Genomic DNA, 121830 nt, shown 5'->3' with positions numbered 1-121830 from the left:
GACCAGGGAAGGGCTTCCACAGCAGCCTTTTGCTGAAGCACCGAGGCTCTGTCCCCATTCCCCACCCCCAAACCCCAGGAAGTCTGTAAACGTCTTACTAGAAAACAGAACCTTCTTCAAACCTTAAAACCAGCATCTTTAAACCTTGGCTGCTCGCCAGTCTGCAAGGAAACGATGTCCTGAGATGCCCTGGGAGAAACTGGCCCTTGCTCTTTAGCCTAGACAGAGGCCCCAACCACAGCTCCTTGGCGCCAGCCAGACCAGGGTCAGATCATCAGCGACCCAATCCTTCCGACTGGAGAAGGGCTCTGGACCAGCTGGCAGGGCAAGATTGAGACCCTCCTGGCCAAGTTCCAGACAGACGAAATCAAGGGAGCCCCACAAGGAGGGAGGGTCAAAGTTTTCCATCACAGCAGCATCTTCTTCCTTCAGAGAGCTTTGCTAATCCAGGGGTACCTGACTCCTGTCCCCCAACTCAGTCCTAGCCTTCCCTGGCCCATGACCCTGAGGCCTTGCTAAAGAGCCCAGAGGAGACGGTGGGCAGCTGTGGCTGACTCAGCCCCCAGCACACGCAGCCGAGAGAGATGACACCACCCGTGAGCTGATGAGCAAGAGGTTAAACTGGAGGTGGCACCGTCCTTCTCACGGGTCCCTTGACCCCATCGGCCGGTCGCTGATCCAGAGCTGAGCAACCCCTCAGCTCAGAAAGTGGAGAGCGTCCCAGCTGGAGGAGGGAAGTGATCCAATCTGCTCAGACTCTGAAAGGAACAGGTAAACAACATCCCCTTTAGAAGAGGTGGGCGAGTGTAACTGGGATGGAATCAACCACTCCCCAACTACTGATTCAGACCATTGGCCATGAAATGAGAGGTGAAGAGGAGAAACCTGAGGGCCAGGGGGGCAGGCATGTGGGGATGACGTGCCCTAAATCACCCAGCGACTCAGCAGCAGGGCTGGGGCAAGAACCCAGGATATTTCAGTGATGTGGAATGAGAAGCCAGCACGCTCTACCCACAGGTCTTCTGCATCTGTGCAGAAGGGCTTGGCTGTCTGGCTGGGAAGAGAGGGTAGAGTTGAGTGTCCTTTCAGGAAGTGACCTCTGACACCTGCCCAAACTGCCCTTCCCCTGCCTGGAAGGCCTTTTCCTACTGACCTAAATCCTTTTAGTGCTCAGCTTTTGTTCCTTGGTGTGGAATCGCATGTGCATCTGAGCACCTGCCTGAGCTGCAAATGGGTGCGGAGACCTCCAGGGACACTGTCTGCCCCAGCATCTCTGGAATTCAAGACTGAGCCCTCTTGTGTTCTTTTGGCTGAATGACAACCTGACAAGCAGAAGGTTAGACACACAAGAGAAATGAGTCAGATGCTCTACATCACTCAACTAATTGGTCTGGTGATAAAAGAACCCTAACTCCTTATGCAGAAGGAAATCCAGATCTTTGGCAAAGCTCGAAGGTCTTCATCAAGACCCTACAGCCACCTTTTCAGCCTCAGACTGCCCTTAACCAGAGTAGTGGTGTGATAGCAAATAAACATTAAACAACACAAGTTATTTGGTGCTGGTGGGAGGGAACAGCCCTGATTTGTAGTTTGCTGATCACTGTGGTGTGAACATTCCCATCATGACCAATTTCCAGCTACCAATATAATATCACACAGGAGCTGGGGAAGAGACTCACAGTAGCAAAACATACTATTTGCCATTATATTACAGTTAATACCATTATACAGTATTCCCACCCTACATAGACATAAACCTCAAGGGCATCGATAATAGCAATGTAGTAAAATAATTAGAAAATGATCAGTGTTGTGTATTTATTACCTTTGTTTTAAATATAATTTACTCAATTGCAAGCTTATATAAGTTTTCTGATTAAATAGCTCATAAACTCCTGAAAATTTAACGATCAGTTCTTAGGCGTTGTAAAAGCTGGGCTTCGCAGCAGAAACAGGTTGTCCCTGTCCTTCAGAAGAGTGGTTCCCCAAAGTCCCCGTTCTGAGGGGAGGAGAAGAGCCCCTCGCTGGTGACCTAGCTGTGGGGTGTGGGTGGGTGAGTGTGTGAATGTTCTGGTCGGCCTCTGGTGGCCACTAAACCTCAGCATATAAAGAGCCCTCTCTCCAGGGACGCTCATGGGGACAAACACCCATCTCAGGACAGGAATCTAATCACAGAGGCTCTAGAGGGCTGGGGGGAGGCCTGCAGGAGGAGGCCCCAGGTTCTGGTTCCCAGGGGTCTCAGGCTCTGACTCTTAGGCTCACTGTTGGCTTCTCGTTGGGAAAGTGGGGTAACTTAACACCTGGGCTGCCATTATCTGAGGTTCTGGTGAGGAAGAAAAGCAGAAAGGGCTGTGTAAGAAAGGTCCACACTGTTTCAAGTTACAAAAGATAAGAGGTCAGGCTGCAGGAGCAAGTTCTCTCAGAGTAGTCATTTACGGACCAGTGAGCATAGGCCACTGACTAGGCCTTCCTGAACCTCTGTGTTCTCATCTGTAATATGGGTGTGTAGAAATAGCACCACTTACCTCAGAGGGTTGCTAAGGACCAAATATGAATCTGCATTTCCTGTTCAGTGCCTTAATAGATTCTGGGTTTATTATCAGTGCCTATGTCCAGACCCACCAAATCAGACCTTCTCTAAGGGTTTTACACAAACCTCCCAAAGGCTACCAGCTTCGTCAGGGAGGGGAGCAGGTATCCAGATGGGTCTGATGCAGGACAGGACCACAGTATCCAGATGGGTCTGATGCAGGACAGGACCACAGTATCCAGATGGGTCTGATGCAGGACAGGACCACAGGAGGCCCCCCTCTTGCAGCTCCAGATGGCCTTGCCCACTGCCCCCTTTCCTGCTGGAGCCAGGGCAGGCTGGCAGCTGGGAAGTGGGTGGAGACCCCAAAGACAACTTTTCACAGTTCCAAAACAGGGTGTTCTGTAACATTTTCCAGTGGGATTAGGTTTCTTGAGACTCCTTAGTGAGAAGATGCACAACGGAAGGTTAAATTGTGGCGAGGAGCAGCCTGATACAGAAAGAGGAGAAATTTTAGCTCAAACAAAAATCCTCTTCTCAACTGCCACAAAAGCTTTTTTTTTTTAATCTTCGAGGAAGAGCAAAACACTCTTGCAAGGAAGAGATACAAAGAAGGTCCAAATAACTCTTGAATCTTTTACAGTGTTTCCAAGGGGTTACTGAAGCAGATACCACCTGCCATCTCAAAACTGAGGGGCTCTGGTAGGTGAAAGCTGGCTGGGTGTGGAGCCTCTGTGGGGGCTCATAACTAGGCAAGGGGAGAGGAAGAGGGAATAAAGTAGCTCCAGAGGAAGCCGTTTCTGATTCAATTGCTACCACATGGACTCCCCTGCTCAACACATCCTTCTCTGGTTGCCTATCACCTTTGAAAAGAAAAAGTTCTTCACGTGGTTTGTGAGCCCAAAGGATACAACTCTCCACTCTCTGGCCAACTAATTAAGCAGTAGTTTGGCAATCAATAGATGTGAGCTTTAATCCTGGCTCTACCACAACTCCACCAGCTGTGTGATCTTGGACTAGTTAATTAACTCCTCTGAATGCTTCATGCCCATTAATAAAGCAGGAATAATTAACAGTCCATACTTCAGAGGGCTGCTTTGAGGCTAAAATAGAAAATATAGGTAAGATGCTTATACTAAAGACCTGGTGTTAATAAAGTCAATAAATAAGGACACACTAAAATCTTTTTATTACCAGCTTACCTCTCCAGTTTCATCTGCTGTCACTTTCCAGAAGGCAATTACCTAGAGGGATGAAACTGCTCACAGTTTTAGACACGACACTACATTCTCCTGTTTTAGGTTTCCCACACTTTTTTTGGTGCTTTTCAGCACCTGGCATGCAGTAGGCATTCAGTAATATGCAGACTGATTGCCTGGAATTGCCCTTACACCTTTCTTCACCTGGCAAGTCAGTTTAGAGGTCCCGGATCCAGGAAGGCTGCCCTGAACCCTCAGGTGGGCTACATTCTCTACAGCATCCTGTGTACACATGCTTCATGGTACTTACCATGTACTGCTAAAACTGTTCATGTGCTTTCTCCCTTGATAGACTATTATTAGCTCTTCTAAAGAGGGGCCAGGTCTAAGGCATACTTGCATCCCCAATGCCTAGCACATGATAGGTGCTCATAAGTGCTCAGCTCTTAAGGCCAGTCACCTGTCCCAGCTGGGAACTGTATCCCAAACATCTCCCAAGACCCACAGCCCTTTCCAATGAAAACCAGGTTTCCAGCAGGTTTCAACAGTCAGCCAAACCCACTTCCTGCTCCTTCTCCTGAGCTAAACCTTGATTTTTGCCCCCGGCTGAAAATATAGGAAACTGGACAATAGAGGGTGTTTCTTGAAATTCTTGTTCATCAAATCAGTTTTGTGCTTTCAAGGGACTGGTATGGTCTCCACCTGAACTTGGTCACCAGGGGTGGTAAAGACAGCAAATGCTGCACCTCATTTGAGAAATGAGGAACTCAGCGACCCAGGAGCCTGGGGTACTGTGAGGGGGTCGCTAACGACCTGGGCAGTAAGAATACACGAACAGCCTCTGGTATGCAACCTGCAATAGCTGTACCACTTTGTTTTTGTGCCATTCAGACCTTAGCTTAAGCAGCTAAGAATGATGTGCTCCACCAGTTCCTTCCTGTGCCTTCAGAACGTAACTGTCCCCAGATGCTAAATGGCTCCCCTGGGGTTACCTAGAGGAGCCCAGCAGTTTAGAAGGAACTAGGGGCGGCCATCCCACCGGAGTTACTGAAGGGCCAGGGCAGCATCCTCTGGCCCAGGGTCAGATGGGGCCGGGAGCATGCCTGGCTTTACTGGACTCTCAGAAACCACAGGGCTGACTGCTGGGCAAACCCAGGGGCTAAAGAGGACAACACCCTCTGCCAGCATACCCTACTGGCCCATCACTCCACCTGGGGAGGCAAGGCCTCACAGGAGGGTTCTGTGGGTACTCATCATCATGCTTTGCCCACCTGCATGTGGCCCAGAGAAGTCTCGCTGGGTCGGGGTGTTCCACCCATCTGGGTAGAGGCAGAGGTTGTTCCTTCCCAGTCTTGGAGAAGGGACTTTAATACCATTGACTCAAAGTGCTAAGAGAACAGTCTTTAGCAAGGGTAAAGTGACAGTAAGTCTATTGGCCCATGATGGCAGATGTTGGCACACCAGTGGCTCCGAGCTGCCTGAAAATCAGTTCTGTGGTCCCTGCCTGGAATGCAAGCCCTACACTACCCCCACGCTCCTCAAGCTTCTCTGAATCTGTAGTGCCCACTTCCTCTCAACCGCCCTCACATTGCTGGTTAGCTATTTCACATGAGTTTGCTTCGTCCTCTCCACTGTAACTGAACTTCCAGAAGGAGGGGCCTCGTCTTACACATTTCTTTCACATTCTCCTCAGGACCCAGCACAGTGCTGAGCACAAAATAGGGGCTCCATGCTGCATTTTGTGTATTAAATTCCAAGGCCAAATACCCAGCCACAACTCTACCGTACCAATACAAGAGTTCCCCAGAAGGGCTCGCTTCCTTTAAATGTCTTAGCTACGGAGTCTCTAACAAAAGGTGTTTCTGCTTTTGGCGGGGGATGTGCTCTTAACCTGTTTGTGTGAAGAACTCAGAAATATCCCCTTGGCAGAGCAAGGGGTTTGGAGGGAAGTCCTCAGGACAGAAAGTGCCCTCAGCCCAAGTGCCTGTCCTGACGGCTGTGATGTCTCTTGGCCTCTATGTGGAGAAGGTGAGGAATCTCAAGGGGAGGAGGAAAAAGGAACAAGCATTGCAAGGAAAAAGCGTAATCAGGTTTTGGGGATGGATTTTTTATTTGGGCTTCTCACAGTGGTTAGAGCCACTCTGTCCTCAGAACAATCACAGCACAGGAAATGCGTCACCAAGACTGCCCAGAAAAGTCTGACCAGCTGAATCTTATTGCTTAAAATACACATATTCACAATAACTGACAAAGGGTGATGTGCCTCACACAGGAATGTGTTAGCAATTGCAAATCTTCCGACTGTAGCACCAAACCCTTGACCCGTCCCTTTCTTCTCATTTGCCTGGAACACCAGGCTCCCTCAAATCTGCCCGGCCCCTCAAGGGTCCTTCAGCTCCCTACTTCAGTGTCTCCGTGTGCAGGGCAGCCTCATGTAGCAGGGGCCAGGCGGTGACACTGGACTCGAGTCCAGCTCCACCCGCCGCATTTTCGTTTTCTTCTCGTGCCTTTAGGGTCAGACACTGCAGTGAACCCAGCAGTAAACCTGCAGACCAGTTCCCCACTCTGACTGGAGAAGGAATCTTCAGAGGGCCAGAATCCACCCCTTTAACCAGTTAACTCCAACACGGTTCATTTTGGTAAAACTTAATAGCCTTTGAGACACTTCAGTGAGTTGTTTGGGATTAAAAAAAAAAGGCGTCAGGAAAGGCATCTGAGGGGGGCTGCAGGCACACTCCTGCCTGCTCTGGTCACACGTCGGCCACGTGCTGGACCTCAGCAGAGGGAGGTAAGCCCTATGGCACTGTGGTGGCCATCAAAGCCTCCTGGCAATTCTGGGTAGGGCCGATGCCTGGGCCAAAGCCAGTCTGAGCTTGACTTTGAAGATCCAGTCAAGCTTCTGTCTGAGGTTCCACCTTGGCCCTCTGTCCTGAGGGGGTCTGGACCCTCCTGGGGGCTGATGCCGAGGGCTGGGAGCAGCTGGGGAAAGCAGACAGGTTCAGAGCACTTTCCGCTTACAGGGAATAGGACACAGGCCTCCGTGTGTCCATAGAGCAATGTGCAAATTGCAGTGAGGGGTAGAGTAAAACCTCTACTTGGAGCACAGTATCTCTGGCAAACGTGGAGACTGCCGTCAACAGCACTGCTGAGTACACCCAAGTGCACAGTCAGACATTTGCTCAGTAAACAGTAAATGCGTAAAATAAATTACCTTGAGAGGGCTGCGCCTGCTCCGAACGCATGGGTAATGTGAACAGAGTGGCTGCCGTTCAAAGTATATTCACAGGAAAACAGGGCTAGGGGCTCACACACAATGGACAGACACACACAGGTTACTGGAAAAGTCATCGTATACAGACTGCACTTGTTCAACATGGATTTTGGTTTTGTGGACTCCAAATGCAGACACTTGTTCACCTCACAGCCTCAGATTTGTCTATTTTGTGTGTATGTGTTTATATACATATACATATATATATATACACATACACATAGATACGTGTGTATTCATATATATACAGATATATACCTTCCTTTCTTAACCAAAACGTCAACGCCTACTCTGAACATCATCATTCAAGAGTGGGGGAAGAACCAAGCTCTTCATGTGAACAGGGCTGGGCAGGGAATGTTAGTTTCGGCAGTTTGCTTTCTCCATTCAGATTATTCCTATCAAAGCTCACCTGGTTTCTGAAGCAAAACTACAGGAATCAAGGATCCTGTGGTCCTTCAGGAGGGCTGCCTACACCCTCCTATCTGGGCCACTGAGACTCTTTACATAGGCTACAAAAATCAGATACCCCACTCAAGGGGTGGTGCGGAGCAGGCAAAGGGCATGAAAACCACAGATAACCAAGGCATTCTTATTCCAAGTGGTCAGTTTGAAAAAATAAACAAATAAACAAAACAACTTATTCAGAATCAAGAGAAAATACTGTGTGAGAGCCAGACTGTGGGCCTGCCCTTCCTCAGGACCCACAGCCTCATTTGTTCGTAGAGAACAGTGAGACGTGAAGGCTGGCAGACGTGTGTCTGGGATGGGGGGAGGGCACTGGTCACCCATGGGTGCAGATCAAAGGGCAGAGACAACGGGAAGTTGCACCTCCATCCGCTGCCACACTGCAGGGCCTCCTGCTCATCCACAGGAGTTCCAGAGACAGCCCCCACCCAAGCCTGCACATTATGTATCTCCTGGCTCAACTATAGCCAGGCTCTTTGAAGGCCAAGTTGAGAAAAAGACACAAACTTCCCTTTTCCAAAACAGAATTCTTGCCTGCCCACTGGTCAAATTCTTGTTTTCAGCTTGCTTTTGTTGTTTTTTTTTTTCTTAAAAAAACAAAAAACAAAAAACAAAAGGCAGGTATATAATCTTCCAGCCTGGAACCAGCCTGTGGCCAGCCAGATCCTGCTGAGAAGGGAGGGGCCCCTCCAGGACACCCTGGCACCGCGAGCTCGTCAGCTGGAATTTGAGAGCACAAGTCCCTTACCAATCCACCACACAACTGCCAGTCAACTCTCCTCCCCACCACAGCAGAACACAATTCTGGCTCCACAGATGCTGGTAGCAAGGGGAGACAATCCCTGGGCCTCTGTGAGCTTCCTTCTTCATCCAGGGCTGAGACCAGACACCTCCTCTGGACAGAGATGCAGCGAGGTTCTCATAAACTAACACCGGAAAGCACATCCATTCCATCACCAAGAGTCACCTCAGGGCACGGTCTCATTCCCTCCTCGGGGGCTTTTGAACACACATCTCTCTGACCCAAGCAGGCAGTGAGATGTGACTTTAAAAGAGGTAAAGGGGAATGGGGTGGGGTATGAGGAATGAGTCACAGGGTAACTTCTCAGCCCTCCACAGCACTGTGTTTCTGTGGGGGGCAAGCCACCCACACCCCAAACTGTACCTGGAGATGCAGGAAAATGCAGGAGCAGGGGGTGCGGGGGAAGGAACACAGTTATTAATGCTTCTCGCATGGTTTTCCCCTACCCTGGTTGCATCGCCAAGATCTCAGGTATAGCCAGGACCTGCTCTAGCTGGGGGAGCTGCTGCTCTGGGAGTTTGGGGAGTCCTGCTCGTTGATGGTGTTCAGCAGCAGGCAGGCAGGCGGCCTTGGCAGGTGTGGATGCCCGGGTTCCCGGGCCTGCTCCTCGGAGGGCTGGCAGAGACCTTCCTCCTCGTCGCCAGGTGGCCGCACATTGCAGCTGTCGCAGAAGTCCAGGGGCCCGTCCAGAGCATCGTCGATGAGTGCATTGAACTCTTTGAGGTCATCGTCATGGTGGCCCCGGTTGCACACACACACCTCGATGCCTGAGTCACCCGTGAAGCGGCGATGTCTGCCAGGTGTCTTGTCTTTGTTGTCAGGGAGGGCGCTGCCCTGCTCAGAGCTGTACTCTTTCAGAAGCTCCTCCTTACATTCAGAATCCTTGTCCAGGAAGGCCGTGGGGTCCACCTCCCCCAGGCCAGCCACAGAGCCGCCGGGCTCCATGCCAGAGGTTTTGGTGGCTGCTGGGTCTGCTGGCATGTCGGAGGGCTCAGGGTCAGTGACGCTTGGGGGTCGCGTGCTACTTCTGCTGGGCCCGGACAAGGGGCTGCTCTGAGCCCCCTGGGAGCCCCTGGTGGGGTCGGTGCCTGGGGGGCTGCTGCCTGCAGAGCCACACTGTGCAGGTAGCTGCTGCTGCTGCTGCTGCTGCTGGAGCTGGAAGGCACTGTATGGTGGGGGAGGAGTTGGAGGTCGGTTCACCACTTCCTCATAAGGAGGTAGTAAATAGTTTGGCAAAAACCCTAAAACGGGGAGGTAGGGAGGAGAAATTACTGCACTGGCAATTGTTATAGGACAGACTGCAGGCTCACACTAAACAGGTATCTCATCCCACCCCCAGCATACTCATCAAGTGACAACTCTCAGGTGCAGGCAGGACAAAGGGCTGTGAGCGACTTTCCAGATGTATATCGTGAAGACAGCCCTTCTCTGGGAGGCTGGAAAGCTGTGTTGCCTCTCACCCTAGTATGGCTGGAAAGACATACTAAACCTCATCCTGCTTCAGACCAAGAGCAGGTGGCTTCCCAATGCAGGATGAGGGACCTGTCATCAAGGCTTATTAGGAACATGGCAGGTGAGTCATCCTCTGCTTTGAGACACAGATGATCTAATTATAACAGTGATTACAAGCATTTATTGAGCACTTACTGTACACCGGCCACTGTGCAAAGCACTTAACTCTTCTAGATGAGGAATTCCAAATTTACGACTATTTTATTCTGTAGAACACACTGCAGAATGCCTTTGGACAGGCTGCACCACTGGGCCTCCACCAATCCTTTGAGAGATCAGTGGAAGGAACTCCAGGGAAGTCAGGTGAGTGTGCCCTTCAGTGAATCATCGAGTTTCTTGGTTCTCAGGAAATCCCAATATTACCTCCCACTCCTGCCCTTTTTATGGCAGCCTCTGCTTAGGCATATCACATGGCAGGAAGCAAAATGGAGAGATTTCAAGGCCACTGACCTCAAAATCTCCATTCATATCATACACCATTCAACAACACGCCTAACAAAAATCTAAAGGAGCAGAGATGCAGTGAGAACCCAGCCAGTGTGGAATGGAATGGCCCAGGGGCTACATCCACAGCCCTGGCCTCTCTGTGCTCAAGGTGCACACCCTCTTGTTCCCACTTCTGAGACCCTGCTCTAGGCATAAAGAGGCCAAGCCCTGAGGCCCACAGTCTGTGTGTCACACCCGACCCCCCCCCCACTCCCTCGGAGAGCAGGTTTGGTGGCTTCTGGAGTACGTACTGAAATAAAATGGCAGCGCTGAGTAATTGTGGGCTTCCCGGTAGGCGATCAGGTTGATTTCATGCTGCCGCTGCTGGGCCTGAAGGCGATGCTTGGCTCGGCGGTGGTGGCAGACGCAGCAGCAGCTCAGGATGATGATGATGGTCCACACAAGCCAGAACCCTGGGAGGGAAGGAGAGACAGAGAGGGGCAGGCACGCCATGAATGCCAGTGGGACACCAGCTGGAGGGGCCGCTCGCAGCACAGGGAGACCGGGACGGTGTGCACCTAGCCGAAGCTAGCACTGTTGAGCCTTGCCTGGCAGTTACATTCAGAACCGGTATTCAATTTTCATAAATGTTTGTATGAGAGTGAAAGATATGTGGGACGGAAGAGGGCAGGAATGTTAAGAAAAGTGACTCTAAAAGAGGTTACTCACTCCGGGGTGCCTCCAGGCTCTTGGGAGAGGGGTGGAGTGCTGAGCTGCTGGTCTAGCACCCAGGTTCTCCTATGTTTTAGGTCTGGTGGGCATTAAGTATGCTTACCTTTCAGGACAATGTGCCCTTCCTCTCTTAAGAGATCTGAGAAAATGCTTCAGCCCCTCTTGGTGCCCATCTCCCCTCACCAGCCCTGGCCCACAAGGATGGCTCCCAGGCTCCCCACCAAGAATGAAGAGCCCCTCAGAATCCCCACAACTCAGCAGACAAGCAGTTGCAGAGGACCCCGGAGGGACTGCCTGATAAAAGTTTTTTCCTCTACCACTTTGCCTCCATCATACAGGAGTCACGGAAGTTAGAGGTGGAAAAATTCTAATTGCCTCAGCCCATTACTTCCCTGGAGAGTATAAACAACTTCCTCTGCTCTTGATATGAGCTGGTACAATTCCATCTCACATCGTCACAAACAATCAACTCCCCCAGCTCGCTCTGCCTGCAGCTGGCTTAGACTGGGAAGCATCAGTGGTCTCCCTTTCTTCCACCTGGCTCCAGAGAGGGGCAGGGGAGCAGGGGAGAAGCCCACAGCTCTCTTTTCCCCAGGTGGACTGTTTCTTCTCATTTCCCACTGATGTTCTCTTTGATCATATTTAGAGAATACTGGCAAACCCTAATATAAGAACCCCTCTCCAATCTTCACATGTATACAGAAAAGACTTCTAATTTGTTTAATAAATGAGCAATTTTGCTTTAAAAAATAAATAGAGATTAGAGGGGAAAAAAAGATTGCAAAGAAAAACACAAAAATAGTGACATCTTTAAGTTGTGGGATTATGAGAAGAAATTTTAATTTCTTACCCCAATTTTTATTTTCTTCTTTCAAATTATAAAACTAGAAACAAAGTAAGTTAAAACTTAAAAATATCTGTGACTAAATTTTATTTTTTCTGGCTTAAAAAAAAATTAAGCCTATTTCTGAATAGGCTTAAAAATTTCTCTGGGAATGTCTTCATACAATGAAATGATATGAATCATTTAAAAAATTATCCACAGAATACTATTTTTGACATAATAATATGTTTCAAATACTAAATAGAAAAAAAAGCAATTACAAAACAGCATAAAATATGACCCCGACTTTTGCTTTAAAAAAAAGTATAAATATCCAGAGGGATGATCAGGAAGTTAATCATGAGATTATTCCTGGACAACAGGATTTTCTGTTACCAGTTCTTATGTTTTGCTTATCTGCAATTCCTGCATTTTCTAAGATGAACATTTACTTCTTTGGGAAAAAAATACTTTTTCTCAATTAAAATAAATCTGAGGAATAATTTTAAGGTGAGTTTTTATTAAATGAGACTAGATTATATTATTTTTCATTTGCTCCCTATTTCTGAGGAACTTCAATTTTTTCCATTACAAATGTTATATATTATTTTTAATCATCTGCTCTGTAACTATAAGTTTGTGTTTAGAACATGTTAAGTATTTCTATAACTCTTATCAGAATGAATATTAAAAAAAAAAAAAAGCTTCTTCTTCCTGGTAAACAATTACAAATGAATAAATCCCTGATTTTTTCTGTTTGTTCCAGACACAATATTTTGAAAGAGCCCACTGAAATTTAGGGTGTGGCCTCTGGCAACAGCCAGGGTGTTTCTTTCTGTCCCCCAGGGGTGTCCTCTCTGAATCTACCCTATGGGGTAAGACTGGGACAGCAGTACTGCCTTCCAGCCCTGGCAGGCTGGCAACACCACTTGCTGCACCTTGCTGCTTTTAGCACATGTCACAGTTCCACAGAAACTTCTGCTGAGGTCTGGTGACAGAACAGGTGGAGGACAATGAGGAGAGGATCTTTTCCTCTTTTCCCATCAGCAGACAGAAAAACCCCATTCCTAACCAGAGAACACAGACGTAAGTTTAAGTCCGAAGTCTCCCTTGTGGTCCTTCCCAGAGTCACAGCGGACATTTGCTTAATTTAACTTACACTTCTCTCCTTTCAATACTGGCTGACTGGAGACTGGATACTGTTAGTAGAGCCCTCAGGGAGGGGTTTTGAAGCCGGAAAGGAGCTCTGGGAGTGAACTGGCTTCCCACTGCTGCCCTGTAACATCTCCTGCCTCTACGGTCCGGTCAGCTCCCAGCCTTGCAGGGTTAGGTCACACCCAAGGGAGGCGGCATAAGCAAGCAAAATGCACTCTGCTGAAGAGCCTGTCTCTGAGAACATTTTAGAAAAAGAAAGAAAGAAAGTGAAGTTGCTCAGTCGTGCCTGACTCTTGGACTGTAGCTTACCAGGTTCCTCCGTCCATGGGATTCTCCAGGAAAGAATATTAGAGTGAGTTGCCATTTCCTTCTTCAGGGGATCTTCCCAATCCAGGGATTGAACCCAGGTCTCCCACATTGCAGGCAGACGCTTTACCCTCTGGGCCACCAGGGAATATTTTAGAGTCAAGCCTAAAAGATTCTGGGCTAACCACTTTTTTATATTACCTACATTAACTTGCCCAGCATCATATCACAATCCTTTATGCTTCTGTGTTACCTCATAATTTTAAAAGTACATTCTCCCTTGGCATAATCAGCACCTAACTCTACTTTTTGCCTCCTGTCACTTTTCTAATTGTTTCTTACCTAAAGGTAAATTAACTTGAAACCTTCATGCTGCACTATATATGATCTAAGGCAAAACTTCTTAGCTATTACAGCAGAGATTTTTTTCATGGTTTTCATGTTGGCCAAATATTTCTGGTTCTTCCCCTTCCTGGCATGTGGGTAGGCTTGAATTTCCTGGCCCCCTTATGATTAGGTGACATTTTGGGGCTACTTCTAACTTAACAAATTGAGACTGGAAGTGACAGATGTCACTAAGAGGCCAGAACATTTCTTGCTAATGTGAGATCCTCTGTTAGATTCCCTTCTGCTACACCAAGTCATAACATTCTAGACTGACTTCAGGGTCAGTCCGGCCCCAGAGAATAAAGAAGTAGGAACAAAGCTACCACCCAATCTGTGATGGACACAGAGTGTGAGCAATAAACCTGTTGTTTTAGGACCTTCAGGAGTTTGGACTTGTTTATTACTGAGCATAACCTCTAGCCTATCCAGACTAAGCCTTTATAGGCTCTTCTGGAGGAGAAGACTGCAAATGTTCATCAGATTCTTAAGAGAATCCTTGTTCCAGAAAAAGCCTAAGTTCCACTGAACTAGAAGTCTAACAGAAAAAGAGGTCTTTTTTTTTTTTTAAAGGAAAAATGAAGCAGGGTGGAAGGAGACCGGGGGAAGAAATGAGACAAGTAGAAGGCATACCTTTGGCAGGGTTACCACAGTCATATCTAACAGCACCAGAAAACTCATGTCTACTGAAATTCCATTAGTTGCTTCTTTTCATGTGGTAGCATGGGTAGAAAAACTCTCCCTACTATGTACCATTTGCATGATATTACATGAAGTCTCAAACTGAGCTCCAATTTCTGCATTTCTAATACAGTATCACAAAGTGACAGTATGCACCAAAACTAGGGGAAAACTGATGTGGGAGCAGAAGGGGCCAAGTGGAGTAACAGGGCATTAGCACAGGTCCAGAAGAGCCCCTAAGGACTGGTTCCACTTGATGGAGTTAATGTGGGAAGACAGAAGGCCTTCTTGTCTGACCCTCACACAACAGATCCTACTGGATTCTAGGCAAAGCCATGTCCCCACATCTTTAAAAAGGGGACCATCTAGACTAGTCCCTACGGAGTTGTGCAAACTTTTGATCTTTTCACTAGTTTTCACAAACAAGGAGGAAAGTTTTTAAAAGGAAACCCTAAAAGAAAGAGCCACACAGAGAAAGACAGAAGCATGCCCTCCTCCCCAAACATACATCTACCCACAGATTACATTCCCCAATGACCTCTGAAAGCTGTGACCTCATTGTGGGGCACGCTTGTCATGCTAAGCAAAATGGAAAACATGTTTTTAAAAACAATCACAGTCCAATGTAGGAACTGAGTCATGTGCCCCGGAGTTCACTATAAACTTGGGAAAACACCACTCCCCAACTGGCAGGAAATTCCTCATTAGGAAGCCAAAGTATACTGTCCACTAGCTCTCCTCCTACCCCATATGATGGTGGGTATCCTCCTTAGCCCTCGACAGCTCTTAGCAGGAGATCCTTTTCCACTGTGGAAAAGGCCTGAATTTGGGAAATGAAGGCTTCAGAGGACTTGCAACTTCATCAGAAAGACTGGACAAGTTTCATATTCTAGCTTTGTGACCCTGGTCATTTTGCCTTGACTTCCCTCATCTGTAAAATGGGGAGAATAACAGTTTCTACCTACTTGGTCATTGTGAGGATAATTGAGTTAATGTCCACATGCAGAGTTCTCAAACCTGCACATTCGAGACCCTCCACAATCTGGGCCCACCACCCTCTGGCCTGGCACTTAAGAGTTCTGGAAGAGGGTAGCTTTGTGTGAGGCACACTGACCCCAGGACTCAACTACAACTGACTGACTGGTGACTGAACACCCCAGGTCCTGAGAAATGGGCCATGCATATTTGGCAGGGTTGTCCTTAGAGCAGGTTGAGCTGACATGTGTGCAGACTTTACTGGGTGCCCAGCCCACAGCAGAGTTTTATGCACACCAGCACTCTCATCTCCCCTGAGTGAACCCCACGATCCCAGGGAAAAGGTTAATGTGATGCATGCTCTCTTCTTTCCCATGGAGCCTTGACCTATGGTGTTTGGCGTTCCTCTGCCTGAGAAGTCATCCTATCCTTCTCCATGTGTTTAAATCTTATCCACCCTTTCTTTAAGGCCTGCTTCAAATGCCACCACCTCCATGCAGCCTACCTGAATCCTGTCCAGCGAAAGCAAATTCTCCTAGCACATACACAGTGGTCCTGGCACACACACTCCACTTTCTACTTTGCATTACTAGTGAGGCATGTTGTATTATCTTCTCTCTCTGCTTAGAGACTCCCTTCTTGATGGAAAGGATTCTCTCTCCCCACACGCTTTAACACAGAAGAGGCCACCTCATCCAGTAGAAACTTGGTTAGAATTGCAAACTCTCAGGTCCACCTCAGACCTATTGAATCAAAAACTCTAGGACTTGGGCCCAGAAATCCATGCTTTAATAAGCCCTCCAGGAAATGCAGACGCTTGCCAAAGTCTGAAACCACTGGAATAAGAGTTTGCTGAATAAATGATTGAATGATGATTGAAACTACAAGAGCCATAAAAACGCATGGGATGATAAGGCCAGGTCTTAAAGCCTCAACCATGGCGGTGGTAAAACAGGACTTTCATTCCTGAACTGATGCAGACCCACTAATGACAATGGCCTATGTTACAAGAGATTAAAATGACAGTGGAGAAAGGGTGCTGGTTGAAGTTTTAGGTCTCTGTGTGTTTATGATGTGCTTGTGTGTCTGTGCAAAGTGGGCTCTGCATGTGTGTGTGTGCGCCAGTCCTCAGCACACAGGAAAATTTGGCTTAGCAATGGTATGAGGGTTGATGGAAATGGCATTTATTTTTCCCCGAGGCCTTCCCAGTAGGCAACTATGGTTAAAAAGGTACTCTGACAAAAACTCTGCCAAGGGTTTCCTGGCTGAGATCTTTTCCTTCCAAAGGAAAACGAAAAAAGAATAACCCAAAGCCCATTATTTTCAGGCAGAGTTCAGGGGCAATTAGAGAGAACAGGGTTCAGAGTGACCAGAAGCACAGTTCCCATGAGAACCGAAAGGGCTCATTCCTACACTTGACCTCCCTCCTCTCCACATCAGGCCGAGGCCAGGCCCTCAAGAAGGAGAAAAACCAAAGAATTCAGGAGAGAGGCGCAACGCTTACTGGGCACCTTCTGACCAAAAAGCCATTTCTGGGCACAAAGAGGAAGTTGGGCTTTTAGTCTCTGTCTCTTGAGAACTTGGCAGACACGGGCCATCTTGTACAGGGGTGAGTCTTTCCTCCCCAGCCAGACTGATCTCTGTCTGGCCTCCTTCTTTCCCCAGCTAACCACGACTGGAGAAGTGATTAGTCACTGTGCAGCTCTTCCCCTGGCTTTCTTTAGGCCCATGGGATGAAGTGCCTGGTTCCCAGACCACCTGCCTCGCTGACACCTGTGTCTCGCATCTCCCTGTCCCCATCACCCCACCTCTAGCCTTGGCATTCATGACCCAATTCTGGTGGCTACTGAGTCTGTTCCGCCAACACCTCAGGAGGCTCTGTCAATCTGAGATGGGGGCCATCAGCAACTCCATCCTTTCCGCAACTGATGCCGCCTGGGCCGGGCCCCAGAAAAACAAACCGCAGCTCTGTGGCTTTTTGGCAGCCCAACTTTGACTTTTGTTTTAGTTAAGGGGTGAGAGGGAGAATTTGAACCCGTGGCTATCTGCATCTTAAAACATTTAAACAGCCTGTCCACCTGCCTGGCACGTTGTGTTTCTCCAGTGAGTCTCTCAGCCACACCCCTCCTAAAATAGCACCGACAACTCCAGGCCTGCCTGTGCTGCTGCTGCTTATGTACTTGGAGGACTGATGGGGACATTTTGAACCCTGTTCTCTCCTTGGGAAGGAGTCTGCCCTTAATCACCCCTGGAATTCCTCAGAGAGGCAGAAGAGCCAATCATCAAAAGGGAAGTACGAGGGTGAGGAGAGGTCTTTTTTGTAGGAACCACTCCCACTGGCTACAAGATCGTTTGCATTCAGAAGGAGAAACTTCCCAGCCAAGAGTCTAATTTCCTTTCCATTTTAAACAACAGCCTTTCTAGCTGCTTTCTGACATATACCTGATGTGGGGTGAATGGGGAGACCAGAAAGGAGAAGGGGGAAAAGGGCAGAGGTGGAGGTGATGGCAAGGATGTGAAGCAAGCGGCAAAGGTTGTCTCCACATGGAGGGAGTGATGGGGGCTTATAATTCTCTGGGAAAACAATCTACTGCCTCCTCTATCAACGGACAGCTTGAGAACCACTGTAGTGCTGGTCACCTGGCAACGCTCTGCCCTCAGAACTCTCCCATCCTCCCCCTTCTTTGTTCAGTATCCTCAGTGTCTCATCTGAGTTTCAGGAAGATCAGAGTACAAAGTGCTTCAGTGACCTCTCTAAGTGTAGGTCACTCCCTGAAGCCCAGGGCATTGTCCCCATCCTTGTACAACTCAAGAAGGTGCAAGTGGTCGTGGCCTCTACCGAGCCACTGACAAGGTGGTGGAGCTGACAACTCAAAATGGCTTTGGGTTGACAGTAACAGGTTAGGTGGACTGAGAAGCCTCCAGACACTTCAGTTTGCAATCTGGGGAAGGAACAAAGGGGGCTGAACCTCTATTCCTCCTCTCCATGAGGGCTCTGTTGGCCACGACCTAAGGAAAGATCCCACTGAGAGGGACCCTCAGAAACAGAGGCGGCTCCTTGAGGATCTGTGGGGAATTGGGAAGTCCTGGTGTTTTGTTTTTTTTTAACAAGAAAATGTTAGAGCTATCCAGAGAGCAGCCCGGGATCCACGGCAGCTTGGCTGCTGCAAACCTCTCTTTGCAAAGACAGGGAGTCTGGGCAGCTGGGCTGGCCTGTGAGAGGGCATAAGTTGTTGTCACTGCTTGGCACACCCTGGAGAGGGCATCCAAGAGAATCCCACTCAGAAGCTTCTGCAGCTGATCTGCTAACCATGGCCTCTTAGGAGGGCTCAGACCATATTTTCCAGTCTTTAGCTCATGGTGTCCAAAGAGCACGGGAGCGCTCCTCCTCTACAGAGGGATTGCTTCCAGAACCTAGCAGAGTCCGCTCGCCAACACTGCCACCGAGAGAGAGGAACAAGGCTGACCAGCTTTCAGTTTCCCAATGAGCAGAGGTGGTGAACTGAGGCGGCTGGACACCAAGAAGCCCCCAGGCAAGACTTACACCAGAGTTCATAGTAGTAGTTGCAGCACTGAGACTGTCCACAGCAGTGTCCTGTGTCACAGATGTAGCTTTGATTGTTGGTGCCCACGCAGGTTTCCTTGTCCTAAAAGAAATTTAAAATTTTAGCACATTGAATTATAGCTTTTAAATATCACTTTTCTTCTCGCAGGGCTTCCTTGGTGGCTCAGTTGGTAAAGAATCTGCCTACAATGCAGGAGACCCAGGTTCAATCCCTAGGTCAGGAAGATCCCTTGGAGAAGGAAATGGCAACCCACTCCAGTATTTTTGCCTGGAGAATTCCATGCACAGAGGAGCCTGGCGGGCTACAGTCCATGGAGTCACAAAGAGTCGGACACGACTGAGCGACTAACACTTTCTTCTTATCCCCCTCTTTCTGGTCACCTATCCATCCTCCACCAAACAGTCTGTACCAATATTTACTCCATTGAGAAAAAAAAAAAAGAACCACCACCACGCAAAAACAGCAGATTTAAGAAAAATAATATGGTTTATTAAAGAGGGAAGAAGATTCAGTACACGAAGCCAAGTGGTAAAGAGCAGACTTCTCAGAGAGAAAAACAGAGCAGAGTCCTCCTTGCTTTATGTCCAAGCTGAAGCACTCCATGTTGTGATGCTAATTTAGCCCATAAGATTCATAAGAACCATAGTCATGATTCTCCTGTAACTGGCTGTACATTTTAAATAAAACCAGCTTCTCTGTGAAAGTTCCTGGAATAATTAAGGCAGTACATATTCTAGGATTAGCATCTGGTCAGCCAGTCCATCCTCCCTTTAAAACACATGATCTCCAAGGTTAATTACAGCATGATTCAAAAGAAGGCTAAAAAACCTGCTATTTATTAAAATTCTTCAGTCTTAAGAGTGACTTGCTTAGATGACCTAATGCAGTTTCAATTTGCTAGATCTTTTTTTGCTTATCAGATGATCCCTTAATAATCTTGACTGGATCTAGAATTCACACTCTCCCTTGTCAGGGACAGCTATAGAAAGGGCACTGCTGAGTAACCATCTAGCATTTTGCCAAATTCTATTCACAGCACTGGTGGATGGGAATAGAGGTGGAAGGGTTTATTTTATATTTCACAGTTAAGATATGAAACTTAAATAAACTTCAATAAGTTTATATATAAGCTTTATAACTTATTCATAAATAAGTTTACAATAACTTAAATGAACTTCAGCCTCCAATGTCCTCTGGGCCACAGTGCATGAGACCTATTAAGATGTGGCTTTCAACATTTCTTTATCCTAAAGAAGCAACACAGTCATTGACTGGACACTGTCTCTGTGCCGGACACTGGGCTGGGTATGAGAGACATGAAGATGAATAAGACACTCCCTAACCTCAAGGAGCACAGTTAGGAAGGGAAAAAACCCTGCTCAGCAAAGAAACCAAAACCACAGTATTGTATTTGCTGCTACTCAGGCTGACCCTGCCCACAGTGTACATCCGGGCGGACGCCTGCCAGTGGAAATTCAAGCCACATAGTTGGTTCCTGTTCTCTGGGCCCTGCTCTACTACACTGTCTACTTGGCCAAGGGTATAAACAAAGCAATCCAGAGACTGTCTACAGGGCTAGAGGCTGGGGACCTGAAGCCACAGGGCGAAGACAAAAGAAAGGGCATGGCTAAAACTCAGATCCCTGGCTCAGAGCGTGTTTCCACCACATCCTCAGGTGTTTCCTGGTCTCTTTTAAGAGTCTTACACCCTGGTGCAAAAGGGTTTAGGAAGAAGGAAACATGGGCAAGACATCTGTTGATTCTGACGACAGTTTTGTGACAGCGCTGCACACAGAACCCTATTGTTGCCTCCCCACGTTCACCGTAAGGAAAATGGCACACCTAGAAGGTGGCTGTCCACTAGGATGCCTCCTCTGAGGCCTGACACATGTGGAGAAAGCAGATCTGCGCTCGATGCTTTTGCCAGAACACACCTCCTCTGACTTCAGAGCAAAACACTGCTTTCCTAAGGACATGAAAAAATTTCTCCCAAGTTTACCAGTCCCTGAAATGCCATTCTTCTGGCCTGGCTCACAAAAGCACAGTTCAAACTGTCCACATAGTTTCGAAAAGAGGCTGTGTTGCCTACACCTCAACACATGAAATAATCCAGTGACACTTCTGCCTCAAAAAATTTTATCAGATGAGGTCCAGGCTTGGAACACAGGGTGGTCAACTGGTCCTCTGTGAGGCAAGAAATGGAATGTGTTTGAAATCTAAACATGTGGCATCTTAATGACCTACTGGTGTCAGGTTTTTTCTTGGCTTTCCCATTCACCGAGACAGGAAGCCTGGTATAAACAGAACCCTGCTCTTTTCCCTGCTCTCCTTCCACTTTCCCCAGGACAGCAGACTGTGGCAGCATCATTTAACTCAGTTTCCCAAATACTTTTTACCTAGGATATCTCATCCCCTGTTCTCCTCTCCTCAAATAGAGTCCCCAAGTTGTCTAGGATGGTCTTGGTTATGGGAACTGTCATTTTCTGCTACAGGAGGAAGGAAAGTAGGTGGGCAGTTAAAGAAGAAGAGACATGGACTCATGGACCTTTACAAGGAAGAAATGATGGATTAAGAGGGTAGTGAGATGTGAGCATGATGAGCTCCTCCAGAGAAAGACCTACTGCTAGGAGAAGAAAATCCAGAAGCCTTGGGTTTGGTCCTAGCTCTGCCATTACCGAGGAACAGGACTCTGGGCAAGTCACTCACTCAGTGGCCCAAGAGCTAGTTAAGATGCTCACTCATGTCTCCTTCATCCTGAAGTCTACCAGCCTACCCACTTCCCATTCCTTTCGGCAGCTGTTACTGCTGCTGCTAAGTCACTTCAGTCGTGTCCGACTCTGTGCGACCCCAGAGACGGCAGCCACCAGGCTCCCCTGTCCCTGGGATTCTCCAGGCAAGAACACGAGTGGGTTGCCATTTCCTTCTCCAATGCATGAAAGTGAAAAGTGAAAGGGAAGTTGCTCAGTCGTGTCCGACTCTTAGAGACCCCATGGACTGCAGCCCACCAGGCTCCTCTGTCCATGGATGGGATTTTCCAGGCAAGAGTACTGGAGTGGGGTGCCTTTTGGCAGCAGCCAATGCAAAAGTTCCTGTAACCTGTGTCTCCTCTCAGTCAAAGCAAAGAATAGAGGTGTGCAAATGTTGCTTGCTGCTCTTCTACCCTTCCCTATAGGAGGAAGTCACCCAGAGGACTCTCAGGGATCTCCAGGCAGCTCAAGATCCAAATGGTTAAGATTCAGTCAGATCTGGGTTCAAAGTTTGGCTCTCACACTACGCTTATTAACTGTGGTAACTTCAGTAGTAACTGAACTTCTCTGAGCTCTTAATATCAATGTTATTCTCTGAGTCATTATTGCTGGGCATGAAAGCCCATTCAATAAGGAGCACTTTGCATTCAGTGAGAGAGTATTCAATAAAGAGCACTGTGCATTCACTTAGAACTATTTCTCAGAACAGTAAAGCTCACTGGCAATGTGGGCTGCTTCGGACATAACGAATAGAAAAAGGAACTGGAGAGAATGCAATGGAAAGTTCAAATATGAAAAATTCTCAGCACTCTTCATGAGTATCCTTTGCTTTTCTTCCAAGCATCTCCAAGGACTATACACAAATTACATTGTTTAGGCTAAGTCTCAAGTGGGAAGTTAATATCCCACACCTCCCCTTCCCTCCTCAAGAGTGAATGAGAGAAAAACCTGTGCCCTTCCTATGGGCAAGAGCTCTGTCTCCTTAATCCCCATCCCCAACTCCAAGAATGGGCACAGTGCTGGGCTCACAAAGGTTTGGTGAATGAAACAATGGCTATGCAGCCTCCATGAAGGCAGAATGAGGTGGGTGAATAATACTGAGTACCTCCTATGTGCTAGGCACTGTTCTAAATTCCTTACAAGAGGATGAAGTGGGTAGTAAAAGAGAACTGAAGTCAAGAGAGGCTAAGTAACTTGCCTGAGGCCATGCAGCTAGCTAATTCATCTGACTCCAGATCCTGAGCTTTTAACTAATAAACTAGAACATCCTTGGTTTAAGTTATTCTTCTTCACTTGCTTTTAACACTTTAGATGCTTAAATAAATCCACTAAAATCCCCAAACACAATCAACATTTTGTCTTTGATGGAAAAGATAAGGTCCCTGCCCTTAAGGAGCTCTTTGACTTTGGGAAAATTTTCTACTTGGCAGTGAAGAGAGGCAACACGCTTGGGGCTCCACCCTTCTTTGCCTGAAAGGTCATTATTTTCACACATGAATTTTCTGAAAAGTTAAACGGTGTTTCATCCCATTGTGGAACATGGGGCCTTCACCCGTTCCTTCAACATTTATTGAGTACCTACCCCGCACCAGCACTGAAACAGCAGTGGGGAACACAATGGGTAAATAAAAGGTGAAACGTGCGACTTCCCTGGTGGACAAGTGGTTAATAATCCACCTCCCAATGCAGAAGACATGGGTTCAATCCTTGGTCCGAGGATTTCACATGCTGTGGGGCAACTGAGCCCATGCATTACAACTCCTGAGTCTACACTCTAGAGCCTATGAGCCACAACCACTGAGCCTGCCTGCTGCAACTACTTAAATCTGAGCACCCCCGAGCCCGTGCTCTGAAACGAGAAGCCACTGCAATGAGAAGTCCGCGTACCACTAGAGAGTAGCCCCGACTTGCTACAACTAGAGAAAGCCTGCACGCAGCAATGAAGACCCAGCACAGGCAAAAAGAAATAAATAAAATGTTAAAATAAAATAAAACAAGCTTAAAAATAAATAAATAAAGGTCTTTACCCTCATGGAGCTTAAAGTCTAACAAAAGATGATAAAGTAATCATACACATAAAACTGCAAGTAGGAAGGAAAAACACCTCATTTGGTAAGAGTTTACAACAGAAACTAGTTAAGGAGGTCCAGACAGCTGTGAGGAAGGTAAGCCTGAACTGAGACTGCCAGGATGGTTAGAAAGTTAGTAGCCACGGAAGAGGGGTGGGAAGAACAAAGGAAACAGTACAAGGAAAGTCCTTCAGCTGGAGATGCTTGAAAAAGTAGGTAGTGAGTTAGGTGCGTGGGGGTAAGATGAGATTCGCATTTTAAAGATACTTCTCAGCAATGTTCCATTTGCACAAACTCCTGGCCCCAAAATACAAGAAATGTAGACTTGTCAAAAAGGAACTTTGAGTGAATAACACATGCTCATATGCTGAGGCCTTTCACCTCAGAATAACTGTGGTGATGACCCTCAAAATTCTCATTTGTTATAGGTGTGACTTCTGGTAGCACAGTGACCAGCTGCTCTAAGAAACAGGGCATATATGGTCACCAAACAAAAAGCACAGGCAGGAAGAACCAGTGAGCTAGACCAACAATGAACTGGAAAGAACATTTTTTACAATGGAAAAGGATGAATAGTATGTCTTTGCACATATGCAAAAAATTATCTCATCTCTTTGGCGGCAGCATAAACTATGGGACTAACATCATTTTCCTTAAGAGTTTCCATGTCTTTGAGTTGCTATTCTTAGCTGAGCCACTGTAAAGGTCAATTTAATCAGTGTAAGAACTTTCAAAATGCCAGCATAAAAAGAGACACTGGGCAATAATAGTTCCCCAGGGATGGTTTTAATTTGCCGATTTATGGGGCTGGAAAACCCTGCTAGCAACTGGCAACAGCATCTTCATGCCCTTAGGAAAGCATTAACGTTTAATAGTGAAAAATAGGAAAACTGAAATCCTTCACAAGTTGCTAAATCACAAACGCTAAATCTCTTGGCTGTTGGGTACTAGTGAATTTGGAGCACCATCTCTGGCCTTCTCTACTGGGAAGAGGAATGGTTTCCTAATGGAAACACCCATTTCTAAAATTGAATAACAAATATGTATTGATATCACTTTCTTCACAAGCCAGGCATTGTGTTAGATGCTACAGCTACTGCACTGAGCAAGAGACTCTAGGGGGAAAGATCTTGCTTCTGATGATATAGCTGAGTAGGTAACTTAAAAAATATCATAATATTATTTTAATTATATAGCTGAAAGCAAGGAAGAACCCCAGGGCCAAAAATGTTGGGGGTGGGGAACTAGAAACTACAGTGATAAATGAGATCAGGCCTTTCCAGTGGCTGTGGAAAGGAGCTGTTTTATTTTCTTGAGTCCACCTAAAACAGGCACTTGGACCTGAGTTCCAATGTAAGGTGAAGACCCTCAAAGAGAGAAAGCAGACTAGAAAAAAGAGCCCACTGGCACACAGCGAGAATAAGAAAGGTCTGAATTGAGAGGAAAAAAGTATCTCTTCTAGTAATCTGTAACTACAAGCCTTTGCATAGGCTATTGAGATCTGAACTATTGAGAGCTGAGTGCCAAAGAATTGATGCTTTTGAACTGTGGTGTTGGAGAAGACTCTTTTGAGAGTCCCTTGAACTGCAAGGAGATCCAACCATTCAATCCTAAAGGAAATCAGTCCTTAATATTCATTGGAAGGACTGATGCTGAAGCTGAAACTCCAATCCTTTGGCCACCTGATATGAAGAACTGACTCACTGGAAAAGAACCTGAGGCTGGAAGAGATTGAAGGCGGGAGAAGGGGACGACATAAGAGGATGAGATGGTCGGATGGCATCACCGATGCAATGGACATGAGTTTAAGCAAACTCCAGGAGCTGGTGATGGACAGGGAAGCCTGGAGTGCTGCAGTCCATGGGACTGCAAAGAGTCAAGACACGACTGAGGGACTGAACTCAATTGAACTACATAGTCTGAGAATCCCCAGGCCAAAAGTTTAACACAAAAAAGTAGTCCCAGAATGAGACATCTGGCAGAGAAAATGTAAAATTCTAAAGAGACCTACCCTCAATCACAGCACGAAAGATGCCCACGAATAAAGCTCTCTGCTGAAGATGAGCGCAAGCAAAATGTAAAAACTATGTAAAAATACAAACAAGATGTGGGAATTCAATTAATAGCAGGGTAAGACTCTCCAAAGAAACCTTAATAGAATGATCAGATAAACTGTAATACATATTTCAAATGATTAAAGCCAAAAAGAAAAAATGAAAAACATGAGAAAAGAACATACTAAAAAAGAAACAATGACCAAATGGATTTCAGGAAAAAATACAACTTGTAGAAAAATAGTTATTAAAATTAAAAATTCAACAGGTGGTTTACACAGAGATTAGACCATGTTAAAGAAGAGAATCAGTAGACTGGAAAGCAGATCTGAGAAAATTACCAGCAACCAGCTTCTACCAATTAAGAGAAAACACAAAAATGGAAAATAAGAAATAAGACACTAAAGAAGGAAAGAAGAAAATGGAGTCAATATTTAAAGAGACAACTGATTAAAGATGGAATTTTCAGACAATAATAAACTCATATCTGGGCATACTGTTTGAAAGTGGAGAACAACCAAGACAAAAAAGATCTTAAATATATTCCAGTGAGGGAAGACTGAAAATTAACAAGTGAAATTAGAATTTAAAATACTAATAAGCTTCATAAAGATACTAAAACAGGATAATAGGACAAAGGGCTTTAGATGAGGCAGTCAGGAAAGGCCTCCTTAAGAAGGTGATGTCTGAGTTGAGCCCTGAATGATGAGAAGGAGACAGCTTAAGCAGATCTGTGCGAAATGTGTTCTAGGCAGAGAGAATGTAAAGTACATGCCAAGATACCAATGCAAGAATGAAACTGGTGTGCTCTAGGAAAAGACAGAAGGCTAGCATGGCTGAGCACAGTGAATCTAAGGAAGAGTGGTGTGAAAGAAAGTACTGAGAATTCAGAATGAGGCCAGACCTCATATGCCTTGTACAACAGACAAGTACCTTTAACTCAGAATCAGCTATTTTTGTTCTATCCTAGACAGACTCTTGGAGGGCATGGCAACCCACTCCAGTATTCTTGCCCAGAGAATTCCATGGATGGAGACTGACAGGCTACAGTCCATGGGGTCACAAAGAGTTGAAGTGACTGAACACACTTGCACGCCGAGACAGAATCTTTAAATTCTAAAAACGAAACACTTTCACATCCTTTGCAAGTGGTCATAAAATATAAATACACTCTTTATAAAGTTTTGTGAATTTACCTCTATTTTTATAATAAGTTAGTTAAAATCACTTTTCTCCTACTAATAGTTTTAAGGCTGTTTGAAGAGCTGAAGGAAACAGGAACTGCTCAAAGATCCCCCCCCCCCCCACTTTTTTTTCCCAGCTGCTCTGTGCAGCATGCAGGATCTTAGTTCCCCAACCAGGGATGGAACCCATGCCCCCTGCAATGGAAGCAGAGTCTAAATCAGTGGACCACCAGGGAAGTCCCCAAGGGTGGGAGGACATTTCAGAAGAGCTGGGGATGAAGGAAAGTAAAGTGAGGCAGAGGGATGATTCACAGGAGTCCTGGCCCATTGTTTCCCAGGTGTTTCTCTGGTCTCCCTTTGACAGTAGGGACTGTCACATTCTCCTTTTGTACTCTTCCCAAGGTATACTACACATGACAATTCCTCCTTTAAGCTTTGCTAGCTATGGTTTCTTCCTTTCTAATAAGGGGCAAGCCCCTGCTAAGATGTGAACCAAGATTCTGCTTTGTATGCACTAGGGTATTAGGAATGGATATTTATGCTATTTTGTTGAGCTCAGTCATTTTCCGGAAGGACAAACAGCCTGGGCATGCTTCTCTAATCAAGCCAATAAATCTAATCTGGTAAGATTCAGCCTCAGCCCTCAGATTTGATAGTGTGCTTTACCCCTTAAGGGCTCAAAGCTCCAGCTTCCTGGCTTAGGAGCACCCAGTCTCCCATACGCTGGCTGTAAAGTACTTTAAAGGGTAAAGCTAAACCCTGGAGCTAGTGACACACTTGGAAAAAGCCTACAACCAATGTGGGGAGCTGCTTCAAGATTTGGCAGCAGTGTGTGCTGCTGAAGGAGTTTCTGGGACCCCTGTTGCAGTAGGGACTTGGTCCCTGTATGTCAACCTGTGAGGGTCTCCTAAACAATTCTCTCTAGGACTCTCAAGAGACTGACTCTCTCCAAGAATCTAAGGTAGCACAACACAGTGAATGAGAACAAACCAAGGCATCTCACAAATAAGTGAATCTGCCCTCAAGTGGCCATGAACATATTCAGACAACAAAGGCAACAAAATAGAGACGCATTTCCCAAAGTATGGTCCATAGGCCCCAAATCACTCGGGATATTTGTTAAGAATGTAGACTGAGAACCTCTGGGGGTAGAGACTGAAGATTTGCCTTTTAAAATACACTCTCCTGAATGTATACGTGTGTATGTACAGCTTTGCAGTCCACCTGAAACTCACAACATTGTTAATCAGCTACAATATACTACACAATAAAAAGTTTAAAAAAAAGCACACTCCCCTGGTTATGCTCACATATATTTAAATTCAACAACCATTGTCCTAAATTTATAACAAACGTACAGCATATGCATTTCTTTACCTCTAAAAGTGGAAGAGATAGACCTCCACTATATCTCTTTCTATAATCTTAAACACATCCCAACAGTTACCCTCAAGAGTTGTCACTTAGAAACATAGCACATAAAATTACTTATGCTCTCCTGCCTCATTTCATAAAAAAATACAAAAAGATCATAATCATAATTTTTTTAAAAGGTGAAAGGTCAGGTAAGCTGCTATCCATACCAGTCCTGCTGTGACCAAAGCTGCACTACAACTGGAGACTCATTAAACAGCCCCCAAACAGAGCAGCTAGCAAAGAAATTAAAACCCATTTCCTGTGTTGCTGTTAGGAACCTGAATAACAAACTCAGAAAAAGCCACTTGATCCTGGTAGGAAAATCCCAGAGCAAAGATCGGAAGTTGCAACATAGACCATGGTTTTATTAAAGGCTACTTGTTGATGTCCCAGTGCATGCAGGCCTGGGGGGTCTGGCCGGTGGTAGCAGCTCAGGACACTGGGTTAACCTGCCACTCTCTCACCCCTGGACACTTACGAGGAAAAAAGTTCTCCCTTGAGGTATCCTGGCAATCCCTCATCACTGGCTTCTTCTGCCATAGAATAAATGCACCGAGAAGTATGCCTTCTTCAGCAAGCGCTGGTGCAAAGCTGAGGGACAAAATAGCAGGGAGCATGTGACAAAGCAAGCGGGACTCAGAGAGCAGGAAGGCAGTTCTACTATAGTGTCTCCACAGCTGGTCAGGAGGGCAAGTCCCTGCGTTCTGTATTAGCTGTATCTGCCCCTCCTGTTTGAAAGCAGGGATTGCAAACTGCTCACCCATGGGCCACAAAGGGCCCACTACTGAGTTCTACGTCCACGTGGTACCTTTGTTTTACAATAAAAAAAAATGAAATTAACTGTCAACATCTTAAAATGAAAAGGATTCATACAGAAATTCTGATTTCCAGCTTCTGAAAATCCCGGGGCCATATTAGATAGGGTTACAGATGTACATGGCCTTGAGCTCCACCTCGGCCTCCCCAAAACCCCTACTGTCCAAAAATCCCTACTGTCCAAAAACTGCATCTGCTTGACTCAAGCATGTCACTGCCTAGCCCCTGTGGGCATCCGATGAGCTCCTCCTGCTCTCAAGCTCAGTAATACCCCATTCATCCTCTCACTCTGAGGCTAAGGCCTGCTCAGAGGCCCAAATATGAATGGCAGACATCTGAACTCTCTAGACCGAGGCTCCAGCTACATCTTACAAGTGCCACACAAAACAGGTACCTAGACAAAGAGGAGGGTCCCTCTTCTCTGACTGAGGAGAAGATCTCTAGCCAGTCAGGAAAACCTCCAGCCACAACACTCAGGAAATGAGACAAGAGAACCAAGTTCTGCCCAGTGCCTGTGTTTATCAAGCATCTGGCTGGGCGTTTTTATCCAAGTTACATATTCCTCTCTTTTTACAGGAAACCAGGAAACTGAGATTCAGAGTGATCACACAGCTAGAACAAGTTTTCTGGATCTAAAGCCTGAATTTTAGTGGGAAAAAACCTGAATAATTAGCAGTTATCCTAAACTTTCATGCTGGATGCTGACAGGCACAAAAATGACAGATAAGACATGGACTTTGCCTTTGAGGAACGTTGTAATTATTAAACTGTTAGGTTAAAAAAAAAGCTTCTGTTTCAGTTCTTATTGCTGAAAATCTTCCTAAAATATTCAGGTTCATTTTGTGCCTCAAATACAGTCCAATCAACAGAATTCATTCCTTCCCCCCACCCCCCCCCAATAATGTGACAAAGCCTCAGAGTCATAATTTGAAGCAATGATGGTTATATACACAACACACACATACCTAGTCAGTTTATATAATACACATTTTTACAGGACTCAAAAGCTTTTCAAATTTCTTGAACACTCAGCCTCACCTTTGAGCCTGCCAGCCAGCACCCGACAAGGGATGAGAAGTGCTACCACCCTTATCTTACAAAGGAGGAACTGACACCTAGCCTAAGGCTGCAGATGACAGAATTGAGACTGTCAAAACTCGGATCTCCTGACTTTCGGTTCAGTATTCTTTCCATGACTGTGCCCTAGCTCATCAAGTCTTTGCTTTACTTTGAACATGTCTTGATCAAATCAAATAATCACTTTGCCCAAAAAGAGGTGCAGTTTTCAAGGGGATATGAAATATTGAAGGTACATGTTAACTTGTTGCTGATGTTCTTTGAGAAAGATTCACTACGGTTTCACTGGACAGTGAAGGACACGTGGGGTCTCAGAGCCCTTCTTCACTTTAAGCAAAATTCTAAATGTAACCTCGTTTTTTCCTCAGTAGTTCCACCCCACTGCACCAAGCTTTTGTTGGGGGCAAAAGAAATATTAATGGGACTTGTCTTGTGTGCCTGACTGTCTAAAGACCAGTGCTCAGTCACTCAGTCACTTCTGACTCTTTGCCACCTTATGGACTGTAGCCTGCAGCTCTCTGTCCATGGGATTCTCCAGGCAAGAATACTGGAGTAGGTTACCGTGCCCTCCTCCACTAGAGACCAGTACCAGAGATTTATTGCCAGTAGAAAGTTCAAGGAAACCACTGGCTTCTACCTCAACAAAGGGTTACATTAAAAATGTTACCCCTGAGCGAACAGATACAAGACTTCTTAAAATCTTCAGAATCCAGAGGCTTTCTTCAAAAGATTGAATAACCTTAAAGAACTTTCTGAATTTTAAGACCTGACATCTAAAGATTAAAAGAGACACCAGATGATTTAGAAGAAGGGGAATTTAGCATCCCCCTTTTCTGTTATCAAAGATAGATTATGATGCAGTCAAGAAGTAATAATTAGAACTGGACATGGAACAATGGACTGGTTCAAAATTGGGAAAGGAGTACATCAAAGTTGAATATTGTCACCCTGCTCATTTAACTTCTAAGTAGAGTACATCATGCGAAATGCCCTCCCGGATGAAGCACAAGCTGGAACCAAGAGTGCTGGGAGAAATATCAACAACCTCAGATATACAGATGACACCACCCAAATGGCAGAAAAGTGAAGAGGAACTAAAGAGTCTCTTGAAGAAGGTGAAAGAGGAGAGTGAAAAAGCTGGCTTAAAACTCAACATTCAAAAAACCAAGATCATGGCATCTAGTCCCATTCCTTCATGACAAACAGATGGGGAGACAATGGAAACAGTGACAGATTTTATTTTCTTGAGCTCCAAAATCACTGTGGATGGTGCCTGCAGCCATGAAATTAAAAGACGCTTGCTCCTTGGAAGAAAAGCAATGACAAACCTGGACAGCGTATTAAAAAGCAGAGAGATTACTTTGCTTACAAAGGTCAAAGCTATGGTATTACCAGTAGTCATGTATGGATATGAGATCTGGACAATTAAAAAGGCTGAGTGCTGAAGAATTGATGCCTTCGAACTGTGATGCTGGAGGAGACTTGAGAGTCCCCTGGACTGCAAGGATATCCAACCAGTAAATCCTAAGGAAATCAATCCTGAATATTCATTGGAAAGACTGACGCTGAAGCTGAAACTCCAATACTCTGGCCACCTGATGGGAAGAGCGGACTCATTTGAAAAGACCCTGATGCTGGGAAAGATTGAAGGCAGGAGGAGAAGGGGACAACAGAGAATGAGTCGGTTGGATGGCATCACCGACTCAATGGAGAGAGACAGAGGCAATGGACAGAGTTTAAGCAAACTCTGGGAGAGTGTGAAGGACAGGGAAGCCTGCCGAGCTGCAGCTCATGGGTTCACAAAGAGTCGGACACAACTGAGTGACTGAACAACAAAGGGCCACAGCAATAGGCATCCAGCTTGAGATATGGATTGTTATTAAAATAACTGTAGCCTAATGGTTCTTTAGGGCTCCCCAGGAGGCTCAATGGTAAAGAATCTGCCTGTCAAGCAGGAGATGCAGGTTCCATCCCGGGGGTGGGAAGATCTTCTGGAGAAGGAAATGGCAACCCATACCAGTATTCTTGCCTGGAAAATCACATGGACAGAGGAGACTGGTGGGTTATAGTTAGTGGGGTCACAACAGTTGGACATGACTGAGTGGCTAAACAACAATTGTTCTTTAAGCTGTATAAAGTTATTGATATTTGGGCAATTCTGAGATTCTACCCTTCTGGGGGTGGTTGTTCAGATTTTTCAGAGATAAAGTATCAGTTCCAAAACAGTTTGATTTTATCTACTGGCCATAAAAAATGAACTCTAAACCTGTCCTTGAGAAGGCATAGTTCCTGCTGATTGGGGCAACCAAGATGTTAAGATTCTAAACTTGTGGGCAGATAATGCATATTGCTTAGAAAGCAGCAGGAAAAAGTACCCCTATTTCCTTCCTCTTAATTAAAACATCTCCGTTCGCCCGCCCTGAGGCCTCTGGCTTGTGACTGCCTCCTGAGCAGAGTGCCGCGCACCAAGCACCAGGAGTTTTCCGCCCATCCTGTCTCCACCTTGGCTCATCACCCTTGGTACCTGCAGGATGGATCCCAGACAAGCCGAATCCACAGATGCAGAACCTGCGTATGCTGAAAGCTAAGTGCATACAGTTATTTTACATGGCGGCCTTGAGCAGCCTCAGATATTGGTTATCTGCCGGGCTTGTGGAACCAAACTCTTATGAATACTGAGGGACAACTGTACTGACATTTGGAGTCTTTCCTGTGGCGACCCTCCTGTGCATTATAGGATGTTCAGCAGCATCCCTGGCCACTATCTACTAGATGCCAGTATCAACACCCCACTCCACCCCTGGCTACTTGTTGCGACAATCAACAATGTCCAAACACTGGTAAAAGTCCCCTGGGGAGAGGACAAATTGCCCTTAGTTTAGAACCACCATTCCAGCCAAACTGAACCACACAACTCCGTGCAGAATCGTGTTGCATCCACTCTTTGTCACCTGATTGTCCTTTGGGCTCCCCAACCACTCTGTAAATTCCCTAAGAGAAGGATGAAGTCAATCTCACAAGTGCACCTACCCAGCAAAGGATTAGACACACAAAAACCTTCAGGAAGTACTCATCCTGGTGACTTGACAATGAAGTAACCCCACAGGCTGTTCCTCCCCCATGTTCCCCACGCCTCTTAGCTACGCTGTACAAGCAGCCACGTGAAGGGATCCTCCAAGGGTTAGGCCAGGGCTGCGGCAACAAAATTTCACATGATGACTTGAGACAGACCTTTGAGACCGACCTATGGCTCCCTGGGCTTATAGGAACCCAGCACAATCTGAGCCTGGTTCATCAACCCAGAAACTTACTCCCAAGGCAGAGAAATGATTGCACGTTCTATTTTTGTTGGCAGTCCATTCCAGCCTATCCGAGGCTGCCTCACCACACTCCAGAACCACACCCCAAGGAGTGGGAGGTCATAGGTATTTACACTTCTGCCTGGGGTGGGAGGGAACCCAAGGATTTCCAAACCCTTGAAGAAAACCATAGGATAGGCTGTGCAATATTTGAAACCAAGAATGAGACCACGCGTCACAGTTCAGCGGAAGCCCCTGAGAACATGTGTGTTAAGCAAGAGAACCAAACAATAAAGAATATTCTGAATCTCTTTATTCAATGCCCAAGGGATCCAATGTCTTCTATGCAACTCAGTCCCAGCAAACAATTCACCACTTTCAGGTAAAGAAGTCACTGTGTCACACTCCAGCTGCTGGTCTTCAAAGCCTGTCTCCCTCTCTCCTGAGTGTGTATTTTCTGCCACTGCCCCACCTATATCTTTTAGTTAAAAGAACAAGACAGGTCAAGCAAGTGACATTGCATTGAATCTCCATTTTCGCAACAGATGCTTCTCCTGAGGTAGGTCCAGGTTCAAGTCCAGTTGAGCCCTTCCCAGAGGAGCAACAGCTACAGAGCAAGCGCAGAAATGGCTAAACCAGGTCAAATTTGCAGGGCGTTTCAACTCACTGTCACTACAAATCAATAAATAGAATCAAGATTAGTGCCAAGAGGAACTGTCATCCAGGTGTTAGGGAGTCAGGGCAGGGGAAGAAATTTTATAGCAGTTTGGTTTTTATTTCCCCCAAGTAGCCCCATATTTCTCTTTTCCTAGACTAAAATTTACCTCTTCAAGGAAAAGGGGTGGGAGGGGGTGGATCAAACTCATGGGATATTACTGGAGGAAGTGAATGTTTTCTTTGGCGCCATTCTGGATAAAAGTTTCAAAATCAGCAGATACAGTCTTCTTTTCCACTGAGTTACTTATCCTGTCTGCTGGTTTCTCTTTGCTTTGATAACAGGAATGTGATGAAAAACAAGCACATTCCTCTAAAAAAGCAGCTTCTTGCAACAGAGACGGTTGGTGGAGGGGTGGGGAGCGGGTGTTTAAAAAGTCACCTGAAAGGCTTGGATGAGAGCCACCCTTTCTGTTAGGTGACAGGAGGGAACTGAGGTGTTTATGGAGCTCTCGCTTGTAGTAGTCACAGATTTTTACAAATCAGTTCCAATACGAATTTTAGCTTCCACCTCTGGTAGTACAAACAAGTGCTACCCTGGTGTCTGCTGCATTATATAAAGCCAGTTCCCTCAAACAGGGTCTCTCTTACTATGTCCTAAACCTGGTTCAGTTCAGTTCAGTTGCTCAATTGTGTCCGACTCTTTGTGACCCCATGAATCGCAGCACGCCAGGCCTCCCTGTCCATCACCAACTCCTGGGTTCACTCAAACTCACATCCATCGAGTCGGTGATGACATCCAGCCATCTCATCCTCTGTCGTCCCCTTTTACTCCTGCCCCCAATCCTTCCCAGCATCAGGGTCTTTTCCAATGAGTCAACTCTTCACATGAGGTGGCCAAAGTATTGGAGTTTCAGCTTTAGCATCAGTCTTTCCAATGAACACCCAGGACAGATATCCTTTAGGATGGACTGGTTGGATCTCCTTGCAGTTCAAAGGACTCTCAACTGTCTTATCCAACACCACAGTTCAAAAGCATGAATTCTTCAGCACTCAGCTTTCTTCACAGTCCAACTCTCACATCCATACATGACCACTGGAAAAACCATAGCCTTGACTAGACAGACCTTTGTTGGCAAAGTAATATTTCTGCTTTTTAATATGCTATCTAGGTTGGTCATAACTTTCAAGGATAAAAAGCCCACACAGGAGGGTAATGGTGACTAGAAACTCAATCCCAGACGAGGAACAGGGCCGTGGGGAGGCGGGCTGACAGCAGATTTGCTGCAGAGACTCCTATGACATGCAAGACAGGGATCATCACACTTCCTCAGTGAGGACATCTCGGGATAATTTTCCGAGAGAAAGGCAACATTCGAGGTGCAGAATATAAATTATCGTCTTGATGGATCCAGGCTGCATTCCAGCAATTAGAACTTGCACTGGTCCTTCCACACACCTGCTGTGCAACAACCGAGACCACTGGACTGTGGAAAGGACCACCTGCAAAAGCCACCTTTCCACCCGTGAACTGCGCTGCTCCGCTCCTAATGTCACGTGCCGCCACCTGCGTAAAGCTCCACCATCCGTGAGCTCGCTCTACGCCCCCTACCTGTGAGCACGGGGATAAAGTTTCTACCCCTTGGTATCCACAACATGCTGTGAGTAGAACAGGTGCTCAATACTTTTCAGATAGAGATGTTGGTCACAAGAACTTCCAGCATTATAAAACCAATACCTTCTGAATTAAACATGAAATAGAATTCATTCAAATCGCAGACCAAGAACATTCTGTTGTAATCTTGTTCTTTGAAAATCAGTAATCCATCTGCTAGGTATACAGGATAGATTCCCTCTTAACCAGAAAACTCATTTTCTGATCTTGCCAGATAAGGAAGGGATGGCATGCTCAACTACATGTTATACCTAAAATGTGCCATGTGGTGCCACAGCCCAAAAGTACAGCAGGTGATTCTCTTCAGAACTTCAGCCCCAGTAAGCACAAACACTGTTCTCTAGTCAACCCTGTAGCTTCCAGGGCGTTGTCTTAGCTGTCCTTAACTGGAAGAACGAACACAGCCTAAGGCTTCCCTGGGGGCTCAGTGGTCAAGAATCCACTTGCCATGCAGGAGACATGGGTTGGGAAGATCCCCTGGGTTGGGAAGATCCCCTGCAGAAGGGAATGGCTACCCACTCCAGTATTCTCACCTGGGAAATCCCATGGATAGAGGAGCCTAGTGGGCTACAGTCCATTAGAGCTACAAGAGTCAGAGGTGCAGGATAAAACTTAGCAACTAAACAACAACAAGGCCTAGCTGCCCTTTATAGACACTGAATTCATGCCACACTCATTATTGGATTGAGGCCCCTCATGCTTTCCTTCCTTCTCTGTGTCATAAAGGACACCAGTACTTGCTGAAGCAAGGTCCTTGTCTTATCTCAGGAATACCTAATACCAAGACTCATCGATGACAGTGTTTCTCATCTGCAGGAGAAAACAAAAACAACACTCCCAATCTGATATGTCTGGAATGCTCCTTCCCCAGCTCATATGTCTGGTGTTAAAACTCCTACTCATCCTTCGAGACTCAGGTCAAGTATCACCTTCTTAGGAAAGCCTTCCATGCCCATCCTGCTCCCCAAGCTTGATGCTTTCCTACCCTCTGCTGTCCTAGTCCCTGGGGGTCCTCTGTTTCAGGCTTAGCACACTGTCTTATAATTATATCCAAGCTACTAAAGTGCAGGGAAGGGGGTGAGGGGTGTGGGCCAAGTTGAGGCGGAATCTCTCCAAGTGTGGCCAGATATTACCAGGTCTGAACCACCTGGGGAACTTAATAGAAATGAAGATTCCTGGGCCCTGGCCCCACACCTACTGAATCTATATTCTAATCACCCCACTCCTAGGTGATTTTTATGCATTTGAGAACTACCGCACTAGAGTGTGATTTCTAGGAAGAAGCACGGTGCTTTATTTATCCTCTGTGCCAGATCCACATTCATTAAGTGCAGTGGCATTATTCAGTAGATGCGATGTGCATGAGAATCTTCCACAGAGTAAAGAGCAAAAGGGTACTCAGAGACACGCGTCTCATTTGGTACCTGGGCCACCTAGAAATAAACTTCAGAAAACGTGCCCCGGCGGGAGCAATGCATTAATCCAGCTCCACTTTCATAGACACCGGTAGATAGCAAGGAAAACACCAGGCTTTGGAATCAAAATGCCTGGGTTTGAAAATTTTAAAACAAAACAAACCAATCAACCAACCAAACAAAAAAAGCCAAAAACAAACAAACGTTAATGACCTAGCTAGTTTCCCTAGCTAGCTGATCAACCTTGGACAAGTGGCTTACCTCTGTAAGCCTCAGCACAACTACCAGAGAAACAGAATCACAATCCACATAAGATAGGTGTATAAGGTGTATTAAGAGGGAAATAGTATATGAAAGCATATATATGTGTGTGTGTGTGTGTGTGTACATATATATATATATATATATCTCGGAGAAGGCAACGGCACCCTACTCCAGTGCTCTGGCCTGGAAAATCCCATAGACAGAGGAGTCCATGGGGTCGCTAAGAGTCTGATACGACTGAGCGACTTCACTTTCACTTTTCACTTTCATGCACTGGAGAAGGAAATGGCAACCCACTCCAGTGTTCTTGCCTGGAGAATCCCAGGGACGGGGGAGCCTGGTGGCTGCCATCTATGGGGTCGCACAGAGTCGGACACGACTGAAGTGACTTAGCAGCAGCAGCAATACACACACACACACACACACACATATAATGTATGATAAAGACTAACAGCATATATGTTTTGTGTCATTTTCTTAAAAACAGAATTATCACCAAGTAATTTTTAGAAGGCTGGCGTTTACAAATAGCTCCAATAAAGAACACAGCTTCAATGTCAGACACAGAAATACTGGAAATATACAAAATTATGTTACCAAAGATACTCAGGGTTTTCACAGGCAAAGTTTGAATCACAGAAGGCTGGGGCAGAAAGGGCCTCAGGAGGTCCTCAAGTCCAGCCATCTACCAGGAACCCATTCAGAAACAAGAACGTAGATTCACCCCTGCTGTGCAGTCTCTGAGACGCTCCCCACAACCAACCCAGTCCTTCATGCCATGCCACCCAGCTCTGCATCCTCTCACTCAACTGTGCGGAGGTTACTGGACATGGCACGGATTATAGTAATTACTACAGTACGGATTACAGGAAGCAACGGCCTCCCAAGTCACAGTCAACAATGTCCAAATCCCAGGGCAAGAGCTCCTGCCATTATATCCTCCACCTCTGCTAGCAGTCCTCTAGCTTCTAGTTTCCTTATGTTTTTCCTAAATGCCTATTCTCAGTTAGCCAAAGTGCTAGTGTTTTAAATACATTTTTCCGTCAAATTCTCCCAATAACTCTTCCAGTAGGTTTTATTATTTTCAAGACGAGGTTCAGAGCAGTTATGCAGCCTCTGAGACCCTGCGGGGGAGCCAAGATACAGAGGCAGGTCTTTCTGGCTCCCCAGGCCTACTCTTTCCACTGTACCAGGCAGTTTCCAGCAGCATTCCCCACCTGCTGACATAGCATGAGATGCTTCCTATTTCCAACACTGCTCAAAATCCTCGCCAGGGCTTACTCTGCCCACAAGTCAAAAGGACAGCCCTTCTTGAGGGACAGAGGAAGTGCTCCAATAGGGTCCCCATTCTCTCTGCCTGTGTCTGCATCAAAGGAACTCTGAACAGTAACAAAAGCAGTAATAGAACATGTGGAGCTTTTCAGAAAAGCTTACTTTTAGAAGAATTTCAGGCCACCCAAGGGACACTCTAGTCCTGTTCTAAGCGTGAGGTTAAACAGCAGTCCCTAGAAGCATATATATTTCTTTTGTAAGACTCTGGTTTGATCACATCTGTGGCTTTTTCTCATCCAGGAACAGGCAGCAGAAGGGTGTGTGTCTGTCCCCACCCCCGCTTACAGCCGCTGCTGATTACAGCTACACATTCCAATACAGACATGCCTCTCAGACCAAAGAGGGGGCGGGGGTGGCCTGATCTCAGAAGCCCTGGAACAAATAGTTGGCAACAGCTGTGTTCTCAGAAGACCGCAGTTGGTCGCTACTGTTTTCTCATTCCACACTAGGTTACCGGCTATAACTCAAGTGCCCCTACTTCAAACGGCAGCTCGCAAGTACTCAAGTCTCTGCCATGGGAGTCTGCTGGCTTGGAAAAATCCATCAGGAAGACTAGAGTGTGGTCAGTCCCACCCCCACCCCTCTGAAACATTCAGGACGTCCCTCAGACCCACAGCCCTGACCACAGGCTTAAAAGGAGAAAGTCTCTAAAAGGAGCCCTTCCCTTTAAAAGAAGGCCCCCCACCCCAACTCAGAATCTCTTCAGAAGCAGAGAACTGTGAAGAAATCGCTGCTCACTAACCCAATCAAAATGGAGAAGGAATAAAAGGGGTTTTGATCAGGAATCCTGCTCCGCCTCTCCCCTTCCCGGCCTCACCCCTCAACTGTTTCCTCACTAAGGCTTTGGCAATGGTTTTACGGTGTCTCATGGAAAATCAGAACAGATAATCCAGCAAGAGCTCAGGGATACATGGGGGTTAAGAAGCCGGTGGCCAGGGGAGTAAGGAGCAACTAGAAAGCAGGAAGAAAAGCCTGGAAAATTCTGTAAGGGAGCTGGCCTGCTATAACTGCGAGACATTTTCTAAAAGGCTCCCTCCACCCAAAGCAGTAGTGCGATAAGTAAGCTCCCACCCTCTTCCCTTTCCGAACCCAATCCCCAGACCACCCGTTCCATTACCTGTCTAAGACCCAAAAGGAAAGGCATCCTGCAAGAGCATCGTCCACACTAACGTTGGGAACAAAGGGCTTTTGAAAAGTTAAGGTCTTGCAAGGAGCATTTCCCCTGGCGGGTCTGGTGCTCAGCGTTCCCGGTTACCCGGCCTTCCTTAGCAAAGAAGAAAAAGTAAACAGAGTCCTGGGACCAAGCGGGCACTCTTCCTCCTGCTCTCCTGGCTGCTCCCCCCGCCTGGCTCCGACCCACCCCCACCTTCTCGTGACATATCTCAGACGCAGCAAAGCTGAAGCTGTCTGCCAAGGGGGAAATGACATCAGTTCAGGCACGGCAGAAAAAACTCCAGACAGCTGCTGTAGAATTCTGAGGAGGATGTGCTGCAAACCCACGAAGTCCAGCTCTGGACCCACCTAGGGCTGGAGCCGACAGTGAGGGGGGACAAGGCTGCTGCCCCCTCCCCTTTGCTCCCCTCGGCTCTGAGCAGGCTGGACTGTACATAAATCAAGGTTTTAACACTGCAAAGAGCTACATTTCTCTGAATAATGACGGGATTCTAAGAGCTCCCAGGGAATTGTTTCTCCTCCTTGGTTAAGAAAACAGGGCCCAGGAGCTGTCAGTTTCACAGAAATTTCCCCATCCCACCTCTGCCAGAACCGGTGCTCAACAGTGCACCGTGCCTGGCTGTTCCAACTTTCTCAAGAGATGGATGCAATTCAGAGAGGGCTGGGAGAGGTACCTCTTTCCCAGCGAAGGTAGGACATGTTACCTTGGGTGCTGACCTCTCGAGCCCTTGCTCTGACAGGAGAGTTTATGTTTCATAAACAGACTGCATGTACAGGTGCCAACATCTTTCCTCACTTGTCTTACAAAAGGTACAACAAGTCCCACCGCAGCCTCCAAGTTGCCAGTGAAGCAGATCTCTATATTTAAACTGACTCTTGCTTCTGAAAAGTTCACTACCTTAGGTTTGTCAGACTTTCTTCTCTAAGTGCAGTTTATGGAGAAATGGCTCTCTACAGGCAAGCTTTTGTACAGGAAGCAAAGGCCCCGGGGTTGGCGTCCTTACCTGACTTTTCCCAGTCAGCAGTGTAAGCCAGCTCTTGACTGGCTAGCGTTCCCTAAACAGCAGGTCACACTCACTCCCTCCAGCTGTGAAACCTTTAGCAAAGACAACAGTAGCAAGGGTCTGTGTTTGGATTTGGACTTGCAGAAACGACGCACAAGGAGAACAATCTTCAGAGGAACGCTGTAAACGCAAAGTTAGTTTCTAATAACTTCCTAGGCTGCAGATTAATGATATTTCCATCACTCAAAGCAAGTATATCTCATCTTTTTATTTTCTGCAACAGTTTTCTTTCAGTGATACTCAGCAAAGGCCCCCGTGGGACTGGCACTGTGCTGGGCAGACCCAGGTAAATAAAAAATGATTCTTGCAAATTATTTTTCACCTCTATTATCTTTCATTTCTACTGAGGACAATACACTTACAGCAAGGTGACTTGCCAAAAGTACTTTTCAATCATTAGCGAAACCAGCCAGACACACAATGTACTTGCTGCAGGTCTCCCACTGACGGTCAAGGTCATATCGACTTTCCTGACAAGGAAATGAATAAGCCAAGCCAGCTGGGCCATTTCCTGGAGTCTCACAAAGAAATGACCAGCAGCCTCATTGCTATGGAGAAGGGAAGAGGGGTGAAGTGGCTTCTGCCACTGCAGGTGTTTGAGGAGTACAAAGCCATTCTTCAGCGAATATGTACCCTCAAGACGCGGTCATCTAGTCTAGCCCATGCTTTGTTTCTACCCTCACACACAGGATGAACAGCCAGCCAGGCAGGCCTGGACACTCAGACACATCCCTCTGGCGAAGAGAGAAGAGACAGCTTTCCATGCCCTCTTTTCATTTCCTCAAATGTAGACCATCCTCAAACACACCCAGCATTATTAACTTTGACAATGAAACTACTGGAAAAGGCATCCTCAACCCCTCCTGGGCAACTCTGCTCTGAACCTACCTGACAAGACAGCATGACACCCACAGTTCTATGGAAAGAGTACATGGCGTAAGCGTACTATTAATTCATTCATTCCACATCTACAGAACACCCACAGCCAGGCACTGGTGTAGGAGCTGGAGGTACCTCTGTGAGCAAGACAGTCAAGAATCCTTGCTCTAATGGACAAAGGAAACTTTCCACATTTCTAAATAATGTTTATCAGCAGTCATCTCTGATTAAATGGAACTGCAACAAGATTACTAGAAATTAAAAAATAATTTTGTCAAAGTTCAATCTAAATGATCAAAATTGCAACACAGGCCTCCCAATTTCCTCGCAACCTAATAAATCATTCTTTTAAGGATGCTACTCAAGACAGTGTTTCTAATCAGCATTTGTCAACTTTTTTCTTCTTACAAGATTATAAGATTCTGTGTACAAGGCAGCATTAAACCGAAAACAACATCACGCACTCTAACAAAGTGACCACTGAGATGGCATCTTCCTCACTGATCTGCTTTTCCTTGCCCCTAGTCCTTGACCAACCCTCACTGAGCTCTAAAATTTGGGGGATGAGGAGAAAGAACAGCTGAAATGGCAAATGCAGGCATTCCCAGGAAGGCAAGCTCACATTGTGCCATGACTTACAAATATTACCACAACCCAGGGACAAAGTAGTCAATTTGGGGATTTAAGAAGCAAAATGATAATCAGTAGTTTCTACTAGTCTGAAAAAAGATTCTTTTATATAAGTGATCCAGGTTCATACATGGTGGACCAAAGCTAAGTCAAATCCATCTTCAAACCATTTTAGTCATCTCCCTGACACAATGTAGAATTTGATTCAATGCTGAATTCACCAACTTAAAAAAAGGGAGGGAGGAGGAATTCTCTGGTGGTCCAGTGGTTAGGATTCTGTGCTTCCACTGCCAAGGGGTACAGGTTCCATCCCTGGTCAGGGAACTAAGATCCTACATGCTGCAAGTCACAGTAAACCAGAACTGACAAGGATTATGCTGTCAAAATGTTCTAGTTTAATAAGTGTTTATGGCCCTGAGTAGTGACAAAGATAGTAATGCTGAAACCCTTTGCATTAATTTATTAAAGAAGACATACTGCAACAGCTATACTTCCCTGATATCTCAGTTGGTCAAGAATCCGCCTGCAATGCAGGAGACCCTGGTTCGAGTCATGGGTAGGGAAGATCCACTGGAGAAGGAATAGGCTACTCACTCCAGTATTCTTTGGCTTCCCTTGTGGCTCAGCTGGTGAAGAATCCACCTGCAATGTGGGAGACCTGAGTTCAATCCCTGGGTTGGGAGGATCCCCTATGGAAGGGAATAGCTACCCACTCCAGTATTCTGGCCTGGAGAATTCCATGGACTGTATAGTCCATGGGGTCACAAAGAGTTGGACACGACTGAGCGACTTTCACTCACTCACTCATTGCAACATAATATATATTCATAGCTAGTGAAATTCATTCCTTCGCTATAGTTGATTTAAGAATCTTTTGGCAACATTTTCCTAGGCAGCCTATGCATTTATCATCCTTAAATTCTGAGAAAGGGCTTCCCTGGTTGTTCAGTGGTAAAGAATCCACCTGTCAATGCAGGAGACACAGGTTCGATCCCCGCTCCAGGAAGATTCCACATGCCAAGGGGCAACTAAGCCTGTGCACCACAACTACTGAGCCTGTGCTCTAGAGCCTGGGAGCCACAAACACTGAACCTATGAGCTGCAGCTACTGAGGTCTGCATGCTGAAAGCTTGTGCTTATCAACAAGAGAAGTTACCTCAACGAGAAGCTCATGTACTGCAGCTAGAGAGCAGCCCCTGCTCACTGCAACTAGAATGCCTGCACAGCAACCAAGACCCAGCACGCCAAAACTAAATAAATAAAACTTTAAAAATAAATATTAAAAAAAAAAATTCTGGGAAAGAGGCAGGGAGAGATAAGTTATTTGCTAGTACTGACAATGAAACCAGCCTTTATGTTAAGAACTTTTATTTAACCAACATCTCATGATCCCATCATGTAGGTATTAATATCCTTACTGCTCAGCTGTAGAAACTGAGGCATATGGAGACCTGCCCAAGGTCACATAGCAGGCAGAGTAAGAGCAAGGATCTGAATGACGTCTCTGGCTCCAAAGACTCTTTCCTTTACAGTAATACAGGAGTCATGATATTAAACCAGAAGTGACCAGTAAAGCAAAAACCGGAACTGAGGGTCAGCTAAACGCTAAGCAGACACTCATGTTCCCAGTCAGTGTTCTAGAACCCTCTGTAGACTGTCACTTACCACTGGATCTGACAGTGGTGTTCCCAAGGACAGGGTCAGGGCCTTGCATTCGGACCGACTCTGGGGCCTGAGCTCCATGAGGTAAAAGACTAGGACAGTCCTAAAGTTCTCAAAAGTTCCCAACATGCACCAGGTCCCCACACGAGGAGCAAGGTGGCATGGAAGGTCTTCCATGCCTTGGATCTCAGGTAACCTGGTGAAATGTTCATTGGCCAGCAGAGGCTAAAGGAGACTAGGGCTGAGGGCTCTGAGTTTCTCATTTCGCAATCAAGGAATCTGAAGAAAGAGGGTTTTGTCAGAACAGGATAGCAACTGCCAACTTCCAGGGCAGGAGTTAATCTCCAGACCTAAAGCCTTTTATTTCCAGACGCTTTGAGTAGAGGCTGTGATGCAGACACAGAACATCTAAGATAAAAATAAGAGACCTTTCTTATCACTCTCAGGCTGTCTACAAGCACATTTAAATGCCTTCGAGTTCTGACTCAAAAAATGCAGAAATGAATACTTACCCAAACCCCAGACTGACAGGAGCACCACAATCAAAGTCAAACCAAGACATCATGTCACGAATGCAAAGCTGGGCATCAATAAAAGGATCCTGAAGTAATTATTTTGGGGAATGCCATAGGAAGAATTCCAAGCCCAGAACAAAGATTTGCAGAACCTTGCTAAGTAGAAATGTTACGGACTGTTCAGCTGCCAGAAATCAAGAATACTAACTTATCTGTGTCCTGGGGCTGGACAAAGGCAGACAAGGAGCAAGCCTGCCGAGGCAAGGTAACACACCTCTCCTGGGTTCCGAGAGGGACAAGGAGTTCTACAAGGCACAGGGCTTGTTTCTTCTACAAGGCCTCCGTGAAAACCCGGGGATGCTCTCCTACTACTTTCCTGAGTCTTCCCAGAAGTTGGCTGGGTAAACAGCCCACAACTGCAGTACACAATCACTTGTTAAACATCAGATGATATATTTCAGAGAGGGAGAACCTGAACCTATGTTGCTATCTCATATTTTAAAGATGACAAACATGCGCTTCAGTGTAGTTAGGTAACTCTTTCAAAAACACACACCTAGTAGGCAGTTGGAGCCGGCATTTCAGCCAGACCTGTGTGGTTGGACAAAATGGCTTGAACACGCATGGACACAGTGTTTTGATATTACACCCGTCACTTCCCCCTCTTCTGTGACATGATAGTCACAGTCACGTCCAGCCACCAGGATAGACCACGGGGATGGGAAAGATCACTACTGGATGAACTGGCCTTGCCCTGAAGGAGTGACTTACTCAATTACACAGTGAGGGAGAAAAGACCTCAGACAGAAACAAATGGCACCCTATAATAAAAGTGAGGGAAGGAGTAGAGCCAGAAGTGTAAGAAGAGCTTGAAGAAAGGAAGCTGTTGAGGGACAGACTGGCCAAAGAAAGTGTCACCGTGAGATGGCTAACTAAAAAAAAAAAGTAGGGTTTGGGGGAGAAGGTGAAAGCACTAAGCAAGGCCAAGCATGACAACAAGGGCACACGGGGCATTCAAGAAAGGCTGAAGAAGATGAAGCAAAGATCAGCTGGCGGAACAGTGCAGAAGCCAGCACATATGTCTGTTTACTGAGCACCTGTAAGTGGCACAATATTTCTTTCTGATGACTATGGTAGCACTATAAATGTCAAGGGCAGGAATTTCTATTTTGTTAAGTAAGTTAAGTATCTTGGTTCTCTTGCTGTTTGATTATATTTACTCCGAAAATATGATAAATCCTGAATCTGATTTTGTGGGGGGATGTGGGAGGTGCAAGAAAGACATCCATGCAATGCTGCTACTGCTGCTAAATCGCTTCAGTTGTGTCCGACTCTGTGCAACCCCACAGACGGCAGCCCACCAGGCTCCCCGTCCCTGGGATTCTCCAGGCAAGAACACTGGAGTGGGTTGCCATTTCCTTCTCCAATGCATGAAAGTGAAAAAATAAAGTGAAGTCGCTCAGTCATGTCCGACTCCTAGCGACCCCATGGACTGCAGCCCACCAGGCCCCTCCGTCCATGGGATTTTCCAGGCAAGAGTACTGGAGTGGGTTGCCATTGCCTTCTCCATGCAATGGTACAGCCTTAATCTTTTAAATAGAGAGAGAAGTCAAAGTAGCAGAAGCTGAAAGTGGTTTACAACAGCTTCCTAAGGTTTCTGCCTCCTGCTTATCTGCCCCTTAACAAGAAAATCCTTTTCTGTTGACAATCAATCACTCTTGGTATTTATTACCTTAGTGGATAAATATTTACTGCCTTCTCTGGAAAGTCTAGGGGTCTCTGAAACTCACCACTAACCAGGAGCTGTCACTGATGGTTAATGAGCTGCTGCTGGGTCTACAGTTTTAGCTTTATCAAGCACAACAGCAGCCTTGTTTGTTTTTATACTAAAATGCTAGGTTCATTCTTCCTGCCCTGAAAACAGTTCAACCTCAACCAAACTGGCAAGTAGCCAAGAATTACAGGAAAATCAGCAAGCTACAACTAAGGCTGTCCCCAGAAAGATTTCATGTCTCCTCACAAACTGCTCTCTAAACCAAAAATCGGAATAAGAAAAAAGGGGGAACCTAGGTCACACCAAATACATGATATACACACACGTGACCTAGAAAGAGAACTCCATTTAGGGAAATTAGACTTCAAGGCCTCCACTAAATCTGATTTCAGCTTCCACTTAGGGGCAGGACAAAGAGAGACTCAACCCACTTTTGGTGAAATGGTGGCAGGCCCCTGGAAGGGCCAACATCATGTCATTTTATTCAAGACACCTCAACTCTGAGGACCTGCAAGCAGCTCTGGGCTCTCCGGGTGCAAAGTCATAAGAGCAAGTGTGCAGACTCTCCAATGTAAGATCTTGGTTGTGCTTTATAATAAGATCTGCTCCCTTGTCTATGTGTCAGCAAAGTCATTTATTCTCAGGCCTATCTCCTCTTGTATAGTATAAGCAACTAAGGGCAAGGTACATAACTTCCATTTCTGTGTCCCTCACAGTACCAAGCAATGCATCGCACAAAGCAGGCCTTCAAGAAAAGACGGTCACATGGATGAGGGAATTGACAACTACAGAGAAAATGGTAAAAATGAAGTTAATACAACTAAACCCAAAACATTAGGGCAGGTGACTTTTTCCTGGTCACAGAAACCTGAAAAACAGCTGAGAGATAAAGAGAGCACCTGGATGGTATTCTGAGCTCATAAGGCTTGATGAAGGGATTGGGAAACCCTCTGGTTATCCACCTCCAATTTTCTCAGCTGAGGAATTTAAAGCACTTAAGCCATCTCAAAAGCCAAACTCCCTTCCTCAAGGTACACAGCTGGGACATGACTGAACGCCCCAGTAATAGTTTTTCAGATATGGGGAATGGGATGAAGCAGGCCCTGGTTTTGTCTCCCATCCACCAGAAATTCCATTAGCAACACCAGGAAGTTTCCTTTTCTGCTTAAAGGACTATGAGACTTAATAAGGCCTAGCTGGAAACACAGCTCCTGGCACCAAGCCTTTTCTCATTTCCTAGATCTTATGTAAATCAAATATTACCTCCTCCTTCCTTAGGATATTTGGTAACCAAACTTTCTTCAGGTCTAAGATTTCATGGTCAAAAACACCAGCAGAAAACTTTAAGACAACTTATCCTTCCCAGAAGATGTAGGGAGTGCGGAAACTTCTGGAACACACACGTCCATAGCCCAAGTAAGATGATGACTGAGGTGGTGAAACTGGAGAGGGAATCACACCAGATGCCAAGGATGCTGGACCTTTCATCACATTATGGCCAACCAAGGCCACACCTGAACCCTGTGGACTCCCACAGGATGACAGCAGTATGTAAACCGACTTCAAAGACACTTTGACCATGGCTCCAAATCATGAAGAAAGCATGAGAGCAAAGCAAAGGTAGGCAGGCAGACCCTACTCTGTATGCCTAACGTCTAGGGGAGAAAATGCTGGAAGGGCCTCTGAGAAAGCATCCCATCACAGCAAGAAGTCAGTGCAGGCTACTGTACCTCTCAGGAAAAAAGGCAGCAGGTACCAATATCCTATTTTATATTCACCGTTCCGAAGTCCTTCACTTTGCTCAAGATGCATATCCTTGGTAAGGCGTGCTCAGTATTATAGAAAAGGAGGCACTGACCACTGAGAGACACAATAAAGCATCATTCTTGCAAAGAATTCAAGGTTTATAAACTACTTTCACATCTCTCTTCGTTGTTCCTTACATCAGCTGATGATGGGGCCAGACAGTACACCGAAGGTCTGAGAATGCTAGGTGACCTAGGGCTAGACCGACGGTTTCTAACTGAAGGGGCAGAGGTCTTCCCGTAGAATCCCAGTGAGTGACTGTCTACAGGCAGACTTCCCTGCAAGCTAGACTCTGTCAGGGCTCTGGCACTCTACCACTCCTTCTCATGACCCTGGGCCAGTTACTTCACCTCTCTGAGCCTGCACTACTTCTATCAGCATCACCCAGAGGCCGCTCCAAGGCAGCTATTTGTGTGATAAGATGCTCACATGGTTGAAGAAGTTTACGGTCTCTTTTAGAGATTCACGGTGCATGTGCTTTACAGTTAAGCCTCGGAAGGGTCCCACAGTTAAGCAGCTTCTTTAACCCTAAGCCTCCTACACTTCAAACAGCACAGCCTTTCTTACTGAACATTTGTTCATAGAATCATTATCTTATCGCATCTTTCAGCCTCCAAATTCTATTTTCCATCTCTACTCATCAGTCGTGAACTGCTCCCCGCCCCCATACTGTACCCTGAGGGCAGGCGTAGTCAGTCAGGCTCTGGATGGGGGACACTGCTCTGGACGGGGGACACTGCTCTGGACAGCTGAAAGACAAGCCATGCGGGCTGGTCTCCTCTATTCCCCGTGTTTCTCTGAACCTCTGTGCAATCTCTGATAAGAACAGGATTTTCCCAAAACCTCTCCCTACACAATCAGAAGTTAATCTTTCACTTTATATACTGGGCAGAGGCTAGAAATGGATGCATGTATCCCCCATCCCCTAAAAAAAAGACAAAGATTTCAGAGGGATAAAGGAGAGGACTGCCATGATTAAAACTTTACCACTAGAGCTGTTCAAGTGAAAAAAGAAAGACCTGTGGTTGGAAGAGCACTTTTTGATACTCATAGGACTGAAGGGTATCGCTGGGTAGTATAACTTTTCTAAAGTGGTGTAACTCTTCTGGATAATTCCTTATGAAAACAGAAGAACTGTCATAATTAGCTGAATTTTCTCATTAGATTTTTACCTCTAGATCCAAATTAAATTTTCACATGCAAGATCCTCTCCTGTAATATTAAGGAATTATTGTCAAGTTTTTAGGGTGTGGTATGGGAGAGCGGTTATGTTCTGGAACAAAGTTCTTTTATCTTGTAGAGATTCAAACGGAACTATTTATGGTTGAGATGATAGAAGTCTGCAACTTGCTTCAAAATAATTGCAGTGGGGATGAATGAAAGTGAAAGTAGATATAGGTAAAAACAAGACTGGCCAAAATGCTAAATTGCTGAAGTTAGGAGGTAGGTACGTAGGTACTTCATTGTATTATATCATTCTCTTTAGCATTATTTTTGTAAATGTTTAAAATGCTCCATAGTAAAATAAATAAAGGATCTTATTCTGAATAATGTCCATTTTTTACCCTAAATAATATTAAGTTTAGAAAGCCCTAAAAGAACTAGGGAACACCAAAAGCTTGAGTAACAAAAGAACATAAAGTGACATTGATCAAAATTAAAAACAGCTGTATTTTAAAGGACACCATCAACAAAGTGGGAAAAAATCAACAGAGAACAGGGAAAAGATATTTGCAAACCATTTATCTGATAAGATATTAGATAATGATATCAGGTAAGTATTAACTGTGGGATTCTTCAGAGGCTTAACTGTAGAACACATGTATCATGAATCTCCACAAGAGATGGTAGAAGACTCTGGCCAAGAGAAGGCAGACTCTGTGGGCCTCTTGCAGCAGAAATGACTGTCTCAGAGCCACCTCTAAGCCAGCTCAAGTAATTGGCCCCGGGTCATGAGAATCAGAGGTAGCATGGCTAGGTGTAGAGTGCCAGAACCCTAACAAAGTCTGGTTTTAAAGGAAAATCTCTCCTTGAGCACTCACTCACTGGGATTCCATGGGAAGGCTGCTGTCCCTTCAGTCAGATAAGACTGCTTATTTTAAAATAAGCCAAGGATTGAACAGGCATTTCTCCCAAGAATATAAGCAAATGACCAATAAGAACACAAACAGATGCTCAGCATCACTAGTTATTCAGTTCAGTCACTCAATCGTGTCCGACTCTTTGCGACCCCGTGAATCGCAGCACGCTCCTCCTGCCCCCAATCCCTCCCAGCATCAGAGTCTTTTCCAATGAGTCAACTCTTCGCATGAGGTGGCCAAAGTACTGGAGTTTCAGCTTCAGCATCATTCCCTCCAAAGAAATCCCAGGGCTCATCTCCTTCAGAATAGACTGGTTGTACCTCCTTACAGTCCAAGGGACTCTCAAGAGTCTTCTCCAACACCACAGTTCAAAAGCATCAATTCTTCGGCGCTCAGCCTTCTTCACAGAACCACAATGGGATGCACCCACCAGGATGGTTATGATTATTTAAAAAAAAAAAAAAAAGGCAACAGTGTTAAAGAGTATGTGGAGAAGCTAAAATCCTCACAAATTGGTAGTAGGGATATATAATGGTGCAGCCGCTATGAAAAACAGTTCCTCCAAAGTTAAACAGTGATCATATGACTTAGCAATTCCACTTCTAGGTATATAACCAAGAGAAAGAAAACATATGTCCACTCAAAACTTGTATATTCATGTTCAAAGCAGCATTATTCATAATAAACCAAAGTGGAAAGAGCCCAAATGTCCATCAGTGAAGAACTAAATGTGTTACATACATACAATGGAATATTCATTGGCCATAAAAAAGGAATAACATATGGCAGCAACATGGATGGACCTAAATACCATCATACTGAGTGAAGTCAGAGACAAACGTCATATACCACTTATATGCGCAATCTAAAAAATTGATACAAATGAACTTATTTGCAAAACAGAAATAGTCACAGATGCAGAAAACAAACTTATGGTTACCAGTAGGAAATACACTGGAAGATTAGGATTGGCAAATACACACTACTATATATAAAATAGATAACTAATAAGGACCTACTGTATAGTACAGGGAAATTGTCTCAATATTCTGTAATACCTACATGGGGAAAAAAATCTAAAAAAGGAGTGGATATAGGTATATGTACTCTTTGGAAGGACTGATGCTAAAGCTGAAACTCCAGTACTTTGGCCACCCCATGCGAAGAGTTGACTCACTGGAAAAGACTCTGATGCTGGGAGGGATTGGGGGCAGGAGGAGAAGGGGACGACAGAGGATGGGATGGCTCGATGGCATCACTGACTCGATGTACATGAGTTTGGGTGAACTCCGGGAGTCGGTGATGGACAGGGAGGCCTGGTGTGCTGCGATTCATGGGGTTGCAAAGAGTCAGACACGACTGAGCGACTGAACTGAACTGAACTGATAACTGATTTACTTTGCTGTACAGCAGAAATGAACACCAGCTTCCCTGATGGCTCAGCAGTAAAGAATCCATCTGCAATGCAGGAGACATGGGTTCAATCCCTGGATCGGGAAGCGCCCCTGGAGGAGGAAATGGCAACCCACTCCAGTATTCTTGTCTAGAAAAAATGCCATAGACAGAGGAGCCTGGCAGTCAATGGGGTCACAAAGAGTCAGACACAACTGAGCAAATAAGCACACATGCACGGAGAAACACAACACTGTAAATCAACTATACTCCAATGAAAATTTTTTAAAAAGGAGTGGCTTACTGACATGTTACAACATGGATGAATCTTGAAAACACAATGCTAAGTGAAAGAAGCCAGTCATAAAACAGCACATGGTATATGATTCCATTTACATGAATTGATCAAAATGGACAAGTCCACAGAGACAGAAAGTCAATTAGTGGTTGCCAGGGATTTGAGGGATCTTGGAAGGAGGGGTGGGAATGACTGCTGATAACAGCACTTCTTTTGTAATTGATGAAAATGTTCTGAAAGTAGATAGTGGTGATGGTGGCCCAAACTTGTGAATACACTAGAACTCACTGAATTGTATATTCCAAGAGAGTGAATTGTATGGTATGTGAATTACATCTCAGTAAAGCCGTATTAGGTCTGGCATCCTGCAATCCATAGGGTCGTAAAGAGCTGGATGTGACTGAGTGACTCAACAACAAAAGCTGTATTAAAAAAATAAAATAAAAGCAAGCCTCAGAAAGCATTCTCAACTCAGAAGAGGAAGTACCAAATGGAGGTTGGGGACTGGTGTCAAGAAGCCTCAGGGAGCCCCTCAGCTCAGTAAGTACATTGTGAGCTGAGAGCAGCCAGATCTTCAAGTGGCAGCGCTGGGGACAGAATGAACGATGATCCAAAACCCCCCCTCTCTTCCTTGCTCAAGAGAGTACAATGGTGTGTATATCAGAGTAACAGCATATACCCTAACTTACCTGCTCTAAGAATAAATAATTTCACACTTTACTATTAGAAACCAATTGTTTTGCAGCCAATTAAGCTGATCATGGGGGCCTGGTGCAAAGGCTGCAAACAGCAGCCTCCTCGGTAGTGTATGCAGCCTGTTGCCTGTGCGCAAAGGTTGCTCAAAGGGATCCTGGAGACAGCCCTTTCCAGGACTTTCAAGACTGGCATGCTGTCCCCAGTCAAGGTTCCAGACAGGTAGGCTCAGTGTCTTTGGAAGGCCTCAGTGGCCAGTGGCCTTCCAAAGGGCATAGTGGTCAGGGTCCACGTTGGCCAAATTATAATGTCTATCCGTACCAAGCAGCAGAAAAAGGAGCATATGACTGAAGCCCTCCTTGGGGCCAAGTTCAAGCTCCCTGGCCATCAGAAGGTCCACGTCTCCAAGAAGTGGGGATTCACTAAGTTTAATGAGGATGAAAACATGGGAACAGAAGAGTGGCTCACCCCAGATGGCTGTGGGGTCAAATACATCCCTAATATTGGCCCCTGCACTCGTGAGAGCCATGGTGCTGTCTCCTCCTTACTCATACCCACCAGTAAGTCCTACTTTCCTGTCCAAAATAAAATGGCGAAAAAACACCTCTCACCTGATTGCCAAGGGGGATGGTATGTAAAGTGATTCATGTTCAGTTTGGACAAGGAGTAAACCAAAATGTATTCTTAAATCCCTCCACCAAAAATAAGTCTTGCGTCAGTAAGGGAATGGAGAAGCCTTAATGTTCACCAGAGCTAAAATAATTAATAATAACAACAACAAAGGTTAACATTTGCCCAGTAATTACTATGTGGCAGGTACTGCCTATAGGCTAGGTGCTAATATCCCATTTTACAGATGAGGATACTGAGTTAACTAACTAGCCCAAGGTTATATGGAAGTAATCTGGCTCTAGAGTCTGCACTCTTCAACAATGCCAGTTTCAAGCATCTCTTCTTCTGGGATACTACCATGGAAGGGTGGTAGTTTGGGCTTGAAATTAAACTCGTGTGCCTCACAGCGACTGGCCAACAGCTCCAGGCACCTGCCTGACATTCTCGAGGGGACCACAAACCACTTCTTTTGGCAGATGGGCAGGCATTTCTACCCTCCTCTGGCTACAAGCCCACTGCCCTTGGGTGAATCCTGCTCCACAGCAAAGGGAGCAACCAGTTTGCAGACAGGGAGGAGACCTCTAGGCCTTTGAGGAAGTAAACCGAAATGGTCTCTAGAAGCCTGTGTTAAGAATCAGAAGACACATCTTCAAGGATAAGCAGAAGGCGCCAGTGAAGAAATGTTACTCACGTGTGTGGGGAAGTAAGCCCTACTAATGGGAATGTGAGCTGATACAACCGTGTTGGGAAGCAACTTGGCACTGTTGGCCCCGAATTCCAAATGTCCACACGTTATAACCCCATAACCCCTAATTCCACTTCTAGGAATCTAGCAAATTGCAGACAGAAATAAGTGCAACAATGGTCACTATAGCACAGTGTGAAAATGCAGAACCTTGGACACAATGTATGTTCATTAATGGAGGGGTGGTTAAATAACTTTTGATCTCAAGCAGTAACATACAGGCATTAAAAAAAAATCACGAGGCATACACGCCATATGAAAAGAAGTCTACAATATATGAAGGTTTAAAAGAAGTGCATATTGTTAAAATACTACATGTAAAGTATCCATTTTTGTTTCAAAAACAAATGAAAGATTCTATTCAATACTCTAATGGCTCACATGGGAAAAGAGTCTAAAAAATAGTGGATATGTGTATATGTATAACTGATTTGCTCTGCTATACACCTGAAACACAATATTGTAAATTCAATAAAATTACATACTCCAATAAAATTTAAAAAATAAATGAAAGAAAACAAAGAATGCTACCCATACCAACAATTTCATGTATTTTATGTGTATATAAATTTATACATAGGAGTTATATTGCTGTATCTATAAATATGCAGCATAAGCAGAAAAACCACCAAAAATACACACCAAACCACAAACTTTCAATTTTTCCCCTAAGTATTTTTGTATTTCTCTGTTACTTATCATTGTTATGAGCCATTATTATTTTTGTGTAATTAAAAACTGATATGAAAACGTAACTTAAAGCCCAAAGAAAAGCAGCAATCGGGTCTAAAAAAGGCAATGGAGAGACAGCCAGAGTGGACCTTCTTCTGAATCAGGCCAGAGCAGGTTTTCTGCTCCTCACCCCCATCCACCACAGCAGCAGCAGCAAGAGGATTTGCATATTTGAAAACAAGGGGCTCAAGAAAATAGAAAGAAGTACACAGGATGAACTTCTTACACTATTCAACTCTATATTTAAGTCCCAAAGAGCTACAGTGCTCCAACATCCCAGTGCAGAAAGCCAAATATTAACGTTCTCTCCCAAATAAACCACAAATATGTAAATCCAATCGATAAACTAAGCTATGGTGCTTTCATTCTGTGTTTGATTGGTTAACACAACCAGAGTGAAATTGCCAGGTGAAATCTTAGATGAGGAATATAATTTTTAAATGGGGAACAAATAACAGTTATGAGAAATATGATTATTTTCTCCATGAACAGCATGCTTCTGATCTATAAGAATGTATAATAAAATAGTGTTACAACATAATCCGTCTTGCTCCATATTTAAAAATCAAAACAGATATTTTTTTATAACTTCACTCTAAGATCCACGATTCCAAGCCACAAATATTCTTACAACATCTTACATTCACTCTCATCTCTTCCAAAACAAATTTAAATTCTTTAAAACACCTAAGATTGTGAATCAAAACTGAGCCGTGACACTATGAGAGTGACGATGGCACCAGGAATAGAAGATACACAGCTCATCTGCTGTCCCACAGAGGAAAGTATGGAAAGATGAAAACCAAAAGTAAATAAATCCGGCTATGGGAATGTAGCTGAGTGAGTGAGAGGATCCAAAAAAACCCCATCCAGGCAAGACTCACAAGTATGAAAGGATGACGGACTTTAATTCCCACACTGGGAAAGCCCAGAATTGTATCAACAAGCTGCAGAATTCAATAGAATGCGGTTTGTTTCCCTTTTCCTTACCTCCCAGGTTGCAGTATTCTGGATTTATTGTATTTCTTTGTTTGTGGTTTCCACATTGCATGTGGGTTTTTGGCCAGACTTGGCTCCACCTAGTGGATCTGTAAAGGATGGGCCAAAAGGGCGGTGCCCACGGCTGTCTGCTGTGTGCTGCTGAGCAGACAGGTCACCCAGATCCACTGTCACCACTCCTTGTCACCCAGTGGCCACGCTGTGTGGTCAGAGTAGGCTTCAGTGGCCCCAACAAAGCCTACCATTGAGGCTGCAGGGCAAAGAATGAACCCGCGTCACTGGACTACCTGGTCTTCACGGTCCCTCAAACATCAGTCCAGCTACTTAGGCAAGAAAGAACGAGGCCCTCAGGTGCGTGACTTGGCCAGGCATTCTACAGCAGTTGGAATTTTAAATCCAAAGCCATCTAAGTTCCCCACAGCACCCACAGAGTAGTCAGCCTGTGCCCGGTATCCACAGATGAGCTGCGTCCTGGGGCCTGGCAAAAGGACTCTCCTCCAGACACAGCCCCGCTGAGGTCCAGGACCGTAAGCTTCCATCGTGGCGACAGGAGGACATCTAATGGTTTCTACAGGCTGAGCGTGTGTGAGAACTAACATTTGTGAGGCCAAAAATGAGAGGAGAGTGAAGACTTGGAATGAGCAAAGGAAAAAGTTCTAAGAACATGACTCAGTTCAGAGTGATTACGGGACCATGGAGGACACAGAAAAGGAAGTGACTGGCCATCCCGCTTTCACTGGGGCGAAAACAAACATGTTCTTAAAGTGAAACCACAAGGGTAGACCAAAGTGAGAGGAAAGAAAGTTCAAGATGGGGTGACTGAGGGAGGCTCACCTGCTTACTGAACCACAGACTGAAAAAAATGTGCTTTTGTCAAAACTGTTGATGTTGGCTGACAAAGCGAAGCTGACTGGTAACGCACGTCAACACGACAGAGACTAATCAAGATTCAGGACATCAAAGCTTTAAACTGTCCCACCTGAAATTTGTTGTCAGAGGTTATCTCACACACATCTCTTTATAGGAAAGCAAATCCCAAGATGCTGAACAGGAGCCGGTAAGGGGAAAGCAGGTACCACACAAGGGTTCCTCCACCTTGGCACTACTGATATTTTGGGCCAGACAATTCTCTGTTGTGGGGGGACTACCCTCAACGTTTAGCAGCACCCCTGGCCTTCACACAACAGACGCCAGTAATGTTCCTGAGTTATGACAATCACATGTTTCCAGGGACTTCCCTGGTGGTTCAGCGGTTAAGAAACTCTCATGCAATGCTGGGTATGTGGGTTCCATTCCTGGTCAGGGAACTAAGATCCCATGTGCCCTGGAGCAAGCCCACACACCATAATAACTGAGCCTGAGTACTTCAACAAGAAAGCCAGAGTGCCACAACTAGGGCTCGATGCAGCCAAAAATAAATACTTAAAAAAAAAATAGATTCCAGACACTGACAAATGTCCTCAGGAAAAATTGTTCCCAATTGAGAAGACCACTCTACATAGGTTCACCATGAAAAGTTACCTACACAAGTAAAAGATCAGAATTGAACTTAAACTCAGACATAGAACAGGATCAAGGAAGTCACTTGAAACTCCCCAAATCTCAGTTTCTGAACCTAGTTTGAGAGGTAACACCAACTTACCAATCACAATGAACTCTGAGGACCCTCAAAAATAATAGTAGTGGTGAAGTGAAGTCGCTCAGTCATGTCCAACTCTTTGCAACCCCATGGACTGTAGCCTACCAGGGTCCTCTGTCCATGGGATAAGTATTATTATATTTAATAACCATTAAGTATACTCCAAAAGCTTTACATACAGTATGTCTTTTCACCTCCCAACAAATCTATAAGGTACATGCTATTACTATCCCCATTTTACAGATGAGGAAACTGAGGCACAAAAAAGTTAAATACTTTGCTCAAGGATAGTAAGTGGAAGAATCAAGTTTGGAACTCACATAGTCTGCCCCCACAACCCATGACTCCACCACTACATTAGACCATATTCCAGCTCCACACTGGAAAACTGTTAGATGTGCATTATCTAATAGGTGGTCAGTAGCCACAATATCCGGAGAAAGCAATGGCACCCCACTCCAGTACTCTTGCCTGGAAAATCCCGTGGACAGAGGAGCCTGGAAGGCTGCAGTCCATGGGGTCGATGAGGGTTGGACACGACTGAGCGACTTCACTTTCACTTTTCACTTTCATGCACTGGAGAAGGAAATGGCAACCCACTCCAGTGTTCTTGCCTGGAAAATCCCAGGGACGGGGGAGCCTGGTGGGTTGCGGTCTATGGGGTCGCACAGAGTCGGACACGACTGAAGCGACTTAGCAGCAGCAGCAGCCACAATATCATACCATATCATTCCAGACTTCTGGAAAACAGTCTGGCAGTTTCTCAAAAGGTTACACAAAGACTTATTAGACCCAGCAATTTCACTATTAGGTATATACCCAAGAGAAATGAAAACATATCTACATAAAAACGTGTACATGCATGTACACAGCAGCATTATTCATAATAGCCCAAAAGGGGAAACAGCCCAAATGTCCATCAACTGATGAATGGATAAATACAATGTGGTACATTCATACAAATGAATATTGGCCATAAAAAAGGGAATGAAATGCTGATACATGCAAATAAATACCAATAGATCAACATGGAAGAAACTTGAAAACATGATGCTAAGTCAAAGAAGCCAGTTACAAAGGACCACATGGTATATGACTCTATTTATACAGAATGTCCACAATGGGCAAATCCAAAGAGACAGAAGGTAGATTAGCAGTTGCAGGGGCCGGAGGAGGAAGGGGTATAATGGGGAAGGGCTGCTAATGGTTATGCAGTTTCTGTGTGGAGCGACGAAAATGTTCTAAAATTACATAGTAGAGATGCTTACACAACCCTGTGACTTACTGAAAAAATATATTTTCTGTACACTTTAAAAGTATGAATCCTTTGCCAAGTGAATTATCTCTCAATAAAGTTGATATGAAAAAATTAAATGTCATTAAAAATTCAGTTTCTCAGTTATCCTAGTCACATTTTAAGTGTTTAGTAGCCACACATGGACAGCACAGATACAGATGATTTCCAACATCATATAAGTTCTACTGGACAGCACTGCTTCAACAATGGATAAAAGGCCTCCTTACCATCTAACTGCAGCCCACCTTTCAAGTCTCAACCTACTCTCACAGTCCTCTGCACACCCACAGGCAAAGCTTCCACCACAGACTGTGTGCCTCTTCCAAAAACTCCATTCCCACTCTTTCATACTGGAATAACCACCACCCCCCCCCCCAACTTCCTGGTCCACAGACATCCTACTTAATCTTATCAACCTAGAAAGCCCTGTCCAAATGCCTCTCCCTCTATGAAGCATTCCCTAAATCCCCACCTTCCCCCAGTCCTAGCCATGGTTCCCATAGTCCTTTGCATGCACTCCCATTATAGGGACTCATTACAATCCTTAAGACCCTTGGACAGCAAGGAGATCAAACCAGTTGACCCTAAAGGAAATCAGTCCTGAATAGTCACTGGAAGGACTGATGCTGAAGCTCCAATACTTTGGCCGCCTGATGCAAAGAGCTGATTCATTGGAGAAGACCCTGATGCTGGGAAAAACTGAAGGCAGGAAGAGAAGGGGACGACAGAGGATGAGATGGTTGGATGGCATCACTGATTCAATGGACATGAGTTGGAGCAAACTCTGGGAGATAGCGAAGGACAGGGAAGCCTAGCATGCTGCAGTCCATGGGGTCGCAGAGTCAGATATCACTGAGCAACTGAACAACCATTACAGCACTGATCCCTCCAGATTACAAATCAGTGTTTGTTATCTGTCTTTCTCACAAGATTATCATCTCCTTGAGGACAGGGAGCTGGTTACTCATTTGAGGGTTCCCAGTGCCTAATGGCACCCCACTCTAGTACTCTTGCCTGGAAAATCCCATGGGTGGAGGAGCCTGGTAGGCTACAGTCCATGGGGTCGCTAAGAGTCAGACACAACTGAGAGACTTCATTTTCACTTTCATGCATTGGAGAAGGAAATGGCACCCCACTCCAGTACTCTTGCCAGGAGAATCCCAGGGACAGGGGAGCCTGGTAGGCTGCTGTCCATGAGGTCGCACAGAGTCAGACATGACTGAAGCGACTTAGCAGCAGCAGCAGCAGTGCCTAGGAATAATAATAGCCTGCTGCAAAGAACGAACGTTTCAGTACATGTTTGCTGGAGTCTACTGAAAGGATTTACATAAGCAACTCGTGGTGTTGATTTTAGACAACTGCTCACTTTGGTGTGTAAAATAGGCTAAGAAAGAGAAAGAAAGAGGATAAGAATTTGAAAGTCTCATAACTCACTATTCTACAAGAAGGAATGAGGGTGGTCGCACTATAATGCTGTAGTTAGGAAAGAAGAGTGGAGCAGGGCTTCTGGACTGAGAACTAGGGCAGCAGAAACACGTAATGGTGGGGGGAAGGGATACACTATTGGGGGGTGTGGTGGGAAAAAACAAACCATGACCTAGGGCCCCTGTCCAACTCAAAGTTTGAAGCATGGCAGAGGGAAGGTAAGGACCACATCTCTACAGATTTGCGCCCAACCTATCGGTTGGATCACTTTATGGAAAAAGACATTTCTACTAAAGCTTTAAACACTACAGTCAGATTTTTCCAGTTGAATCTAACCAACAAGAAAAAGAAAGAAACTCTGTATCTCCATCATAATTCAACTGAAAGAGACAAATGTCAAGGCCTTCCTGTTTGGAGACCCACAGCTTTTTTATTCTTTATAGATTCACAGAATCACATCTGAGTTGCAAAGATCTACAGGAGAATTAAGTCTAAGTTCCTAATCACAGAAAGAATTAAACTGATGAACTTATCTGGGCCAGGATGGCAGGAAATAATTGTTCCAGTGCAGAACTGGAACCAGAGAAAGAAAGCTGCCAAATATTATCTGATATGAAATGTAGGTTTTTAAAAGAGATTGTATTATGAAAAAGAATTTATCTGTATATACATATATGCATGTGTGTGTTTATATACACGTATGTATATACACATGTGTGTGTGCACATGTTTCTATACACACACACACGTGTGTGTGTTAATCACTCAGTCTTGTCTGACTCTTTGCGATCCTATGAACTGTAGCCCACCAGGCTCCTCTGTCCATGGAATTCTCCAGGCAAGAATACTGGAGTGGGTGGCCATTTCCTTCTCCAGGGATCTTCCTGATCCAGGGACTTGGGTCTTCTGCATTGCAGGCAGATTCTTTACTGTCTGAGCAACCAGGGAGCTGAGATACACACACATATTTACATAACTGAATCACTTTGCTGTACACCAGAAACTAACACAACATTGTAAATAAATTCAGTTCAGTTCAGTTGCTCAGTCGTGTCCGACTCTTTGCGACCCCATGAATCGCAGCACGCCAGGCCTCCCTGTCCATCACCAACTCCTGGAGTTCACTCAAACTCATGTCCATCAGTGGAGTCGGTAATGCCATCCAGCCATCTCATCCTCTGTCATCCCCTTCTCCTCCTGCCGCCAATCCCTCCCAGCATCAGAGTCTTTTCCAATGAGTCAACTATTCACATGAGGTGGCCAAAGTATTGGAGTTTCAGCTTTAGCATCAGTCCTTCCAACACCCAGGACTGATCTCCTTTAGAATGGACTTTAATTAAAAAGATTGTATCTGATAGAGCCATGTCAAGAGAAAAAAAATGCAATGAGGTACCCATACCACTTTCAATACGGAAAGAGTACAGAGAGTCCTCCTCAATTCAGAGCTAGCCAGAAGCTACTTGTTGAAACAAGGACAGCAAGTACCTGAAGTACATCCTATACCAAGTGGTCTCTAATTTTTTTTTTTTTCACTGATTTCTGTAAACCAAAAAAAAAAAAAAATCAACAAAAACCAAAAACTAAATTAACTAAATTGTGGGGGATTCAGAGTTAATTATTATAGAGTAACTTCCATTTCAAAGGTCAAAATTCACAAAACAATTCTCACCATAGATACTGAGAAAGAGAGTCTGTAAGATGAAGGCAGGAGTGTTCGGGGGAAAGGGTCAGGGGGATAGACTACTCATTTCAGAAACTTCCCCTTCTCTGCAGGACCTGTAACAACCTAATTGCTGCCGTCCAGTGTTAGCATCCATCCAAACGGAACAAAGTACAAAAGCCGCCCTGTCCCCCAAGTAAGAATCGGAAGTGCCAGAGAGATGATAAGCAAACAGCCTGTGATCCACAAATGGCAACGAGGGCATTACACTGAGGATCCCTCCCACATCTTCTCTCCACCTCCTAGGCTTCCATGACCTGGGAAGGAACCACCATTTTCCATTCGGTTAAAGAAATGGATCTGGTTCCCACCAGATGCCAATCACTGCTCTCCACTAGGGAGATGCAGTCCACAGGCCCAGGGAACCCAGCTCCAAAGCCTGCACTGTTCCTAAATCAACCCCCTAGTAATGCTAATTACTGGTTATTGGGAACAGTCTTTAGAGATATTTAAGTGCAGGTGTAAAGGAAAAGCAACAGTTTATTCTATATTTTACTCAATATCTACACTTCTTAGCTTGACCAGTCCTAAGGGCAGTAACTTTTCTAATAAAGAAAACTTATTTCTCCTGCCAGTTTATGATTTTAACTAAGAAAAGAAAGAACCCCAACAAAGGCTAGAACAGAAGAGTCCCAGCCCAAGAAAAGGGAATGTGCTGGGCTAGAAAATGAGCTCTGCTCCTTTCACATGTAATTTCTAATATACATAAATACAGTCTTTGAGAAGAGCAGGTGATACTTCCACAGACAGATGAAACAGCAAATTCTGGAAGAGCCACACAATGGAATATTATTCACCCATAAAAAAGGAAAGAAATACATGCTACAATGTGAATAATCCTTGAAAACTTTATGCTAAGGGAAAGAAGCCAGATACAAAAGGTCATATATTGTAAGATTCCATTTACATGGAATATCCTGAATAGATACATCTATGGACACAGAAAGTAGACTGATGTTTGCCAGGGGCTGCGAGGAGGCGAAACAGGGAGGAACTGCTTAATGATAGTGGGTTTTCTTCCCAGGTGATGAAAATATTCTGGAACTACATGGAGGCAGTGGTTGCTCAACACTGTGAATGTACTAAACACCACTTAAGTGTTCACTTTAAAATGGTCAAATGGTTTCAAATGATTTATGTTTTATAAATTTTACCTCACTTAAAAAAAAATTAATGTTTTAAATAGAGGATACTAATGGGCATAACATGATGCTCATAAATTCCTAGGAAAAATGATAAGTATTTTTGCTGGCATTCTGCTTCTACTCTTGACCACACCAAGTTCAAGTGCTAAGCTATACTATATAGATTCTGTCATCTTCCTCTGTGTGTGTCTGTGTGTGTAGGCCTTTCTGAAGAGACAGAGAAAACAGAACGGTAAAGCCTTGCCAAATGCAAAGAAGGGAAGGACGGTGATTCCCCCCACTGCACCCCACCCAACGTGGCACCAAGGGTAACGCTCCCATTAAGAGTTTCGAAATGCCAGCAGCGGCTGAAATCTGCACAAGCCACCTAGCAAGAAAAGCTAGGGTGCTCCATTTGTTGACCGTATTGGCATCAGCACCATCCTTTGCTCAAAACTGAGCTGGCCCAGGATAGCATCAGTCACTGGCTTCCCCAGGCCAGTCAACCTAATAGTAAAAACTTGTTACAGCTCAGGTGTGCGCTGCTGCTGAGGGGTCCCAGGCTACTTCATCCCACCTGCCTTCCGAGAGTCCCGCCTCCAACACCACTTAAAATGGGGTAAGAGGCCCCTAGAACATACCCCGATCCAGCTGGAAATAGGTATCCTCTCAGCCCCGCCGCCCTCTCAGGCCGGCTCAATAACCCACGTACCCCTACCCGCACCGACGAACACGCGGCACCGCTGCCTCACAGACCTGCTCCACTGGAGGACACGAATGCGCACCCCACACACGCCCCGCCTGATACCACTATCCATTCACAATCATTCCCGGCCCACCTGACTGAAGTGCCGCCTCAAACGCCCCTCAACTCACTTGGCAGCATGCCTCTGCCTCCTCCCTGATACCAAAACCGTCACAGGTGTCCCTCGGCTAAACATCGACGCCCCCTCAGATCCTGTCCACTCAAGCATGGATGACCGTCTCAGGAGCCCACAACTCTCGATAACAACGTTCCTTTAGGCCCTCTCCAGCCACGCCTCAACGACCCCGAGGCCCCCAGCCTGGCCCCTCAGGCCGCCACACGACCCTCCCCCTTACCTGCGGGGGTTCAGCCCTGACTGACAGGGGGCTGGGCAGCGCCTGGAGGAGCAGGAGCGCCATGCCACCCAGGAGCCTTCTCCTCGCCATCCCCCTCCTGCTCCTGCTCCTCCGCCACGGCGCCGCCACCTCCCTCCTCCTCCTCCCTCTCCTCCTCTTCCCTGTTCTTCCTTCTTCCCTTCTTTTCCTGTTTCACTCTCCCCTCCCGTTTCCGGCTCCGCTTCACCCCGCCCCAGCCCAAACGCCCTCCCAGACACTGGGGTGGTTCTCCAGTTCCTACGCTTCATTGGCCCTTGCCCTTCGTCCATTGGTTAAAAAAGCTGTCGATCAAATCGAAGTTCCGCCTCCTTATGAAGACGGAAAATTGGAGAAATTCAGCCAATGGAAAGTAGGAGGAAGCCGGGCCATCTTGAGTGCTGGGAGGCGGTATAAATGCGTTCGCTCCGCAGAGAGTGGCGGAAGTACCTCCGACGGGGGGCGGGACCATCCAAAACGTGGGTTGAAAAGTCTAAGTCTGGTGTTTACCATCTTGAGTGTGGCGGAACTACTAGATTTCCACGGTTTAGCAAAGAGAAGAGGTTTGGTAATTCTAAAGGGTGTTGGAAAATAAGTTACTTTCAGAAAGTAACCGGGCGCTCTCAAAGAAGAAGGCTACTATAATCTAAAAATCTCTTTGATTTTTTTTGTCTTTAAACACAGCCCCAGTACCAGGTCGGTCCCTCTCTTGGTCTCAAATTGCTCAAGCAGCAGCTTGGGTCAATTTGAATTCCATGTCAGATAGTATCTTTACCTAAGGCACAGTGCTTTGTCAACCCAAGTACTCAGGGAGGAAATTCTATTGACTCTACCTAAGAAATAGCTCCAGTGTTTCAACCTGTTTTCTCATTTTTTGGCTAAATACAGACAGGCTTCCTGCTGCCCAGCCAGTTGCTAATTCTTCCCTCTCGAATTTCTTTCACAGGTCAGAACACAGGTGCTCTACTACCTAAAAGCAAATATCATTGTCTCAGGACTTCCCCTCTCAAAATACTGCAACTACCTACAGAATTTATCATCCGAATTTATCAGTACGGTCCTTTCTGTGTCCTGGCCCCTGCATACTTCTTTATCTCACCTGCTGCCACTACGTTTTCTGCACGCTCTCTCATTACCCACAGTTAAGAGATCCTCAGCGTACTGTGCTAGACAGCACACTTAACTTCATTTACACATTATGCTGTGCTTATTAGCTCAGTCGTGTCCCCCTCTTTGGGACCCCATGGACTGTAGCCCGCTAGGCTCTTTTGTCCATGAGGATTCTCCAAGCAAGAATACTGGACTGGGTTGCCATGCCTTCCTCCAGGGCATCTTCCCAACCCAGGGATGGAAGCCAGGTCTCCTGTGTTGCGGGCTCATTCTTTACCATCTGAGCCACCAGGGAAGCCCAAATACACATACAGTTTCCCCTTTATAAATTCCCAGTTCCCGCCCTCTTGTTTCTCTTGAATTCACAAAACACCACACCGTGTATCTATAGTTTCTACCTGCCTGCCCTTCCCCCTAGATTTATAGCTTTTTGTATGGCCATACCACGTCTTACTCGTTTTTCTTTTTTTAAAAAGAAATCCCTACAACCATGTACAGGCCCCAACCATGAGCTCCATCAATATTGGGAAAATAAACAAATGAAGACTCACAGCAGACAAGCCAGCTTCCTTTAGCTGACAATTTCCTCTCAAAAGCCTGCCAAAGCATTTTAGAGCCTGGCCGGGTCTAGCCACAGCTGAGCCCAAGGAAGTTTGTTCTTGGCTTAAATGGTGGCAAAGTAGGAAACAAGTAAGTGAAGAAATTGGTTCTGTCTCTATGTTGATCCTACTTTCCCAAGTGCTGCAAAGAGTGACAAGTATTTTTGCCAATCTTAAATTTCTTAGAAATGCATCCATTCCACAATCAAACTCCCTAGAGGAGAAGAAAAGATCGAATAACAGGCAGGGGCCATGTTATTCTCTTAGTGCAGAGTCTCAATCCCAGCCTCAAGGAGTTTTAAGTCCTCCACAAAAAAGTCAGTTATCACAGGTGGCCAAAAAGCACACAAAAAGATGCCTGACATCACTAATTGTTAGAGAAATGCAAATCAAAAATACAATGAGGTATTCTCTCACACCAGTCAGAATGATCATCAAAAAAAAAAAAATCTACAAACAAAAAATGATGGAGAGAATATGGAGTAAAGGGAACCCTCCTACACTGTTGGTGGGAATGTAAATTTGTACAGCTGTTATGGAGAACAACATGAAGTTTCCTTAAAAAACTAGAACAAAATAATGCCACTTGCAGCAACATGGATGGATCGAGAGACTGTCACATTCAGTGAAATAAGTCAGCCACAGAAGACAAATACCAAATGATATCACTTATAGTAGAATCTTAAAAAAAAAAAAAAAAGAAGGGTCCAAATGAACTCATTTACAAAACAGAAGTAGAGTCACAGATGCAGAAAACAAACTTATGATCAATACGGAATATTCAAGGGAAGGGATAAATTGGGGGATTGGGATTGACATATACACACTAGTGTATATAAAACAGATAACTAATAAGGACCTACTGTATAGCAGAGGGAACTTGACTCAAAACTCTGTAATGGCCTATATGGAAAAAGAAACTTAAAAATGAGTAGATACATCCCCATGGAAAAGAAATGCAAAAAAGCAAAATGGCTGTCTGGGGAGGCCTTACAAATAGCTGTGAAAAGAAGAGAAGCGAAAAGCAAAGGAGCAAAGGAAAGATATAAGCATCTGAATGCAGAGTTCCAAAGAATAGCAAGAAGAGATAAGAAAGCCTTCCTCAGCGATCAATCCAAAGAAATAGAGGAAAACAACAGAATGGGAAAGACTAGAGCTCTCTTCAAGAAAATTAGAGATTCCAAGGGGACATTCATGCAAAGATGGGCTCGATAAAGGACAGAAATGGTATGGACCTAACAGAAGCAGAAGATATTAAGAAGAGGTGGCAAGAATACACAGAAGAACTGTACAAAAAAGATCTTCATGACCAAGATAATCACGATGGTGTGATCACTCATCTAGAACCAGACATCCTGGAATGTGAAGTCAAGTGGGCCTTAGAAAGCATCACTATGAACAAAGCTACTGGAAGTGATGGAATACCAGTTGAGCTCTTTCAAATCCTGAAAGATGATGCTGTGAAAGTGCTGCACTCAATATGCCAGCACATTTGGAAAACTCAGCAGTGGCCACAGGACTGGAAAAGGTCAGTTTTCATTCCAATCCCAAAGAAAGGCAATGCCAAAGAACACTCAAACTACCACACAATTGCACTCATCTCACACGCTAGTAAAGTAATGCTCAAAATTCTCCAAGCCAGGCTTCAGCAATACGTGAACCGTGAACTTCCAGATGTTCAAGCTGGTTTTAGAAAAGGCAGAGGAATCAGAGATCAAATTGCCAACATCTGCTGGATCATCAAAAAAGCAAAGAGAGTTCCAGAAAAATATCTATTTCTGCTTTATTGACTATGCCAAAGCCTTTGACTGTGTGGATCACAAGAAACTGTGGAAAATTATGAAAGAGATGGGAATACCAGACCACCTGACCTGCCTCTTGAGAAATCTGTATGCAGGTCAGGAAGCAACAGTTAGAACTGGACATGGAACAACAGACTGGTTCCAAATAGGAAAAGGAGTACGTCAAGGTTGTATATTGTCACACTGCTTATTTAACTTCTATGCAGAGTACATCATGAGAAACGCTGGACTGGAAGAAGCACAAGCTGGAATCAAGATTGCCGGGAGAAATATCAATAACCTCAGATATGCAGATGACACCGCCCTTATAGCAGAAAGTGAAGAGGAACTAAAAAGCCTCTTGATGAAAGTGAAAGTGGAGAGTGAAAAAGTTGGCTTAAAGCTCAACATTCAGAAAACGAAGATCATGGCATCCGGTCCCATCATTTCATGGGAAATAGATGGGGAAACAGTGGGAACAGTGTCAGACTTTATTTTTCTGGGCTCCAAAATCACTACAGATGGTGACTGCAGCCATGAAATTAAAAGACGCTTACTCTTTGGAAGGAAAGTTATGACCAAACTAGATAGCATATTCAAAAGCAGAGACATTACTTTGCCAACAAAGGTCCATCTAGTCAAGGCTATGGTTTTTCCTGTGGTCATGTATGGATGTGAGAGTTGGACTGTGAAGAAGGCTGAGCGCCGAAGAACTGATGCTTTTGAACTGTGGTGTTGGAGAAGACGCTTGAGAGTCCCTTGGACTGCAAGGAGATCCAACCAGTCTATTCTGAAGGAGATGAGCCCTGGGATTTCTTTGGAGGGAATGATGCTGAAGCTGAAACTCCAGTACTTTGGCCACCTCATGCGAAGAGTTGACTCATTGGAAAAGACTCTGATGCTGGGAGGGATGGGGGGCAGGAGGAGAAGGGGACAACAGAGGATGAGATGGCTGGATGGCATCACTGACTCGATGGATGTGAGTCTGGGTGAACTCCGGGAGTTGGTGATGGACAGGGAGGCCTGGCATGCTGCGATTCATGGGGTCGCAAAGAGTCGGACACGACTGAGTGACTGAACTGAACTGAACATGTATAACTGATTGACTTTGCCGGACACCCGAAACTAACACAACATTATAAATCAACTATACTTCAACAAAATTTTAATCAAAAAAAAAAAAAAAAGGCCAGACATCATTATCATTAGGCAACTCCAAAGGTTTCAATTTGACAAACAGAAAGGAATTCTGTCCTTTCTCAACTTCCTTTTCTCTCTTTACCTGAGCTTGAACTGAGCTCCAGGACAGGACAAGAACTGAGCTCCAGGACAGGACATGACACCCTGCCCAATCTGAACTAGAACTTCTCACCCTGAGGCATGTTAGTCACCCTCATCACCTCGTTCCACACCTCACAGGAGCCAACTCAAAGAAATGGGAGGCTTTTATAAGATAGAACTGAGATGCAGTTTGAATGAACTTTTTAATCTGCCTCTAAACGGCAGTTACTCTCTACTCCAGACTTTTCCAAGAGTAATCGTCTATGAAGAAAAGAGAAATGCCAGGAGGCTTAAGGAGCTGGAAAAGTAAGACGGTTGTAGATTCTTGAAAGAACCTCAGCTCAGAATTGCTGCCGAGTTCCGGCCAGCTCTGGTAATGTTTTTCCTATTTGCCTTTGGAACTGAGCAAAGCTGAAAGCAAATCTCCTGTCCCAAAGAAGCCAGCTCCACAGACATAGGCTTTTCTGCTCAGATATCAGCCCAAATTAAGCTGCACATGTTACAGAATAGCTGAACTTTGAAAATACTCTGAGTGAAAGAAGTCAGACACAGAAGACCACATACTGTATGAGTCCATCTATATGAAATGTCCAGAATAGGTTAATCCAGAGTGACAGAAGATAGATGAGAGGTTGCCAGGGGCTGGGGGATGAGGATATAATGAATGACTACTAATGAGCACAGAGCTTCTTTCAGGAATAACGAAAATATTCTAGAATTAGAGAGTAATGACAGTTGCATGACGTTAGGAATATGCTAAAAACCACCGAACTGTATCTTTCAAAGGATGAATTTCATGTTTTGTGAACTGTATTTTAATTTTTAATGGGGGAAAAAAATCAAACTGCTGTCAGTACTTTGACCTCAAGGAGGAGCCCCTTTCTCTTCAGAGCAGTGCTCCTTCAAAGTGGTCCGCAAACCAACAGCATCAGCATCACAATTACCAGAGACACAAATCCACAGGCTCCATCCCAGCCCCACAGAATTAGAAATTCTAGGGAGGGTGCCCTATAATCCATGTTTTGAGAAGCCCTCCAGGTGAATCTCAGGCATGTTTCTTCAGAACCATTACTCCAGAGTAGGGGACACTGTGTAGAGGCCCAAATAGTAAATATTTTCGGTTCTGCATGCCACCCCCACAGGGTCTCACACATCCTTCTTTTTTCACAACCTTTCAAAAATTTAAAAGCCATTCTTAGTTCCCAGGAACATAAAAACAGGCAAACCTGGCCCCTCAAGCCATGGTTTGCCAGCTCTTGCCCTCGAGCAACACATCCAGTCCAGGGAACACTCTAGAGCCTCCAGCAAAGGCAGGTAGATTTTTCCTCCATAATAAGGGAGACAAACAATGGCCTCTGGGCACCAGACAGGTTCCCCTTAGAGTTGTGATACCCTCCTCCATGCCAAGGCCAAAGTAAGAACAGCTCTTGCTTTCCATCTAGGTTTTATTAACTCAGTGTGCAGATAGTCCATTGTGCTCTTTCAAGAAATGCATTCGATTCACATTGATACCCTTTGATCAGTCAGTAAATTCTACTAGACAAAACTCATAGACATTGGCCCCAGGTTGGCTACAGCAGCCCCCTCTCCCTCAAGGGCTTCCAAAATAACCTAGAGCACCCTGGCGGGGAAAGGTGAGTGGCTGCACTTAGCTGTGTGTCCTTTAAGGCTCTTTGGTCCTGGTTGGTTTCCTCTCAGAGGCGTCCAAATAAAACTTCCCTTTCCTATTCAGTCCACACCAGTCTTTCTTTGGTGTTTAACCCAATGGGCTGAGGAAGGGAGGCAGCCAGGAAATTATACCCACTAAAACATGAAGTTAATGCTTACCTATGTCCTTTTTACTCACAGTCAGTGGTTTTATCTTTCAGACACAGAGAAGCAGAATCAGATATGATTTTAGGAGAACAAAGCCAGTGTCAACAGATAGGGTTTGAAGCACTATGAAACTCTGCTGCCTCACTATGTCCTGTTTTTTTTTGGGGGGGAGGGGGGGCGGTGCGGTGCTTTGCACTAAAAACTCCTGGGTGCCTGATAAAAACTCTCAAGTTTAGCAAGACTCCCAAAGAAGCTTTCTGCCCAGGGCGCCCTGGGGAGGAGAGTGGGCAAGAGCAAAGAGGAGGTCCAAGGTGGCCCAGCCTCTCCCCTCCCTCTTCCTGAGGGAGCCAGAACCACACCCCCTCCCAGCGGGAAGGGTACCCTTGACTGAGAACAGATAAGGAGGAAGAGAAAGGGGGTCCTTCCTCAAACCCAGCTGGGACCAGAATCCCAGGTTTCCTAATTTTTCCAAACGGTTTACTTGAGTGTCACCCTCAGGACCTAACACCTTCTCTCTGAGGGGGTCTTAGCTCCTGGTCTCCAGGAGATGGGGGTTCAGGGACAGCAGATAGAAGCCTTGGCCTCTCTCCCCTTGGTCGCTTTTATCCCCTGGAGTCCAATAAACCCAGGTACCTGGGTAGAAGCATGAGGCATTCTCCCCGACACCCTCGCCCCCCGAATCCACGCTGGCCTGCAGGCCCTATCGGCAAAGAGGAACGAGGCACAGGGATCCACAGCAGTTGAGGAGGAGCTGGCGTATGGACTGGTCCGTGCTGGGGTGAGGCCTTCAGAGGCCCTTGTTGAAGTAGACATGAGGCACAGGTTCTCTGTGAGCTGGCGTATGGACTGGTCTGTGCTGGGGTGAGGCCTTCAGAGGCCCTTGTTGAAGTAGACATGAGGCACAGGTTCTCTGTGAGCTGGCGTATGGACTGGTCCGTGCTGGGGTGAGGCCTTCAGAGGCCCTTGTTGAACTAGACATGAGGCACAGGTTCTCTGTGAGCTGGCGTATGGACTGGTCCGTGCTAGGGTGAGGCCTCAGAGGCCCTTGTTGAAGTAGACATGAGGCATAGGTTCTCTGTGAGCTGGTGTATGGACTGGTCCGTGCTGGGGTGAGGCCTCAGAGGCCCTTGTTGAAGTAGACATGAGGCACAGGTTCTCTGTACTTGGCCTTGATGGTGTCCTGGAGCTCGGGTTCCAGATAGGAAACCGGCAATTCACTGAGAAGAGAGAAGTGTTATGAGCCTGCCACCTGGACCAACAGCAAATTACCCTGAGGTAAAATCCAACATAGTTGCCACCTCTAAGAAGCCCTTGCCCATTTTTCCATCAGAATTACAAATGGTTTCTACACAGCACAGTATGTTGCTTTTTACTTTTTTTTTGCTTTTTACTTCTGTTGGGCTCTGACTTCATTCTCCCTAGTGCCAAACATCTACCTTCTCAAAGATTGCAAGCACAGTGATCAGAACACAGGAGCGGTGTAGGTGACTACTGAGCTGGGAGTACTAGGAAAAGGGAGACGGGCATCTTCCCTGTATCCACTCAGGCTACGTCTGGTCTCCTGGAGTCAGTCCTCTCCGCCACCCTGCCCCCTGCCCCTGACACCCGTCTAATGCTTCCCTTTCCCTTTGCCATCATCTCTTCTCACCCACCCCCTGCACCCTTCCCAGGACATGGAAGGGAAGCTGAGAGGTCCAAGGCATCCACCCTCCGGCAAACATCAGCCAGAGTGAGTACCTACCCTCTTGTTCGATTTCAAAGACCAGATCCAGCCAGGGGAGATGGGTCTAACAACTCAACCAGCAGGGACAGGAAGTCTCTTACTGTTCCCCTACCATCTTTCCAAGGCAGCCTGTGCTCCACTGGGAGTGAGCAACATCCCTCTGCCCCTTGGAGCTCTGTTTCGGTTTCCCATTCAACGGGAGTCAAGAGGCCCAGAGTTCACACAGACAGAGTTCACACTTGTCCCCAAACAGATGCTGCCCTGCCTGCTGCTCCCTCTCCTTCAGGAGAGTGGGCAGGTCAGGAAGAGCAGGGACAGGCAATTCAGTGAAAACAAGTGGGTAATGAACAGCTGATACCATTGCTGCGGGAACAGCCCACACGCCACTGGCACCATGAAGATAAGACTGGAAGAAAGGAGAAACCAAAGCATTAGGGGGTGTCTGGCATCTCACAGACTCATCCACACCCCGTGGCTGAGAGTCCCCAAAGGATAGCGGAGCTGAACCCGAAGTTCCTCTCCCTCCAACCCTGTTCCTGGTCTCTTGGCGCCTGGAGAGTCACTCCAACACAGGATAAAACCAGCCCCCCTGCACCCCTCACCCCCATCCATCCATCGTTCTCACAGATGAAGATGGGAATGGAGACACCAGGGAGTGTGAGCAGCGGCACTCATAACCACAGGTGCCCTCTGGTGTTCAGGGAAAGCAGGAGGGGTGTGAACTCGGGGCAGGCTCCTGTACTTGCTGAACCCCCAGGCTGTTGGAGAACAGTGAGGGCAGAGCCTCTGGAACTTCATGGGGCACACAAGGAATTCTAGGAGTTTGTTTAAACGCAGGGCTAATTCAGTAGGTCCAGGAAAGGGCTTGAATCTTTATTCTCACAAGTTCTCAGAGGATGTGGGCCCAGGACTGTATTTTACAGAATCTGGGATTCTAACAGACCTGGGTTCGAGTCCCAGCTGCGCACTTCTTAGCTGTGCCATCTGGGGCAAGCCCCCTCTGAGCCAGCGGAGGAAGAGCAAGAGTGCATACTCGGCAGGGTTACTGCGAGGGTTAAACAAGGTAAAACATGGGACACATTCAGCCCATGGCATGTAACCGCTCCCTCAGTAGCAAATCAATTTGCAGAAGACACTCTGGCGGGGACTTCTCTGGTGGTTCAGTGGTAAAGAATCTGCCAGCCAACGTAGGAGACATGGGTTTGATCCTTAATCCAGGAAGATCCCACATGCCTTGGAACAACTAAGCCCAGGCACCTCTGACTACCGAGCCTGTGCTCTAGAGCCCGGGAGTCGCAACTACTGAGCCCGCTCACCCTAGAGCCTGTGCTCCGTAACAAGAGGAGCCACCGCCATGAGAAGCTCGTGCACTGCAACTAGAGTAGCCCCTGCTCACTGCAACTAGAGAAAAGCCTGCACAGCGAAAAAAATAAAGAAGACAGTCTGGCATAATGTTAGACTTATTAAGGATCCAATCTCAGCTCCAGAAATTACCAACTAGAGATGCCTGGGCAAGTCTCTTCATCTGGGAAAGGAGACGCTGACAGGATGTATACCTCGAGGGCTCAGGGAATCAGGGAAATTATAGACATGAAACATCAGCACAGTGGGGGCACACAGGAGACATCCAATACACATGAGCTTAGGCTGTGGGCATTGGCTCATGGCCTCACAAAGCACGATGAATGCTGGGACTTGTCCAGTCCAGGGCAGGCACCCGAGACCGCTGCCGGGAGTCATGGTGCTTTCCGCCCGTGCGAGCCTGGGACACATGATGGGCCCAGGCTGTGTCATTTTTCACGTCTCACCATACTCGGATGTATTGAGATATAACTGACATGTGCATGCGTGCATGCTAAGGCACTTCAGTCACGTACAACTTTTTGTGATCCTATGGACTGTAGCCCACCAGGCTCCTCTGTCCATGGGATTCTCCAGGCAAGAATCCTGGAGTGGGTCGCCACGCCTGCCCCTCCAGGGGACCTTCCCGACCCAGGGACTGAACCTGCGTCTCTTATGTCTCCTGCACTGGCAGGCAGGTTCTTTACCACTAGCGCCACCTAAATTCACCACTGTGTGAGCTGACCCCCCTATTTCTCTTTTGTGGTGGGATGATCTCATCACTTTTGTCTCTTCTCTACAACTACTGCAGACCTAAGGCTGGAGGGGAGACCCCAGGGATAGGAGGACATCCAAGGGTTCTGCTTTCCACCTTGGTGTGTGCACAGGGCCAGCCCAGCGCCCTTGGAAAGATGGGACAAGTCAGAGGGGCCACAGGTGTTCAAGCCTGGGTGCTTCCGAAGTCAGGTAAAGGAGTATACGTCTTCCCACACGGGTGACACAGGAAGACAGATCTGGGGTGCCCCACCACAGACGCCAACTGAGAAAACACGTTACTCACAAGCATCCAGACAGCAGAACCTGCAAAGGCGCGTGCAGAACCCGGACTCTCTGTACAGAAACAAGACAAAAGAGAGACCCATGTGGGACTTACGTACTTCGAGGGGAACCCCACATCGGCAAGCCAGCTAGAAACCCACAGGCAGGAAACCCTGGCTCTGCAGCAGAGGTGGGAGTCTCCTTGCTCTTAGCAGACAAGGCTGAGAATTGGGCAGCCAGGGTACTGGGAGAGGCCTTCCCGGAGTGCAGTGCGGGGATGGGAATGAGACGGAAGGGTGAGAGGGTCAGGGACTCCCAGCACGGGTGTGGTTGGGGCCACCGGGCAGTGAAGGTGCAGAGGAGAGTCCACTCACCTGCACGAAGCGCAGCTTCTCCAGTCTTTCCATGAGGACCGGCAGCAGAACTGGAAGAGGCAGAGGAAAGGCTGTGACACTTCCCCTTCTAAAGTCAGATCACAGACTGAGTGGTTCCCCCTCCTTACCCAGAAGTTCCAGAAAACACTTTTCACTGGGGAGAAGGATGTATAGGCATGGCCACACCCACTTCTCCCCCAAGTCCCAGAAGAAGGTGCTTCCCAGACTCCTCAACCTGCAGCCCTATAACCACAGGAGGATGGTACCACGGGCCCAGAGCACCCTTCTTACAACCAACCATCTTTCAAGCAAGTTTTGTATCCTGCTCTGTAACCTGTCCCTGCTGGAGGCAAAAGCAGGACAGGGAACTTATTTTCTCTACCACTATCTCCCCAACACATTGAAGGAACTTAAGGAATATTTGTTAAAGGAAAACAACTTTCTCCACCAAATCTCGATTAACTGACATTCCAGGATTTACGGTGTGACTCTCCAGTGGCTCTCGACACTCAAGCAAACCAGTTTGAGAAGAATGCCTATAGAGGCTGGGGTCCCATCCCCCACCCCAAGTGTGGCTGAGGTCTCCATCACATGAACCAGGGTCCGGAAGGAGGGGAGGGCTTCCCCATCTTACTCATGCCAGGAGCTGCCATGGTGATCCGAGAAATAACCACTTGAGTGATGCCTATGGCTGCAGCTCTCTAAGGACAGAAAAAAGTTAGTTGTCAGTTATGACTTTATGCGGAGTCCACAGGCTGCACCAGAGGGCTTGGCCAGGGTCAGAGTCACGGTCAAGTCTGAGCTGGTAAAGGGGAAGGGATGGACCTGTCAGGGGTTAAGTGACCATACCTGACCCTCTCCCACCCAGCCACGTTCTTATGGCTTCAGGATCAGAAATGACATGAGCAGAGATATGGAGGGAAAATCGATGAAGGAGGAGGATGGCGCCAGGGAAAAGGTTTTTAGCCCAGGCCTGCTCTGAGCGCTAAGAACAGGACAGGGTCTGAGAGGGAACTCCCTCCTCCCACCCCCAGGGCGGGCCTCTGCTCACCCGGGAATGACCGATCTCATTGTGGTTCCTGTCCTTCACACAGATTCCCTGGATGAGTTCCCTAAACACAGACAGGAAGTGCTGGATTCGGGAAAGGGGTGTGTTGGAAGCCCGCCAGCGATGTGACACACCAGGGGACCACGAGCATTCCAGCTCTAGGGAGCCACCTCCTGCAGCCTGGCCCTTGGAGCGGCCTTTCCCACTCCAGAGAGTGATACTGCATATATCTAGGGGAGAGGTTCAGAGAGCGAGCGCCAGGTCCCAGCTGCCTAGGCCGGATCTGGAAGCTGCAGAGCAAGTGTATGCTCTTGAGCAAGTTCCCTAGTCCTTCTAAAGACACAGTTACCCTCATCTGCAAAATGGGGATAATGATAGCGCCCCTTCACAGGACTCAGTGAGGATTAAACAGGATGATGCCTGCCAAGTGCTTGGTCCAGTGTCTGACTACATGACCCACCCACAAACAGGAGCTGCTCTGGCTGTTATATTCAAGCCAGCACTCCATCCAAGACCAGGTGGGTGGTGGGGACTCATTCATTCGTTGGAAGGAGCAACCGGATGGGGGAGGGGAAAAGGAGTCAAGTAGAGTATGCGTGGCTCTCCCGTGGTGTGCTTTCTGCAAGGGTGATCGTGATCACTTTCTACTGACTACTAGTCCTAAGAAAATGTGCCTTACGACATCGGTGATGACCAGGAAGGCATCGATGGCAACTGTGGCAACAGTAGCTAATGCTTAATATTACATTCCAGGCGCTATTTTGAGCACTTTACATGTATTACATCATTAAATTTTATAGCAGGGGAACATCTTTGCTTTCTCTAGTCAAGGAACAAAGGCTGTGAGACACAGTGGGTTTCTCCTTTCCCCTTTCCTGCTGTGAAGCTTAGAGCCTGGCAGCTGGAAAACATCTATCTACCCCTCTGGCTTCCCTCAGAGCCTCTTGGTTCTGTTTTATCTTTGGATACCTTGCTCTGCGGCGTTTCATTCTGTGAGCCATCCCCAGGGCTCTGGAAGTAGGCCAAGTTCACGACTTAAATACAGTTGTAGTTGAAAGGACATGAGCTGGTGCCAAACTCCACAGGTCCACACTAAACCTCCAAACCCATTCAGAGAATGACTCCCACAGCATTCATCACAGACGAAACCCAGGTCACCCGCCACTCCTGCAGCCATCACTGTTGGAGCCGCCTGTCCTCGGAGAACCTTTGGAAGTGCAGCCCTCCCCACCCCCACCTCAGCCACCAACGCCACCCACTGCCTCGGTCTCCTGCCCTTTCCCTGCTGACCTTGCGGTTTACAGGGAGGAAAAGGGATCCCTGTACTCACTGCTGGCGCATCATGGGGATGTTGACACAGTTAGCTGCAGCCACGGCGGCAAAGGGCACCCAGCGGCCCACCAGGGGCGGAGCTCTCTGTGGGGGAAGAGGACAAGGGGAGTAGGTCAGGTCCCTGGAAGATGGGGGTGGAAGGGGCTTTAGGACCATAAAATAAGAAATCAGACCTCACTACCGCCACATATCCTGACACCCAGTCAGGGCACCCAAATTCCCTCAAAGCCCAGAGAAAAACCAATACCTGGAAAAAAACAGTTTTCCCTCGGATTCTGCTGCCCCCTTGTGACCACCATGTCCAGAGCAGCCCCAAACCGTACCTTTGTCAACATGTTCATGCCCACAGCAGTGGCCACTGCAGTGGTTGTGGCTGTGATGTAGGAAACAGCCATCTGCCTAGTGGAGGAGAGAGATGTTTGGGAGTGGGGACTCCAGGAGGCTGAGGGCAGGACCGAAGCTTGAGTGATAAAGGCTGGAATTGTGGCTTCTTGCCTGAAAACCTCAGCTTCAGCTTGGGATCTCCCTCCAACTCACTCAGATGCTCCTTTCAGTACGTTAAGCACACCAAGTGCCTGCCTGCTCAGAACCTCTGCATGCTGCCACTCCCTCTTCTGGGAATCTTTCCCCGGGCTCTTGCGTGGCTAAATCCTTACCTTTCAAAACTCAGCTGAAATGTCAGCTCTGCAGAAAGGACTTTCCTGACCGGCCTATCTGTACAGACGCCCTTCTGCTGTTCTCCAGCATGCCATATTTATTTCCTTAATGGCAGCTATTATAGACTGAGATCATTATGTTTATTTTCCTAAAAAGACCTTAAACTCTAGAGACCACACATGTCTTACTCAAACGTATCCCCCGCCCCTAGAACCCTATCCAATACCTAATACACACTCCAGACATATTTGTAGCATGAATGAATGAGTGAATGTTGAATTCATCTAGGAAGAAGATACTCTCTTAGTCTGCCTAATACTTCCAAACCCTGAAAAGAGACCTGGTTACCCATCCAGGGCAGGCCCCACCCAGGGAGGACAGACAGCCCCGGAACCCCTTAAGAAGGGCTGTTCCCCCCAAGGCAAGAAGGCAGCTCCAGGCCCACACAGCCAGCCAGGGGTTCAGGCCTCCTACCTGACCGACGTGGGGGAAGCTGCGTTCCTGTTGGTGTAGTTGACTAAGGCATTGAAGGACTGGTTCACCCACTGCCAGAAGATCACTGCAGGCATCGTCCTACCAGGAGAGAGGCCAGGAGAGGCCGAGAAGAGGATGGGAGGAGGGCGTGGGAACACCAGTCAAACCTGCACTCCCCAGGCCATTCCCGCGCTGTTTCCTGTACCTGCTCTTCTGCACTGGCTGCCCCTCTGCCTGGAACATCCACACCCCCAGCCTCTTGGTATATGGCTGAATCCTGCTCTCTGGAGAGACCTCTTCTTCCTTGGAACCTTCCTGACCCTTCCCCTGTCCTTCCTGAGACACAGGTAGTCATTTTTTGATGTCTGCTCCCACCACCCCATATTCTGCCCCCAGCCTACCACTTGGCAAGCTAGACGAACTGTTTCCTTCTTGGTCTCAACAAAACTGGGTCCTCCTTGAGGGGTGGGCTTCCCTGGTAGCTCAGACAGTAAAGAATCTGCCTGCAATGTGGGAGACCCAGGTTCTATCCCTGGGTTAGGAAGATCCCCTGGAAGAGGGCATGGCAACCCACTCCAGTATTCTTGCCTTGAGAATTCTATGGACAGAGGAGCCTGGTGAGCTACAGTTCATGGGGTCACAAAGAGTCAGACACAACTGAGAGACTAACACTTTTATTTTTTATCTGGCCCAAGGTCTGGCTCGACAACTGGCTAACCGAATGTGTTAGGGAGGGAAGAGGGGCAGGGAAAAGAGGAAGGGGAACAGAGAAAGTGTTCTCTCTCCAACTGGACTGAAAGTGTCTTCCCATTTTTTAATTTTTTGGATATTATGTTATAAAAATACACTAAATTCATTGTTGAATAAGTACTTTTTAAAGGAGTAGAAGAGTTCAGTCATTGAGTCCTAGAGAGAACTGCCTCAGTGCATGTAGCCAGGCACCACTATATCCTGGCTGGTGCACTTGGGCAAGTTACATAACCTCTGTAGGACTGCAGGTCTTCATCTGTAAAATGAAGATGAAAACAGTGCCTCTCTGTACGGCTGCTGAGATTAAATGAGGTGATACATGCGAACAATTGAACACAGTGTCTGGTATCTGGTAAGGAATCAATAAAGACGGCTATTACTATTATCTTACTATGGCTCCCTCCCTAGCAGGTCTAAGTGGTGCCCCTGGCGCTGCCTTGCTCCCCAGTCGCACCTGTAGAACTGGAGCATGAAGCCCGTGATGATCATGCCACCGGGGACCTGGAAGGACATCCGCCCAATGACGTTCATCTTGTGGCCAGTGTCAGGGTGGAAGGCCGAGTCGTACAGCTTCTTAGCATAGAAAAGCTGCTCCACCTGGGTGCCCGGGGGCACAGTCCCCATCCTGTCACCCAAAGACAACAGGCCGGGGTCACCTCCCAACCTCCACCCTGAGTCATCCTGCTCTTGGCCCCCCCGCCTCCCTGAGCTCTCTGACTATCCCCTCATCTTCCATTTCCACTTCTCCCCTAGGGCACCCACCGATGCTGCCCCAGTGCACCCGGCCGGTCCCCCAGCCGCTCACCTGCTCTGCTCCACCATCACTTTGGCCCAGTCTAGCTCCCGCTCTGGTACCAGGACCGTGCGGGGGTCTGTGATATTGAAGAAGTGCTTCACCCGCCCCAGGAAAGTGCACTGGTCCCAACGGGGGGCATCGATGTTAAAGTCAGACAGGTCAGCCTCCATCCTGCCCATACACAAAACTGTGAACTTCAGAACAGAGGAAAAATGAGGACTGTCCCCTGAATCAAAACCTTCTCCAGAGGCCCTGAGCACCTCCCACTATAGGAGATGGGCCACTATAGGAGATGGACAGTTCACCCCAGCCGCTAGCATCACCCCACTCAGGTCAGGAAGAGCCCAGTGAACTGTCACCCATCTGGGCCACTGGACATCAAATGTTTCCTGAGTGCCTGCCAGTGGCCAGCCCAGGGCATGATCATGCTGGGGGCAACTCAGGAGAAAGGGATAATACAGGGTCTGTCCTTGGGGAGCTGAGTCTGACTGGGGAACAAGAGCCCACCTGTGGAACAGCAGATAACACGGAAGGCTACGATAAACACAAGATGAGAGGAGGCTGAGTTGGGGGCAGGATCACAAAAATCAAGGGGGGCTTCCCAAAAGAGGTGGAATGTGGGTGAAGCCCGCCCCAGAAGGTAGGAGAGATCTATCTGCAGGAGAAGAGGCATGGGGTCACGTCGAAAGTAGAAACAGTCAGAGATAATGACAGAAATGGGGTCTTCCCTGGTGGTCCAGTGACTAAGACTCCTGTGCTCCCAAGGCAGGGAGTTTGTGTTTGTTTCCTGGTCAGGAATTGGATCCCACATGCCACTAAGACTTTGTATTTCACAATGAAAAGTCCTGAATGCCACAACTAAAGATCCCACATGGTGCAACTAAAGATCCACATGCTACAATGAAGACCCAGTACAGCTGAATAAATAAATAAATGCATATTTTGAAAAACTGAATGGGAGTTTCCCTGGTGGTCCAGTGGTTAAAAGTCCCCCTGCCAATGCAGAGGATACAGGTTCGATCCCTGCTAAGGGAAGACCCCATATGCTGTGGGGCAACTAAGCCCATGCGCTGTTAACTACTGAGCCCCCATGCCTTACAGCCCACGCTCCACAATGGCACGGCAATAAGAAGTCAGCGACCACAGCTAGAGAGTAGCCCCTGCTTGTCACAACCAGAGAAAGCCTGTACACAGCAATAAAGACCCAGTGCAGCCAAAAATAAAATAAATAAATCTTTACCTAAAAAAAAAAAAAAATGAAGGAATGACAACAACGCTATAATAGATGGGATGGAAAAGCTGGGAAGACTCTAAGGTACTCGGACTACCCATGACGTGGGACAGTATAATTTGAAAATGGACTTGGATTAGTTGTAAATATATACGGCAAACTTTTGGGCAACCGTTAAAAAAATTTTTCAAAAGACGTATGATCTATATGCCAGAGAGGAGGAAAAAATAGAGTCTTGTAAAAAAGCTGCCTGAGAGTTTCAGGAAGCCACTAACAAAACTTTAGGAAGAGTGATAAGATTAGATGTGTAGTTTAGAAAGAACAGTCTAGGCAATTCCATGGATGTAAGCAGGGAGTGGCAAGACCTCAGAGGACGCAGAGACCAGCTAGAAGGGAACCCCCAACACTCCAGGCAAGAAGAAATGGGGCTCAAGTGAACCCAAATGCATCAGAACTGGAAGGAAGACCAAAAGCAGAGAAGCTGTTAAAGTAGCCAAATCTGAGGATGTGCCAAGTGACTGGGTATAGCAGAATTCTATCAGTCAGAGCTCAACCACAGAAACAATCAATAGGAGAACTACCTACCTGTCTGTCTACCTACCTCTTAGAATTCCTAACCTCAGGTAGGAGGGGGCCCTGCTGCTGCTGCTGCTAAGGCGCTTCAGTCGTGTCTGACTCTGTGCGACCCAATGGACAGCAGCCCACCAAGCCCCACCGTCCCTGGGATTCTCCAGGCAAGAACACTGGAGTGGGTTGCCATTTCCTCCTCCAGTGCATGAAAGTGAAAAGTGAAAGGGAAGTTGCTCAGTCGTGTCCGACTCATAGCAACCCCATGGACTGCAGCCTACCAGGCTCCTCCGTCCATGGGATTTTCCAGGCAAGAGTACTGGAGTGGGTTGCTATTGCCTTCTCCGAGGAGGGGGCCCAGCCCTGTTTTAAAGGGATTCCATCTGATTAAGTCAGGCCACCCAGGATAATCTCCCTTTACATTAACTCAAAGCCAGCCAATTAGGGACTTTAATTACATTTGCAAGACACCCACAGTATGTGAATCAGCATTTGGTCTAATAACCAAAAGAAGGTGTGTGGATGTTACAAAGTGACTACTTCTCCCTCAGCAGCCCCTAAAACGGGAAGCAGAGCAGAGAGGGAGTCCTGGTGAGTTCCTCTGGCCATCACAAATACCTAGAGTGATACCAGGGTTTCTGATTGGGACAGTAATATCTGGAGAATACAGAAAAACCGACTTTAAGGGAGAAAACACTGAGTTAGACTTTCCTGATGTTGAGTTTCAAGTGCTACAAGACTTCCTCAAACGCAAGAGGCTGCCATCTGTCTCAGAAAGTGAAGTCGCTCAGTCGTGTCCAACTCTGCGACCCCATGGACTGTAGCCTACCAGGCTCCTCCGTCCATGGGATTTTCCAGGCCAGAATACTGGAGTGAGTGGCCATTTCCTTCTCCAAGAGATCTTCCCAACCCAGGGACTGAAATTGGGTCTCCCACAGTAGGCAGACACTTTACCGTCTGAGCCACCAGGGAAGTCCTCATGCTTCTTTGCAAATGCCAGTCCAGGATTCTCGTCCTCTCCCTCTTCACTAAATAATACCTGCTCATCTGTTTTTTTTCCTTAAGGAATACTTTCGAGACTTTTATATCTTCTTCTACTATGTCATTTGTCTTTTTTCTTGGAAAAAAAAAATCACCTGACAATCTTCTATATATATTGAATTACAAGTTCACAAGCACGCCTTGAGCAAGATTTAAAAAGCAGTCTACTTCAAAGTTTGCTGAGGTGCTGCCCCCTGAAGGGCTGGCAGGTAGGAAACGATGCGCTGGAATGCTGAGTCGGAGGGCTGATGAAACTCACCAGGAAGCCACTGAGATTCTGGGAAGCTGCGTACCGGGATGCTGAGGGAAGCTGCCAGGTGGGGTGTTGTTGAAACTTGATAGGAGGCAAGCACCCAGGCACCGGCAAGACTACCCGTTCCTCATCGGTGCTCCTCCAGCGCCCTCTACTGGTAGAGCTTAAAATCATATCACAGGGCAAAGGAAAAAGGTTTACAACGTCCAGGATCACAAGACATGATGAAGAAGGGTAGATTTGGAGCTAAGGAGCAATAAACTAACTGGCACTAATACACAACTGACTTTTCGTGCTTCACATCTTAGAGAATTCTCCATTTTACATATACGGCTCCATCTCACTCTTTTATATTATTACATACTATTCCCTGTGCCTTGATTTCATCCTTTGGTAGACATTTGGGTTATTCTCAGTTTTACCCTGCTGAGAATATCCTTATACACATTACTTTGTGTATATGGCAACTATATGTTTTTTTTTGACTGCACTATACATCATGTGGGATCTTAGTTCCCTGGTGTGTGTGCTAAGTTGCTTCAGCCTTGTCCAACTCTTTGCAACCTCATGACCTGTAGCCCACCAAGCTCCTCTGTCTATGGGATTCTCCAGGCAAGAATACTGAGTGGGTTGCCATGCCCTCCTCCAGGGAGTCTTCCCCACCCAGGGATCAAACCCACATCTCTTATGTCTCCTGCACTGGCAGGTAGGTTCTTTACCACTAGTGCCACCTGGGAAACCCCTTAGCTCGCTTCCGACCAGGGATCAAATCTCCGCCCCTGCATTGGAGGTGTAGTCTTAACCACTAGACCATCGGGGAAGTGCCACAACCATACCTTTAAGATAGATTTCTAGAAGTGAAATTGCTGGATCAAAGGACGTACATGTTTTAAATGAAATCTTTATAAATATAATTCAAATTGATTTTTCAACCAGTTGTATATGATAATCCTCCTTTAGTCAAACTTTTACCAAAATGGATAAATAAATCATTTCTTTCCAATATGATGAGCAGAAACAATATTGTTATTTTCATTTATATTTCTTTTTAAAATTTATTAAAAAAAATTTTTTTTGGCAGCACTGTGCAACATGTTGGATCCTAGTTCCCTTACTAGGAATCAAATCTGTGCCCCCTGCAGTGGAAGTACAGAATCTAAACCACTGGACCATCAGAGTAGCTCCTAAATTGTATTTTCTTGATTCTTAATGAGATTAAGCATCTACTCATATGTTTTTGGCCATTTGTTTTTCTCATTCTGAAAACTTTAAGATACAGAAGTAATTTTTGTAATAATTCAGTGCCAAAGTATATAAAATGAAAATGATAGTGGTTAACATGTTTTTAAAAAAAAGCTAGGTGGACTTCCCTGGTGGTTCAGTTTAAGACTTCACACTTCCACTACAGGGGGTGCGAGTTCGATCCTTGGTTGGAGAACCAAGTTCCCACATGCCATGCAGTGTGGCCAAAAGAAAATAATTAAAAAATAAAAACTATCTTCTTGAGTTATACAATCATGTAGATCCAAGGTACTCATAGACTCGAGCAAACAAAGCCAGGATTTCATATTAGAGAAAGGAAACATATGGCTGACGGAAGCCATAGACCTAATAAAGAATAAATGTTTTATATTATATAGTAGAATGAAAGGGAACTTCCACTCAAGACACTACCTCCGTAAAGACCCATTACAGCTGCAAGGGAAGTTACAGCAAAGTCACCTCAGAATAAATAGCAGCCTTAAAAGCAGGTGCATTAGCAAATAATCTCAAGGACTCCCCTGCCCTCCCCCAAAAGTAGCCTTTTGCTCTGCAGAGACAGTCTGAATGACAAGCACCTACCCATCCTTCAGATTTTGGTTGAAACCTCCTTTGCTCAGAGAAGTCTCTGAAGGACCCCTTCCTCCCTCTCATGCACTGCTATGAGCTCCTGGCTCTGTACTTGTCCTTCAGAGCCATGCCATGTGTGATATGCTGTGGTTTTACCTGAATTAATGCCCACCATCCCCCACTAGGCCATAAGCTCCTTGAAGCCAGGAGTGTGTCCATGGCTCACCACCGTTGCCTCAATGCCTAGCATAGCAATTTGAGTATTTGCTAAAGAAGAGGTCCAGTCAGTAGACAATTGGATATTTAGGCTTAAAACCCCGAACGGAGATCAGGGTTAGAAGTAAAACAGTGAGGGAGCAACATGGGGGTGGGTTAAGATGAAGTTTTCCAAAGAGAAAATGCAGACTGGGAAGAGCAGTGATCCAAGGAAATACCCAGGAAGACCACTATATTTAAGAGGTAACCCATCAAAAATCTGAGAACAACTAGAGAGGGAGCAGGCAGAAGCAGCCAACAGATGATGTAGAGCAAGAACAGACATCAACTTTTAGACTGTTTGTTAAGGTGGGGGAGACGGCCCCCTCTCACACCCTACCAGAGCCCAGGAGAAGCTCCAGGCTCTGTCCTTTAAGGACAGGCTTACGTGGCTCCTGCAGGGGGGCTGGTCCAAAGACCAAAGGCATTTCACCCAGTCCCAGCTGAAGCCAGGAGGGGGAAAGAGTTCCCTTTATTCTAGAGGAAGGAAAAACAGTAAGCCTTGACTTACAGAGCCACACAGTTGCACCAGATGGAGACAGTCCTAATGCTATGCCTCCCTTTCAACACACACACACACAACACACAACACACACACTTCTCGGCCATCCCTCTCCACTCTCAACTGAACAATCCAACACTGGAAAATCCTCTTTCTTTCACAGTGAAAGCACGTCTACCATGAAGGGGTAGTCATTTGCTAAATCATGCAAGAATCTTTGCCTTCATTACCAGGGCACATCCTTGTCCTGTCTTATGTAAAACATAAAAGGAAAAATATCTAAATTCTATGTCTTAACATTTTTTCCCATTCCATTGGCCCCCAAAGGGGACAGTTCTGTGATTCCTTCAGGGCAAACTCAAGCCTTTCGGTTACATAATCCCATAGTATCCTGTCCTCGTTTGCAGCACATGGGGCTTTTGTAATTGTCACTTTCTTGATGTTTATTAGTGTAAAATCGGCCTCCCCTGACAGACTGTAAGGTGCATGCTATAGTCCTCATCTGCCCTCTAAAAACACTTACCGCCTGCCTGGAATGCATTCCAACTTATTCTTGGGTTCTCCGGGCATCAAGGATGTCCCCGAAATCTTGTCTTTTTTTTGTCAAACTCAGAACCTGCCTTGGTTACAGAAGTAATAACAGGCTTTCTTTCATGAAGCTGCAAACTGTCTACCCCTCCTATACTGAGTCCTACTAGTTGCTGAGTTTTCAGCATTTAAGCTCCCTCTTCCTACACAAGCCATATCTAATTCCTCCTAAAAAGGTGATTATGATATCCAGGGTTCTGCTACAGGGAATGGGGGAGAGGTGGAAATCAAACAGGTGACTAACCAATACTTCCCTTTCCTTCCAGGGTTAGAGAATGTCACAGCTTAAAAACATTAGGGATCCAACATCTCAGCTTACAGATGAAGAAACTGATGCCGAGGAGGTTCCCATGCATTGAGCTAGTGTGGTGAGTGTTTATGGCACACGTGGTCCTGCACTGTGGCAGATACAAATGTGAGCAGGAAACAGATCTAGTCCTATTTATCCAAAAATCTGATAACAGCTAGGGCCATATTTTCCCAAGGTTATAAGGCTTAGACAGGAATTCCACGACGGTCCAGCAGTTAGGACTCCACCCTTCACTGCCAAGGGGGCAGTGCAGAGTGGACAAAAAAAAAGAGATACCACAAAGTCACAAGGCTTAGAGTCACCTAGATGGGTCCTCTTATCCACTAAAAGGTGTTTGTCTCAAGAAAGAGAGAAAAGGAGGGAAGAAGGGAAAATATTTTAAAAATTGTGTAACCTACTACCTCTCCTTAAGCAATGCTTGTCCTTCCAGGGAGAGCTGATTTTCTCAAGCAGAGAGTATCAGAGTTTGGGTAACAGGCTTTCCAAACTCTTCTAGAGTATCCTTTTGCAAGGGAGGGGGAAGCACCCAAGATCTCCTATTTGAATCCCCTACTTGGGGAAAAAACAAAACATCATCGCTGGTATTCCCATCAGAGGAAGATCAAGGCAGTCAAAGACTCAAGCAGTTCAAACACAAAGTCCACTGAGATGGGTCAAGGGCTGCTGTCAAGGCTACCTAGCTCAACTTGGAGATGGAGACTAATAATTAAACCAGCAGGCTCTGGTAATACATGCCTATGTACAATCAAATGACTCCCTGGCAGCCATGATGTTAGGCTCCAGGCAATTTTGGAAGAGAAGTCTGCTTTGCCTTTTTCACAGAAGAACCAGCAGGCTAGAGATACGTGGAAACTTGACTTGAATACATAAAATGTTAAGAACCATTCAGGGAAAATCTGCCTTCATTCCAACGATCTAAACTAGGCTGAAAACCTGCTGGTCTTAAAAGCAGCAAAGGCCAAAACCTGGAGGAAACTATTAACAATAGCTAAGCCCAGGGACTTCCCAGGCATTCCAGTGGTTAAGACTCTGCTTCCACTGCAAGTGCACAGGTTCAATCCCTGGTTGGGGAGCAAAGATCCCCACATGCCAAGCATGGAGCGGCCAAAAATAATAATTCCTCAAGAGTCAGAAAGTACTGGATTCAAGTCCCCACTCTTAACCCTTAAAATAACCAATTTCTAGGGCTGTGAGAATGAAATGAAATCTTGTATGAAAAGCATCTCACTAGGAAGGATGTAATTTCCATGAGGGCAGATTTAGCCCCCTGCTGTGTCTCCAGAATTTAGACTAGGACCTGGCACAAATATGGTAACTCTCCTTCCTGTCCTCTGCACGGGGAAGGGGTGGGAAATAGCACCCAGAATCTCTCTCACTCTTTCTTGCCTAGAAGTGGAGACCCATTTTTGCCTCCTTCAGGGCTGCAGACGGCGCACCGACCCCTGCCAACTTAGTTCAGCAAAACCATCCATCCCAATCGCCTTTCACCCCCGTAAACCATCAGCTCATCCCAGCCCTCACGGCCAGTCCTCAGGCAGCTTCTTGCCCTCCTGTAGGCAGCCTCGCACCACCAGGACTCCTCCAGCCCGGATTTTAACACGGATGTGTGGAGACGGGTGCGCAACCCATGACGCCCCCGCTCCTCAGCCTGGCACACGAAGGTACTGGAGGCCATAAAGAGATCCACAGGTAGCTCCTTCCCTTGCCACGTGGCTTTGGCAGGTGGAAGCCCAGCCCGCGCCGCAGCCTCGCCTGGGCAGTCAGGACAGAAATGCAAACTCCCTCCTGGGATGTGGGGAATAAAACCTGGCACAGGTAGATGTTGCAGGAGGCCTCCTCTCAAGATCCTTACCTGGATCCGGGAGAAACGGACTAACACAGCCGCTTCCAAAAGCAGCCCGCTTTGGCAGCCAGGCCAGGATGCCCTTCTGGCCTCCGCCAGGGAACCTCCCCTCGCCCCGCCCTCACGCCCTCCCTCTGGACCAATCACAAGCCTGGTGGCCCCCGCCAGCCACGTGGGCGAGATTTCACCATTCCCCAGGTCTCTGCAGCCTGCCGCCTTCTCCGGCCGCTCCAGCAGCCCGCCTGCGCAGTGGGAGGGCAGATTGGCGCGCTTGCGCACATTGGGGAAAGAGGAGCTGGACCCCGCCCCGTTCTGCTGCTTTGCTCCTCTGCCGTGCGTACGAGGGACGTCGGGGGCGGCGCCGTCGCAGTTGCCCCTGGTAACGGGGGAGGCAGGAGGAGGAGGAGGAGGAGGGACTCGGCGGGAGGATGGTGAGTGTGGGGGGCCTGGGTCCCTCCGGAGCTGGTCGGTCACCTGCCTCCCTTCCCCTGGCCCAAGGCAGGGCACTGCGCTTAAAGACAGGAGGGAACAGACTGGCGCTCAGCCTGATGTCCGGGTCCTGGATTGGTTTCGGGGGGCGGCAGGGAGCCCCGAGTGTGGGCCCTGGAGGGAATCTGGGCCTGGGGAGGAAGGCGGAGCTTGCAACCTGTCCGAAACTAGGGGAAGGGGCTGGAAGGGTGCTGGGTTGTCGCGGTACGGAGCCAGGGCTCCATCATTACTCTGGGGATTGGGATGAGGGCGGATCCGAGGAGCTGCGGAGAGCAGCTTCTGCACGCAGGATTAAATCTTCCCAAGGAATCGGCCTCCCAGTGCCACAGGAAAGTGGGGTTCACCACTGCCCGGCTTGAAGAGGGGAGAAGGGCCAGCGCTGCTGTCTTTGAGGTCTCGCTGGCGGTACCAGGGGAGATGGTAGCCTAGCTCTCCTGTTCCTCGCGGTGTGAGGGCCTCTGGGGGGGAAGGGTGTAAATCCCCGGACACAAAGAGGTGCCGCTTGGAAGGGATGTCTGGTGTATTTTAAGCCGTCTCCGTGTCTGCGTGGCGGGCGCACTTCTGCAGTCCCGAGTTTTTTATTTGCTGAGGGTTCTGCAAGGTCTGGTTGTTGGTGATAGCCAGTCTCCTGTTCAATACGTGTTGGTGGAGGCAGATTTGCTGCCCGATCCTTAGTATTTACTTCGGACCTGTTGCCACCTTCCTTTGCATATGACCACACCAGAAGCAAAGGCCTTAATCTCAGTTTGGAGTAGATTAAAAAGGGAGAGTGGCCATCAATTTGGGGCTAGCCTTTTCCCTGTCAGGCCAGAATAAAGCTTTCCCAAATACGTAAATTATGTGACGTATCTGACGCTTGACACTCTGTTCCTTATTGATTTCTCTGCACTTAATTGGAGCGTATTAAAATGAAATTGAGTGGTTTTAAAACTAGTGGAAGAAAAAATTTATTTTAGAGTGTTTGGAGCAGGCTGATAAATTTACCAGCTGCAGAGAGCTAGCACTCAAGCTTGTAGGTACTTCCCTGTCCCAACTCCAATCCCTTTTTGACTTTTAGAACCGTTGAACCACTTCTATTGATTTATGAAGTAAGAAAAAGCTAGATGTCCAGAAGGAAAAAAAAGACACATGCACACTTGGTTAGATTATCCAGTGAGTAAATTTTGATAGGAAAAATTTATTTGAATTGATTTAACATTGTCACATTGTTAAAGAAGTAGCATTATTGGATCTGAAGTTGCCAATCACATTTCAACACTTTGTACATTGCAGTTTTATTAACCTCAGGCTAAACAGATTTTTACGTTTGCTTTTTATTAATCGTTTATACATGAGCTGTCCATTTAAAGGCTAAGTTTTTCTCAACAAATGAGTACAAATATAAATATTTACACAGAAAATAACTAGAATTGAAATGAAAAAGGCATGCCAAACCAACAGAGAAAGGGATGGCATCGTAAAGGAGAAACGCATGAGAGCTGGCTCACTTTTCCCAGTTTGTTTATCAGTGAAGTGGACTGTGTAATTTCACGATTGTTTAATTTATAATTACAAGCCACAATAAATTAACCACTGTTTATGTTTCCAGGTACAGATTGACACTGTATACAACAAATTGACAGTGTATACAACACTATTGTATACAACTGTTGTATTCAGTGATCAAGACAGATTTTGTTTTTCTTTTTTTATTTTTTTTTTCCTACAATAAACAATAAGGAATTAGGGCAAATTATTCAGGAGTCTTCATCTGGTTTCCAAAATACACTTTTTTTCTATCTCCACAAGTATGCGCTATTCTTAGAACTCTAAGTGGAATATGGAATTTAAAGGGTCAGTGGTATGATTAAGTATGTCATATCTGATACCCATGAGTCCCCATAGTAACTCTACAGGAGTTCCAGGTTTATTTATTGTCTTAATCCTTCAGCTACGACTAATATAAATTTATTCTTTTAAAATTTGGAATTCAGCAACAAAAACCCATTATTGATTTCTCTGAACCCCTAGAAGGTCAGCTGTTTTACCCCTGCCTTAGGATACCAAGTCCTTGGTGAAATACTAAGTTGACAGTAATTTTTGTGCATAACTAATCACTGTTATTTAATAGATGAGTCCTCCATTCAGGAATTATTTATGGAGTAATTTCAGAATATATAAAGCTAGTGATATTTATCAAGCATGTTTGACATTTGAAGATTGTTCCCAAGATTATGTTTTCTGGTCAAAAATGGTTGGTGAAAAGTAGAAACATATAAACACAACAACTGTTTTGAGTTCCCTCTATGTGCATGCTTCATACATCATCTGATTTAATCTTCATAGCATTTTTCTTGAGATATAAGTATTGTTCCCATTTTCTAGATAAAACTATGTTGGAGGTTACCCATCGGGATGTTAGTCTATGAAACTCTAAAGCCCATAATGTATTTTTCATTAAGACTCTGATGAAGTAAGAACCCACTCCAACTGAGGAGATGCCAGTATTTTGCTCCTCAGGGAACATTGTATTTATTTAGTAGAGAGATGAGGAGAAAGAAGACAAGATTTGGGTGAAGTTCTCCCTAACAAAGCTATAGTTCCTGGAAATTAACAAGGCCTCATTGGGCAGCACCAATGTTTTTTGGTGAGGTAAAAATAAATGGAAGTCTGTTCCATTTAAGCTAGTTATGGGGAGTGCATGTACTTGCCAGTTGGCTTACTAATTTTAATACTTAAGTTTTAGCTGCTCCTCACAGCCACGTATATTTTCCATGTACCAACATATACCTCTCTCCCTCTCCATCATCCCAGTTTCTTTGAATGACCTAGTTTGTGTCATTTTAGGTCAGCACACCAGGCCTCTGCCAGTCGCTGAGTTTAAACTGAGGCAGATAAAATATCCATCGTCAACAGCATATCTGTTCATGATTTGCCTATAGAAAACTGTTCAAATGTTTTGTGGCTGAATCAGACTGCTTCTGTCCACCAGGGTGCAGGTAACTTGTGTGGATACATTGCTGATAACCCACAATACCCAATTAACTCAAGTTCCTCTTTCTTAAATTGCCTTTATTTCATGTCATGGGAGTACGCATCCTACACAGAGATCCTATCTCTGTTGCTCGCCATTGCACTTGGGGCACGTTATGGGTGTTTAACATAAATGAATGAATAGATTATATTGACCAAAAGTACACTAAAAATTCATTTCCTTGTATTTCGAGTTGGCAATGGAGAGGGAGGCCTGGCGTGCTGCAGTCCATGGGGTCGCAGAGTCGGACACGACTGAGCGACTGAACTGAACTGAATACCTCGAAACTCAGCCCCATAATAAAATTAACTTATAATGGCTGTGTTTCCTTTCGTTTGACATTAAAATATAGATATATATGAATAGAAGCACAGAGTAGACTTATTCTGCACTTTTGTCCAATCTCTTAAATCAGCTTACTTTGTCCCTTTCAGGCAGAACCCTGATATCTATAAATACCCTCTTCCCTATTTAGCAAACCCTGATAATCCTGTGATCCCCTGTCCTCAGGAGTTGGGTTAATATGATGCTGTATTGTATTTGCATTTGTCTTGCTGAGACCATGCTTGAGATGCCATTTGTCATTTTGCTGGAAGAAAATATTAGCTGAACTTTCCATTTCTCTGTAATTTCATTTAAAAGTGAAACATGTGAAGTTATTGTCTCCTGATGAGGAAAAATTGCTCATTGGAAATGTAGAGATATTATTTTTTATACCATTAGATTAATAACGCTTAGCTATAGTTGGAATGTTTTCTTTCTCACCCATGCTTTGCTTCTCTCCTTTCAAGATGAATAGAAATTATATTTTTATTTTAATCATTCAATTTCAAACATAATGAGTGTGTAAAAGCTCTCAGCCTATAGAAAGCAGTATTTGTATTTAGTGATTTTTTGGGAAAAGACACATGAGGAAAAACATAAAACATTTACTTTGAACCTTGAAAATATTTTATAGAAAACATACCTTTTTCCACAATTTCTTCACTAGTAAATGATGCATGAGAAGAACTTTCTTTTCTTATACTGTTGTTTAATGTACCAATGTGATACATTCCAGCTATTTTAGAATTTTATTGGAAGGGGTAATGAGGACATCTAATCAGGAACTCAGAAGGAATAGTACAATGTATTTTCCCTGTTCTTAGCCTTTTTATATCACCAGTCCCCTGAGGATCTCAGAATTCTAATTTTAACTGTTCTGAAAGGTGGTATTATAAATGAGTGATTGCAATGTAGCTAATAGAAGCTAGGGAGATTGCTCATAAATAGAGTTTTAAAAAGGAATAGTGTCAAATAATTCAAGGCTGGATTAGATGAAAAGAAAAAAATATGCCATTAAAAAAAAAAACTTGCTTATCTTTTTTTGTTTGTTTCAAATCTGTTCATTCTCTATTCTCAAAATCTTGTGGGATAGAATTTGTCTCTTAAACTAAACCTTACATTTTATTGCTGGTAAAAATTGAGGCATGGAGAGATTAATGTGATCAGTGTGACTACGAGACTAGAAGTGGTAAACAAAGTGTATCTGAAGCAGAAAGGAATTCTTTATAATTATGCATATTTGCATATCGTTGTCCAAAGTCTCAACTGTTGAAAATTATTTCACAGAATTAGCATTTGATCTTAGTGAACCGACTGGTTTGAGTTATTTCCTGATGCAAAGTGGATAAAAACATAACCATTTTATATCATTTTAAGACTCAGTTTGAAGGAATTTCCACTTGGGCTGGAAGATTAGATTATATGCCCTTTAAACTCTGGGGTTCTTTGATTCTTGATGTAACTATGCCTCACTGGAAAATGATTGTCAGCTGCAAGACACAACAAATAACTATCTTATAAGAGTTTCCTTATGTTTTTAGCTAAAAAGCAACGTGACTTATTTCCATCCATTAAAAGAATAATAACAAAAACAAGAAACGAAAATATTTGATTACTAGTCAAAAATATCCTGGTTACATTTTGATATTTTTTGCTTCCAAAATGACCTTTCAATTCCTCAGTGTCTCTGTTGTATTAGATATTAGATTCTTCATCTGAAGAACATAGATAAATCTGTTCTGTGCTGGTATCCTGTAAGGGTCATGTGGAAGTTAGAAGATGATAGAGTATTTTGAATGATGAAGGCTTAAACAAGAACTGAAACAAAGTCTTTTTTCTAAAAAGCCCAAGTACAATTTTCTACGACTTTTTGAAATAGTACCTTGAAAATCATGCATTAACTTGGGTGGATAATTCTGTTTAGTTCAGCAACTATCATGGTGTCTAATAAGTGCCAGGAGTTGTGGGAAATGAAAGCTGTAGTCCTTACCCACAAGAAACTTCACTCTAGTATAAAGGAGAAAAATACAAAAATCAGTTTCCTACAGTCAGACATGGTGAGTGCTGTTCTCTTAAGTGTATATAAAGGGCTTCAGGAATATGAGTTGGTTACAAGTACACACTCCCAGCAGATCTAGGGTAACTGCTAAGCTGGATTAATAAGAGGAACAAGAATAAGCTAAGCTATGTATTAAGTTGCTGAATTCACTAAAGTGCTTCTGCCAAAAACATATACGCAAATGGAATAAATGATGTTAAAGTGGGTAACAATAAGCTCTCCACAACCAAGAACTCTTGTCAAGGAGAAGACGTTCAGATACCCAATAATATCAAAGTCAATGCCCCCAAAATAATCTCTGTTCTTCATGGTTGTTCAAGGGCTTACTCTCAATTCTGCGCAAATTGAAAAGTGCACCAGACCAGGAGGTGAGAATCCTTCTCCTGGGCTTGGATAATGCTGGCAAGACCACTCTTCTGAAGCAGCTGGCATCTGAAGACATCAGCCACATCACACCGACGCAGGTGAGCTCTGCCTCGCCCCCATGCTTGCGTGACACATGGAAGATGCTAATAGCAAGTGAAAGACAAAATGGGGAATAGAGTTGTGTCCGTTTGTAAGTTTTGTTACTGAGAAAAGTCTGTGTAATTTCAAAATAATCTCATATTTCAAAAACATATCAAGAGATTCCATTTGTATGAGATAGTTAAAGTAGTCAAATTCATAGAGACAGGAAAGAGAACAGTGGTGATTAGGGGGCTGGAGATGGGGAGGGATGGGAAGTTATTGTCTAATGGACATAGAGAGTCAGAGTTGCAAGATGATGCATGGATGGCAGTGATGGTTACACAACAGTAAACCAAACTTAAAAATGGTTAAAATGGTAAATTTCATGTTATGTATATTTTACAACAATTTTTTAAAAAGAAATCATTTATATGTTTATTTCTATACATATCAAGACACATCAGTTCCCTGAGATCTAAGTGATTCCTTTTTAGAAATAGCCCTATTTTCTCTGATTTTGAAATCAATACATGTAGAAAATACAGAGAGCACATAAAGGGGGAAAAAAAAAGAGTACCCTGAGAAAAACCACTTTTAGTATATATTTTTCAGACTTCATAAATACAAATGTATGTCAATTTTTAAAAGAAAAAACCCAATTTTATTTTTTTTAAGCTTACTTCTTATTTTATTTTTATTATTTATTCAGCTGCTCTGGTTCTTAGTTGCGATACGTGGGATCTAGTTCCCTGATCAGGGAACAAACCCAGGCCCTCTGCATTGGGAACACAGAGTCTTAGCCAGTGGACCACCAGGGAAGTCCCTACCCATATTTTAAAATCCAGTCTCATCAACCCTCCTCTTTCCTAAGGCTAAGCAAGCAAAACCAAGGCTGGTGGTACTCCCAGCATGGATGTTGCAGACAAGCCCTGCCTGGAAGAATCCTAGTAGGCTTCTTTAGGTCTTCTTTCCTACAAGGAATCCTGAGAACACTTGACCTTTGGCCAGGCCTTTGGGCTTCCTAACTAATAACATCCCTGTTGGTCTTTGAAGTGTTTGAACAAGAGGTTTTAGCAAAACCAGAGTTGCTTAGCGTTTTCTGTCACTGTCCTGCGATGAGCTCAATGTCATGTTTGAATGGCTGTGCTGGTGTGTATACTTGATGGCCAGCGAGTCTTACTGATTCGCAGCTCTTTACAGAAAAGTCATTTCAGCTGCTACCAAATGAGCAATTTTACAGCTTCTGAACAAATTTAATGTATAGCCTGAGGAGGAGCAAATTACAGTAGTCTAGCCTAGACAAGCTGAAAACACCTATTAGTGTGTCAGGATTTCTGCCAGAAAAAGAAGAACTAAGTTTTTTGTTTGTTTTTTTTTTTAAGTATGAGAGATAGGCTGTCTCTCTCAAGAGCACCACTGAAATGAGGAGGTCAACGCTGAGAGCAGGAACATGAAGTCCTAGTTATGGACCCCAAGTTCCAGTTCTAATTTTCAGGCTCTATTTGATCTGTTACTATATTACGCCAAGGTTTTGTATTTAGAACAAATGTATTTTTGTATTTAGTCTTTTAAAACACACCTATGATGTGTTTTTGTTTTGTATTAGAAAAAATAATAAGATGCTCATGGTAGTAAATTTAAAATATGTAAATATGTAAAATCGAGAAACTAGATATCACCTATAATGCCCAGTCAGACATAACCACTGTTAACATTTGAAACTGTATGCTTTTAGGTTTTTTCTTTCCCCATCCATGGTGGGTATGTTGAAAATAAAAAGTGAAAAATGGCTCATACAGAGTATACTATTTTGTATCATCTGTTTCACTAAATAATGTCTTTCTACGTTGTTCTGTATGTCAGTACTAATACAGTACATGTCTCTAAATGTTTGTACCCATTCATTATTATTTCCTTAGAATAATTTCTAGTAGATTTGTTAGGTTTGGTGACCTACAGACTTTTTAGGCGGTTAACATATGGTCATATTCCAGGATCTACTCTTATTTATTCCCTCATTCCAGAAAGGATTCATTGTTACTGGGTCTGACATTTAATAACGTAGTTAAGTGTGGGATTTTTCAATGCATAAAAGTGGTTTTGAAAATGAGTCAGAATGAAGCTACCTTTTACAATAAGCATAAGCCACTTCCCTTAAGAGTTCTAAAGCTTCTAATTTACTCAGTCGTTGGCGTTTTCGAGGCCCTGTAGTCAGCATCATCCCCCGTTGTCCTCCAGTGACTGACTATCCTTGGTGGAAACTGGGTGGCTGTGTTCCCCTATCCTTGCCTGCGCCTTGTCCTTCGGTGCTGGCAAGCTGCCAGGAGAGGCAAATGTTTGTGGCGGCATCTCCAGACCCACCTAACTCCAGCTCTTTTGGATGAAACCTCACTTCTATGGGAGCAAGCTGTTGATCGGGTTTTTCAAATCCTGGTTTCACTATGTCATTCTTGCCAGAAGATGTTTTTTCTTTTTCTTTTTTTATTCTTGCTTATAAAATGCCTTCTCTTCAAACCCTAAAGTTCTTGTTAGTTTGTTTCTCTGCACCCCAACTCCCAGCTCACCATTCTGTCTGCCCCCAATTGGTTCACCTGCTCCAAAGTTCCACCTGGCGTCACTGTCCTGAAAATGAATCCTTTCAAGTTCATCAGAGATACCTATTAAAGAACAGTTTCATATGTTCATTTTGTTTGTTTTCATCACCACCCTCACGAGGGGTTTGTAACTACTCCAGTTACAAACCAGCCTCCCCCTTCGTGTCCTGAGTTCAGCTCTTTCCTTTTCCTTATCAGTTCATATGAGGAAAATTTCTTTCATTTTGAGTTGCTCTTGAAGAATCCAGTCTTCCAGACTGTAGCTCTTGACTCTTTTTAAATTTTGTATTAGTTCTGTTCTGTTGAGTCTGCAGATTCGGCTTTGTTTGTTAGTTACATGTAATATCCTGTTAAGTGTTATCATCTTGAGGGTTGATGGGGATTGGAGGTGGTTTATATTCAAAAGCAGAGACATTACTTTGCCAACAAAGGTTCGTCTAGTCAAGGCTATGGTTTTTCCTGTGGTCATGTATGGATATGAGAGTTGGACTGTGAAGAAGGCTGAGCGCCGAAGAATTGATGCTTTTGAACTGTGGTGTTGGAGAAGACTCTTGAGAGTCCCTTGGACTGCAAGGAGATCCAACCAGTCCATTCTGAAGGAGATCAGCCCTGGGATTTCTTTGGAAGGAATGATGCTGAAGCTGAAACTCCAGTACTTTGGCCACCTCATGCGAAGAGTTGACTCATTGGAAAAGACTCTGATGCTGGGAGGGATTGTGGGCAGGAGGAGAAGGGGACGACAGAGGATGAGATGGCTGGATGGCATCACTGACTCGATGGATGTGAGTCTGGGTGAACTCCGGGAGTTGGTGATGGACAGGGAGGCCTGGCATGCTGCGATTCATGGGGTCGCAAAGAGTAGGACACAACTGAGCGACTGATCTGATCTGATCTGATCTGGGTTGATTATCTGAGTAATTCTCATTCTCAGTAGTGGCATGCGTGTGTGCACTCAGCATGATGTCATGAGCACCGACTCCGCCCCGAGTGATGGGAACATGTGTAAGTACATTTTTCTTCCCTATCAGGGCAAACTTTTTTCAATATCTGTTTCTTATCCTGCAGAGTATCTCAGAATTAATAAATAACATAGCTGGTAAATGTACCTTTGTCAGAAATGTGATCTCGCAGTCTAGTAAAACTTGGTGTGTTTTTTTTAATTGAAGGATAATTGCTTTACGGAATTGTGTTTTTTTCTGTCAAACCGCAACATGAATCAACCATAGGTATACATATATCCCCTCCGTTTTGAAAAAACTTGGTATTTTTGTTTCAGGGTTTTAACATCAAAAGTGTACAATCACAAGGTTTTAAACTGAATGTCTGGGACATTGGCGGACAGAGGAAAATCAGACCATACTGGAGGAATTATTTTGAAAACACTGATATTCTTGTAAGTACTCCTTCAGATTCATCAGTTCATAATCTCTTCTGCCCTGTCTTACTAACATTTACCCTGTAATGATCTATCCTGTCAATAATTCCGTTGCTACAACATTGCTTTCTGTCACGATGAATTTAGGGCTAGCAGACAGATTGTGGAGCTTTGTGTAAGATATTTTGCTGTCGCTCAGTAACAGTGTTGTGCCCACACCCACCCTGGCAAATAAAGTATTTACTAATTACCATAGTGATTGGAACAACAGAAAAGTCAGAAGAGTGAGCCACTGACTCTGTCACTCCAAGAAAATCACTAAGTCATGGTATATCCCAAAGAGAGCAGTCAAGATAGTGAAGGTCCTAGAAACCAGGATGTATAAGAAATGGTTGAAAGACCTGAAGATGTCCTTCCTGGAAGAGAAAGTGCTTAGAACTGTTTCCAGTTAGTTTCATTGTGACTAGTTCTAGAGGACCGGGCAAGGAGCACTTTGGGGATTGTTAGGGTTTAACACAGAATAAGAACAAAAGTTTCCTGTAATTGTGACTGTCCAGAAGTAAAAGAAGCTGCTCACGCACTGGGATTCCCAGCTCAGGCAGCATTCACGCAGGCAGAGGCTGAGTCGAGCTGCCCGCTCACTGCCAAGTTCTCTAGAACTACTGTTTTAGGATTCTTGGAAATTTCACTGTCTGTGTATGATTTATCCGATACTTCAGTCTCAGCTCCTTCAGCTCCCCTCCAGCGAGCTTGTCACCCACCCCACCTCAGCCACTCACTTTCATGGTTATACCCTGAAACCAGGGCCTCTCGTGAGCTTGGGTAGGAAAAAATGTTGCATAATATTTCCATTAACCTCTGACTGAAAGCTTGAATTTAATTATGATGAGGGACAATAAGCTGCAAAACACATTGATATCTTCAGAGCCAATAGAACTCGCCTTGCATCTCAGACAGCTTCCCTCTGTAAGACTACTTCCTAACAGGTCTCTTTCTACCGGCTCACTCCTATCAGCGTGCACACATCCTGTAGTTGCTCTTGTTTAAAACAAAGAACTCGTCTTCCTGTACATCCCCCCTCTAGACAATGTCCCATTCCTCAGCCTCTCTTTATAACAAGCTCCTTGAAAGAGTTTTCTGTGCTCTCTGTCTTCACTTCCTCTCCCTGCAGGCATTGGAACCCTCCATTCAGGCTCACTGAGGATCCTTAGTGCCGAGGCCCATGTTCAGGTTTCATTACTTACCTCACTTGAACTGTCAGCCCACGAAACAGAGCTGGAATGCTGTCCTTGAAGCACTGTCTTTCCTTGGCTTCCAGAATTCCATCCTGTCTTGGTTTTTCTCTTGTCTCACTGGCTTCTTGTTGTAGTTCAGCTGCCCAGTCGTGTCTGACTCTTTTCGACCCCATGGACTGCAGCACGCCAGGCCTCCCTGTCCCTCACCACCTCCCAGAGTTTGCCCAAGTTCACGTCCATTTCATTGATGATGCCATCCAGCCATCTCATCCTCTGACACCCACTGCTACCCCTCCTCGATCTCCATCACTGTCTTCTCCTTATCTCCCAACCTCCAAATGTTGGAGCGCCCAAGTTCAGGCCTGTGCTTTTCTTCTCCAAGTCGCAGCTTAAGTGACCTCATCCACTTCCAAGGTGTGAATTACCACCTACGTGCTGGTGAGTCCCAAACTGTTCTCTCCAACCCTCAACTCAGTTTCATATACAGCCAGCTAACTATTTGACATCTGCACACCAGTGGCGAGTAAGTCCCTTCAATCTCAGTGTATCGAAAGCCAAATTCCTATCTTTATCCACCCGTTCCCAAACCTGCTTCTCCTCCAGTCTTCTCAGTGAATGGCAGTCCCATTCATCCCAAAACATTGAACTTACCCTGGGCCCCTTCTCCTCTCACTCCCCACCTCTGCCCTGTCAGCCAAACCTGTCAGTTCTACCTTCAAAGCATGGAGGTAGAATCTGCCCACTTCTCTCCACCTCTACTGCTAGCATGCAATGGTTGCTGCAGTTTCATTCTGACCAGTTTCTTAAGTTCTGCCTTGCCTCCCCGAAGTCTCTCCTCAACACCATAGCTATAGTGATCCTATCAAAACATATGCTTCCCAGCTCAGAGTAGAAGCCAAAGTTCTTGCAGTGGCCCACGAAGCCCCCCAGCCGCTGGCTTCTCTTCCCCTCTCACCTGGTACCAGCCACACTGGCCTCCTTGCCATTCCTAGAAGACAGGCATGCTCCCACCTCCGGGCCTTTGTCATCACTGTTTCCAATGGTAGAATTCTTTTTCCTTAGATATACTCGTGGTATAGTCCCTCACCTCAGGCACATCTTTATATATTACCTTTCTCCCCCACTGGAATGTAAGCTCCGTGAAGACAGGAACTTTGCCTTTTTTTTGCCCCAACTGTTGTATCCCCAGTGCTTACAAAAGTACCAAATAAATGAAATGGATCATCGTTATAGATGGATTCCGACACTAGGTAGAATGTGGAGGTCTATAACTTCTGAATTCCCTCTCAGCTCTCAGGTTCTGTGGTTCTGTATCATTGTGGGTCAGGTCCAGGGGCTTATTAATTCTGTGAACTGGATGGAGCATCTGCTTCACAGAGGGTTTATGAGAAATGGTAAATTCATCTATTTATCACAATTCTTAAATGGGAAATAATACCAAAATATAAAATTGAACTATCATCAAATCAGTAAACGCAGTTGAGTTACTGAGATGGGCATCACAAAGGCTCATCATATTTTTGGTCTGTGGTGAAGGTAAGTTCCAGTATATTCCTGGTGCCAAGTTGAAGATTTAAATGGATAAGAAGAAGATGAGACATATCCATCCATCCATTTATCCATCTATTCAGCCAACTATTCTTCCAAAATGTATTATATACCTTCTAGGAAAACAGAAGAGAAATGTTGGGGAGAAAAGAAAAATTTTCCCTTTAATACAGAAAGAGACTTCTTCTGTAATCTCAAATAATGTATCTGGCTTTGAAATATAATTTTAGAAATTTTCAAATTTATGTAGAGGTCAAAAAAGTAATGTAATGAAACCCCATCATTCAGCTTCCTTAATTTCACTTTTGACAATCTTGTTTCATCTCCCCTACCACCACTTTATTTTTTTAAGTACTTTAAAGCAAATACAAGCCATCATATTATTTCACTTACAAATACCTGAAGTGTAGAAATCAGTCTTTAAATTGTGATACGAAACTACATGTTAGAAAAACTAAACATTTAGTCTTTCAAATCCCAAAAATCAACAAGGAAACTCCTGGAACTAATAAGTGATTGTAGCAAGTTTGCAGGATATAAGGCTAGTAAAAAAAAAAAGCTATAGATTCAAGTCAAATCATTATACCATACACCTTAAAGAGTTCTCTATGCCAATCATATCACAATAAAACTGGAGGGAAGAAAAAGCCATAGATTCTCTTTTGCTTTTTTGAGTCAAGAGTAGGGGAACAGCAGGTGATTGAGAGAAATCACAGTTCTATCTGTTCACCTGCTCCATTAGGTACTTTGAAAGAAATGTCCAAATAAGAACTGTATATAAGGATGTTAATGTCTGTAAGGCTCCATGAAAAGGTCTCAGAAACTTCTAGGTCAGGGTAACTTTAAATTATTCTAACATGTTGAGGATAGACTGCAAGGGAGTTGTGATATGACACTGGATTCTGCACTCCCCATTAGCTAAGAGAGCATCTGGGAATTATCATAAAATCAGTTCAGAATAGCCCTACAGGAGCTTTCTCCAGCTATACTGCACTGTATCCAACAATATTTTGGATTCAGAGTCAAACCTTTTGTTATTTTCCAGTGTCGTTTGAGATTAAACAAGTCTTGAGGAGCAGCTGAGTCCCCAGAGTTAGATTCTAAGGCCCTGTGACTCTTAGCCTGTCTGCTCGTTTTGTAGCATCTTGGAGTGGCAGTGGTGATGGGTTATATTGGTTGTTTGTCTGTATTTAATAGTCTTCCACTGTTGGTTGAAAAGACCTATTATCCTAGACTCCACGCTGCCTAGAAGAGCAGGGTTGAGGCTTGACACATTTCGTTGCCTGGTTAACTCTTTTCAATTCTTTCTAGAGTGCCATAATAGATTCTTGCTTTAGAGCAGTGTCGACAAAGTGATCCAGCCTGCCTCTTGTTATTGTATAGCTCGTGAGCTAAGAATGGTTTTTACATTTTAAATTATTGGGGAAAAAATCAAAAGAAGAATAAGATTTTATGACACTTGAAAATTATATGAAATTCAAATTTCAGTGCCCATAAATAAAGTTCTTAGAACACAGCCATGTCCATTTTTTTTTTTTTTACATACTTTTTATCGTTGCTTTTGCACTGCAACAGCAAAGTTCAGTAGTTGTAAAAGGTTGTTTGGGCCACAAAGCCGAAAATATTTACTACCTGACCCCTTACAGAAAGTGCCAACTCTCACTTTCGAACATTGTATGTTTCTCTAGAGGTTTGAAAGAATCAGAGCAACTCCTAAAAGTACAGAGTTATTCTCAGGAATGATGACACTGAGAACATCTGACTTCAGCTTTATTAATTTGGGGGAAGTGACTAAGAAATTAACCCTGAGGTATGACAGAAGGGAGGGTATAGGATGCCTTCCCTTTCTCTCATGCCAAGAAATAACAGCCTTTTGATAGGTTAAAAGCACATCACTTTTTTTCAAGGTGTATGTTAATATTACTACCAAACTCCATTTACTTTATCATTATTGGTCTTATGTTTAAGCACAACATAGTTTATAAAATTTGTCATCATTTCCATATCCAAATGACTTCAGGTGAGATAGAGCTCCACAACCGTCTCTTGTATTATCTCCATCTTATCAGTGCTCACACTTTGAGCATCAGTACTACTAGAGCACACGTAACTGAAAGCCACAGATTATCCAGAAAACTTCCTTGTCAGTCAGGTTCAGCCTCCTTTTAGACTTTTGCTCAGGCTATCAATAAAAAGCCACACTTTTTAGTGTCGTCTCTTCTTGTCTCCGCCTGCCCCTCTGGTGGAAAAATACTTGGGAACGATAAATTGGCCAAAAGGTGGCAGCAGGAGGGAGGAGGCCCAGAACCAAGAGGAGAAACACAGAGCCCTCCATTCACATGCTGGATAATCAGTCTCCAGATAATGCAGAGTTGGCTGAACTTCCATCCAGAAGAAAATCTTTTCCTCTAGGTGATCTTCCCTCAACCAAATAAAAATGTCAAAGCTGTTGCCAATGAAGATGTGAATTGGCTTTGCTTAAAGCATCATTCTCATTCTGAGTGCCATGGATTATAAGTTTTGGAGTAGGTTTATGACAATTTTTGAAGATCCATAGTGTTTTATAAGATCAATTAAAAGCACTGTATTTAACTTTCTCTGATACTGAGTGTTTTTTGATTATCTGTTTTTGGATTAAATTTAAATATATATATTGCATCACTAGCTTAACACCTATGTTATTTTTTTTTAACACCTATGTTATTAATGAGAAAAAGAAAGGAAAAAAAAGAGGCTCTTCTTAACCATAGCGGGGAGCTTCCCTGATGGCTCAGAAGGTAAAGAATCTCCCTGCAGTGCAGGAGACCTGGATTCAATCCCTGGGTCAGAGAAGATCCCCTGAAAAGGGAATGGCAACCCACTCCAGTATTCTTGCCTGGAGAATCCCAGGGACAAAGAAGCCTCTGTCGACAGGGTCGCAAAGCGTTGGACACGACTGAACAGCTAACACTTAGCCTTAGCTATTGCCCAGAAACACACTTGCATGAAGAAACTGGGCAGCGCTGGGAAGGGAGTTACCAGCAGAAGCATGTGCCACCACAGAAAAACAGATTTGTGGGATCACTAAAGACTGGCTTGTGCTTATGACTTTTTCACTTGGCCCTTTTAATAAATGGGGCAGTGTTTTATAGCCTTCCTCCTGGAATTATGGTATGGTAGTTTTCAAATTTCATAAAAGTTATGTGAGAAAAATGCTAAATGATAGGGAGAATTTATGTACAGCTTAGGAAAATCCTCCTTTTGAATCTTTTAATGAAAATGTTTTTGTGAAATTTCATGTCAAAGCCATAAATAGCAAGTAATTTGAAAGTGAAAGTTGCTCAGTCATTTCCGACTCTGCAACCCCATGAACTATACAGTCCATGGAGTTCTCCTGGCCAGAATACTGGAATGGGTAGCCTTTCCCTTCTCCAGGGAATCTTCCCAACCCAGGAATTGAACTGGGTTCTCTTGCATTTCAGGTGGATTCTTTACCAACTGAGCTATCAGGGAAGCCCAACAAGTAATTTAGCAAGTAATTAAAAGTTAAAACTTCCTTCTTATTGACTTTAAGCCTCTGAATTCTTTGGTATTTGACTCGTCATCTTTCTTTGTCTACTGTTAAAACTCTCTTTCAGTTTCTGATTATTCTCTCCCATCTGTCTGTTTTTAATCTTATCAAACATTGACTTTTTTTTAAGTTTATTTATTTATTTGACTTGGAGAAGGCAATGGCACCCCACTCCAGTGTTCTTGCCTGGAGAATCCCAGGGACAGGGGAGCCTGGTGGGGTGCCGGCTATGGGGTCGCACAGAGTCGGACACGACTGAAGCAACTTAGCAGCAGCATTTATTTAACTGCATCAGGTCTTAGTTTTGGTATGCGAACTCTTAGTTGCAACATGTGGGATCTAGTTCTCTGACCAGGGATCGAACCACGACCCCTGCTTTAGAAGTGTGGTCTTAGGTGCTGGACCACCAGGGATGCTCCAAACACGATTTCTTAACTGTATCTTTTTTTTTTTTTAATGGCCTCGCCACACAGCTTGTGAGATTCAGTTCCCTGACCAGAAATTGAACCTAGGCCCAGGCAGTGAAAGCCTTGGACCCTAACCCCCTAGACCACCAGCGAATTCCCATTACCTGTATCTTTAGTTGTATTCTCAGCCTCTTCTACTGTTACCGTCTTACTCACACCTTTTGATCCCAAACACATGTTTTCCTGCTTTGTAATCTGAGCCCAGATCTCCCTCCCAGGCATCACCTGACCCTTCTCCCCTCCCAGACATCATCTTTTTCTCTTGCCTGAGTGAATATCATTTTAATCCACTCTAGACTCCCAAGTAGTTCTCATCAGATCTTTTGTATTGAGGTTCACTCTCCCATTGCATTCCTTCTTTCTACATCTGTGTTTATACTGGGTGTGCTGCTTTGAAAATATGAGACACACCAGTGGAAAAATAAGCTACCAGCATGTTCTGCAAAGTGAGTTATCACACAGTCTCAAATTTTGTATCTCTGTGGTATGCAATGACATTGAGTCAGAAGAATATTAACAATAACAATAATAAGACTACAAATAAGTACTGAGACCAAACACATCCATCCTTCCTCTTCCTGTGATTCTCCATGAAGGAAACACAACTGGAAACATAGGGTGGTCTTCAGAGAAAAGGCTGAACCTGGTCCCTGGTATAATGTTTAACACTAGCGACTCTAAATACAGTGCAGCCTGGCAGGCTACAGTCCATGGGGTTGCAAAGAGTCGGGCACAACTTAGAGACTAAACAACAATAACTTAAGCAAAGGAATTTTAATTTTTTTTTCTTTCAAGAGAGTGCAAGTTTTCAGAGTAGCACAGAATTATAAGCCTCCTAAAGGTGGGAGCTGAAGATTGGTTTTCATTGTGTTTTTCAATGAATATGTTATTTTAAAAGGATGTTTCCATTATGCCGTTAAATAACAATTCTAACTTCCTTAAAGAGAGTTTGAAATTTTGATAATTTTTAAGATTAGCAACTGGGAGAACATTTAATACACTGATTTTAAAAAGAACTACAAAATTATATACCTAATTTTCTTCTTAAATTTCCATATGGAGAAGAATTAGAAGAGAACTTTCATAGGAAATTAAAATAATGAATGTTCTTGGGTTCTGTAACTATTTTTCTTTCTTTTTTGGTCTTACCTAATTTCCCTTATTGTTATATCGATGTTATTTATGCAATAAATAAAATACAGTGATGAGAGAGAAAGCTTGGGATTTGTAATTTACAGTAAATCTCAAAACTTCTCTTACTCTGGCAAAGCCTCTACACCTGCTGTTTCCAGTATTTGATCTTAACCTCCCAGCCTCTGAAGGTGGGAGTGGGAGGGACATCACTGGAACCTGAAGACAGCTAACAGTTCATAATCAAAATGGTACTTCCCGAAGGATGACGTTCGAGCACTACAGGATTTGTAAATGTCTGCAAGCACCGTCCCTTCCTTTCTGGGACACAGAACAGCAGAGTGTTTAAGAACAACTGAGGGGCCTTCCCTGGTGGTCTAGTCCCAAAGACTCCATGCTCCCAATGCAAGGGCCCTGGGGTTTGATCCCTGGTCAGGGAGCTAGATCCCACTGCTGCAACTAAGAGTTTGCATGCTGCAACTAAAAATTCCGCAACTAAGATGTGGCACAGCCAAATAAATAATTTTTTTAAAAACTGGGTACTTTACTGTCACATATGCCTGAGTTTGAATCTCCTTTTTGTCATGTACTAGATGTGACTTGGGCCAAGTTACTTAACTTCTTTGGGCTTATGTTTATTTATGTATAAAATGGGATAAAAATGAAATCTAGGGACGTCCCTGGTTGGCTGAGTAATTAAGACTCCAAGCTCCCAATGCAGGGGCCTCAGGTTCATTCCCTGGTCAAGGAACTAGATCCCAAACACTGCAACTAAGAGTTTGCATGTTGCAACTAAAGATCCCGCATTTCACAGTACAAGTAGACCTGGCATAGACAAATAAATTAAAATAGATATTAGAAAAAATGAAATCTGTTTCATGGAGTGATGATGAGGATTAATAAAGTAAATCTAGGATAAAGAATGCTTAGTGAATTCCCATTAAATGTAGCTATTTTTATCCTACTTGGCTCACCTTCTTACTTTGGAGCTTTGCTGGAGGTATCTTCTGGGCATCTTAATGAATTAATCAGTTTATTTTGTGTCCATTGTTGACACGAGTGACCAGCTCAGTTTCTGTATGCTGTACTAACATGAACTCTGCCGATGAGGAGTCATCTGCTCCTTCACTAGAAACTGCCCTGTCTTTTTCCATATCTGCTCATTGAAATAACCTTCTTCTTTCACTTTACAGATATATGTAATTGACAGCGCAGACAGAAAAAGATTTGAAGAGACAGGTCAGGTAAATAATTGTTCTGTTGAGATATTTCCCAAACAACTGCATATTCATTAATCAACTTTGTAAATGTATAAGAGTGAGGAAAAGTATTTTTTGTTTAACCTCTGCAATTTAGACAAGACAGTCAATCTGGCAAGCAGGCAAAATACCACTTGCCTAAAAAGAAATTAGTTGAGAATTCTTTAAACAATTTTTCGTTTAAAGGCTTTTAGTTTTAATCAAATTAAATAAACAAGATATAAGCAAATGGAACTTACCGCCATGCCCAAAAGCTCTCCAGGTTTCTTCCCAGGCCACAGAGAAGTGAACCCAAAGGACAGTTCACCTACCATTTCTGTGTGCATTTTTTTTCAATACCAACTTAATTGATCCGAGGGTAACTTGGACAAATTAGAAGGTATGGGAAGAAATATGCAAGCCATGACTAAGCTGCTCTTCTTTCCAAGCCAAGAGATAGGTATACTTTGAATATTGCTTCCAGGGCAGGGTGCGTGTCAGCGTGATTACATGATACAGTTAGCAAATGCAATTTTACATAGAGACGCAGTGGATACAGACCATTGTACCCAGGCTGACTACTAAGTGAGCAATAGCGTGGAGGTCTCTGGGGAAGCGTGCTTATATTTTTACATTTTAGTTCAGCCCTTGGCCAGTGACCTAAACTACCACACACGGCCTTCCAAAGGTAGCAGTCCCCACGTTCATGTTCCTTTTCCCTGGAAATTAGTTTGAGAACTCGCCTGGAGACAGCCCTTCTCCCTTCCATACCTCGATGATTTCTGGACCATCACTCACGTGAACCAGCGCTACACATGAACTTGGGGCTGAAAGGTGTCAGACAGGGATCTGCCCGTCAAACCATCCAGTTCTCTCTGACAGCTCCAGTGTTTTAACTGGCCAAAGTGTGGGTCGAGGGAGGAAGGGGTGGGTCCTGGCTTTTAGGTAAGTATATACCTTCTCCTGGACTTGTTGCAGACAGAATTAACATACAGTTTAGATCCCAAACAATCACCTAAAACTCAGAGACCTTGTCAGATAGACTAACGCAGTTACTTTAGGATGTGGGTTTGAGGAAATGTAATGCACATGCATGCATGTTTTGGAGATAGAGATTGATGAACCAGAATTATAGTCTCTAAAGCAACTGTCATTTTTATTCAAGTTTTTAAAAATATATATGTATCTGTACATATATACATATGTATATGTGTATATATATGCATTGAAAGTTATTTGCATATAATAACCTTGGGTAAGTTTTAAATGTCTAACCACAACGTTTGTTCTCCCTTGAGTTTCTCTAAGTATGATTTATGAATCCCCCTATAACAGAACTACTTTATTAGTAGGAGTACATGCAGATTCCTGGGCCCTGGCTTAGACTTTCCAAAGTCAGCATCTTTGGGGTGGGCCCAGAAATCTGCCAGGGGATTCTTCCACACGCTCAAGTTTGAGAACCACTGCCCTTGAAAGTTACTAGTTGATCAGCTTAACTTTTATTTAGTTTCAATTAGAAGTACATGGTTAAATATCATAGATTTCGTCCCCCTCTTCCCCATCTATTCTCCAAATGATCCAGGAACTAGCTGAATTACTGGAGGAAGAAAAGCTAAGTTGCGTGCCCGTGCTCATCTTTGCTAATAAGCAGGATCTGCTCACAGCAGCCCCTGCCTCTGAAATTGCAGAAGGACTGAACCTGCACACCATCCGCGACCGATTCTGGCAGATCCAGTCTTGCTCAGCTCTCACAGGAGAGGGCGTTCAGGTGAGGTCACCGGAGGGCTCGGTCACCTGGCAACCAAGGTAGCCTGTCTCATTGGTTGCACGGATCTAGATAGAAAAAGATATGAAACAAATAGCCTTTGATGGACAGATGAACCATTCCAGGATGTGGAGGGCCTGGAGGCGTCTGATTCTTTTCTACTTAGCAACCAATCTGATATCATTAACTGGTCCAGGAAAGCCAGAGATAAACCACCCCACACAAGCAACAAGCTGCCCCATTAGGGAGGAGGTCGGAACAGAAGATTTCAAAACTGCTTTCCCAACTCTAGGATTCTCTGATGACTGGGCTGAGGGTTTTGAGTTGAATCTGCTATTATGGATGCTAATACCAGTACTCTGTTACCTGGCACTCTCAAGGTAACAGAGCCATCAACCACACACTAGTTATCCTAGAAGTGTTTCGTTTTTTTCTGTTGGCTGTCTCAACTACCCTCAGGGTTGGTGTCTATTTCCTGCTGCTTTGGGTTGGTGTCCCACAGGGAGGCTTCTGCCGCCTAAAAGCCTTACGCTTTACACCGAGGAACTGTGTACCGGAAGAGCAGGCTCCCCTTCATTTGATATTAATTTGGGACAGAACACGATGGTAACCCAGACACCAGAGAGGCAGTGTCCTCAAAGAATGATCAACAATTGCAGCTCTGATGCGTCCTGCCAAGCAACCTCAAGCCAGTCAACCCTTAGAGTCAGCCCTCTAGGACCACTTCTTGATTCTGAAGCCCCCAGCATGCCCCCTACGCCTTATTTTCAACATCTGGTATACCTGCCAGGGTGGTGACACAGTGCCATGAGAACGGGACAGTACCGCTGCAGGGTGCTGTGAGGGGCAACAGCGTCTAGAGAGATGGCATCTCCCCTCATTGCCATAGGGCGTGTGTCTGGTGGTGTGGCCAGTTTGCTTTTCTATGATTTGGTGTGTTGGGTTTGGTTCTCCATCGTTGTCCAGCAGCCTCTTTCCATTTCCCTCCTAACACTCTTCTTCCCTTTCCCTGCAGATATTTGACAAATGTAATCGCTTTTATCTCCAGCAAATAATCACTTCCTAGAGTTATCTCACTTGTTCCATCTGTGCGCTGCCTGTTTTTTCCCCTTTGTGTTACACAAACTGCCAGGGCCCCTTCTGTGCTTTGCCACTGGATCTGAGGGCAGACCAGTTAGCACAAGACAAGTGCCCCTGCTCCAAACCCTTCCATACCTGCTCTCAGAAGCTCTTGGGGCGTGTGTGTGTGTGTGTGTGTGCGTGCTCTCAGAAGCTCTTGGGGTGTGTGTGTGTGTGTGATGTAGCCAGAGGTGGTTTCAGCTATGTCCCCAAAAGGGAAGCTGGAGCTCTGTGAGTCTCTGTGAGGTTTAGGTTTGGGGAGGGGGCAAGTGTTAAGTCTCATCTATTTCCTTTCTTCTTTACTAGATTGTGGTTATAAAGCAATATATTCTTGGGAATTACCTGGCGGTCCAGTGGTTAGGACTCTGTATAGGGGGCCCAGGTTCGATCCCTGATCAGGGAACTAAGATCCCCCAAGCCCCACAGTGTGTTCAAAAATAAATATGTACGGCAATATATTCTCATTGTTAATCATATCAAAGTACTGCTGCTGCTGCTGCTAAGTCGCTTCAGTTGTGTCTGACTCTGTGCGACCCCATAGACGGCAGCCCATGAGGTTCCCCTGTCCCTGGGATTCTCCAGGCAAGAACACTGGAGCGAGTTGCCATTTCCTTCTCCAATGCATGAGAGTGAAAAGTGAAAGTGAAGTTGCTCAGTCGTGTCCAACTTTTACCGACACCACGGACTGCAGCCCACCAGGCTTCTCTGTCCATGGGATTTTCCAGGCAAGAGTACTGGAGTGGGGTGCCATTGCCTTCTCCATCAAAGTACTACATAAAATTAAAAACTAAAAAGTTCTTTCATTTCCTCTAATCCCACTCAGCAATGAAACGATCATTAATAGTTTTATTCTTCCTAGGTCTCCTCTATAAAATTGCAGTCACATATATGGTTATATGTGTCGATCAGGTTTTGAATTAACTGGGTATTTTTCAGCTTAATTTACAAGTTGGTCCAACAAGTCTGTTACAACCCAGGATGTTTTTGCATAGGGAAATTCTGATCATTTTAGTTAGCTTTTTACTTTTAAACAAAAATCAAGTTTTACCTAAAGTATTTCTCTCAATTGTGCATAAGATGGTGCTCATTGGGCCTAGGGTTATTTTGGTGAGGGTAAAGGCCCAGGAAAAGAAACAGCTTTCTTGTGTTTATACAGACCACTTCAGCAAGAGGACTATGCCTCTCTCAAATTGTTTAGAGCCCAAATGTAGAAAGTAGAGGATCTTGAGTTTGGGGACTCTAAAGGTGGAGCTTAAGAAAAGAAATACATTTTGTATGCGTACTCCTAAGCAAGTGGGAACTGACAGCTGTGTGATCTTTTTTCCCTTGGCCAGAGTGTCAAAAGGAAGAAAAAGCAAAGCTGGAACTAGCAGTGAGGCTCTTGTTTCTTCAGCCAGCCTTAGGGATATGAAAGGGAGGAACTAGGGTCCCCTCAAATCAGTCTTTAGAGGATCTGTATTCAGGTCAAGGGGGCTTCCTCAGAGGAGGTGGGAGGACGCGGCGGTCATTGTCTTCCCAGCCTACACCCCTCCCACCCTGGCTAGGCAGAGATGAGAATGGACTCCCTGCTCCCAACTGTCGATCTGCCATAGAAAAGGAGTTCCCTTTAAGCCACAGGATCTTCAGGCTGGGACAGAGGCCTGAGCTACGGGACAGAGGGTGGGGGCAGGCAGGAATCAAGTCAGACAGTCTTGTATGGTTTGATTTTGTTAGAAAATTCTTCCCAGATCAGGAACCTTCAGCAACTAGGTTCACAGGAAGTGCGAGATCATGAGAGATCCAGCAAAGAACCATGAGCAAGAAAAATAATGATCTGATGTGGAGGAGAAATAGTTTGAAGGTCACTTAATTAGTTTAGTAGATAGTACCATGGTGTATAGAATTGGGTACTTAAGACTGGGATTTCAAGGTTAATGAGATTAGATTATGGTTAATAGAATGATATAAATTTAGAGAATTTAACCATTATTTGAAATGGGTTATTTAATAAAAATGTTAATTAAGAAGGGAATCTGCTGTCTATTGTCCTTTAATGGCAACCTTTGGGGACTGGAGAAAGGTCGTGGAGTTTTCTGTGGAAACAACATTCATTGTGAGGCACTGATTGACCATGTCCCTCTTAGGTAATACCTTTGACCTAAGCTCTTGCCCACTCAGCCAATTTCTTGTTTTTCATTTGAAAAAGAGTTACGTAGAATTCTTTTCCCTGCATTGCTTAGTTCAAGAGCAGGCCTTTTAATGACTCGTACTAATTAAGGCTTTAAGTATTCCTAAAAATGAAAGACTTTACTTTCAGACAGAGATTCTGTGAAAAAGTTACTTAAAATTCCTTAACTTCCTATCTCATCTTCCCATTCTACCCTCCCCACCCATGGCCCCCTGAAAGCTGGTCAGCAATGGGGAGAGCTACCAAAATGCTCAGTCGTGATAGGGGTCAAGCAACTGGGACCACAGCCCTAATGACCCTGAAAGAAAATATACAGAAGTCAAAAAAAAAAAACACCTGGAATTTCCGTTACTGTTCCAGATATTTAAAAACAACTGTCTTTTTACATTGTTTTATGTATATGCCTGATCAAATGCATTTGTGAAGCCTGTCCTGTGCTGATAAATAACTCTCGAGTGGGTGAGTCGGGGGAACACATCTGCTAGGTGAGGAGACTACTCGGGCAGGGAACTCACTTCTCCTTAGCCAAGCAGCTTAAATACATGATTCGAGATTGTGGAAGTTAGTGATTCCTGAGGTGGATTTCGGGTTCTTGTTTTACCTGATATTCTGATGGCAAATACCTGCAGCCAGGCAGTCCCTGGCTCTGGATGTGGAAATTGGCTTTTGCGGGTTTCTAGAGAGTTGGGAACCGGTCTTTGTTTGCCTGACTGATGTTGATGAGGAGGCAGCCCATCACATAATTAAAGCAGGTTTTCAGGGGGAGCTGTTGAGAGCAGAGGCAGGTAAGGGGCACTAAAAGCTGAAGGAGAGCATCAGTCTTGGAAACTCTGCCAGGGAGAGCCCCGTAATCCAGAGGAGTGGTCAGAGAGACCCAGTTATGTCAAGCAGATGAAGGCAGGGCAAAGCGAAACTGAACTGTGTCCGGGAGGGAAAAGCCACGGCCCCCTCCAGCAGAACCCCTTGCAAACACGGAGCAGCCTCCGTCTGCATCCAGGGTTGCCAGGGTTTCTCGTAAACAACACCTAACCCTGGGACTCTTCTCTGCTTTTCCCTGGGTGTCTGGAAAATAGTGAACAAAGGATCTGGCTGAGAGTCAGAGAAAGGTGTACAGAAATCAGTCCCTCTTCCACCTGCAGACCTGAATGTGAATCCCAAACCACAGCTCTCCCTGGCGGTGGTAGTTTCAGGTATTTGAAGACATTGCCTCCCCAGAACTGTGTGTGTGTGTTTAATTAAAATTATACTGCTTTAGAATTTCCTTTCAAAGCAGAGATCAGCAGTTTCAACCTGGGCTCTAACCTTAGTCATAACAGAGATCTGCCTACACCAGTAGCTTCAAGCTAGCAGAAGGTTCTCCTGGGTATTGCTCTCCATGCCCCCACCTCACATCCATACCTTCTTTTCACATCGCTCCCACATGCCCTGTCTTCCTTCTCTGAGCAGGAGCCGTAATCCGGCTCAGAGAGCTCTCACCTTCACAGAAAGGGCCTCTAGCAAGGGCCTCTAGCCATCTGAGTCCTGCCGTGTGAGCTGTCCTTCGGAGTGCCTCACAGATGAACTCTAAACTAGCCCAGGTTCTTGTTTTTGTTTCTTTTTCCTTGATCCGAGGGAAACTTTTTTTTTAATATGCCAACAGAATTTCAATATTTTTTTAAAAAATAACATTTACAACCTCTTTCTAGGCCTGGTTCAGTTATTTTTGACTCCCAGGGTGTATGGAACTGCTTATCTGCAAGTCAGACCTCAGGTTTATTTTTAAATTTTCAACCCTCTCTGTAGAGTAGGAAAGCAAGCTTGGGTCATGCAATTTTGCTACCTCTCTGGGGCAGTGCCTTTTGTCACCAGAAAAAGTATTAATAGCAAGCAATATTTTATGTATGCTGCCTCCAGCTGCTCCTTGACCCTGGGGGCCCAGTGGCACAAAGGAACGGGCTGCATTGCTCACACGGGCCTGAGCAATTACTGATGTGACGGTGTAGTCCTCGTGGCATTAAACAACCAGACCCACCCAACCATGGCTGCCACTGCTCCCTTCCTTCCTACCACTGAGCAGTGACGGATGCATTGCAGAGAGATCAGAGTATGAGGGGTGCACTCTTCCCATAGAAAGGACATCATGCCTTTAATCCCGAAATGGAGAGCTCTGTGATCAAGTAGGTTTCCACCCATGTGATTAGGGGCCACCTTCCATTTTTCCCAGTGGTTAGTAGGGAATAACCCCATGACATGGTAGAAGTTATTTCCTCTGCAAGAGGCCAGAGAAAGCTCAGTATTTGAGGTTCAGTGTCTCTCCTAAGCCAATCAATTCAAATTCAGTTTCAGCAAGGTTGGTCGGGGGGAGGGGCAGTGGAGGAAGAAAGGGAGGACTATACCGTGAGATTGTCAGCCCTGTGAGGAAGATCCAGTTTGCAGAAATTTGGTCAAACCAGTTGACAGTAAAGGTTCAGCCCTTAAACAAACCTACGAGTTCATTTCCTTCTTTGGAAGCAGAGCAGTAACCTGCTTCAGGTAAACTATCACCTTTTTCTCAGTCATCTGTTTAAAAGAAAATCAAAGCCTTGCTAAATTAAGGCCAGAGTGATGTGGCTGCTGATTTAAGGTTCCTCCTCTTGCAATGATGTTGTCTCTAAAGAGAGAGATTCCGCTGGAGATGGCAGGCTTGCAGCGAGTTAATATGCTGGGATCGTGCTGTGATATAAAACTGTAGGATTCCACAAGTATCAGTACCTGGCAACCTAGGAATCTTGAGAGGTGAGTGGCCGGAAACAGCTTCTGGCACCTTCAGAGCTGCAGCAGAGCCACGCCGGGCGCTTGTCTGGGGCTGTTCCTTCTCATGCCCCTGTGTTCAGCTGAAAGTCATAAGAAAAAAAACTGCAGTTGCTCCCTCTGCCAACTTGAGGGTAAGTGCAGCTTCTCCCTAAGCCTGAGGCAGAGCTCCTCCCCCGGCACTTGCTCTCAGTCATTGAGAAATGGTCAGTGGTGCACTCGCGCGGGCGCTGGAACTAGATTGCCTGGGTTCACAGCCCGCCTCTGCCACGCATTCTTCTGTGCCACCATTTCCTCATACCTAAGTACCTACTTCAAAGGGTTGTTACAAGGATTAAAAGAAATTAATTAAGTGTCTGCTGCTGGGTTGGGAAGATCCCCTGGAGGAGGACCATGGCAACCCATTCCAGTATTCTTGCCTGGAGAATCCCATGGACAGAGGAGCCTGGCAGGCTATGGTCCATAGGGTCGCAAAGAGTCAGACAGGACTGAAGTGACTTAGCAGGCAGGCAGGCCAGCCATCGTGCGAAGTTCTGTAAACACCACCCCAAGCCAGTCTGGCATGGACCCTCCCCTCAGGAATCTTTCCTTGCCAGTGGGCACCTTTGAGGTAATATCCTTGTTGACTGTTGCCTCCCTGACACCTCCCAGCTCCAGTTCAGGTCCTCCTCTGGGCAGTAACAGGAAAGGCACAAACCCCCAGCCTCCAAACACTTTAGACAGATCAGCCTTCCTGAACCAGAGCGGAGTTAAGTCTTCCCAGCTTCCCATACTCCAGGTTGCAGGCAGCAGCTATGGAAAGTGCCCCCGCCCCGCCCGCCAGCAGGTCAGCTGGTGGGGCCCGACCTCTGAGCGCCCTCTGCTGGCAGGACTGGGGCTCTCACACACATCTGGAGGACACTGCCCCTCAGCAGGGCTCCCCATTCAAATCCCCTCTGCCTCCATAACAGATACCCAGTAGAAAGCTGCCCCTCACCCTCCACGTTCTGCCTTGGGTTCCTGCAGCTGAGTAAATATTTTTCCTATCTCTTTGAGTGCATTCATGTTGAGTTACATACAATAAAAGAAGCCCAGCCCCCTCTGTAATCAGCCGTAAAACAAGAGGGAAGACAGTATTCAGTGGGAACACTGCTCTTGATTTCTCTAAGATGATTTGATAAAATAGTGCAAGTCTCTATAGATCAGGAAATATTGAGGTACGCACCTTTGATGGTGTTTGTGCGGGTTCCTACAGATGGAAAGTGCCACGTAAGTGCTGAGCTATTCACCTTAGAAGGCAAAGAGAAGATGGTTATCTTATTCATCTCTCTTTTATTTGTAAAATCTTTTTTGTCTCCTGGCAGGTGATCTTTTTTTTTTTCCTGGAAACCAATTAGCTCCTAAAATTAAACATCCTTCTCTTGAAATTAGTCCTTTTCATAAAAATGGTCTTAAAATTGGCCTCAGCTTTTCAGAGTAAGCCACTGACCCAGTTGTAATCGGAGTCCACCCTCTCTCACCTCGCCATCCACCCCACCCCGGTCCCTGCTGCTGCCAGGTGCTGTCCACCTTTGTGAGGTTTTGTGCAGTGGGCCATGGCCAGCCTCCTCTAAGGTCTGCTCTGGGACAGCCATCAGATACTCTGCTTCTCCCAACCAAGTGCTCTGATGGCAACTGGCGGAGTTTTAATCACTGTAAATTCAGGTTATGGTCAGATTAGCCAGGAGATAGGATGCCTGCTGGTTGTTTTGCCGTGATGTATTGTTTATGGGATTAATGCTCCGAATGGCCAAGGGTGTCAGCTGATATTTATTACTTTAAGCTGTCTCAGCTGTTCAGGTTCAACGACTAGCTCCCTGGTCACAGGAAATGCAGGGCTCTGAATGTCATGTATGCCCTGAGACGTCTGTGTGTGACAGAAGCAGGGGAAAAGAGAGGGGGTGCCTTGCAGGAGCCTCCTTCGATTTTATGCTGGGCTTCTGAGAATTCTGCGCAACTCTTAGGGTCACACAGACTCTGGGGAAAGTGAGCTTTCAGGGATGGCTCCTAAGGGGGTTGAAAAAGAGGTCGTCTCTGGTGGGCCTGGGATCCACAAGATACGCCACCTGCCAGGTGGCTGTACATAGACATTGTGTGGATTTTACCTCTGTCCTCCAGCCTTCTAAGAGAGGACACGTTCAAGGTTACTGTGCCTTTAAGGGAACCTTCTCCCCAGTCCCTCTGCTTGGTACTGCTTAAAGCTGCAAGAACCAGGCCAGGCCCCTTTAAACCTTCCCTGGTGCTGCACAGAGAAAAATGAATACACATTGCCCCAGTGTGTGTCTAGTAACGCGCACTGCAGTCGGTTTGTTTTTCCAAAAAGAAATTTAATTTAGCCCAAGTGTACACTGTCACACTGTAAACACACCGGGGCACCAGAAGGGTGGCTGATTATTGAATTTAATGCCCTAGCAAAGGTCAGCTTTTAGAAAAAGCCAAAAATGGCTGGAATCTGTCCTGATAGCTCCTCAATCAGGCCTGGGATCCAGGCAGATGTGTTTATTTTTTCAGAGGGAGTTCCTGAGGACCCATCTCAAGTTCAGGCTCTTGACACTCCCCCTCCCGTCTCCCTTCAACCTCTCAGAGGCCTCCCCACTCCTCCCTAGGAGGTCACTGTCTCTGGTCACCCAGGTGGGCCCCTGGGGCAGGCAAGCGCCATTGAGCCCGTGGCTGGGGAGGGAGGACCCTGGACCCTCTCTCTTTCCCCTCGAGGGCTGGAGTGTGTGGTGCCTTACTTACAACTAACACTGCCTCTCTACCCATTTCCCTCAAAGGACGGCATGAACTGGGTCTGCAAAAATGTCAGCGCAAAGAAGAAATAAAATCTCGACAAATGGAGATGCGGGAGCTGAATTCTGTCCTGAAAAACACTAATTTGCTGCTTTCTGACCAAATGTTTTTCCATCTGTGTACAGCTACAGCTGTATGAAGAGAAGGAGCAACACCATTTAAAAAGAATCCCCATTCCAGCCGTAGATTTAACTGATCTCTGAGGCTCAGTATCATTTTTCAAATAAAGGAATTATATTATTTCTTCTGCATAATTGAAATAGTATTAAATGTCTCAAAGCACATGATTAGAAAATGAGATCTTTTAAATGAGCAAGAGATTGCATTGCAGTTTAGACAATTCCAGTGGGCTTTTTTCTTTCAAAAAAAAAAAAAAACAGTGGGGGAGAGAGGAAGAGGACCACAGTTTAGGCTGTGGTCATTTATTTCCTGACCTGTCCTTACTTTCCCCCGTGGTTTTGAAGCCAAGATAGTTTGCTCATGCTGGTCAATGATCTCTACCATCACCCATTACCAGGGCTGCAGCCTGTCTGGGTGGGAAGCTGCACGGGCCAGGGAAAGGAGGGGGAGGTGAGGAACAGCAGATGATTAAACCATCTTGTCATGCAGGTAAGAGACTATGTAATCCTCACCCTTTGGAAAGGGGGAAAAAAAAAATCCTTTGCTGCAGACAAGTCACCACAGAAACATACCCCGTCCCCAACCCCCCAGCCAGCCACACAGGGAAGCAAATTCTTACCACTTTTGACTGTAATGACATCTGGAATGTAAGGAGAGGTGGGAGGTTTAATTCCAGAAAAATTACAAGGTCCTTAAAAAGCCCTCACATGGAGGGCTCAGGCTAGCGTAAACAGGCTTTCTCCAGTTCAATGGAGCAGTGAGCAGCTGACTCTGAGATTAGCTGCCTTCTCCACGGCCGTCCCATAGAAGGGATTTCTAAAGCTCAAAGAATTCTATGTTTAAATGATCACAATAGGCCGCTGCTATCAGATTTTAAAAATAAATGCAGCTTCACGATGAACCTGCTCCACTGAGAAAAGCCAGGCAGATCGATCTTCAGAAGAGATCAATTTTTACAGTGCTGGCAACTTGGTGGTGTGGGCTGCTCAAGGGTGGAGAGGGCTTGCTGCCGGGAGGCGCTTGGGTGGGTAGGGTTGTGGGGGCCTTGCCCAGAGAAGCCAGAGTCACCCCAGCTCCTGGTCCCCTCAGCCTCTCTCTAGCAAAATGTGTCCTCTGTTGATTGATCAGAGAGGAATGGCAGGAGATTTCTCCTGCCCTGTGTTGCAAAAAGAGCTTGTTTCCTTGAGACTTAAGAAATCCCCAGCTTCAGACAAGGGAAGGTGGGCCAGAGCATCCCTTGGCCTTCCAACCGAGCTCTGTTCTGGTGCCTGGCCTCCCGGGTTTTCAGAGAATGAATAAGAGACCGTCCAGTAGCTGACGGGTCCCAGGCCAGCTGCTTTTCACATCCCAGGAGGCAGCCCTTTCCAAACCCACCAAGGCATGTGAACAGACTGAAGGGGTTGCTCCAGCCCCTGGCCCTCAGTTCCCAGCCTTTATGGACCAAGCTGTGCCCAAGAGGCTGAGGCATGGCCCGCTTCAAAGGCGGTCTGGGGTGAAAGTCATTAACAAGGCCAGACATGAAAAGGTGCCCTGGGGTGGCTATGGACAGACCTGTGGGGACTTGCAAAACAAAAGGTGAGTGTTTTTAAACCACTGTGAGCTTGCTGCTCCCTGCAGCCTCCTTAGGCTTGTCTGTCTTACCCAGATGCCTTTGAAAGGAAGCAAAACAGAATTACAAGGGACCAGAAATCCCCCTTCTATCCGGCTGCAAATATGGCTCTAGCACATGAAAATATTTTTTTCCCTCCAAATAGTGCAGCACGGATTCCCTTCGAATAGTGCAGCATGAGTGTTATCTGAGGGGCAAAATGCCTGCTTTGAGGTCTTCGATTTGCTAACAGCTATGTGGAACTTGGACTCTAGCAGTGGATGATCTGTGAAATATTTTTGTCCTTTTACCACCAACTTAGGGAACTGTTTGAAAGGGCACCCCCCCTACCCCCGCCCAGGGCCTCGGCCAGCAGGCAGAAGCCACTTGCCTTCGTCTGATAACAGCCTCTGTGAATGTTCAGCTTTGCTTTTCAGCTAAAGACACAGAGACATTGTGGATGTCACAGGCTTTCATCTTCCCTCTGAGCCCTACCAAACCCTCCCGGGGCTCACAGGGTAGATGAGAGGAGCCTGAAAATCGCAGAGTTTGACAGCTCGCATTTGTAAAAACAAAATGCTTCTAAAAGTCCCCTTTCCTCTCTCCCTAATACCCCCCTGCCGCCCCCCGCCGTGGAGGACAAAATTGGAAGCTAGAAGGGGGATGCTGGGTCTTTCCACTCCCAGGGAGTCTCAGTGGTGAGACTGGCTCTGGGCAAGACTGCATCTGAATGTGTAGAGGGAGGGCAGAGGGGTGGAGGCCAGAGGGCAGGCCAGGCCTGGGACAGGGGCCCCAGGATGTGTGCTCAGACCAGCTGTGGGAAAAACTCCTTCCCCTCCCCTCCTCCCAACCTCCCCCGTGCGGCTCCTTCTGGCTGGCTTCCCCGAGCCCAGGGCAGCACACCCTTTCCCCTTCACTCTCCCTTGGTTACTATGGAAACAAGGGTGTCATTGATGTGGGCTGAGCTGGGGAACATGTCGGCGCACAGCTGAGAGTCAGCGATTATGCTGGCGGGTAGAGATGTGCCAGGGTTAAGGTCCGCAGCTCCCAAACTGCGGGAAGGACGTGGTCCTGCCCCCTCCCTCCCTCCCGCTCACTTCTCTCTTTCCTGGCTTTTAACAAATTTCTTTTATTCCCCTCTGGGCTAAAGCCATGGCTATTTTTGCGCCACTCTGGGCCCCACCCTCGCTGTCGGCCGCTCCTTATCCGGCCTGGCCCGGAGGGTGACACCATGTCACCCTCGCCAGGACTCGTCCCTTGATTCCCGTCAGAGTTTGC

At 45.5% G+C, this 121830-nt stretch overlaps 3 protein-coding genes, 2 long non-coding RNA genes and 1 pseudogene across 12 annotated transcripts; 2 read left to right on the top strand and 4 right to left on the bottom strand.

Moving 5' to 3' along the window:
• Window positions 1–8068: 8068 nt before the first annotated feature.
• Window positions 8069–64397, bottom strand: WBP1L (WW domain binding protein 1 like). 2 transcript variants are annotated; one of them, XM_061403304.1, is made up of 4 exons: window positions 64193–64397; window positions 18809–18911; window positions 10520–10681; window positions 8069–9511 (listed from the first exon to the last, which is right to left on the bottom strand). In XM_061403304.1, the coding sequence occupies exons 1-4, from the start codon at window positions 64280–64282 to the stop codon at window positions 8760–8762; spliced, it is 1107 nt and encodes a 368-aa protein (XP_061259288.1). In that variant the 5' UTR covers window positions 64283–64397; the 3' UTR covers window positions 8069–8759. The 2 variants fall into 2 exon arrangements, with proteins under 2 accessions (XP_061259288.1, XP_061259289.1); XM_061403305.1 differs by lacking the exon at window positions 64193–64397 and adding an exon at window positions 39949–42220.
• Window positions 33788–36294, bottom strand: LOC133239349 (uncharacterized). The gene is made up of 2 exons (XR_009733799.1): window positions 34922–36294; window positions 33788–34163 (listed from the first exon to the last, which is right to left on the bottom strand). It is a non-coding gene; the product is annotated as an uncharacterized LOC133239349 (long non-coding RNA).
• Window positions 52845–52967, top strand: LOC133239696 (small nucleolar RNA SNORA70; annotated as a pseudogene).
• A 6008-nt stretch (window positions 64398–70405) lies between the features above and the next one.
• SFXN2 (sideroflexin 2) lies at window positions 70406–88880 on the bottom strand. Of its 6 annotated transcripts, none has more exons than XM_061403297.1 (13): window positions 88756–88880; window positions 83425–83581; window positions 80336–80497; window positions 79985–80155; window positions 78781–78879; window positions 77973–78048; window positions 77648–77733; window positions 76321–76381; window positions 75904–75970; window positions 75270–75319; window positions 74918–74967; window positions 72875–72922; window positions 70406–72010 (listed from the first exon to the last, which is right to left on the bottom strand). In XM_061403297.1, exons 3-13 carry the CDS (start codon window positions 80494–80496, stop codon window positions 71911–71913), a joined length of 969 nt encoding a protein of 322 aa, XP_061259281.1. In that variant the 5' UTR covers window position 80497; window positions 83425–83581; window positions 88756–88880; the 3' UTR covers window positions 70406–71910. The 6 variants fall into 6 exon arrangements, with proteins under 6 accessions (XP_061259281.1, XP_061259280.1, XP_061259282.1 ...); XM_061403296.1 differs by lacking the exon at window positions 83425–83581 and adding an exon at window positions 80834–80981; XM_061403298.1 differs by lacking the exon at window positions 83425–83581 and adding an exon at window positions 80834–80860.
• A 168-nt stretch (window positions 88881–89048) lies between these two features.
• On the top strand, window positions 89049–119098 carry ARL3 (ADP ribosylation factor like GTPase 3). 2 transcript variants are annotated; one of them, XM_061403300.1, is made up of 6 exons: window positions 89049–89177; window positions 94952–95095; window positions 98949–99065; window positions 108172–108222; window positions 109799–109984; window positions 118829–119098. In XM_061403300.1, the coding sequence occupies exons 1-6, from the start codon at window positions 89175–89177 to the stop codon at window positions 118874–118876; spliced, it is 549 nt and encodes a 182-aa protein (XP_061259284.1). In that variant the 5' UTR covers window positions 89049–89174; the 3' UTR covers window positions 118877–119098. The 2 variants fall into 2 exon arrangements, with proteins under 2 accessions (XP_061259284.1, XP_061259283.1); XM_061403299.1 differs by lacking the exon at window positions 89049–89177 and adding an exon at window positions 90349–90387.
• LOC133239346 (uncharacterized) lies at window positions 94440–101644 on the bottom strand. The gene is made up of 2 exons (XR_009733798.1): window positions 100292–101644; window positions 94440–95140 (listed from the first exon to the last, which is right to left on the bottom strand). It is a non-coding gene; the product is annotated as an uncharacterized LOC133239346 (long non-coding RNA).
• Window positions 119099–121830: the final 2732 nt, after the last annotated feature.

This window comes from Bos javanicus, chromosome 26 (assembly GCF_032452875.1).
Source record: "Bos javanicus breed banteng chromosome 26, ARS-OSU_banteng_1.0, whole genome shotgun sequence".
NCBI lineage: Eukaryota > Metazoa > Chordata > Mammalia > Artiodactyla > Bovidae > Bos > Bos javanicus.
Note: the sequence above shows the minus strand (reverse complement) of the source record. Positions and strands in the feature narration are given on the sequence as shown.

Bases quoted from the DNA above. Each gene is read 5' to 3' on its own strand.
- WBP1L (XM_061403304.1), bottom strand. From the start codon at position 64,282: ATGGCGAGGAGAAGGCTCCTGGGTGGCATGGCGCTCCTGCTCCTCCAG. The intron at 18,912-64,192 runs GTAAGGGGGAGG...AATTTCTTTTAG, and splicing joins TCAGGGCTGAACCCCCGCAG to GACAAGGAAACCTGCGTGGG. The intron at 9,512-10,519 runs GTACGTACTCCA...TCCCCGTTTTAG, and splicing joins AGCGCTGCCATTTTATTTCA to GGTTTTTGCCAAACTATTTA.
- ARL3 (XM_061403299.1), top strand. From the start codon at position 90,364: ATGCACACTTGGTTAGATTATCCA. The intron at 95,096-98,948 runs GTGAGCTCTGCC...TTTTTGTTTCAG, and splicing joins GCCACATCACACCGACGCAG to GGTTTTAACATCAAAAGTGT. The intron at 109,985-118,828 runs GTGAGGTCACCG...TTTCCCTCAAAG, and splicing joins TCACAGGAGAGGGCGTTCAG to GACGGCATGAACTGGGTCTG.
- SFXN2 (XM_061403291.1), bottom strand. From the start codon at position 86,575: ATGCCCGGAGAACCCAAGAATAAGTTGGAATGCATTCCAGGCAGGCG. The intron at 78,880-79,984 runs GTGCGACTGGGG...CTCTCCTGGTAG, and splicing joins TTCATGCTCCAGTTCTACAG to GACGATGCCTGCAGTGATCT. The intron at 75,320-75,903 runs GTAAGATGGGGA...TGCCTCTTCCAG, and splicing joins CATGGCAGCTCCTGGCATGA to TTCTGCTGCCGGTCCTCATG.